The 144,179-nt window shown below is 32.2% G+C and overlaps 11 protein-coding genes and 1 pseudogene across 22 annotated transcripts in view; 9 read left to right on the top strand and 3 right to left on the bottom strand.

The window, feature by feature from the left end:
• The window catches only part of LOC108343664 (WD40 repeat-containing protein HOS15), a 15,450-nt gene extending 7,535 nt beyond the window's left edge, over positions 1–7,915 (top strand). The window contains exons 6-14 of the mRNA XM_017581987.2: positions 2,839–2,989; positions 3,914–3,977; positions 4,826–4,984; positions 5,093–5,214; positions 5,438–5,512; positions 6,054–6,107; positions 6,229–6,302; positions 6,899–6,973; positions 7,434–7,915. Coding sequence (XP_017437476.1) covers positions 2,839–2,989; positions 3,914–3,977; positions 4,826–4,984; positions 5,093–5,214; positions 5,438–5,512; positions 6,054–6,107; positions 6,229–6,302; positions 6,899–6,973; positions 7,434–7,653 — 994 coding nt within the window. The 3' untranslated portion in view covers positions 7,654–7,915. The remainder of the gene's footprint in view (positions 1–2,838; positions 2,990–3,913; positions 3,978–4,825; positions 4,985–5,092; positions 5,215–5,437; positions 5,513–6,053; positions 6,108–6,228; positions 6,303–6,898; positions 6,974–7,433) is intronic.
• A 348-nt stretch (positions 7,916–8,263) lies between these two features.
• Positions 8,264–11,328, bottom strand: LOC108343647 (pentatricopeptide repeat-containing protein ELI1, chloroplastic). Its single transcript, XM_017581983.2, has one exon. The coding sequence runs from the start codon at positions 10,238–10,240 to the stop codon at positions 8,363–8,365; it is 1,878 nt and encodes a 625-aa protein (XP_017437472.1). The 5' UTR covers positions 10,241–11,328; the 3' UTR covers positions 8,264–8,362.
• Positions 11,329–25,557: 14,229 nt separating this feature from the next.
• LOC108339319 (zinc finger protein 7) lies at positions 25,558–26,582 on the top strand. Its single transcript, XM_017576458.2, has one exon. It carries the CDS (start codon positions 25,815–25,817, stop codon positions 26,388–26,390), a length of 576 nt encoding a protein of 191 aa, XP_017431947.1. The 5' UTR covers positions 25,558–25,814; the 3' UTR covers positions 26,391–26,582.
• A 25,198-nt stretch (positions 26,583–51,780) lies between these two features.
• LOC108324131 (probable indole-3-acetic acid-amido synthetase GH3.1) lies at positions 51,781–54,257 on the top strand. Its single transcript, XM_017556970.2, has 3 exons — positions 51,781–52,221; positions 52,452–52,553; positions 52,639–54,257. The coding sequence occupies exons 1-3, from the start codon at positions 51,893–51,895 to the stop codon at positions 54,026–54,028; spliced, it is 1,821 nt and encodes a 606-aa protein (XP_017412459.1). The 5' UTR covers positions 51,781–51,892; the 3' UTR covers positions 54,029–54,257.
• A 12,771-nt stretch (positions 54,258–67,028) lies between these two features.
• On the top strand, positions 67,029–71,022 carry LOC108323828 (metal transporter Nramp3). Its single transcript, XM_017556600.2, has 4 exons — positions 67,029–67,790; positions 68,282–68,418; positions 68,519–69,171; positions 70,530–71,022. The coding sequence occupies exons 1-4, from the start codon at positions 67,252–67,254 to the stop codon at positions 70,713–70,715; spliced, it is 1,515 nt and encodes a 504-aa protein (XP_017412089.1). The 5' UTR covers positions 67,029–67,251; the 3' UTR covers positions 70,716–71,022.
• Positions 71,023–76,050: 5,028 nt separating this feature from the next.
• Positions 76,051–79,175, top strand: LOC108323813 (FRIGIDA-like protein 3). 9 transcript variants are annotated; one of them, XM_052871885.1, is made up of 6 exons: positions 76,051–76,150; positions 76,241–76,308; positions 76,400–76,453; positions 76,980–78,006; positions 78,230–78,405; positions 78,510–79,175. In XM_052871885.1, the coding sequence occupies exons 4-6, from the start codon at positions 77,010–77,012 to the stop codon at positions 78,948–78,950; spliced, it is 1,614 nt and encodes a 537-aa protein (XP_052727845.1). In that variant the 5' UTR covers positions 76,051–76,150; positions 76,241–76,308; positions 76,400–76,453; positions 76,980–77,009; the 3' UTR covers positions 78,951–79,175. The 9 variants fall into 9 exon arrangements, with proteins under 9 accessions (XP_052727845.1, XP_017412063.1, XP_052727846.1 ...); XM_017556574.2 differs by having other exon boundaries at positions 76,944–78,006; XM_052871886.1 differs by lacking the exon at positions 76,400–76,453.
• A 1,471-nt stretch (positions 79,176–80,646) lies between these two features.
• On the top strand, positions 80,647–87,826 carry LOC108323819 (aspartic proteinase 36). The gene is made up of 13 exons (XM_017556586.2): positions 80,647–81,062; positions 81,155–81,275; positions 82,569–82,996; positions 83,103–83,259; positions 84,351–84,433; positions 84,512–84,608; positions 84,723–84,795; positions 84,950–85,156; positions 85,351–85,475; positions 85,750–85,851; positions 85,920–86,014; positions 87,317–87,539; positions 87,631–87,826. The coding sequence occupies exons 1-12, from the start codon at positions 80,806–80,808 to the stop codon at positions 87,486–87,488; spliced, it is 1,917 nt and encodes a 638-aa protein (XP_017412075.1). The 5' UTR covers positions 80,647–80,805; the 3' UTR covers positions 87,489–87,539; positions 87,631–87,826.
• A 5,453-nt stretch (positions 87,827–93,279) lies between these two features.
• Positions 93,280–96,288, bottom strand: LOC108334605 (54S ribosomal protein L51, mitochondrial-like). 2 transcript variants are annotated; one of them, XM_017570487.2, is made up of 5 exons: positions 96,127–96,288; positions 95,420–95,665; positions 94,750–94,924; positions 93,944–94,050; positions 93,280–93,675 (listed from the first exon to the last, which is right to left on the bottom strand). In XM_017570487.2, the coding sequence occupies exons 3-5, from the start codon at positions 94,827–94,829 to the stop codon at positions 93,503–93,505; spliced, it is 360 nt and encodes a 119-aa protein (XP_017425976.1). In that variant the 5' UTR covers positions 94,830–94,924; positions 95,420–95,665; positions 96,127–96,288; the 3' UTR covers positions 93,280–93,502. The 2 variants fall into 2 exon arrangements, with proteins under 2 accessions (XP_017425976.1, XP_017425967.1); XM_017570478.2 differs by lacking the exon at positions 95,420–95,665 and having other exon boundaries at positions 96,127–96,285.
• Positions 96,289–112,120: 15,832 nt separating this feature from the next.
• On the top strand, positions 112,121–114,309 carry LOC108328930 (pentatricopeptide repeat-containing protein At1g05670, mitochondrial-like; annotated as a pseudogene).
• Positions 114,310–117,170: 2,861 nt separating this feature from the next.
• Positions 117,171–118,476, top strand: LOC128195028 (uncharacterized). The gene is made up of 3 exons (XM_052871880.1): positions 117,171–117,430; positions 117,587–117,793; positions 117,985–118,476. Exons 1-3 carry the CDS (start codon positions 117,337–117,339, stop codon positions 118,134–118,136), a joined length of 453 nt encoding a protein of 150 aa, XP_052727840.1. The 5' UTR covers positions 117,171–117,336; the 3' UTR covers positions 118,137–118,476.
• Positions 118,477–136,416: 17,940 nt separating this feature from the next.
• On the top strand, positions 136,417–140,677 carry LOC108325227 (aspartic proteinase 36-like). Of its 3 annotated transcripts, XM_017558279.2 has the most exons (9): positions 136,417–137,149; positions 137,235–137,392; positions 137,526–137,650; positions 137,769–138,477; positions 138,584–138,740; positions 139,815–139,897; positions 139,976–140,072; positions 140,177–140,249; positions 140,406–140,677. In XM_017558279.2, exons 4-9 carry the CDS (start codon positions 138,104–138,106, stop codon positions 140,495–140,497), a joined length of 876 nt encoding a protein of 291 aa, XP_017413768.2. In that variant the 5' UTR covers positions 136,417–137,149; positions 137,235–137,392; positions 137,526–137,650; positions 137,769–138,103; the 3' UTR covers positions 140,498–140,677. The 3 variants fall into 3 exon arrangements, with proteins under 3 accessions (XP_017413768.2, XP_017413760.2, XP_017413751.2); XM_017558271.2 differs by having other exon boundaries at positions 137,235–137,350; positions 139,815–140,072; XM_017558262.2 differs by having other exon boundaries at positions 139,815–140,072.
• A 1,095-nt stretch (positions 140,678–141,772) lies between these two features.
• Positions 141,773–143,125, bottom strand: LOC108346906 (lysine-rich arabinogalactan protein 18). The gene is made up of 2 exons (XM_017586008.2): positions 142,430–143,125; positions 141,773–142,011 (listed from the first exon to the last, which is right to left on the bottom strand). Exons 1-2 carry the CDS (start codon positions 143,003–143,005, stop codon positions 141,928–141,930), a joined length of 660 nt encoding a protein of 219 aa, XP_017441497.1. The 5' UTR covers positions 143,006–143,125; the 3' UTR covers positions 141,773–141,927.
• Between the last annotated feature and the right edge of the window lie 1,054 nt (positions 143,126–144,179).

The raw sequence follows: 144,179 nt of genomic DNA, 5'->3' as shown, positions 1-144,179 counted from the left end.
TTTGTTAGACCAGTAATGAGTCGTACCTAGTTCTGTACCTAGAGGTCTAGTGCATACTCTTGATGTTCCATGTACTCTTGTGTTTTCAATATATATAGAAGATAATGAGAGGGATCTGACAAGCCCTCAAGAATATATTTTATCAGTTTTAATCTCAAGTTGGTATGCCGAAAGAAAAAATAGACACTTGGTTGAAAATGCTCGTACCCTTTTGCTTGGTGTCCATACAGGGATGCCATCTTAACTGCATGTTTTCGTATTAATAGGATGCCCACCTCTTTCAATAACAAAGTCCCTTTCTCCATTCTCTTTCCCAATGATCCTCTCTTTCACACCCCTCCTCGAGTTTTTGGTTGTGTATGTTTTGTTCACGACATGTCTCCGGGGCTAGACAAGCTCTCCGCTCGTGCGATCAAATATGTCTTTTTAGGCTATTCTCGGCTTGAAAAAGGGTACCGGTATTACCCTCCTGAAACCAAAAAGTACTACATGTCTACCAATGTTACATTCTTTGAACATACACCTTTCTTCTCCCATCTGTTCAAGATGTTCATATCCTCCAACAGGTCCTTCCTCTTCCAGTGGTTGAGTCCAATATCTCCAATGTCTCAGTCAATCCAAGTTCTGCTCAAGGTCCTCCCGAACCTTCCTCTCCACATATTGATATCTTCCGACACAGTACCTCGATGGGTAGTCCTCTTTCAGAAAATGGTGGATCTCCTCCTTCAGATTCTTCTCCCTCACCGCCTCCTTCCACGCCTCCTGGTGAAGATGATTCTAGTTGGCCCATTGCTCTCAGAAAAGGTACTCGTTCCACTCGAAACCCTTATCCCATTTATAATTTTCTTATCTATCACAGATTGTCGCCCTCCTTTTATTCCCTTTTATCCTCAGTGTCTTCTGTGGTTATACCCAAAAATGTGAAAGAAGCACTTGATCATCTTGAATGGCGACAAGCCATGATTGCAGAAATGCAGGCTATTGACCACAGTAATACTTGGGAGCTTGTGCAACTTTCCCCGGACAAAAAGGCTGATGGTTGTCGATGGGTATATGCAGTTAAAGTCAGCTCTAATGGTGACATTGATAGGCTAAATTCCCGGCTAGTTGCAAAAGGATACACTCAGGTTTATGACCTTGATTATTGTGACACCTTTTCTCCTGTGGCCAAGATGACTACCATTCGTCTTTTCTTTCAATGGCAGCCATTCGTCATTGGCCACTTCATCAATTGGTTATCAAAAATGCCTTTCTCCATGGTGATCATGAGGAAGAAGTTTATATGGAGCAACCTCCTGGGTTTGTTGCTCAGGGGGAGTCTGGTATGGTTTGCAAATTGCACTGATCACTATATGGGCTCAAGCAATCACCACGTGCTTGGTTTGGGAAATTCAGCTCCATTGTTCAAAAATTTGGGCTAAAATGCAGTGAAGCAGATCATTCAGTCTTTTATTATCATTCGTCTATCGGGAAATGTGTTTACTTAATAGTATATGTTGATGATATAGTCATTACAAGAAATGATACTGCTGGAATATCTCAATTGAAGGAGTACTTGTGTAGACATTTCCAAACCAAGGATCTTGGAAGCCTCAAATACTTCTTAGGCACTGAAGTAGCTCAGTCAAAAGATGGAGTTGTAATCTCCCAAAGGAAGTATGCTCTGGATATTTTGCAAGAAACATGCATGATTGATTGTAGATCGGTTGACAGTTCTATGGATCCAAATCAAAAATTAACAATAGAAGGTGAGTTATTCTCCGACTCGGAGAGATATATGAGGCTAGTTGGAAAACTAATCTATCTCACTATTACAAGGCCGGATCTATCTTTTGCAGTTGGAGTGGTTAGTCAGTTCATGCAAGCTCCATGTGTTGGCCATTGGAATGCTATCATTCGCATTCTAAGGTATGTGAAAAAGGGTCCCGGGTAAGGGCTGTTATGTGAAGAAAAAGGAAGCCTTCAGGTATCAGGATATTGTGATGCCGATTGGGCAGGTTCTCCTATTGATAGATGATATACTACTGGATATTGTGTTTTCCTTGGAGGAAACATTATCTTATGGAAAAGTAAGAAACAAAATGTAGTGGCTCGATCAACAGCTGAAGCTGAATATAGGGCAATGACGTCACTAACATGTGAACTTATATGGGTGAAGATGTATTGTGATAACCAAGCTGGTCTTCACACTGCATCAAATCCAGTGTTTCACGAGAGAACTAAACATATAGAAATTGATTGTCATTTTGTTCGGGAAAAATTATTGTCAAAAGAAATATGTACTGAGTTTGTTGGATCAAATGACCAACTCGCAGATGTGTTGACTAAGTCATTAAGGGGACCTCAAATGCAGTTTATTTGTTCCAAGCTTGGTACATAAATCTGTATCTCCAGCTTGAGGGATCGAGCCGCTCTGGTACCAACTTGAGATTAAAACAGAAAAATGTATTTCTAGAGAGCTTAAGAGATCCCTCTCACTATATTCTATTTATAATTAAAATACAAGAGTACATGGAATATTAAAGGATTGCACTAGACACCTAGGTGCAAAACTAGGTACATTTGGGTACTAATGATGATACATAGATGTAAAACTAGGATTGCACTACACCTGCTTAGGCTTAATGATGATACATAGATGTAATTATTCTAATAGTGACAGACATTTGGGTATTAAAACTAATATATTAATAAGAACCTTGCAATATTTTCAGTATGAAACACAGAAATTTGCAATAGATGGAGGGAGTAGCCCATAGGTTATTTTTTGTCTGAATGTTTCTGCTTTATGATATTAATGATATTCTTTCACTTTACCATGATCACTTGAATTTTTAGATCTGGGGATTCAACAGCTCGTATTTGGACAATAGCAGAAGGGAGATGTAAGCCTGGTTCACATAATGGCCCTTTGAGCGTGTTGGTGTTGAAGCATGTTAGGGGTAAAACAAATGAGAAAAGTAAAGATGTTACTACACTTGACTGGAATGTGAGTTCAGTTGCCTACTATGATTTAAATCTTAGATAACTACTTTCATTTCTGTAAAAGCTGTTTTTATAGGTTCATTGTTGTAAGTTTTGTGAAGCCCTCCCCCCCCACCCCCAAAGAAAAAGTAGCAAGCAACGTTATCAAACTCGGGATTTTATACTAACTCGTGAAAAGTCCATAGACTTTAATTTTAAACTCATAAGAGTTACTTCATATAAAAAAATATTAAAACAAGTAATAAGAAAATGATGAACGTTTTAATTCCACAATAATGCAAAACATTAAACCTCAATAGAAAAGTCAGGTAGTTCATTACTAAATAAGTTCAAACAACACCAAATAAAACATAAGTTAATGCAATATACAAGTTAACATTTAAATAAGTAAATAATAAAAAAGAGAAATATCTTCAAATTCTTCATAGATGATAAAGCTTCAAGAAATATGCCAACCACAACATTGCAGGGAGAAGATTGTTGCTGTTTGCTTGAGCCTCAAGGAAGAACAAACAATGACCTGAGAAGGGATGCAACTGAGTTGGATGGTTGTCATCACCACCACTGAGATGGGCATAGTGACTGCCAAGAGAAAGGGGTGGCGTGATGAGAAGAGTATCTCTGTCACCAAAAGCAAAGAGAAACAGCATATAGATGAGTGTCTCGGAGAACCCTAATTGTGGGTCTTCTATTTCCATTTTTGCATGCCAAAATGACACAAAGGGAGTGTTGTTTTGGTTATGAGAACAGTGGGAACATATTTGTTAAAAATCAAGGCAATAGATGGAATTTAAAATTTTCCATAAAATACTGTTGTTTCTGTAACTTTTTTTTCTGAGAATATCCAGAGATTGTTTTTAAAATTATTATCTGTAATATTTGCTAGTGATTTACACCTTATGGAGAGTTGAATCTGGCTGTTTTACAGGGGGAGGGGACTCTTCTTGCAACTGGTTCATATGATGGGCAAGCAAGAATTTGGACTACTAATGGTAGGTCATTCTTTTGTATCCTTGGATTCTCTTTTAAGGAAATTTAATTGACGAGATAAAAGAACTAGAAGTTGCCTCGGAATCATATTTTTGTAAGTATGCATTTGATTCCACAATCATGAGAAAAAAAAGTTTCAATATTATTTGGAACAACTAGCGAATTCATGTTTAGATTGATCTTGCTGCAAATCAATGCATGATTAAAGAGGCAAATTATTAGAGAACTTATTTGGGCTACACTCGTGTTCTGGAGATTAACTAGTTATTTATTACATTCAATTGGAGAGTAATCTAAGCTGATAGCTCACAGAATACTATCCCTTTCTTAGTAACTAGAAATTGATTATTCTAAAATAACTAAAATATAGTGGACTATATATTCTATAACAATGCTCACAGAATACTATCCCTTTCTTAGTAACTAGAAATTGATTATTCTAAACTAATTAGTTGACTATATATTCTATAACAATACCTCTAATGGCAGTGTGGGTTGCTTGGTGAAACAATTGTTATTTTCCCTATCCAAAATGATTGGGGAGGAACATGAATCGTATGAAATGTTTTTTCTTTCACAGAATTGTTTTAATAAATGCCAAACGGATTGATTTGAGTGCTAAGGATATTATGCTTTTGTCTTACAATTTAATAGTTTGTGCATGTCTGAATATGCACATATCTTTTAATGTGTCTTCCAACTGTCTTTTCTAGAGAATCCTCTATGGACTTTTATAGTTGCATTCATCCTATTTGGAAAAACATTGAATTCTACTTCTGATTTATTTAAATAGACTCTGGGTGTATTTCAATTTTCTTTAGGTGTTTTGATTCTTGCTATCTATGATTAGGTGAACTGAAGAGTACATTAAGCAAACACAAGGGACCAATATTCTCCCTGAAGTGGAATAAGAAAGGCGATTATCTCCTCACTGGAAGTTGTGATCAAACTGCAATTGTGTGGGATGTGAAAGCAGAGGAATGGAAACAACAATTTGAATTTCATTCAGGTGCGAATGTGCAATGAAGGGAAAATTCTATAAAAAGAGCTTTTAGTGAGAGTTTTCTCTGCCATATTTATGAATGATTGTTTAATTCAGGATTAATATGATGTTTAGGTCCCACACTTGATGTTGATTGGCGCAACAATGTGTCTTTTGCCACTAGTTCCACAGACAATATGATATATGTTTGCAAAATTGGTGAAACCCGCCCTATAAAGACTTTTGCGGGACATCAGGTTTGTACACGAGTTCTTATTCTTGCAACTATGCTATAAGCGTATATTGTGAGGAACAATTCATCCCCTGCTTTCTTTACAACTTAAAAATATATGTTTGTGTGTATTGTTAAATATTTTTTTTTTTATTTATTACCGAATTTTATCTGTTGAGTGTTCAGAAAGGAATAGCTTGAGATATTTCTTTAAATTACATCTGCTAATGACCTTACTGCATTTTCAGGGTGAAGTTAATTGTGTCAAATGGGATCCCACTGGTTCATTGCTGGCCTCATGTTCTGATGATATCACAGCAAAGGTAATAGTTGACCTCTTAATAACTAAGCTTGTGATCTTATTATTTAATATTGAGGAAACTCAAGTCCCATTTTGATTATAGAAAAGGCTGAAAGGGTTTATGTAAGTAGAGGGCAGCTCTTGCTTATAAACTGGGTTTATGGGATTGAGTTAAACTCAAATTCATATTCTGAGGTGATATCAATACCTATCCTAAACTTGTTATTGGACCACCTACCATACAACTAGCAGCATGTCCAATGGTCCATGTAAGTGGGTGTTTTGGGAAAAACTGGGTCTCGTGTTGTCTAGATATAAAGCCAGATAGTATATGTATAAGTGGAAGGTAACTCTCACCTCCTCATTATGAGTTAGGCACAAGTCTACACTCTTGAGATATGTTATTTTCATACTAGTTGTATTTTTTCGACTGATACAGCGGGCAATTGTTTTGATATTTTTATAAAATTATTTATTGTCTGAGAATTATTATGAAATTATCTTTGAAAATACTGTATGTTGGTTTGATGTTCTTGTTTGAATTGGTTGTGATTGTTTTGTAGATATGGAGTATGAAGCAGGATACTTATCTTCATGACTTGAGAGAACATTCCAAGGTACCCTGAGTTTTGTTTGTTTTCCTGTGTCTTCCATTTGTGTCGCATTTTTGTAATTTGCAATTCTAATTGTTGTTGCGTTATGCATGTTGTTGGGAAAACTAAATAATTTGCTTTGTAGGAGATATATACCATCCGATGGAGCCCCACTGGTCCTGGTACAAATAATCCTAATCATAAACTAGTGTTGGCCAGGTAAGTTAGTTTCATGATGAAATTAGGTGCTGCACTTGTGATGTACATACATGCTTCTGTGTATACTTTCTCCAAACTTAGAATGTTGTTTGACACTGCTTGTGTATACTTTCTCCAAACTTAGAATGTTGTTTGACACTGTTTGTGAACCCCTGAATCCCAGTTGAAGGGTGTGGAGTGCATTTCTTCAGCCAGTAATGTTGTTTCTTGTGTGTTGCCTTGCACCGTGTTAACTAAACTACACAGATTAATGTTGTGTGATGCCTTGAAATTGGTAATGTTGTGTTGCCTTTGGCTGGTTGCTGATTCCAATTGATTATAATTGTGTTCACTTAGTGTTATACTGTTTTTCCTCTTTGATTGACCGACCATCCCAAAATTAAAATTGTTTAACATAAATAAGGTTTACATTCTATATATTTGACTGCATTGGAGATCTTGTTAAATTACTCTTTTAAACTTTCTGTAAATTGTTCCCCACTTGACAGTTTGATTATGATGATGGGTGCCTGCTTGCTATTGTTTCTTTTGTTGGTTAATTTTTTGGAACTTAGTTTTCATTTTATAAACTTTGCACTCATCTGATATTTTTGCAGTGCTTCATTTGACTCAACTGTAAAGCTGTGGGATGTAGAACTCGGGAAACTCATCTACAGCTTGGATGGACACAGGTACCGTTTTTATGGCTAGATCTTGTTTATTTGAGGGTTTTCTGAGCTTTGGTTAATTCTTTGTATATCAGCCTCTTTTCATTCTCTGTTTCGAGGTTGTAGACTGATAGGAGGCTGATCAATATTTAATCTAACCCTCAATTTAAGGTTGATAACTACGTTTACATGTGGAAAACATCAGGCATAGTGCAAAGAGGCACATAGGGCCTGTGTAATTCCTTCTCACTTTTTTGTTTTGAACACTGTTTTTAAAAATATGCCACACTACTCACCAATCAATTTCCCATCAAAATTAAGCTGTTTCCAGGACAGAATAACGTAGGACAGGCACTTAAATAAGCTCACAAAACCAAAAAAAAGGAAATAAGCGAGGCTGTAAGAATATATATATATATATATATATATATATATATATATATATAATATTTTTTTTTTCTGATATGTCTATTTGATTCCACAGGCATCCCGTATATTCTGTTGCTTTTAGTCCCAATGGTGAGTATTTAGTTAGCGGTTCTCTTGACCGATCCATGCACATATGGTCATTGAAGGAAGGCAAGATTGTCAAGACATACACGGGAAATGGAGGCATTTTTGAGGTCTGTTGGAATAAGGAGGGGGATAAGATTGCTGCATGTTTTGCTAATAATACAGTTTGTGTTTTGGATTTCAGAATGTAATATTTGTGAAGTCTTAGTAAATTAAATTCTTTCTTTTCCACCCTTGAGATGAGATCGGTGGAAGTGTATTTTGGGTGGGTGGGTAGGTTACCCATTTTAACCTTAGTTGTAGGTATAACTCATTGTTCGTGGATCCTGTTGTAATTTGCTATATAACTTAAGTGAAAGTAGTTTGTAGGAGTGTATTCTTAATAAGCAAAATGTATAGATTTAGTTGGACAACATCCTGTTCAAGTATCGATAGACTTGTGTATTTTGTGTACTTGCCTTTCTCTTGCATTTTAGGCTCCTTTGTTCCATTAAGGCAAGTTATGAAGGAAATGCGGAAGGGAAGGTTATTGGTAAATAATATATCGTTTTTAACAGCTCCATAAAAGGAAGGAGGAAAAGTAGATTTTCGCGTGGGCTTCTGAAACGGTTAAAAGTATAAACATTATTTTTAGTGGGACCCTAAACAGCATTGATGGTTTCATATACTTCGTAAGTATAAACTTTATTGTAGGCTGGCTCGGGATAATTAGTATCTTCATATTTGTTTGATAACAGTTGTTTATTGACAATTATATTTGTTTGTGAAATTTAGAACTTGTGCGACTCTTAATACGTTAGCTGCTATTGCATCCAAATCTATTGTAAGCAACATCAGCAAATATGGTGCTTCTCTTTTAGAAGAAAGGAATTTTATGGACAAAAATATAATAAATTAAGTTCACCAGTAATCCCGACATGAACACGAACCGTTCTCAAAATGGTGGAACCGATTCCGGTCTCTCATTATTATTTTTCTGCCAGAGATCTTGGACATCATCTTCATCACGGCATGGCAATCCAAACACACTCGAAGGTTCTTTACAATCTTGATAGCAGTTCCTGGACTGGTACTTATAAGCCCAAATGCTAAGGCAAGCTTCTCACTGTGAACTTCCAATGAATGCTCTTTCTGTTGCTCTCCTATATCATGTAATACCACATCTATTTTTGGGGTATAACCGCGTGCCTTGAGCCAACCATTCATTTTCCCGAGCATCGAATATATATCCTTGCTTCTCCGGTGTCTTACATCACCAGCAAGAAACTCGTGCACTCTGTTGTTAACTTCAATGGAACTACAACCAGGTTCCTTCTCAACCCCACTCTCTTTCATAAATGATCTGACCTTAGCCACGCCAACCCAGTTACGAGCAGCAGCATACATGTTAGAGAGAAGGATACAAGTCCCTGAAGTAGCCAAATCATTGCTCACAAGAAACCCTGCAATTTCCTCTCCCAACGAAACATCGTTATGGATTCTACAAGCCCAAAGCAAAGTACCCCACAGGATAGAATCAGGCTCAACCTCCATGCTTCTCACAAGGTCATAAGCTTCTCTTACAAGCCCAGCACGGCCAAGAAGATTAACCATACACCCGTAATGCTCAACCTTTGGTTCCATCTCATATCTATCCTTCATCAAATCGAAAACCTCCCATCCTTTGCCAACCAAACCTGCATGCGCACAGGCAGTCAAAACAGCGACAAATGTAATATCTGAGGGTCTAACTCCAACACAAAGCATCTCATGAAACAACTGCAAAGCCTCGTCACCAAACCCATGTATGCCATACCCCATAATCAAAGAATTCCACGCCACCACATCCTTTCCCACCATCCCATCAAACACCTTGCGCGCATCCTCCAAACTCCCACATTTGCAGTACATATCAACCAACGCAGTACCCACACGTAAGTTTACCTTGACCCCAACCCCAATACCACTATTCTCAACATACGAATGCACCCACCTACCACACTCCAACGCACCAAGCTGGCCACAAGACGACAACACAGCCAATACAGTTATCTCATTGGGCCTAACCTTCTTACCCAGCATTTCCCTAAAAAGCACCAAAGCCTCGTTCGGGCACCCATGCTGAGCATACCCATCAATCATCACGTTCCAACACACCACGTCCTTCACCTCCATCCCTTCAAATAACAGCCGCGCCTCCCGGAGCATCCCGTGTTTCACGTAGCAAGTAAGCATGGCAGTCAAAGAAACCAAACTCCTCTCAGGCATTGCGTCGAACAGTTTCTGAGCGGACACGACATCACCGCCCCGTGCGTAGGCATCAACAAGGCTCGTGGAGACGTAAAGGTCGGAACATAGTCCGAACTTAACGGCGTGGGAGTGAACGACCGTGGTGGGTTGCAGGGTGCAACCTTTGAGGAGGGAAGAGAGGGTGAAGGCGTTGGGTTGAACGTGGTGAGCTAGCATTTGGGCGTAATAAGAGAGAGCGCAGTCCCAGAGAGCGGAGTGGGAATGGGCGTTGATGATGGAGCTCCATAGGAAGACGTTAGGGGCTGGGGTGCGGTGGAAGAGGGTGACGGTGTGGTGGAGGAGGCCGAGGGAGGAGTAGGAGCGTTGGAGCTTGAAGTTGAGGATGGGGTGGTGGTGGAGGCCGCGACGGAGGAGTGCTGCATGGATTTGGTAAAGGTTGTTTATGGATTTAGAGTTGTCGATTAGGACGGCGAAGTTGTCTACCTGAAGTGAGGCTGAGGTTGCCGAGGGTGCTGCCTTCGTCAATACACTCACTTCGATTGGGTTCATCTTTCTTTATACACCTCCACACACTGCATCTATGCCCATCTTATCATGCATCATCCTTTCTTCTCTTTCACAACCCACTATCTTCATTTTCTTAAACCCTTTAATACCTCTCAACAACTCACACTTATTGCTAATATTTTCATTTTCACTCAATATATGAATTATTTAGTGCATAAATTATTTATTTTATTTTATACAAATATTACAAGTCAATGTTAGAAAATTTGAATGGGCTAGATTATTATAAAGGTAAATCTCATGTTATAATTTGGATCTAATATATGAAGAAGTTTTGGACCATTCATAATGTCATTGATAGTTGTAAAATGTAAATTACACTTAATCAAATCAACAAGCACCTAACATTTAAAATTTAAGTCATGATTTATTTCCTAATTTTTTATTCAAAAAGAACAAAAATTGATTTTTTTTTTTTATAAGCCACAACTAAGATGGTAGGACCTCATTCATGGGAGTTGGCTTTGCAGTCATTAGATTTATTTTTATTCTAAATAATGTCATTAAAGTGTATCTCTATTTATAATTATTTTTTTCGTTTCTGAAATTAACCTTCTGTCTTCCTTCGTATTTTTTTTTTCTCTACTTTCTTTTCCTTTCCTTTGACGATTTCATTGTTAGTGTTAATATAACAAGACATTCAAAACACTATGTAACACATTCCTCATTCATTCACCACTCAGCCTTCAACGACAACATATCTAAAAATTTTGTAAAAAAAATTATATATCTCTTTTATCTGCATTCTACGTCTAAGTTCAACATGCGATTTCTATTTTTAGAAATTTAAGTATAAGTTAAAATTTTTACATTTAATAAGAATAAAAAAATTGAATAGTATATAAAAAAAAACAATACTCACAACATTAAACTTTAGCCCGTGTATTTTTCAGGGTGATTACTAACAAAGAAGCGGAAGCAAGTGTCATCCTTTCGTTTGTTTCCAATGAAATGATATGATATGAGAAAAGCCTGCTAGTGAGTCTCTATATAGGTCGGTCACTCAAATTTTGTACGCACGACATATGTCAGGGAATGATGATGAGCATGGCAATACATTGTGTTCTTTCTTGTTTATTATTTTTCGTAATGTGGATTGTTATTAGTTTGTGCTTTTGTGTCCTGTGACTAATCGAAGTGCTTGAAAAATTTTCAGGATTGAAGAATAAGATAAAGGGAAGTGGAAGAACATAATGGCTTCGGCATAGCTTTGCCGATTAATTATTCAATCCAAAAGTTTCCATTTCATAAGATAATAGTTTATTATGGGTAACGTGTATTGTATCTCCCTTCAATTGTTCTCCATTTTCTTTTGGGATCTCCTTTGGTCCCATTGGTTGGGTCATGATAGTAGAGATTTTCCTCTTGCGCCTAAGATATGGTTAAGGTATCTAGGAATCCTTACAACAACATTACTTATCTTTTTCTCAATATCACGTTACAAGAGCATAACCCTATCCCTCCCAAAAGGTTTAAGGGCAATAGAGTGCCCTTAAAAGATTTGTTCACCCTGCTACATTCAGATGCAGCTGGTTTTGTAAAATCATTTTTTAGTTAATGAAAAAAGCCATTTTCTCCTTAACTCTTAACTTGTTTATATATGCAGTATTGCATAATTATGCTGTAAAAGTGCTGAAGTTTTTGATAATTACGCAGCAAAAGTGGTTAAGTTCTGGATATAGTTATGCAGCAAATGGTTAAGTTCTGCATAATTGTGCTGCAAGTTGGTTTCTGCATACTTATGCAGCAAACTTTTTGTAGTGACACTTCAATGAGAAAATAAATTTTCCTTTTCCATTGTTGAGTTGAATTTACTTTTGCATTTGTTGCATATTATAAAGGTATATTGAAGGGTATATTGCAGTGTTTGACCAAATGCAATCTAGAAACATTGTTTCTGATTAGTTGGGTGAAATAAGTTGTTTGCGTAGTACTCACGAGGACTTGGACATGAGCTTAAACAAATTTATCGTAATGAGCTGATAACATGAGCTTTGCGATATATTCTTTTAATTCAAATAAACCTTTTTTTTTCTCTATAGAAATATATCCACTTTAGAAGAGAAAAAATAAGAGTAATTTAGCAGGTGGTAATGTTTAAATTTCGAGAATAATTATTTAATTCTTTTTTAAGTTTATAGAGAAATTAATATTTTTTTAAAAAATAAGTTACATTAATTAAAAACTCCTTAAATAAGTAACATTTATGCTTATTCACAATGAGAAACACTAAAATATTATGAAAATGGATAAATTGTGTTAGCTTAGTATGTATAAGTTATGTATAAGTTTGAAATGATTTTTAACTTTTATTAAAGTGAAGTTATATTTATATTATAGGACTTATTTGTATGTAGTTAAGTCATGCTAGTCCAACATGATTTTATTTAGTTTTTTATTTTAATTTTTTTAAATTGTGTTTGAGTATATGACTTTAGTATAGTCTCATTTAACTAAAGTAATGTAGAAGTGATACTATTACATGACTTTAATTTTTTTATAGAAATACATTTTTTAAAAGTTATTAAAAATATTTAAAAATTTACCAAAAGATAATTGAATATATTCAATTATTTGTTAACAACTTTATTGACAAACTTTGTCAGTTGAATTATCGATGGATATATTCATCGGTAATTATTTATTATCGGTGAATTTATTGATGGACTTTGTAGACAGTAAAGTTGAGACGGATTGTCCACGTTGATGAAGTGTTTCAGCAAAGTCATTTATGTAAGAGATCTTGTCAATTTGTTGATGTGAGGTCGCAGATGACACATGCAATCAAACTCTTTTGCAAATTTAAAACTTGCATTATTTTGTTTCTTTTAAACTTCCTCCTTATATTGACACTTTGCATATTCTTTAAGAGAAATATTTTCTACTAAACTATCATAGGTCAAATCCGAACAAGGTTCATGGTCTCTTAATGATACATCACAAGCAAATATTGATAACGATGACATCATTAGCACACAATGTTGTGTGGATTTCGTCACTGGAAAAATAAAGTGTGAGTATATGGGGCAAGACAACTTGATGCCCATTACACTACTAGAAGAGGTTCATTGAAGTACCAACCATCTACATCCAGTAGTGCTTACCATAGTTATGATGAGTTGAGACAACAACTACAAGCTTGTGACGAAGCTTATGATGATCTCAAACAACGATTTGAAAATCTCCAAAATTTGATCATGAAGTTCTTGGCTCTAGATGCAAACCCATGGTCCATCAACCTTAGTCCACCCCAACACCGTTCCAACCACTTCCCCAGCAACATCAGGATCAAGAAGAAAAAGACAATAACTCTAATGATGACTACGATAATTATTAAATACTTAGCTTATGTACATATTATAAGATTCTATTATTGACATTATATTATGTTTTGTATAATTGAAATTATTTTAGGTTTTTAATGATATAGATTTCATTGTCATTACTCCATTGGTTCATTTATGAGCATATATATTTGGATTCTATGGTTGGAGTTGTCTTTGATTATGTCCAGGTTGAATGTGGTGGAAAGAAAATGTTATCCGCTACACCTCAACCTGTTCGCGTATTACCAACAAATTATTGACGAATATATCTGCTGATAATTACTAACAGATTATAATCATCAATAACTATCAATGATCATAATCCATCCGTAATTATTTTCAACATGATTACCAACAAATCTTAATTAATGTAAAAAACCATGAAATACCAATAAACTTGAGATTATTGACAATTGACAGCATATATCCACGGATAATAATATATATTCTTTTAATATTTAGTGTTTTATTCAAATTTTTTGTGATAACTTATTTATATATATATATATATATATATATATATATATATATATATATATATTTGATAGAGAAATCTTTACATTTGATAGAATACTCTGATTTTGAGATACAAAAGTTTGGTGGAGAAAAACTTAAAATGCTGATAACTTTTGATACATAGCTCGGGTTAAAACGTTTTATATTAAAGTTGCTCAAAATTTTGCAAGTAATGCATTTACCAATTCTCATTGCTGTTCCAAAAATTCAAAAAGTCTACCATTTACTAATACATTTTTATTTTTTTAATTTTTAACCTCTTTTCTACATTTTAGACTTTTAATGACATACTTATACTTGTCAGAAAATTCTGATTTTTTTTATATTTTCTTATACTGAATAAATATTTATAAAAAATTTACATTTTACATATTTCATACCTTCATGCGCAAAATTTTTCATTTTCTAATACTTTCATTTTACAGGTTGTCGTTTCTGATTGATATTTGACAAAGTTGAATTAATATATTTTGCATACTTTTAATCTTGAGATTGGTAGATATTAGATTTTATATGCTCCTTTATTAATATAAAAATAACAAAAGGAAATTAAAATAAACTTGCAAATAATGTATATTAAAAAATATTACATAATTAAAATTGTGTCATCTTTATACTACTTAAATTTATATCACAATACACGTAACACAAACACGATTTCAATTAAAATTGAAAAATGAACACTGAAATTATACCATGTAAGTACTACTACACTTAGTTAATCAAAAGTTTAAACTACCATAACTTTTTTTACAATAAAGTGGTGTCTAGATAACATGACTTAACCTTCATAATTTAAAAAAAAAATTAACAATTTTGATAAATTTTGAAAAAAATTGCACCATATATATATATATATATATATATCATCCCCTCTCGAATTGTTAAATTGGGTTTTGAATTAAAAAACTAAAACTCTTCAGCTACTTTTTTTTTCATCTATTTTGATTGGATTGAGGTGGATTTAATCGTAATCGATCCAATAAAGACCATAAAATAAAATAAAAAATCAATTATATTTAAGTGTTATACAATTTTATTATTAATGGTCATGTATTTAACATAAATACATATTTAGGATTTTGGGTCAAAACTGTTTGATACGATTCCATATATACTGATTCATCCATATAAAAACAGAAAATGTTTAATACAATTTTATTTTTTCACTTCTTTATTATGCATATAAAAACAGAAAATGTTTGGTTGTGATTAGTGAGATATTATTGTGCAATGGTTTGGTTTGGGCGGTGAGCATGGCGAGAGGAGAGTGGTGTAGTAGCTCCTGATGCATATTATTATTGTCACATGTGACACACATTGGTTTGCTTTGTAGTTTTGATCACGTGGCAGTGTTAGAACTTTGGGATGCATTATGGCCCACAAGAGGAAAGATTATATATATGCAGTGTACTGTTACCTTTCCTTCATCTATTGTTCTTGTGCTATTGCATGGATGTGTTTCTGTTCATTTTGGAAGGGTTTTGGACCTTGTCTCTGCATTATTATTAGATACCAGAAAATAAACTACTGTTTCAGAATGCTGCCACGTCTTACTACTTCTCCCAAACAAACCCTAATACTTTTTTAATTTCATGTTTCCAGAACACTCATCTTTGTCACTTCAGCCTCATCTTGCTTTTCTGACAGTCTGTCTCTTTGATATTGCGCCTATCCAAGTTGCTCATAAAGCTCATTAGTCATTTCTTTGGTCGAATACAAAATGAAATAAATTTAAAACACTGTGCTATTAAACTAAAGGATGATAACTATTCATTTTGGTATTAAAATTACAATACATAATTATATTTTAATGTTACTTTAATGCACACTTAATCATCATATAATTGTATATCAATGATAAAAAGGTTTAAGGCCATGTTTGTATTTGGATTTAATTCCGGTTTATTAATTTTTTTGTTGTTTTGATTGAGTTTCTGAAAAATTGATCCAATCAAAATTTTCAAAGTTAGTATAGTACTAACATTCTTGAAAAGGTTATCACGTGGATTTTCTTTTTTCTTACTTTTTTATGTTAAAAAAATGAATGAAGAAAATAAACATCGAAATAAAATGCGAAAAAGTTTGGAAGAGCACGAAAGAAGAAAAAAGAAGCAACGAAAATGACTTTTAATAATTATAGATATATTTAAAATATAACTAACATCTATATAATTAACTCAATATAAAATATAAATAAACATAATTTTGTTAAAAATATTTAATAAAAATATAAATTTTAACAAAAATATTTGTATAACATTTATATAAAAAATAAATTTTTTTTTGATTGGTGGAAGAATAAAATTGTTTAATTTAAAAGAAATTAAAATTGAATTGAAAAAATAAAAATATAGATATCAAATTGACACTAGTATAATAACATGTGACATGACACTCTGCAAAATCACATTGTCGTGACAAATTTTTATTTAAAAATATATATATAAGAAAATTAAAACAATATTTAAATAAATTAAAAAAATCAAGAACTAACACATGAACTTTTCTTTAATTGTGATTGTACTACACTAATGAATAGAACCTGATTTCTTCAAATTTTAAAAAATAAAAATCTAATTGAGATAAAAAAAATCATTAAAGAATCCTTAAAATGATTAAACCTTTAAATAAATACAAATTTAAATTTAAATAAATAAAAATTTGGTAAAGATTATTGTGAAAAGTTTTAGTAAAGAGCTAAAAGTTTCCCAATGAGTAAAAATAAACAATATATAAAAAAATCAACACACCTATTATATCTTAAAATTTTAAGTTAGAAGTGATTTCAATTTTCATAATCAAATTTAAACTAAGTATTTAATAAACCATCATTTTATGTATACAATCATACATTAATATAAACTAAAAGCAAACCGGAACACAAAAGAATTTTAATGATGAGAGAACAACATAGTTTGACCTTCCGATCAACACATATTTTCTTTATAAAACATTTAATAATCTCTCTATGAAATGTAATTGAATGTGGAACCTAACTTATTTATGATGGATCAATGAGATTATTCTTTGGTACTTCTATTTATCCATTATAAAATAAAATTACTCTTTAATTATCATGCAAAGTTGCATAACCTTTTAAATACATAAATATCAACATAATTTAACACCATTTCGTTAATTTATTATTTGTCATTAATATCTTTAATATATAATTATTCATATATAAGACTAATGTTGGATAAACAATTTAACACATATTTTGCATGGACTTACTCATAACTCATTGTAAATTTTCCTTATTACATACCACCTCTCTCCAATGATAATTCAAATTTATATAAATATTTATAAAAGAAGAACTAAAATAAATAGTTTAAAAATATCTTTATCTTATAAGTTAAAGTTAGTTTATCTTAAAAGTAAAATTAGTTTTTAAACAGAGTAAATGAATAAGTTAGTTAATTTTAATTTATTAACTAGGTTAATTCATTTGCTTCTTTGTATTATTTTTTATAAGTATTTATTGATAAATTTATCCAAACAAATCAACTTTAAGCCTTGTGAACTTAAGATTCATATGATATGTTTCATATTAAAGATGAATAACATCCATCAAATATATAAAATGATGAATTAACCAAAACTTCATTATGTCTTCATTTTTATTATACTTTGAAGAATTATAAGTGTAGATTTGAAAATCTCACATAAAAGTGGATGAAATAAATAATATATAAAAGATATAACTGTTAAAGAAGTAGACTTTTAAGCTTAACTCAACCCTACAAAATTGGCTTGTAAGGTGAGGTTTGCACCCTACTTATATATTATAATTTGGCCTTATCTCTAGTCGATATGGGACTTCCAACACACCCCTTTATGCCGAGGTATAGACATCTCTGGCGTGAGAGTAAAATTAATGGGTGGTCCGATAGTGGCCCGACAACGGGTGGAACAGAATGTCCACATAGATCTCACTAGGAAAGGTTCCAACATGGCTCTAATATCATGTTATGATAAAAGAAAGGATGAAAATTGTATTTCTTATTCCATGATAAGGAGGAGAGAATACAATTGATATATACAGGTGTTTAAAATCATATAAAAATAAAATATAAATATAAAAACATAATATAAATATATGAACATAAATGCACATATATGAATGGAAAATAAATTAAATCCAATAATAACACAAATATTTTAAGGTTTTAAGTTAGAGTAACATGAAGTCTCTTACAAAGGTTACCTCCTAACTTATCGAAATTAAATTTATCCAATTGATCATTTATAATATGTCTATTTGAAAGAAGATAAGGGAGTTCATAATGTGTAAAGGATGTTAAGAAGTAAATTTTAAGTCTAACTCAACCTTATTAAACTGACTTTCAAAGTAAAATTTACACTAAATTTTATATATATATATATATATATATATATATATATATATATATATATATATATATATATATATATATTGTAAATTGATGTTATTTTTGATGTGAAACATTCAATACAACTCTTTATGTTGAAACATATACATACTAAACATGAAACTAGACATTAATAGATTTGATAAAAGATGAAAATATAAAACTCAATAAACAATTTTTTTCTAAGATAAACTCAAATTTAAGACTATAAGTTGAAAGTGATGTCCAAAAATTAAAATTAACTCTCTTTATTCAGTTTGTTTTAATTCTTAAATACATTTGATCAAAGCAAAGACTATGAACAGAAATTTTATTTTATTTATTAATTACATGTTACGTAACTTGTACGTGATTTATTACTTAATATTTTTTATTCTATGCATTAATTATAAATACTCTAGATAATCCTACAACTTTACAAAATATCAAAGTTTTGAATATCTTGCATTTTGAAATATTTTTACAAATTGAAAAAAAAAAGTCTTGTATAGTCTTAAACAAGCTTCAACGACAAGGGTTTAAGCCTAACTCAATCTCACAAAACCGATTAAAGTATATTCATCTCGTTCTAATACCATGTTAAGAAATAAACTTTAAGCCTAAGTCAACCCCACAAAATCGACTTGTAAAAGGTGAGGTTTGCACCCACTTATATATTTTAAATTGATCTTATCTCTAGCAACGTGGGAAAGTCGTACAAGTATTAAAGTGGGAAAGTCCAAATATCGTTGTCCTGAGAGACTTATGCAACACTAGATAACTCTCGTAATTCACAACTCAATTAGACAAAAAAGTTCACAAAAACACAAAAAAGTCTTTTTGTAATTTTATCAAATAGTTTGTGTGCAACAAAAATTTAACAGATTATTTACAATTGTTAAGACTAGATTTCATTCACTTCATTTTCATGCACTCACAAACATCTCAATTCCAATTTCATGTTAAAATCAACTAACAAATATACTCAAATTTTATCCATGAAGACTTTGGACCTATGATAACTCATCAAAGTCTAATTTCTTGACATCAACAAGTGAAATCATGCATTAAGTTCACTAATGGAGAAAGTCTATCCCTAGATACATTTTTCATTAGGTACTTAATTTTAGTTTAAACATTTTCTAACACCTCAAAAACCACAATCAAGCCATGGGTATTTAAGAAACAGCCAGTATTAAGCATAGAAATCAAATACTAACATTAAAAAAGGAAAAACATTTGTATTAGCCTCACAAAGTACACAAGAAATCAGTTTATTACATATAATATCAACAAATAGGTTTAGCTCTTCATGGTGGAGAACTAAGGTATACAAAATTGAAGAATAGGAAAGAAATTGAAGTCATAAATCATAATCAATGCCTCTTCCAAGGTGTTGGGTAGCTGCTCCACGCTCCAATGGCACCTCTCATTCGCATCTCCACCTTCAATTTCGTGACCCATCTTCCTCCTCAACCCAAAAGGGGGTAAATCCTCCATAGGTGAAGATAAAGACCTAAGGAGAAGAATGAAGCTTCTTAGTAACCCAAACAACCTCTAAGAGTATTTCTCTAACACCCTAAGTGAATTCTAGTCGTGAGAATGAAAGAAGATATTGAAACCCTCATGAAAACATATGTTTAAACCCAATTTCGCATAATTGGTTTGACATTCACATTGGACAACTTAGTCTTACTCGTTGAGCGAATTGGGCCAAACTGACCGAGTGTGAAAAATGTACTTGAATGAATTGTAACAAAATAATAATCCTTAATATATTCTTCAATATTTATGGATTTACACTTATCTATAACATATTTCACAAATAAAAACCAAATATTTTTCTTTCCAAAATTATTTAATAAAACCTTAATTATTAAAAACGACATTATAAAAATACCAAAAAAGGATAAAAATAAACAATAATAATGACAATTATCAGAGAGGGAGAAGCATGGATCATTCTGGAAGGCCCGAATAAGATCAAGATCGAGCAAGCCTAATCTTTAAGTTTAAGGAATCAAAAACCAAGTGGAATATGATGCCTTAACAACGAACCTTTATTTGATGAAAGAAATGGGCACAACAAGGGTGTGTTGCAAGTCGATGCGTAATTGGTGGTTGGTCAAGTCAAAGGAACATTTCAAGTGAAAAATGACCTACTGCTTTGATATTACCATAAAGTAGTACAACTGATGAAGGAGTTTGAAGAAGCAACAATAGAACACATCCCGAGAATTGAGAATACTAAGGTTGACATCTCGTCTAAACAAATAACAAAGGAAGAGGGTAGTTGAGCACAATAATACAACAAGTAATGATTAAGCCAACAATGGGGGAATGTCTATATGTTACAAGAGTCGTCAAACCGACTTGAAAGAGGACAATAAAGCCTTGATAAAATAGTTTAAGATACTTTGATGCTCAAGTCAATAAACGTCATAATATATAGTATATTAAATGATGTAATGAATATAAACTAAGTACTTTGCATGGATTCTATATTTATACTATTTGTAATGGATTTGCACTTACCATCGGCCAAATTATGGCTCAATCATAACTTAATGCTATTATTTAGTTTATTCATGATAACTCATGTTTAAGGTGGTGAATTATGTTAAACAGTTATCGATTAGTTGTGTTTAGTGTCAACGATCAATGTGACCGATCAGCTTGCATGCTGGTCAAATACTTCTTTATGTTTGACAAACAGGTCTATACCATACATAATAAAAAAGAATATACAATATAAATATTATTATGTCATGTAATGTTAAGTTGTTCTATATGTTTTATGTTAGCTTAAAATTATTTGTTATGATATATTGGCAAGTGCACGACACTCACCAATTCTCACAATTCACATTCAATTAGACAACCTAATTCACAAAAAAAATAAAGAACTCTTTTTGTATTTTTATCAAACAGTTGGTGTACCAACAAAAAAATTAAGAAAGTATTTATTGTCAAGACTAGATTTCATTTACATCGTTCTCGTACTTATATGAATGTCTCAATTTCATTTTCATATTAACATCAACTCACATAAATTCTCAAATAATATTCCTAGTAACTTTAAGAAATTGTTTGGTTTACATAATTTTGTAGGTAAAGAAACATTTTATTTTCTTCATTTTTGACTTTCATAAAAACAGGTTGTTTTTCTCTTCGGAAAAAAGAAAGAAAGTAAATTAAAGCCCTCCATTGTATAAAAGTAAATAAGTTTAACAAAATGTAAGTAAAAAATAAATCATAAATCTTTATATAGTGTTTACGGCATTCACATGAAGGCACAGATTTACCGTTCCCGATTGTACATGGTGATGGAAGTGTACAAGCGTGTGAGTGAAGGAAATCACCTTTGCAAAGTGTAATAGCAAAACTTTTAAAGAGGACCACACTTTATTAGCATCTGCTACATGATCAGAATTTGTTCTCCTTCACAGTTTTTCTTTTCCAAGCCATCTATGACCTTTTTTGTCTTCTATTTTAGTAGATGTTTTAAAGCAGCATTAAACCAAACAGAAGCACACCTAGGAATATATGAGGATAAGCCAGCCCAAGATCACTTGGGTTATTCCTTTTAACCACTTCAGAGCCAACAGTTGTTGCTTGCTTGCTTGGATCTTTGTCACAAAATGCTTCAACTCGATACCCTCATCACATTTTGACTCAATATGCACTTACTATCCAATCACCACTTCACTTGTTTGGCTGACTTTAATTATCAAAGAAAATAAGACCTTTTGGGCTAAAGGCTTTATTTAAACTCTTATGTTTGAACAGATAATGGATATTGCAGGGTCTTTTCACCATCTAATTTAGCACTAAGCAAAGTTAATATTCTGATTGTTACCAAATGGAAGTTGATTAATTCAGTGATTGTGATATGTGAATACAAACAAAAGGAAGCGACGAAGTGATTGTATAGTTGCAAATGGTATGATGTTGAATGAGAAAAGCAGGCACGAGTTAAAGAAAGGGTTTGGGTCGATGCTGATTTGAGTGTTCTGTAGATCATTGACAACTCTTTTGGCTTATAATCCTAGTAATTTTAAATTTATTATATTCGAACAAGATAAGACATGTCTAATTCGTAACTTCCGACTCATCAATCCAACAGCTGAATTATTTATTGGAAAGGAAGCTTCAACATCAGAATGGCTTCATCACCCCATTACTGGGGAAATCATAAACTTTGTTAAGAATGGCATTGGAGTGTGATTCTGATATCTAAGAATAAGCACAAGTGGCTGAAAATGCACTTGAACTGTGGATGGACGTAGCCCACTGACAACCAGACACCACACAACCATCATATCTAGCTTACAAACTGATTTAAAAACTCAGTATCACTTCTCCCCTCTACCCTCTAACTTTATCGAACCATTATTGACACCTTTTGCGGACCCCTTTAACTTCCAGAATAGGAGTATTACATTATTATGAATAAAAATAAAGATTCAGCACAAGCAGCGACAACTCGATCCACTATCTTTAGTGTGTATTTGGTCCTTTTTCTGATGTTGGGCATAGACTTTGCTTCTTTTTTTCTGTACTTAAAATCTGCCCCTCTTTTCTATATTGCCTACCATGCCTTATTTGCCGTGACTTCTCTGAGTAACAACAAAATCAACTCCATCTTATGTCTTTGATGGACCATACCCTCACCAATCCCACGTTATTACTGTCCCACTATGCTTATGTTTTTCCCTGTCAATATGTAACTTGTGGTTTATACAAAACTAGATCTTTCCCCCATCAAATTTGTGGCTTCTGAAACACCAACACTCCAAGATCACTACCTATGCTTCGTCGCTTATTTTTCTTTCCCGATACAAACCAAATTTAAACTTACTTCACCTTCAGATCTTCTCACTCCTTTTTTTAAATCATTCAAACAAAATTTGTTTCTTTATTATTATTATCAATTATACGTTTGAGATTACTAAAATAAATTATAAATGATATCCTTCAAAGATCTAAGAGCCGGGTAGTTCAAATATGAAACTTTACTTCACTCTACCAACCCCGTTAGTAAATGTTAATTTTTTACACCCAAACTCTGTAATTTCCTTCTTATTTCCATCATATACCTATTAACATATATTATTGGTTTTATTATTTCTTCCCTACAGCGTATTTCTAAGAATTAAAAAGAAATATTTTTTGGTTTAAAAATATTATTGCGCGAGAGATATATATTCAAATTACTTTTTTCATTAGTTATGGTTATTCAATTTCTTAAACTTACTTATTTCTGTAAGAGTTTAGCTTGATCCTTATGTTTTTTCACTCTGTTTCAGTATTTGTTTATTTTGATGTTCTAGAAATTATTGATGAACATGAAGATGCTAATCTAATTGAGATTTTTTTTTAAACTCGTAATAATGCTTAGCACGTCAGTTTTATAAAATAATTACTTGCTTTATTTATTAGACTCTTCTTGGATGGTTTCAATAAAAAGTAATAATATTTTTTTAAAAAAAGAGAAATATTTTCTCCATAACAATAACACTATCTTCCTATTAGTTATTAATCACTTAGTCTTTTTTAAGAACAGAGGAATAAAATAAAAGAAAAATATAATTTACATTCAAATTTTGTTTTTTGAATTTGAAAAGTTTACTTTATAGTCATTTAAAGGGTTCTATTTTTTTTAAAAAAAATAAATAAAAGACGGGATGATGTGTATCTCTCTAACTAGACTTGTCTAGAAGTACAGAGAACATACCTTTATTATTAATTTATTAAATGTGATTTAGTGAAATGTGACAAATTATGAGAGATGACCATCAGATGCTTGCCATGTTAATAAAAATATCAACGTAAATGAAAAAATTCACAAACATTTTAAGGAGTCAAAGTGTATTTGTTTAAACTTAGGAAACCAACCTAAAATTACATGAGGGATAATGTTATATTTTAGCAAAAATGCATGAAACATGATATCTACACCAGTGTCCAAAAGTTGAACATTTGAACAAAATTTCTGCAATTCGATCACAAGTAGAATAAAGTAGATGTTGACACTAAAATCGGTACATGGTACAAAGTGGAGGGTGAAATTAGAGATATAGAATCTTTCTTGAGACTTTATTTGGTCTAATTATATCATTCTTAATTAAGTTATCATGATGTTTTTTTATGTTAGGATTGTGATAATATAGGTATCCATGAATAAATACTCATTAAATACGAGTCTCGTGTAAAGTATTTATCAGAGTTTTGGCATCAACTCGTCTTATACTTACACCTATTCATATATATACTTAAAACATGTTACATGTTATTGTTAATTAAATTACTAAAACTGTTTTTCAGGCTAACTAAGACGACTTGATAATTGATTTTCAATTTAGTTCTAACAATTTCTTAATTAATATTTTTATTATATATTGACTTTAAATATAAGTAAAATGTAGATGTCGATGGATCAGAATTTGAAATTAAAATTATCCACGTTGAATATGAGATGGATACAAGTATTTTTATTTTTATTTTCAAAATGAGTTTGGGGATGGACACTATGGCCTATATCTAGATTATACTAATTATAAGATGTGAGATGACATGAGAATTTCTACTTAGACAAAATTTTACTATATAGTCGTTACGTAGACTTAGTGTTTTTCAACTCAATCGAAGTTTAATATTCTCTACACACAAAGATAGTGAAAAATGTTAGTACCAACGGGAACACCCAACCTACTAAAAATGTTTCAACCTACCACTCACTTTGGCCTTAACAAAGTTTAGTGTAAATATTTAATTTCTCACGGTGAACCGAAGTTTGAATTATGAAAAAGAGATGCATTCATATTCTCTCTTAGCCTTTACGTATGTGACTTAAAAGAAAGAATTGAATTATTTGACCTAAAGCAATTAAGATAATATGTTTAACCTAGAACGATTCCAATACGTATTGTTCCTGAAGAATGTTGCGACGTATGTGAAGTATAAAATTAAAAAAGGCAATCTGAGTGTAATAGTACATAACACTTTTAATGGTCAAGGGTCGATTCGAAATCCACCAGCGAGCACCTATATAGATGCTAGAAGTAGTGTAAATGTGAAGACAAGTAGGAATCTGAAGCCATAAATTGCCAACACTACCAGATGACATTAGCATTGTCCCAATTCTCCCCTCTAAAGTATATGCAAAACTGGGTGGGAACACAAGACATGGCGTAGTGCTGAGTTCATAAAGATATAACACTTCACCAAATAATATTCAGCTCCCACTTCCAACTTCATATCAATCACTCCCCTCTCTTTCTTTCTCCTTATTTAAGCTCAACAACTTCTCCCTCTCCCACAAAACTATTCTCTACCATGACCTTCCTCACGGAGGATCAACATCATGATCATCACCATGTGTCAATCAATGACAATCAATGTGAAATTCTGACTCCCGAAGGTGCTAACTTAGGAGAATGGCTGAGTTTAGGCCTTAAAGGAGACATGACTGTGGAGGCAGCAGAAGAACAAAAGTCGTCAAAGGCTGAGCAGAACAAGGTATTCTCATGCAACTTCTGCATGAGGAAGTTTTACAGCTCACAAGCCTTGGGGGGTCACCAGAATGCACACAAGAGGGAGAGAGAAGCAGCAAGAAGCTACCAGTCTCATAGGATGATGACAGCAAGATCACCAATGGGGTTTGCTTACACTTCTCTGGCATCTAGGTCACTGGGAATACAGCCTCACTCCCTTGTGCACAAACCAGGCAGAGAAAGGTCTGCCATGGTGGCTAGATTCAGTGATGCCAACATTAATGGCGCTGGAGTGGCATCCTGGACACCCTTTCTGCTCGAACAGGCCGTGGATTTCTATTGGCCAGGTAGCTTTCGGGCGGACTTGCCAAAACAAGAATCAGATGTTCATAAGATTGACTTAGATCTTCGCCTCTGATTCAACATCACAGCCTACTACTGTTTTCTTCTTCATCTCCCAATAAGCTCTCATGGCTACTATCCTAATTCACTGCTTTAATTGGTTTCGCAAGAGAAACAACCATCTCCATGTAATGTCTATCACAACTCAATGCTAAGTGTGTTTCTTTTCTTTTTCTTAAAAATATATTTTTCCTTTTTTAAATTAATATGATCATCGTTTCATTATTTTAATTTACGTTTTTTAAAATATTTTGTAAAATATTTAAAAGTATATGGGAGAGGAAGGTTAGAGTAAATAAAAGGTATGTGTTTTTATATATCCGAAAATTAAAAGAGTTGGATCGATTTTGGACATTAGAAGGGAAGGTAAAGGACAAGAAAATGGAACCAAATCGATTCCCTAAACGTTGAAAGTACACGAATTTTCGTCCAACCTGCAAGCGACAATATTGCATCAGTTGTCACAGGTTATAGGAAAAAGCTACCAAATAATAAATCTAAGTGTGTGTCTGATTGGCATTCAGGTTTATTTTACTCATTGTCACACATATTTTAGTATAAAATGAAAGCTAAATTAATTCTATGGCCTTATAATATAAGATATCTCAGTTATGCTTTTTCTTCTTTAATTTTTTATTTTCTATCTCCACTTTTTGATATTTACTCTATTTATTAATTTTGACAATGATAATGTTATAATAATGTCATCGTATAATTTATCAACTTATATTAGTATTACCAATGTCATGTCCGTACTATAAACTAAAATAAAAAATACATATTTATAGAGGCTAAAATAAAAATTAGTTTTTTATTTATAGAGACTAAAATAAAAAAATATGAAAAGTATGTATTTTTCGGGAATAAAAATAAAAAGTATTTACCGGAAACTAAAAACAAAATAATATATTTATAAAGACTAAGAAATTGTGTATTTATGAACGAGTGAAATAAACAATGACATTCATAAAATACCCTTGAGTGCTCCATTAAAGTTGGTTGATAATCATGTTAATATAACTGCAACGATTCGTTTGAAAAGGTTTTTCATCATCATTTTTAACATTAGCAAAACTTACCAATTTTTTCATCTTATTTAACTAATTTAATGTTTATCATTACACAAAATTTATAATAGTCAACTAAATATAATTTTCCTCATACTAAAACAATTATTTGTAATTATCGATATTTAGCTCTTTGATAAGAAAAAATATTTGTAATTATGATGGACTTTAACACAATCTCTCAATTTCTTTTCACTTATACACATTTTTGTTTTGAATGGAAGTATAAGAGTACTTTTTTAATAATAATTAAATTTACATTAATCTCTCAAGTTCTTTTTACTAATTATACACACGTTTTCTTTGGAATGGAAACACAAGAATACTTTTTTAATAATGACTAAATTTATAAATGTAAGTAAATACAAATCTATCTTTAGATTAAATTAAATTTAATGTTTATTTTTTCTTTTTAACAAAACTATAATAATCTCATAATTGCATCTCTTTTAATTGTTCACTAATAAGAGCTACAAGCTTTTATATGAAGTCTTATATGAAGTCAGATGAGCATAAAGAACTATGCAAAGAAACTAAAAAAAATGAAAAACACAATCTCATATTACTAAAAGAAAAATAATGGTTAAAATAATACAATCATCACTTGCCTCACAGTGTCACCAAATAACACAATCATCAATTGCTACTGTGTTATTTTTTATTTATGGATAGATTAAAAAACTAAAACACCTTATATTATAGAGATTACAAATTTAGTTAAACCTATAATGTGTAATTAAGATTAATTTTTGCACAAAGTTCGTCATGAATAATAGTTAAAAATCAATTTATCAAAATCAACTCCAAAACAAGGAGTATAGTTATTAAAAGTAATTGTAAGAATAAAGAATGGTTGTCATTTGCTGTAAAAAAAATATATTCTATCTCAATTCTGTCAAGTTTTGCTTGATATTGTATTACCATTACTAGTTACTAAACGTTTCTGATAAGCAAAAAAAAAGAAGAAAAAACTAATTACTTAACATTCAATTGTGGTAATCATAGCAACGTGAGAAACATCGTTGAATATATTAAAAACTAGTTGAAGCTAATGTGATTTCATAATTTTTTACATAAACCTGTAGCAGGATACCAGCTTTAAATTTATATTAATGCTTAAAGGAATGGTAAAACCAAAATAGAATCTACTTTTTACTTAGTACTTTTTTTGTCGGATTTCACTTCGTACCGATTCTACTCATATATAAAAGAAGTTTATTCTTACAATTATTTTCTATAATTATTTCCACAATTATGAAAGAAAAATGAGATGACAAGAAAAAGAATGGAAGATAAAATAAGTGATGTGATAAAGAATAATAAAAATGAAAAAAAAATACATAAAATACATGTTGTAAGAATATAATTATTCTCAAATTGCCACTTTCTAGTACCTTCGGGTATGTCCTTGATATGGTTATTTTATTTTTAATTAAAGAGTTTAAAAATAGCAAGAGTGTTTTTTCAACAATAGATTTTTTAGTTCATTCACTTGATTGTTTCTACATGTCTTCGTGTTGACTCCATTGTTGGTGATTTGAAGAGGGTGACAGCCGGTGGAAGATAATATTGAAGTATGGTGTGCAAATTATACCCACTTGCTTTCTACTATAGAATTTTTACCAATATTATGACTAGCATCGATTATTTTAATTAATTAATAACATTATTAAAAAATGTAAATTAAAAGCCCTAAATAAATTTTAAATTTTAGAAATAATTATTTTCTAATAAAAAGTTATTTACTATTTGTTTAGGGTATAGGGTTGAAGTCTCTTACTCAAACTACTACAAGTTGCCTTAAAGACTGAACGGCCTCCTCAATGGTCCTCCATCCTCTCTAAGTTACGCTGTTCGTTTTCCCTCTTTCTTGTCGAGGTCGTGCGGGGGTACTTATTAAAGGCACATCGACGATCAAATTAGTAATATAACTGAACGGTTGACACAGTAAGTAATGCATATATTGTGCACCGTGATCCTAAAGTCATACCTCAGACCTTTATTTATACTAGTTGTGATGAGTCTTTACCTTTCGCTGGCCTAATGACAGCTCAATCACACCTTAATCTGCATTAAGAGCTTAATAAGTTATTACCACTTAGCACGACCTAGGTGGACGATCATGGAAGGACGACTTGAAAGAACGATAGACAACCTAGGAGGATGGTCTAAGAGAACCGCTTGGAAGGATGGCCATGGAAGGACGGCCATGGAAGGACGACCATGGGAAGACAACCATAAGAATGGCTTGAGATGACGGCCATAGAAGAACAACCATGTGACGACGGTCATGGGAGGACCGCGTATACTATTCAATTTAAAAAATATTCAAAAACCAATTAAAAAATTAACAAAATAAAAATTAAAAGCATTAAGAAAATAAATAAAAAATTCACACTTAAATGCAAGATTTCATTAGGGAAGTAAATGCTTGCGCAAATAATTTTAGAATAAAAAAATGAAATAATACTTCTAAACACAGTTTAAAAAATAAAAAATATACTATAAGACGTGATATGTTGAAATATTATTTTGAATAAACTTTGGAAATATAATTTCTTCACATTAAAATTGTGTTTACAGTACATTGAAAAGCACTAACATATCACCACTGCTAGCAGTGACGGAACTTCTTAGGATTATAAGAGATTTCGGTCTCCGAATTCTTTTCCAGTATATATAAATTAATATATATAAATAATAATTTATTTTAAATTTAGTATATTTTATACATATAGTACTTCCAAAAAATTTGTATATATGTTTTGACCTTAAAATATTTACTGAAAATCGATCCTTGACTGTTAGGCCTGTCATTCTATCTGTGTAAAAATATATAAAGTTGATAGGCTCAAGCATTTATTAGAGCTTTTATTTCTTTGTATTCTCGTTATTTCTATCTGCACCTTTATATTATCAGTAAAAATATTAAAATATTTATACTACTGTCACCATCATTTTCGTTTAGTTACACTTTTATTTTTCATTGTTATTGTATTCTTTAAGAGTAGAAAAAAAAACGTGATTCAGAAATCCTGTCATAAAACGTATCTCTTATGCGGGAAAAACTGATTTAAAGAAGTATTATGTTTTCGAAAGTTTGTTAAGAAAATTCTATTTAAAAAATTTATTCTAATATATATACATATATACATATATATATATATATATATATATATATATATATATATATATATATATATATATATATATATACACACACACACATATATATATGAACTACGTGTTTCGAAAGTCCCATTCTAAAAATTTCACTTCAGAAATCATGATTTGGAAATCGAAAAAATGTAATCTAGAAGTCACCTCTATGAAGGACAAAATGATCATTTTAAAAATTAAGAGCCTGCAGTTAAAAATAATAAGGGTGCAGAAAAGAAAAGCCGTCCGAAAAATCATTCTCAAGTATTATGTCCTGAGTTTGGGCTTAGGTATAATAGCCATTTTCAGCCCAAATTTTGTTTTGCACCTGAAATTGCACTTTGCCCCAACAATCAGTTAACAGCTAAAAATGAAAAACAAATAAAAACCAGGGAGGATGAGGGTAGAGATAGAAATGCAACTAAGCAAGTAATTTTCAATACCATTTTCTATATATATATATATATATATATATATATATATATATATATATATATATATATATATATATATATATATATATATATATATATATATAAAATAGAACTACATACCCAGTAGGCGTACGATAACTGAATGAGGAATACTAAATATTTCACAAAAAATTCACTAATTCCTATGGAATGTGTGTGAGATAATATGACTTACTTTAAACTTTAATTTTTTTTTAAGTTCTAAATGAGTCGCTTCTCTTCTCACAATAACTTGACTGATTATGGTTACTGTAATATAGGTTCAATTCTCGTGGACATTGACATTTTTGTAAAACTTTGATTTCACTTTTTAATAATAAATGACATTCATTTAATGTGTATTTTGAAATTTCATTATTTTTTCTCTTGGTAATATTTTCATTTACACAGCTTTTTCCTCGTTTGCCATAATATTAGTGTTAGTATGTTCTAACTTTAGTATTGCGTGAAGACATTTTTTTTTTTTCAAATCTTCAAATATCAAATGTTATTTACGTTTCATTAGTCATTATCCTTGTCCACTCAGCAATGTAATAAGAACTTTTTATTATGAATAAAATGACATAAAAATGTTGGAGTGTTTGAAAAATGAAAAGTTATTATAAAGATTTTAAGCATTGAAATTGAGACATTAATAGTTGATAAAGCACTTTTCCAAAAACATCCATCAAGTCTTATCCAATCATCTCTCAAATACACTGGATCATTGCTTCCCATACATTGGGATTACTTCTTATCCATTTCCCATACTCCTTAAACTCTCTATTATTTCTATGCCCATCTTCTTAATCTATTGTTTCTTTGGAATCTAGTCAATATCACACCTCAATTATATTTTGCCTTATTAATTAAAACATTATGTTGGAGATCATATTATTATAAATAAAATAAACTCATACTTCATTTTTTTAATATCAAACTTCATAATCAGTCTAACAAGCCTCTAGTTTTAGTTTGTGTACTATTTTTTTAGTGTGATGATAATTATTGGTATCCTGTAAGCTAATTATCGAATAATGTGTTGTGTGATGCATTTCACAAATTATCCTTTCGTTGTGATTTTTTACCAACTAAACATTTTGTCTGTTGCATAAGTTGCCCTCAATGATGTGAAAATTTGAGCCATCAGTATTTCCACCATTCTATAAACTATCGTCCTTCTTGATCAACATAGTCAATTGATAAAAGTAAGACGGAATTGCTTTCTTTTGCGAAACTTTCTCAAGCATGGATCAATTCGTATGAAGGTGGAAAAAATAATTTTGTTAATTATGGTAATCAGTTATAAAGAATACATCATAATTTTGCTATACTCTTTCTCATTTTATATGTAGGTTCTATGAATCTCTCTAGCGATATAGTTGGATCTCTACTCTCTAGCCCTATTTAAAAATACTTATTTTTAAACTCATAAAAAAACAGAAAAATATGAATATTTGTCTACTAAAATGAAGGCACCTTGGGCTACAAAATCTTTCACCTCGATTCAAACTCCCTTGTTAGTTCTGATTTCCGGAAAACATGCAAAATATTTAAAACCCTAATCCAATTAATACACTTGTAGAGTAGCCATGTTATGTGATGCTCCTCAAAGCTATTCAATGCTCATATGCACAAATAATACATATTATATCATTATATTTCAAAAGCCTTTCACCCATGCATCTATTCTATATATAAAAAAACTTGTCCTACATATTTTATATATATATACATATATATATGTATATGTATATGTATGTGCATGAATATGTATGGCTCATCCTTTATAATATATTATTTGGATTAACAATATGAGATTGTAAGTCATTAGTCGTCTTGGAAATTTTGTAAGAAAAGATATATGAAAAAACATAAAGATAAGTATAGCCACAACAACGAGAAGACAGGTTCTGTGAAAGCTGACAGAAAAAAGTCACGGAGAGCTATTCATGTTTCACGCTGTCTTTCTTAGTCATTGTGTCCTCAAGACAAAAGCTGCCCTCATATTTTAAGAACTAATCAAATCATTATCATCATATCTAGACTTCACCATTTGATTCTTCAGATTTTTCATTTCAGACAATAATAATTAAAAATATTATTTTTGAAAGTTGCGTGAATTTATATTCAGAATGTATTAATATATGACAAAATTTCTTTAATCAATTGTAATGAAATATGATGAAGACAATGCAATCTACTGTTAATGAAGAGTTTAGATAGAAAGGGAAAAGAAAGAAAGCAACAAGAATGAGGGTTAGCATGCTTTTTTATTTTTTGTACTGAACGTGAGAAGACAGAAAGAAATCAAATTTTCTCATTCCATACAAGACAATGTATGGACTTTTGTTTTTATTTGGATGCGTATGTCAATGTATTATTCCAACTTATACTCCCTGCTTCTCCTGCTATCTTATCCAAACTGTTTGAAAAATAAGTACACAGATATCATATCAATGATATATATACATATAAAAAAATAACATATACATATATATACTTATAAAATATGTCATGGAATAATTTATATAAACTCTTATTTATAACCAATACAACAAAATGTTTACCCATGTACATCATAAATTCGTTTATTTAAAATTAAAAATATTTAATTAATTGCATAAAATATGTTAAAATTAGAATCATATACATAAGTTTTATTATTTTCGGTTAAAGGATTTGTTAAAAGCACAAATTAGCCCAAAAAAATAATGAATTAACTCAAATTATTTAAGTAAATAATTTAATTTAAAAATATCAAATAACTAATTATGATAGAATATGTCAAAATTAAGTTAATTTTATCAGTTTTTCAACTTTTTATGGGAATTAGGAAATTGCTGATAACTTTCGTAAATAGTTAAGCATGCAATATTAAACTATATTAAATCAATTAAATAATAATTTAATTAATAAATTAAAATGAATCAAAGATATGTTAAGTGAATTTACCATAAAATTATAATATAAATTTATAACTCTTCTAAAATATCATTTATGTTTCTTATGGAAGAGCGATGAAGAATGCTCTTGAAGAATCATGTCTATGAATTGAGTGATTTGTGTGTAAGAATGTGTGCATCATGATAAGCAAGCAAGAAGAAGAAAGACTCACTCAGTCGACAGAAGCAGCAGCAAAAGTAATCTGGGAAAACAGAAGAGCAAGAAAGAAGAATCTACACAATGGTATTATGTGAATATAAAAATATATATTGTATATGGAGAGTAAAGAAGTGCTCTTATTTATTTATATATATATATATATATATATGTGGTAACAGAGGAAAAAAAAAACAATAAAATAGAAACAAAATGAAAAATACAAATTAGAGAAGATTCTGACTTTCTCTCTGTATAACTACATTACGTAATTGGTTAAACATTGAACTGTGGATTGATTACACATTGAACTACAAAATATATCCACACAGAGGAAATGGTTGAGTTTAGGATCAAATTGATGAAAATAATGGTTAGGCCAACAAGAAAATCATTAATATGAGAAAATCACAAGTACACGATTTTTGTCAAATAATAAAAAACAATATCATTACCGATTATCGCAAGTTTGATAACAAATAATCAAGAAATATTTAATTATAGGAGAAAATAATGAATGTTGCAGAATATTAAATTAAAAGATAAGATAAGATGTAGGTAATGTTAAGATTAGCAAAAATTTAAAAAGGATGAAATATGATAATAAGATTTCAAGAATTAGTGGTTCATACAATGATATCCAAACCGGATAATCATTTTACTAATGTATTGTTTAATTTTTATTAAAGTACCCTTCCTACTACTTTCAAAGATAGGAAGCTTTATATTATTGTGCTTATCTCTAATCCTTGTGTTATTTTCAACTCAGCATTTGACGCTCTTTTTTAATTCTGCTAATTCTCAGAGGATAACACTTTTTTTTTTTTTGTTTAAAACCTATGTTTTGATCCTAGGTAGCTTTACCTCTCATTTTTTTTTTCCGATAGGTATAAAATTATGTCAAGAGTCCATTATTCAACATATGGAATAATATAAAAGAGATCAATAGGAAAAATTGTTACTGACTTAGGCCACCTATCGCACACTTAAATCGAAAAATAAGAAGTTTAAGTGATGATCTAACACTTAAGTTAATACAGTACGACATTTAAGTGACTTTGCTTTGAACACTACATACTCATTTTGAATGAAATAACAATGATAAAAAGGGCAGAAGCATGTAATCAGTGGTGTATACTAGGAGACTTTGATGTTGTTAGGAAACCCAATGAGAGAAAGGGACTAAACCCAGGGGGAAGTAACAAAAGAGAAATCAAGGGGTTTAATGAAATAGTAAAAAGATTGTGGGATCCAAACATAGCAACAGGGGAAGGATTAGTGACAATGAACGAAAAACTGAAAAAACTTAAAAACTAAACTCAGTGTTGAAGAAAGATCGGTTTTCGGGTTTGTGAATGTTAAGTAAGCAGAAACTAATTAGACAAGGATGATGATAGCACATTGGATGAAGGAATGCACAATGAACGAAAGAAGCTATTGAGTGAACTAAAAATCATATATATTACAAAGAAAATTTGATTCTAAAACAAAAGGATGGGATTAGCTGGTTACAACAAGGAGACACCAATTCTAAGTATTTTCACTCAAGGATTAGATAGAGAAGAAGTAAAAATGAATTAAATGGTTCACTTAACCAATGCTAGGATATAAAGTTGGATAATATTGAATTTCAAACCCTAACACGAGAAGAAAATATAAGGCTGACTAGGAATATCAACGAGCTAGAAATCAGGAAGCTGTAAACCAATGTGGGAGCACAAAGTGTCCTGGGCTGATGGGTTTATTTTCTCTTTATCAAAAATAATTGGGAGAATATTAAACATGATGTTATACAAGCTATTCAGTCTTTCCAAAGGTCTGGACAAATTCCAAGTGGGTGTGATGCATCATTGATCATAACCTTAGTACCCAAAAAAAAATACCCTAATATACTTATATGACTTTAAATGAAGAGAGTGCTGCCAAAGTTAATATACAAACCACAATTAGCATTTAGCATTCATAAAGGAAAGTGGGTTGCTAGATAGCATCCTTGTGTAAATGAAGTGGTGGATGAGATGAAATGAAAAAAAGCATAATGGAATAATAATAAAGGTGGACTATGAGAAAGCATACAACTCTGTTTATTGAAACTTTTTTTTATTATATCATGAGTAGATTTGGACTTAGTCAATGGATTGGATGGATACAAGCTTGTTTAGAAATCATCAACAATATTTGTGTTAAGAGGTTTGAGACAAAGAGATCCAATGATCATATTCTTATTCTTGATAGTAGCTAAAAGAAACAAAAAATTTAAGATGAAGTGGTGGAAAAAGTGAGTAGTAAGCTATCTAACTAGAAAGGTCGATTACTAAATTTTGCGAAGTGTGTTTGCCTCATTAAGTCAATGATCTTAACCCTTCCATTATTCTACTTATCTTTTTTTCAAAGTGTCAAAAAGAGTATGTAAAGTTATTACAAAATTACAAAGAAATTTTCTTTGGGGTTTGAGTTTGACTAACAGAAGATAACTTGGATTAGATGGAAAAAATTGTGCAAACTTCAGGAAGAAGAGAGGTTAGGAATTAGAAGTATTGAAAAGTTTAACATAGAGTTACTAGCAAAATGAAAATGGAGATTGGGAATGGATGAAAGATTATGAAAAGAGATATTAGAATCAAAATATGAATTTTCGTGAAACTTAAATAAAGGAAGCAGAGATGAGTCATGGTGGTAGAGAAATATACATCATGCTTGTGGAGAAGGCTAGCAGGGTAATTGGTTCAATAACAATATTGTTTTGTGTAATTTGGAAAGTATGCCTTGAAAATCAAATTAAATTTTAGGAAGATAAATTGTTATATGAAATAGCAGTTAATGATAGTTTTCCTAGATTATATGTCATATCAAATTATAAGAACAAAAACATATGACAACTGGATGGATGGAATATTGATGAAATGTGGGTTTGGGAACTGAATTGGAGGAGAGCTAGAATGGTATATGAAATAAATCAGGAGATAGTACTAATGGAAATGATAACTAAAACCAAAACTTTGAAAAGATAAAAAGGATACTTAGTTTTGGAAGGTAGAAGTGGTGGGAGAATTTATATTAATTGCATTCAACTTACTGTAGAACAATTTGATAGGGAAAGTAATATATATATATATATATACTTTGTTGAAAAAAAAACCTACTTCTACTAATTCACATAAGCAATTGTTATTTTAGGATTAATTTTCCAATCACAATTAGTACGACACCAAATGGTATTTTCTTAATAACATTCATGATGAAAATCATAATCTATGATGAAATTATTATATTTTTCATCACAAAAATTTTGTGGTGTCTATTTCTTTAATGATATTCACGCTTTATCCAAAATTTTAATTTTTTTTAAATCAACTTATCACAAGCTATTTCTTTTAATAGTAAAAACATTCAAAGATATATTATGTTAAGACAACGATTAATTATTTTTCTTTCACTAAACTTTCCTATTTTTGATAAAAATAACTATGAAAATCCACTCTGTTTTGTTTTTCAAAGTAAAACAAATGTAATATGTGAAATAAATAAATTATAATTATTACTTGAATAAATAATATAAATTTACGATTGCATAAATGCAATAATAATAATAATAATAATAATAATAATAATAACTTTAATTTTACTTTAGTATTTTTAAATAAATTCTTATGATGATATTGACTTCTCACTTAAATCACTACACTCGTAACGTACATTCAGTTAATTCACAATTAATGTATAATAAAGATGACTTAATATACAAAGTTGACTATATGCACTAACATGCTATTATTAAAAAAATGTATTAAATGAAGAAAAAGTAAACTTTTTTTCCCCTTTTATATGTGTAGAAAGAAAATTTACCACACTGTGGAAAAATATGTTTGCGATCCATATTTATTTAAAGAATATAAAAAAGATAAGAACATGAATTTTAAATATTTTTTTTAGTGAACTAAATATATTCCCCAAATAAAAAATGATCCTTAAAAATATTGTCTGATTGTGAAAAAAAGATAAATAATTTCATTTTCTTCGCAAAAAAGATATAAATAATTATTATGAATAATTAACAGTTCTGACAAAGAAAAAAAATCATGATCAATAAATATTGGTTTCAGACTTGAAACAGATATTATTCGGGAATTATTTTGTATCTCGAATTTAGTATCAGCTTAGTTATTTTGTAAACAGTAATCACTTTTGTTAATTAACTCGCTTTTTCGAAGTAAAATAAGCAATAAGTTTCTCTAAAAGTTAATATCTTCCAAACGACCTTAGTCTTAAATATGCTCTGATGTTGTTTTATATTTTTATGAAACACACACAGACATATATAACTTGTATACGCTTTTTTTTTATTGGATTTTAGTAGACAAAAATACTTCATATAAAAATAATTTTTAAGGTTAATAATATTTGAATAATTTTTATTTTCAAAACTAAAAAAATAAGAAATCTCGAACCTTTACTCACATCTTCCATTTCTCTCAGTATTTTCTCTTTCATCTCTCTCACTTTAACATTTTCTCAGTCATCTCTACTATAACCCTAACTAAAAAAAATAAGAAACACTCACGCCTAAACAATTTGTCTTTGTAAAAAGTTGAGTCATTGACATATTCACCTTCAAACAAAAGTTCACTCAAGATCTCTTTTCAATTTCATCATCTGCGGATGTTGAATCATCATTTCTACAAAAACCCTCCATGCCAATTATCAATGCCTTCGAATATGATTATATTTGTGAAAATTAGATAAGGCAAAAATTATAAAATGAAAACTCATTAAAAATCATTCTTTTGTAAGAAATTGTTTAGCAGCGAGTGTTTTTTATTTCTTCCAGACCAATTACCAATTCATTTGGATGTCTTGTGAAAATTAGATAAAATTAGATAAGACAAAAATTATAAAATGAAAACTCATTATAAAATTATTTTTTGTAAGAAATTGTTTATTCTAATATTTTCAGTTAGAGGTAACGTAGGGATGATAGAGAAAATGTTGGAATGAGAGAGATGAAAAAGAAATGGTTGACAGGAATGAGGGAGGTGAGTAAGGGTTTGGGGTTTTTTTTTAGTTTTGAGAATGAAAATTATTCAAATACCTCTGACTTTAAAACTTATAATCCATAATATATGAGGATATTTTTGTCTACTAAAACCCGATACACATTACTAAAATGTATCAACTGAAAAAAGAGCATACACAAGTTAGCAAATCCATATATATATATATATATATATATATATATATATATATATATATATATATATATATATATATATATAAAATACTACTTCTTAGTTTGAGATCTTATACTATTTTGTGGTGTATCTTATACGCAATATAAATTATAAAATATCATCTAATTTTTTTCTCTAATCTCACTTTAAGGTTTTAATTAAATTCTATTGAATTTTTAATGGTACGAGGGTATGAAACATATTTTTTATAGATATTTAAGAACTCTTCTTCCATCTTATAGATATTGAATGTTACTTTAAATTTAATGAAAAATTTTGTCAAAAGTGAAAATTTGATTTAATATATCTTTACTGAATGTAGCTTAAAATCAATTACAGCCAAATATTTTACATATAATTTTTTTTCTCTTGCATATTAATTTTGATACTTTCATGTTTCTTTGAATAAAATTGGTTATTTTCAATTATATAGAAAATTGGTCTTTTCCTTCCTTGATGTAATTTATCGATTTGTCATTCATTTATTAAATTCGTATGATTAGCTGTGTAAAAATGTAAACATTTTTATTCTAATTTATATTTTTTCAACAAACATCAAGTTATTGACGTAATTATTTTCTTTAACCGAAAAAGAAAATATTAATAATGCCAACTATAGAAAATATAGTCTTAGGATTCAATCATGTACAAGTTTCATCCAACAAGTAACATCCGTAATTATATGAACAAATATTTAAAGCCATGTACATAGAATATATTATATTTAAATACATATGAATTTACAAAAACATAATATATGATATTATTATTTTACCATTTTAAACACTAACATAAAATATGTTTATTTCAATTTTATGTCTGTTTTGTAAAAGTTAAACATAAAAAAGTACAGTGATAACACTTAAGCAATTATCTTAAAATCAAATGTAATTATATATTTGGATTGTTCAATTAATGAACTTAACGTTCAAATGATATATGTAAAATAAGTAAAACCATAACCTTTTGTGAATTTCAATTTTTTTCACTATAACTTATTTCAATACATTTCTAATAATGCAAGAAAATTACAAGCAATTTTAGAGACCAAAAAATTATTAATCATTATAATAAATAATTTAAATATCAATTTATAAATAAAAATTATTGGTATCTAAAATAATTTTTATTATGAATATAAAATTATAATTAGTTTATGAATTAAATTTTAAATTAGTTTTTAATATTATTTAGCTACCAAACCATTATTATTTAAATTAGTGTCTAATTTTATAGAGACTAATTTAAACAATAATATCTTAGTAGCTAAAACCTATTAAAAACTAATTTAGCTTTTAATTCACAAATAAAATATAATTTTGTATTTATAATATAAACTATTTTAGATATTAATAATTTTTAATTAAAAAACTAATATCTAAATTAGTGACGTAACTAATTATTTTTTTTCTCTAAAATTGGTTTATGTTTAACGATTTTTTTTTAAATGTAACACTTAATTACACTTTAAGCACTAATTATCTTTCTTCACCTAGTTGTATCGATTATGTGTTTTATTAACAAAACATTATATTCTCATTTAAACAATTGTTAGATGAATGCATTTAAATTTTAGAAATTTCCATATACAAATCCTTTTACATTAGGTTTTTATTTCAACAATATTTTCCGTTACCTAACTTTTTTATATAAGACAAGGGTGACTCAAAAAGTATGCAAAATGAAATGTTTGTATAATTTCTTGTAATTCAGATGAAAAAAAAAATCATAATTCTTAACTTGCCAAATTTTTGAATGTAAAATATCGCAGAAAAGAAGAAGTTTAAAGTATATACGAGGAAATAAATACAATTTTTTGATAAAAAGAACTTGAACTAAACTCTATCACTTGCAAAACAGCGAACTCTGAAAAAAAAATCTCTCATAAACTTCGAGAAAATATAATTTTGAAAAATAATTTATATAAAAATAAGAATGAAATGTTCTGCTATTATAACATTAAAATTGATGTATTCATTCATCATTTAATTTAAATTATTTTCTCCAAAACCTAAAAAACCAGGATCTTACAATTCCAAAATCATGAAAAGAAAAAATTATTCAAGAAAGAGTTAATTATATTTTTATTCGTGAAAATTGAAATTAGTTGAAATTTAAAATTTTGACTCAATTTAATTTTTTATTTTGAAAATATGTAAATTTAATAATTTTTATCAAATTTTATTAAATTTATTTAAAATTTCGAATGTGTTTGAAGTATTTGAGTGGTTTATATCATTTACATATTTTCGTTTTAATATTAATTAAGAAACGTAAAATAAATTTAACAAAATTTTGTTAAAAAAAATTAAATATACACATTTTTAAAATAAGAAACTAAATTGATCTAAATTTAGTTAAATCTACACTTTAAAGTTAAAAAAAGAAAACTAAACTTTTACTTAAATTTAAGGTTTAATAGGTTCGGAAGTCCCTATATTTGTGGGTTAGTTTCAATTGAGTCCTTCAATTTTGGAAGTGATCAATTGAGTCCTTGTTTTTGTAAAATTGAATCAATAACATCCTTGCCGTTAATTTTAGTAAACAGTGTTAACTTTCTAGCGATGTGGCATGCTGAGGTGGCTTTTAATTAGCACGTGGCAAACCTTCTCTCCTTTCCCTTTCCCTTTCCCGAAACCTTCTCCCCTTCCCCTTTTCATCTGAAATCTAAGCTTGATCATCCTTATTACTTCCGTCGTTTGGATCAGCCGCACTACCCTCCTGAATAGGCAATGTCTCCTTAGTTGAGGGAATTTTCAAAGAGGATGAGATTTCATCTTCGGCATCACCATTTCCATTTCCATAAAAAAAAGCATCATCTCCAGACACTCCAGAATCAACACCATCCAGATGAACAGTATCATTTTCCGGCTCATCCCATTTCGAATCCTGATTAGAAATTAAATCAGTTTCACCCAGGTTCCCATATCGTCATTAGTACGCTCTCCGACTTCCTCGGCACGGGGATATTCAACTCCGATGGCAACACATGGAAGTTCCAAAGACAACTCGCAAGCCACGAATTCAATACAAAGTCTCTCCGCAAGTTTGTGGAGCAAGTGGTGGATGCCGAACTCTCCCACCACCTCATCCGCATCATGGCTTCAGCGGCACAACAAGACCAGATCCTCGATTTCCAAGACATCCTTTAACACTTCGCCTTCGATAACATATGCAAAATCGCCTTTGGATTCGACGCAAACTACCTGACGCCATCGGTTGAACGGAGCAAGTTCACGGTGGCGTACGAAGAAGCGTTACAAGGACGAGCCCTAATTTCTCTAATTTCCCCAATTTCGCAGATTTCCCCAATTTTGCAGATACGAGCTACCTGACCCCAAAATAGGAAACATTGTTTTGGTTTAATGAGTTATAATTATATTTCGAAAATTCATTTATTCATATTTCGATGCAGAGAGAGAGCCAGGAGGCAGCGCAGATGGTCCGCCAGAGGTTGTGATCGGTGCAGAGACGGCGGAGGTGGAGGGTGGCGGAGGATGCGGAGGCGAGGGTGGGGCCGTCGAGGCGATTAAGGATGTGGGATCGAATGATGTCGGGGTGGAGAGTGGTGATGTCAGAAGAAGAAAAAGAAGAAGCGACGTCCATGGATGGCATGAGAAGAGAAAGTAAGAATAGTGAGAAAATAGAAATTTTGAAAGAGTTGTATGCTTACTTGGTTGGGGTTGCACTGAGAAGGATAAGGATTATAGATACGATGTTGGTCATGAAGGAAAAATTGTGTATATACATAGAATGATACGTTGGACAGCTTAAATAGTGCCATCAAGATAACTCAGCTTGCCACATATTAAAAAAGTTAACGTCGTTAACTGCATTTAACAGAAAGATTATTACTGAATCAAATTGACCAAATTAAGGACTCAATTGATCACTTCCAAAACTGGAGGACCCAACTGAAACGAACCCGCAAATATAGAGACCTCCGAACCTATTAAACCTAAATTTAAAGAACAAAAACCATATTTAAATCTTGATGAAATTATTACTTTTCTTTTTTTTCTTTTGTTGGACATCACAGCCAGAAGTGTTAACGGCAGTAGGAAATATATTTTAAGCATCAACTTAGGGTGTTATTGGTAAGTTTAGAACTTATGAATAAGAGATGCTAAAAATTGAATTCAGTTTCCCAACTGAGTAACAAACAACTAACAACGTAATTAAGGCTAATTTAATTGGTGCAGTATATTTCTGATCCTCGTTGTTCTTATTCTATCCTAATATACATATAACATAATCATTACATACGCATGATAATCCTGGCTGGAAATTTTTCTTAGCCAGACTTTGTATCTAGACAAATTGGAAAAAGGAAAGAAGACAGATTCTCAAACGTGTGTCACGTAGATAAGCAAATGAGTGGTTGAAGGAGTTTTGGCTTCAGTAAAACCGTCGAAACAAAACTGTATCCTTTGAATCTCAACATCTTTAGATCATCAAGTGACATTTTAAGAAAAATACGTTTCTTTTTTCACAAAGAGATAGAAAAAAAGTAATCATTGTTATAAAATTGAAAGAGTGGGATTTTTTTTTGAAAAATACAATTTTAATATTTTATCATTATTTTCATTTACATGATGTTGTTTTCGTTGTCTTCCTCCATTAATTGGAATACAGGTCATACAGATTTGTTTTTCTCTTTTTATTTTCTTGAGACTGTGACAAGGTTAGTTTTTGTTTGGAAAAGCATACACTATTATTGTGTCACGGACCTGAATGATATTTGCTTGCTGGTACCCACTAACCGGTGTGAGGACCACGTACAGCAGAGTTGTATGTACGTGTAATCCATCACGTCACAATTATACAACCAAGGTAACTGTCGTTTGTGCTTTTTGTTCTACCTTTTTTGTTTCTTAGTTGAAAAACGTATTTTTGACAATTTTTTTTAATAATCTTTTTATAATTGTTTACATGGTAGTTTATGATTTATAGTTTCAAATACATTGGACCAATAAAATAGTGATTATAAATCGTTATTAAAAAATTTATTAAAAAGTTATTAAAATATTATGGTCGTTGTTATTTATCTGTGTTTTGCAAACTTATCCACTGCTTAACTCAAAAATTTACTCACTAACAAATAACAACCTAAGGATTTATTCTATGAATTATACTTTATTCAATTATATTCATACATCTTCGCTCACTATTACTTGGCCCACTGCTGTCCCTCCACATAAAATTTGTGGTTATATAATTGTCGTATGATAATAACGTTATCTAAGGCTCATTCATTTTCCTAACTTTCTATACCTTTTATATTAAAGATACTAATATTTGGGATATATTATATATATCTATATCTATATATATACTATTGCCGACAAAAACAATTTGTGAGAACTCAGTATCTTTCTACCTTAAATGCAAGAGTTCGGTATAGAAGTAATCGAAGTAAATCTGTGATTGAATTCCACTGAAAAACCTGCCTAATATGCTTTTAAGACAGTAATTACAACGACAACATTTTCCTTGTTTTGGTTGTCAGCATCTTGTCCCTTCATAAATTGTTAGACTGGATTCGAATGAACCGTGGTTGCAAGTAAAATCCAGAATCCATTCCGATGGGTTATCTGCAACTCAAACATGAGTGAATATAACTACAATGGTTGACAAAGTGCACAAGCATAACAATGAATTAATGTCCGCGTGGAATAGTCAATCCAATACAATGAAGAAACGTATTCAAAGTTGATTTATGGGCTTGATGTGGTAGTCAACCATGATATTTAGGCTTGATCAGTTGCTTTGGCTTTGCAAATTTGTGTCTTGTCACGTCCATATGTTGTAGCATTTGGCGACAGGAAGTTTTCCCAAGTGGAAACTCTGTGGGATTGATGGATTAAAAATGCTTTTTTTATGTTATTGTCGATCAAATTTTATCTGTTCTCGGTCTCTTATCTGGTATATATCCTCGGAAAACAATTTGAACTTGTCAAAGCTTCTGCGAAGCTTTTAGAGGTTTCGCTGTAGTAAATATTATGATAATTGGTAACTGATTTTTGTCGGTCAGCAAATACGCTTGATATATAGTATAGCTGGCATCAATTTCGTATCATTGCACACTCAAAATCTTTGAATTGCGAAGCATTTTGCTGTCAATGTGAAATCATTTTTCTTTCCACTAATACCTAATCATTCATGTCACGTAGCGTGAGATTACTTTGGTCAAAAAATGAAGGCTACTGTTCAAATTTAATTTTAGTTTTGTCTATCGTTACCATTTAATACGATCTTGACAGTCCCCTGCCTTGGCTTAACAAAGCATCAGAATCGTGTTTGGGATAAAAAGATAAATATTGCTGAAACAACTCAAGCATTCCGTAGTTTGAAAAGGTCTTCGATCTTAACCAAAGTGACCAGGAATGGTAAAACGTGATTGAATCTATGCAAAACAGTAATACCAATAAATTTTCTTTGGTTCTCTCTTCCTTCACTATATATGGAAGTTGTTAATTTTAGAAAAGTTTAAGTCACTTTCGAAATTTTTTCATACGAATTAATTCATCTGCTTTTTAAATTTTTTATCTTGTATCATTAACTTGTATATCTGTAACACCGTTTTGCTATGCCTGTAACCAGCAAGATATATATGTAACTGAGAGTGTCAAAGGTAAAATGATTTGTTTTAGTTGCTCCTGCTGACTTTGGCAATGGAGAGATAATTGGACCCAAGTTCTGGCATTTACGCCTCTATTCAATGAACGTGCTTTTTATCAACTTTGTGAGGCTTATCAATTCAATGTTTTCCATCGCGATAGCGACTGCGAAAACGATTGCATTGCCTTTTTCCTACTGTGCACGCATGCTTCAGTACTGTCATGTTTTGTGTCAGTTTAGATAAAGAAGCAAAGAATAATTAAATTTTCGATTCCTCCTTCCTCTTAAAGTCTTCACTGCAATCAGAATACCAATAAAAAGAAAAGAGAGAATATATAGCATGGATACAAGAATTTCTCTGTACAAAGTGCAGAAAGCAAGAATAATAAATAGTTACATTAGTTTACAATACCGGCTACTCCAAAAATTATCAAACACTTTTACTTGTTGAAATTGACGGTGTAATGTATCCTCTTGATCAAGATCGGATATCAAATATCTTTGTTCATTGAACTTCACAATTCAGAGTTGTTATGTACCTTCCGAGTTGAAATTTTGGGTATCAAACTTCTTCACTCTTCAAACTCCACACTCCAAGAATACGTATCCTTCAAATTAGTCTACAAAAGAATCTTTAGTATTTTATAATAAGATTGCGAGACAGACAGCTTCGTAATTTCCTCAGAAGTCAAGTCAGGTATTAAATTATACACAGTGTATAAACACGGAAAACAACAAATTTAAATGTTCTGATGCGTATTTGCTTGTCAAAATACTCGTTTATCCGTTCTAAATAGACTAAATTATAAATTTGGTTACTCAAAAATCGTGGAAACTTAACCACTTATTCGAACTTTGCCTAATTATTATACTCAATAATCCGTTCTTTGGGTGGTAACAAGTTTTCCTAAATAATTGAACATTCAAGTAAATTGGATATTAGCACCGAGCACAATCTATCACTCATAATAAAAATTTAATAATAAATTGTGTTTACCAACATACCCAATGGATAGAAATTTGTCCGATAAATTAAATGTTAGTAAACTTTATCAACAAATTTAGAAATACATCGATAAGTAAAAATGATTGTAAATATAACGATAAACGTTTGTCAAAATTAATAGATAACATTTTTCGTTAAATGTGAGATTGTGACTCTTTCTTCCTTCTTTTTTCTTTTTTTCATTTTCATGGATCTTATCGTTCTTCATTTATCTTTCGTTTTTTCTCTTCCTCCTTCTTTATATTCTCTTCTTCCACCTTCTTCTTTATCTTTGATAATTATTGTTATTATATCGACGATCATCAATGTTACCAACAAGCATTATTGATGAACTTTTGCATCACCATAGAGTCACCTCCTTCTTCTCTTCTTCTTTTCTTCTTCTCTTTATTCTCCCCTTTATATATATATATATATATATATATATATATATATATATATATATATATATATATATATATATATATATATATAATTCATCAAATAATGCAAAAGATTTGTCTTCCAAATTGACATAATGATATCGTCGATAATTATAATGATAAAATAGTGATAGAAATATCCATAAGAATTGTAATTTATTAAGGGATAATTTTAACAATTTTTGTACTCAATAATTATGGTACTGATGCAATTATTCACCAATAATAAGAATTGTAATTTATTGATAAACAATTCCAATAATATTGACGAAAATATCTATTAATAATAAAAATTATAATTTACAAATGAATTTTACATACGAATTTTGTACTAACAAAAATATCTTCCATGAATTAAAATGTGAAATTAAAAAAAAATCTCAAAATATTTGAGTTTAAAAAGAAAATATGTCAACAAATTTAAGTTTACTAATATATATATATATATATATATATATATATATATATATATATATATATATATATATATATATATATATATATATATATAGCTATAAGTAATATTCTATCAATAATTATAATTTTTTTATAGTTTATTAAACAAAATATTAGTTGGGTTAAAAAAGTTGAACTTGAATTTATCAAAGAAACAAAACAAATAACTTTGAAAGCATGGCCAAAATAAATTAGTAGCTCGGTAATAGAGTGGGCCAATTCTTTTATTAAAATTAAATATATAGGAGGCTGAAAACAAGGAATCACAACGTAACTATCATAATAAAAAAATTACATCAACCCTTTACCTACCCGTTGAATTTAGAATTATCTCGTTCACGTAGACACGAACAATCAAACAAAACCTCAAATCCAAACCTATAGTCAAATAAAAAAGTTGCAATAACAATTCATATATCTTATCTTGCCATGCTATGACCGTAACGCGCCTTTCAACCTCCATTATGACCTAAATTATTAAAAAATCTTTGGAATCACCATTCATGTATATATTATCCTCACCTAATTACGTTTAATAATGATAAAAATCCTAAAATATGACAATACCGATAAAATTAGAAAGGTAAGTATTTTTAAGTAAATATTTATTAACTAAGTTTTAAATCTTTTATCAATTTAGCTATTTTTAATTGAATCTTATTAAAAACTTTATCCTATTAAGTGTAAGAATTTTTTATATTTTTTAAGCATGTATGTGTCATTTGATTTTGTTATTTTGATAAATTTAAATATTTTGAATATTAAATAGAATAAATTTTTTATTAGGGCACTCACTCCAAAATATTTGACTTTATAAGAAACTCAAAACTTAATTTTATCATTCTTTTTATTTTGTATGTGGAGATACAAGCGATGATGTAAAATAATGGTCTTCTATCCTTGAAAGAGAAAAAAAAACATGAAATCAATTGAAAGAATACAAAAAAAAAAAAACATTTATAATGAATATAAGGATTCTTTTTAATAAAAACCCAGTTAAGAATATATAAATTTATGATGAAATTAAAACTTAATTTAGGTAAACAGAATTCTCTTCCTTCTGTTCATGTGTTCCCATTCTATCCTTCTGTTTTCTTACTATATATTGAGGGCAAATGGGTTAATTGGATTATCTTTTTAATTTTATAGTTAATATAAGACATTGTTATATCTTCCCTTTCAATTATATAAAAACACTTGTTTTTTTATTTTCAATTTAGTTATCTTTTTAGTTCGTAGAATTTGAAATAATCCAATTTAGGTTTTTAAATTTAAAGAAAATAATTCTTTAAATTATAAAATATATAATTTTATGCACTCAATTGAAAAATATGTAGTTTTGGTACAAAGATTTTTATATTATAAGGACTTTTTAAAGTGATTTAAACTAGGCTTAAATGCATACTCCATTCTTATGTCAAGAGAGATGAATTTATGTTTAGTACCCGGTTTTAAAAATGAAGACATTGGTCCCTATGTTATGAAAAATATGTGAATAAGGTCCACAAAGAAATAACAAGTTCAACAAATCATCAAAGAAAAAGTGGAACAAGAGAGAGAAAAAGCTGAACAGTAGAAGAGGGAAGAAAGTACAACCACATCAGCATGGACTTAACGTCGTTACTGTCAACTTAACGTCGTTGCTGTCAACTTTTCATATCATAAGACCCAATGTCTTCATTTTTAAAACTGGGTACTAAACAGAAATTCACCTTTGGACGAAATAAGCATTTAAGCTTTTAAACTATAAGGACTCAATTGGAAAGTCAATACAACTATATAAGGACTTAAAAATTAATTTAAACATATAAATATGAAAGGATTTTAATTATACACTTAATAGTTTGGATTTATGGTGTATTTCAGATTAGTTATGAAAAATATTATTTAAAAATTCATCTATATGCTTTTTTAAATAACATGGTAAAATTAATTTTATATTTAGATATGCTAACTGAAAAAACAATTTAAGATGCTGAATAAAAAATCTTATTTATTATCAAGCCACAAGTAATAAATAATGTTAGTAAATATATTAGATACACGTACTATTTAAAGGGATTTTGACCCGTTAACATTCTGAATTTCACGTTAAATAAAATTTAATTATATGAAATTAAAAATAATTCAGGAAAAATCAAATTTGAATAGAACAGTCAACACTTTAGTTTTATGTGTCACCTTTCAACTCATTTAATACTCAATAATAATCATATTATTTGTATAACACTTTACAACTCAGCATTCTCTCCATCTCTTTCATCCATATCATTTATTTTATCTCAAGGCTTTTTCTTTTTATCGTATATAATTTTAGTTATAAAACATAGTATGCAAATAAAATTTCCCTAATAATTAATCAGAAGCGAAAGTTCACCAAGTTTATCTTCAAGTTGGGACTTTTCAACAGATCGAGGGAGCTGTACTTGGTATGTTTGAAAATTAGATAAATTTATTTATTAATTACGATATAAATTCCGTATAAATTTTAATGAACTAACTAATATAAATCATTAATTTGTATTGAACATTATACTTTTATTTGATGTTGTCAAAATGGGTCACCTGACTCAACCTAGTCGTGATCCGATCCACCACAGATTGGTCACTTAATGAGTCAACCTAACCCTAGATGAGCCAGAAAAATTCAAACCTAGCTCATCTCACCATAGGTTGGTGGGTTAAATGTGTTGGCTCACTGAATCATTTAATTGTAATTTTTTTAAATAAAAAAAATACAAAATTTATGTAATTCAAATCTAAATAAATTTCACTCCAAAATGATGTTAAACTCATGACAATTCAAAATAATAAAAAAGCTACAATACAATTCATGTATAATAAGCTGAATGATATTTTGTAAGATTTTTTAAGATAATAAATTAATAAAATAAATTAAGTGGGTTAGTGAACAAATTCGACTCATCAAGTTCAATCCAGATGAGCCAAATTTAAATGAATCAGGTTAAAAATTATCTTGTATAAAAATATATATATATATTTTTTTAAATCCAATCCATTTTAAACCCGTGATAAATCATATTAACCCATTTTCACGGCTGACTTTATCAAAAGAATAAGATGAAGACTATAATATCCATTTTCGAGATTAGGCCTGACTTTATGTCCTTTGCAGTTTTTAAAACTATTTTATAAAATAGTTGTATGTGTTAGGTAAGGTTGTGAACAGTGTTTTAAAATTAAAAAAAAAAGGAGAATCAGTTGATAAACATTTTCTTATCTCTTTTATTGTATGTGTGTTATAATTTAATCGAGTGAATTACATGGAGTGGTGGTGCTACATAGGGTACGACATGAATATAGTATCTATGTTTTTTCTTTTGGCATTTTTGAAAATAAAAGTAACTTTTTTAAAAATTGAAATGAGAAACAGCCTAAGATTGTTTGGAAATGAGAATGAAAACACCCTTAATCTTTAACTGTTGTGATAAGAATTGAGGATACAGTTAGAGGGCAAAAATAGGGAGTGATAAGTTGCAAAATGGTGGAGCCAAGTTTTCTCCTAAGTAAGTAAAAACTTCTCACAGTCCCTGGCGCAGCCGGCAGCCATCACTTTCTGATACCAACACACCCTACAACCCCATGGCCGCATGGTTCGCCCCTAAGGACAACACTCACGAAACTTTTGCTGATGTGGCGACATATGTGGACCCACATGTCGGCCACAATGCTTCATACCTGGCCCACCTGTCTCCTCAATAAGCTACACTATCTGAAACACACAATCCTTTGTCGCGCGGATCCCCATTAACTCCTACAACGTCATTCCAAGCGCTGTTTGCTTCCGCCAACCATGACGTTCACTGTGTCACATGCTTCACACTTCTAATTCATTTCCCCTACCAGCACAACTCTATAAATACCTCTCAACTTTCTCTCCATCCTCACTCATCTTCTTCTTCCACTCCTTCTCATCTTCTCTTAACCAAAGAGCTAGACCTTCAGTTACTCTTCCCTCACTCACAAACACATCCTCTACCCGTCATGGCCATTGCTGCTGACTTATCTCCATCCCCTCCTGCACTTCCTCCCACTTGTGATGACAAGAACGCAAAGGCTTTGCGTTTCATTGAGGAAATGACCCGAAACACTGTCCTTGTCCAAGAGAAAGTTCTTGCAGAGATTCTGAGCCAAAACGCTCAGACTGAGTACCTCAAACGGTTTCAGCTCAATGAAGCCACGGACCGTCACACTTTCAAGTCCAAGGTTCCTGTCGTTTCGTACGAGGATTTGAAGAATGATATCCAACGCATTGCTAACGGTGATCGCTCCCCTATCCTCTGCGCTCGCCCAATCTCTGAGTTTCTCACTAGGTTCGTACATACCTACATTAGTAACTCTCTGCATTACACGGTTGTAAACTATATTGATTAACCGACAAACTTTAATTGGAGTAAGATAGATATTTGTATTGAAAATTTTACCCATTAGGCATCAACTTTAATACCATATACAATTCCTAAGGCAATGTTTTGTTATTTTTCATGTATTCATTAATTATGTTTGACTTGAGTGAATTAACTAACCTTGGGCGAAACTGCAGTTCTGGAACATCTGCTGGGGAGAGAAAATTGATGCCAACGATTCGTGAAGAGATGGACCGTCGTCAGTTGCTTTACAGCCTTCTGATGCCAGTGATGAGCCAGTATGTTTCCGTTCCTTAGACATGCGTAAATATAGTGTTTTATGTCACGAACTAACTCATGTGAATACATTGTTACGTTACACAGATACGTGCCTGGGTTGGACAAGGGTAAGGCGCTCCTGTTTCTGTTCATCAAAGCGGAGACGAAGACGCCAAGTGGGTTAGTGGCACGTCCCGTGCTGACCAGCTACTACAAGAGCGAGCAATTCAAAAACAGACCCCACGACCCATACAACGTGTATACAAGCCCCGATGAAGCAATCCTCTGCCCCGATTCCTTCCAGAGCATGTACACGCAAATGCTATGCGGCCTCATCATGCGCCATGAGGTTCTCAGAGTCGGTGCCATTTTCGCATCAGGCCTTCTTCGAGCTATCCGCTTCCTACAGCTCAATTGGGCGCAATTAGCCCACGACATCTCCACCGGAACCCTAAACCCAAAAATCACCGATCCTGCCATCACTGAACGCATGGCTCAAATCCTGAAACCAAACCCGGAACTTGCCAATTTCATTACCAAAGAATGTTCTGGAGAAAACTGGGAACGCATAATCACCAGAATCTGGCCAAACACGAAGTATCTGGATGTGATTGTGACAGGTGCCATGGCGCAGTATATTCCAACTCTCGAATATTACAGCGGAGGCCTACCTCTCGCTTGCACCATGTACGCCTCCTCGGAGTGTTACTTTGGCCTTAATCTAAACCCGATCTGCAACCCCTCTGATGTATCATATACCATCATGCCAAACATGGGTTACTTCGAGTTCTTGCCTCACGACGATTCCTCTTCAACTTCATCTTCCACCTTGCTGTCACGTGACTCGCCACCGCCTTTAGTCGACCTTGCTGACGTCGAAGTCGGTAAATCCTACGAACTCGTTCTTACTGGATACTCTGGCCTGTGCCGCTACCGCGTGGGCGACGTGCTCCAGGTGACGGGGTTCCACAACAACGCCCCGCAGTTCCACTTCGTGAGGAGAAAGAACGTGCTTCTGAGCATTGACTCCGATAAAACGGACGAGGCTGAGCTGCAGAACGCCGTGGAGAACGCCTCGGTGCTGTTGAAGGAATTCAACACGAGCGTGGTGGAGTACACGAGCTTCGCGGACACGAAGTCGATCCCGGGGCACTACGTGATTTACTGGGAGCTGTTGATGAAGGACTCGAGCCACGCTCCCTCAGGCGACGTGCTGGAGAAGTGCTGTTTGACTATGGAGGAGTCGCTGAACGCCGTGTATAGACAAGGGAGAGTCTCGGACCGTTCTATTGGCCCGCTGGAGATTCGTGTGGTGAAGAACGGAACCTTTGAAGAGCTTATGGACTACGCCATCTCCCGAGGCGCCTCGATTAACCAGTACAAGGTGCCACGCTGCGTCACCTTCACTCCCATAACCGAGTTGTTGGATTCCAGGGTAGAGTCCGTTCACTTTAGCCCCGCAGAACCTCATTGGACTCCGGAACGTCGTTGTTGAAGGGTTGCTACGTAATACGTAACATGCAATAATACGCGATATTATTGTTAATAAAAATGATAATAATGAGATGAATAAATAATAATAAAAAAGTAAGCAAGTGAGGGAAAAGAGAGTGAAGGAATGGGTGATGGTTGGCACATCAGTGAACCCTTGAAACTGTCTGGATCGGTTGATTTGATGTTACGTGTCTTTCATGAAATAAAAAAAGTTTGTGTTTTGTTTTTGATTTCTGTCTGTCACAGTAAGCTTCAACGACATCATTGAAGACATCTTTGTCTTTTCGTGTAGGGAATCCATTATGTGCACGCTTTTAATTACTCCAAATTATTTATATATATTCAACAAAATCAATCTTTTCTGTTCAATAAAATGAATGTTTTTCATACATTTTAGTATTTTTTTTATTTCACGTGCTTGTAATGTAACTTTCATGGCAAAAAGTCATATAGAAGCTTGTCTTTTGTCTCTTCTTTTCCCTAGTGGAATTATCTGTAGCACTACTTCTATGTAAAATTTCTGTTTATGAAAATCCAAACCAATTATCTGTTTTCTTTTTAATAAGAAAAATTGGACCGTCCGTGAAGAGACCGTGCAGCTTAACAACCGATTATGTCCTTAATATCCAACTCTTGAAAAATGAGGTTGTTTGGCCAAGTAAGTGGGTTAGACAAGTTCACAAACTTAATATCCAACTCTTGAAAAATCAGGATGTGCCACTACACTTTTGACCAAAATTAGTATTGACTTGTTATTCACCATTAAAAACATTTTCGTTCATTCTTATCTTTAATTCTTCAAACATAGAGTTTGGCAAACATTCATTTCATACTAATAATTATATACTCAGCCACATGAAGAAAAAGTCACATGACATACTTCTTTATTGACAAGGAGGAAATTGGAGTATCTCCAAGCATAAAAGCACAGCCTATGATGCTTTTCTTGTCTTGTCTTGTACACCAATTAGGATCAAAGTATCCAACCATATTGTGATTAGAACTACTAAATTTGTTTGGAAATATTAGTCCAGTCAATTGTTTCCTTAACATGCTAAGTAACCTTAAACAACAAGCAAATGAGATTGTTTTGGTTCCTCCATGTACTTGCTCTCAAACCCTATTCTGTATACAATATCAATCCTTGTATTGTATATATATCATAGACATCCCACCATTTGTTTATATAGAATTTTGTCCATCATTTGATTTCATTCAGATTTCTTAAATGTATTTATAATATCAATTAAGATTTCAACTCAATATTTGAAACATTTTCAACACATAAGTAATATATTTGTTTTTATGCATGAAAATTCCACCTTTAGTTTCCGTAAATTGCATCTCAAGAAAATAAGAGAGTTTATCCAAGTCATTCTTTTCAAATTTTGCCTTCATATCGTGCTTGAATGCATTGATTTCTTCAAAATTGCTCATTGGCACAGAAACACACTATTAGTAAGTCGAGCATATTTAATTCCTTTACGTGCACACATTTCAAAAAAAATTAATTATCAATAAATTTTATCTCGAAATGATGAAAGTCTAAAATAAAAACTTTGACATTCATTTTATTAATAAAATTTACATTATTAACAAATTTTATTAATGAAAACATCTATTGATAATAAATATTTTAAAATTCATAAATAAATTTGATTGTAGAGTGTTTTTGTTGTCTATAATTACACAATTTTTTTCCAAACAGTTTTGTTGAGCATCAGGGCTCATGATCATGAAATTGAAATGAACATACTTTTGGTGTCAATTCCAACTTTCGTGGGATAATCTCTAAATTAAGTATTGATGTCCACCCACCTAAATTCCAACCTTAAAAGTTCTATTGCTAGATAGTGGAACTCTCAACATCAATCTGTTGTTGACATAAAAAAACCTTCAACACTTTATGTTCCTTGTCATTGTATAGTTTTTTTCAGCAGTTGATTAAGTCTTAGCAAATTACTCTTCATCTTAGGGACATTCAATGCATTGGAAATATATGAATATTTTTTTATCTTTCTTCTGAATTGGAATCCTTCTTATTACCTTTACATCAAACAAACTATGATATATAAATTTCAATTTTTTCTTAAAAGTCTCATCATGACTCATGAATCACTCATTATGCTTAGTCATACCCACTTTCAAGATGCCAATAATCGAGTGTCAACTTTTCTTGTCAAATTTCTTCTTGTTCTTTCTAAACAAGGACAATGGCTTCTTTGTAGTTTTTTTTTATCATTTTTTTTATTTTTTTATTTTTTTATTTTTTTATTTTATTTTATTTTTGGATGTTCCCTTGTCCAGAGAACCTTCTTTGTCGATTTGGCTTGTAAAGGTTGATCAGAGTTCTTGTTACGATTTTTCTCCTTAATCCTCTAGTCACGTGCCTCTAAGAAACTCATTTGACTCCTTTATTGCAATCATATGCATTCTTTATTTGGTTTGTCACTGATCAAATCATGGTGAAGCAACTAGAGTTTATATGAAGCTCATAACTTCAAAAATCTCTTAGAAATCATCGATCCCGCTTTCACACCTATCATATAGTTCTTTTTGTTAAGAATCAGTAGCAACATAGGGAATCCAATGTGATTTTCACCCAACACTATTTTTCTCTCTGAAATTTATGATTTTGAACTTTACTCTTATACCATTGTCAGAACATAATAAACACAATTTATATTAGAATTTCAAATGTAAGTTTAAGTATTACATAGATAAAAGTAAAAAAAGTAAAATATTATATAAAGACGAAGATTCACTAATTCATTACCTTAAGAAGTTGAGTAAAAAAGAATTTGAATCTTTTATATAATTGAGTTTAAATCTCATTAATATTGTATTTCAATAACTTCGTTTTGGTATTTCAAGAACTTCGTCTTAGTTATAGGGTGAGACATTATTAATTTGTAACGTAACAAACTACTTATAAAAGTTTATGATTGTTAATGTCTAAATTACTGTTTTATTGATCTATAGTGTCTTAAATAATTGCATAAGCATATAATCTTTGTTCCTATTATTTGGTTTAAGGAAAAGTATTCTCACACTTTGGTGCACCTTTCTCTCAAAAAGAGGGACCAAGCCAACTCACCTTTTGTTTGTCTTTATGTCTCCCCTTTTTTTTCTTTCTAAACAATGAAAAAGGTGCAAAAGGGATTTTATAATGTGTATACATTTTAAAGTTAAGAAATGACGTTGAAAGAACGTAAGATGGGAATCGTTCATGTTTTGTGTCTCTCGATTGTTAAGGACTCAACTTTTGTCGTTATAGACTATGCAAGTTTTCCAAGTATTTATGCTTTTGCTCAATTGTTAAGTCCTAATTTATCAGCCAAAATTAACATAATTGATATTATTACATGGAAATTAATCAAAATTATAAAAACAGTAATATCCAACCATTTTTTTACTATACTATTTATTTTATGTATCCATTCTTTGGAACAAGTTCGAAGACAAGTATTTCCCAGAGATGTGTTTGACCAGGTAAGAAAATTAATTATTTTGACATTTGACTTTGACCAACAACATGTATTTAATTTAAAAATAAATTTGGTGGGCTTCCTAACTACTAATTTTTTTGCTTCCATTTAAGACAGATTGCAATAATCAGCTGAAATAGAACTGTGTTTTAAGCTAATATTTTCATATTAATTTATGCTACTTTTATTAGTTATGAAAGAAACATCTGATTTTCATTTTTCAAAAGCATGTAGAAAAAAAAATTAAGAAACAAAAAGGTATAGATAAATTCTACTCAATGAAAGTATACATATAATTTATCTGTGAAAAGTATAAAATAAAATTAAATGTATAAAATATTGAATTTTTTTAATTTTATCCAATACTTTGTCTTGCAATTCATGCGAAAATCAGTTACGTATTACAAATTAGAATAAACACATTTTCTTAATGTCTAATCCTATCAATACATAAAATAATATTTTTTTTTCTTTCATTACTTTTCTTTATTTGATATATAAATACCAAACAAAAGTTATATTCTTTGGAATATATATCAAATTATTTTATACAATAAATAAGATGAAAACACTATAAAATGTAAAAGTTCAAGGGAATTTTCTACCTTTTTATGGAGACATGCACACACTAATAATTGTTGTTAATTAGCTCTTAATACGCAAAATAAAAAGTACTAATCAGTTCCTTGTCACCCTATATTGGATTTGAGAGGAATGATGTGCAAAAGATTTGTATTTGCTATATTTTTTAAATGATTTGTAATTGAATTGTTTAATGTTATAAATAATTTCTGATAGAAATAATGTTATACTAAATAACTTAATTATAAAGTTAAATAAACAATGTCAAGTTAATATTAAAATAAAAGGTTAAATATATTCATATGTGAAATTGAAATTTATTTCTATCCAAAATTTTGGTAAATTTTAATCTTAAACTTTGAAAATAAATTAACATAGTGATTTTTGTAACACCCCGATTTAGGCGTTACAATTTATTTTCCACACAATACATATGTAATTTTTTTCTTTAACAAATTTCAACACCCATAAAATATTAAGTTCTTTATTACAACACAAGTCTTCTGAAAATAAAAGTCCACACAATTCATAAACTTCTGAAATTTAAAATTTCACATAGTTCGGAAATTCAAACATAGATCTATTTTAGAAATTCCCCATGTCTCGTTTTCCCCGCAGATCTCTCATCTTCTAAGCATTTTCAGAACCATCTTACTAACATCACAAGTGTGGCAATCAGTCAAATACATGCATCTCAAACATACTCAAAAACCAACTATTACACTGATACTTTATAATATTTCTCCAGTCAAAATCATCAGTCGATTCACTAGAGTCAATACAACATATTATTAATCTGCCTACTTACCAAAGCACAACAGTCAACAATCCTTCTGTCTACTTACCAAAGTAGTATAACCATGATATACTGATTACTTACCAAAGTAATCTAACAAGGTGATTTTTATTATCTACTTACCAAAGTAGTACAACAAGGTGATATTGTCTACTTACCAAAGTAGCACAATATGGTAATAGTGTCTACTTACCAAAGTAGTACAATGAGGTGATATTGTCTACTTAACAAAGTAGCACAATAAGGTGATATTGTCTACTTACCAAAGTAGCACAACAAGGTAATATTCAGCCTACTTACCAAAGTAGTACGGTTTATATTAAATTCACCTCTCATTTTCCCACCTACTTACCAAAGTAGTGTCCGGCTTCAAACATCTTCCCCTCTCGACTTACCAAAGTCGTAGGAAAATAAATAAAAATTCAGATTTACAATTATGGCAATAATGCCTATACTACCCATCCAAATTTACCATCAATTTATTTACAATTCATGATTTAACTCAAATAATTATTACAACTCAGAATGTTCAATATAATTAAATTTTATAATATAGAATGTATTATATTACTCATCCTCCAATCTCCAAAATACAACTACACATACAATTTAAAGATATAATTATCTAAGTTTTTACTCAATGCAAATAAATTTACTATTTCGTGAAAAGATTTTTCTTCACTCATATCATTAATTACAGATCTGAACCAATCAAACTAATAATCAGCATGTTTAACTCATATGGTAAAATTTTCAGTCCAATCCAACAGTTAATGAGGCGGAAATCATAATTTTTGTATAAATGATCCAAAAACATAAATTAAGCAATATTGAGATCCCTGAGAAGATACGAAATTAATATCTCTAAATATGTAACTCCGATCTAAAATCCGAACGGTCGAAGTATGCCACTATCTTTTAGGAACAACATACTAAAAGTTCAGATTAATCTAACGGTTATCTAAGTAGATATGGAGATTTTACCGATGTAACTCAGAGACAGAAATTTAATTGGTTCTCGGTTAAACTCAAAATGCGGAATGAATTCCTCTAAGCACAGACATCTAATTCCAAATCTGAACGGTCAAGATCACTTAATATGTCTTATGAACTACATACTAAAGTTTGGGCTCAATCTAACGGTAGATGAAATATATACGAAATTTGTACCATGATAACTTAAGAACAGCAATACAGTGTTCATCCGATTGTTTCACACTTTCGAAATTTCTTTCTTTAAACATAGACATTCAATTACAAATCCGATCGGTCAAATTGTATTAATATGTCCTAAGAATCATATATAAAATTTTGAGATTGATCTAACGGTTAAATAGGTCAAAATCTATATTTTTACCGAGACAACTTAGTAACAAAACTACAGGGTAACTAATTTACTCAAACTTGCAGTATTTATTTCTCCAAGTACAGACTTCTATTTTCAAATCCGAACGGTCAAAGTTTAGTAATAGTTCTTAGGATTCACATACTAAAAGTTTAGCTAAATCCTACGGTGAAAACAATTAATAGAAATTTTTCACCACAGTAACTCGAAAATAAGAAATTATAATCATGAAAACCAAATTTTACACAAGTCAATATATAACCACCATTACCAAATTTTAACACATTCATACTCATATTCATGATCATAATCAAGAAAGGATTAGCTCCCCTACCTCTTCTCCTTGCAAGAAATTCTTCACTCTTGATACTCCTAGACCACCACCTTAAACTCTTCTTCAAAGAGAGCAACTCCTCTCCTCCTTCCTAGACCAAGTCAGTCTCCACACTTAGGACACTTAGGATTTTCGTTCACCTCCCACCAAGGACCTCTCTACTCTCCCCCAAAATTCCAAATCTGATTTGGAATTAAAAGAAGATGCCTTAGACAACTAAGGACCCATGCACTTGGTACTTAGCAATAATAAACAACCAATGAACCATCCTAAACCATTTTTTTTCAGCCCTAAAACATGGTAGGAAAGTCTCCAAAGGGTCCCAAAATGTTCTCCTAGTGCAGAACACAACTTATCCACTCCAAAAAAAATCGCAACTTGTAAAAATGTACCTAAAATTAAGGTTGGACGCTAGCCCCTGGACAGCAACACTGTCACGTTTTCCCCAGCTCAGTTAGACCCCTTCCCGAAGTCCAAAATATGAGTATGAGTAGTCAAATTGAAGCTATTTGAGTCTAGTTTCCAATAAAACAAAAATCAACTCAATTGGAGTTTGGTAGAGAGAGTAATAAGCAAAACAGTCATCATAGGTCAAAACTGAACATACCTGAGCGTGATTAACGTTTCCGAGTTTTAATAATTTTACTGCAGCTAGCCCGGTAGTCCAAAAATTTATATTTATATGTCCAATTAAAGATATTTGAGTCTAGTTTCCAATAAAACAAGAATCAACTCAATTGATATTTTATACAAAAAGTTATAATTAAAATAGTAAACCATGTCAAACCTGACAGCATTCCATTTTACATTATAACTTGAACTTTTTACAACTTGGTAAATTCTTGAGGTTTTAGGGTCTTACAATTTTAACTTAATTATATTAAACATGTTAAACACGTTTTATTTTAGTATTTGAATTAATTATTCCGTTTATTATATTCATGCTTTAATATTAACGGAAAAATATGTTTCACATATTAATTTTTTTTAATGTAATTGAATTAAAAGAAATATATTCATTTGTTTTAGGTTTATAGATCAAATGTATTAAAATTTATGAATTTCTATTTTACATCATAATTCAATAACTACAAGATATTTAACTCTAAAATAATCTACAAACTCAATAACTTAAATCAGTTTTAGAAAAATCTATGCCCAAACAATAACAATGATTTTATTATTAATATAATATTTTGGTTTGATTGGTCATGCTAATTAGGTTCAACTCAACAACTCAATAGACAGCCCATTTTATTTAAGTTCCACAAAATAAATACAATTCAACTACCAAGTTTAATTCAGTGAATTGTAGGTGAAATCTGCAAGACTAATTGAGTTTGCAAATTGATTTTTCTCACTTATAAGATAATTTTATCATTTATAATTTTTAATTATTGCAAGTATATGATCGATTTTATATTTTTAATTCTTAAAAATATAGGTCAAAACCTTATAAATATTTTAAAATTGATTTTATCTTTGACATAACACATTTAAATATGTGGCCCCAATAATATATATATATATATCATATTGTTACTAAATAATAATAATAAAATAAAATGTTTTATTTATAAGAATGCAAGAGAAAATATGTGGGTGCAAACTAAAATTCCCCTTAAAAATTTCGGTTATCTACCGTAGCCCAAGTTAAATTTAGGGTTGGTATGTTCTATAGGTAACTTGATCCGTCCCAGGGTTGGAAAACTATCTACAGGGAATTCTACCTCATGTTTTCTTCATGCACTTCCATACTTTTTAAATTTTCAATTATATTTTGAAATTCATAGAAAAAGATAGTTTAATTTTTTTTTGTTTTAATCATAGTCTCCCATTGTATAATCAGGAAATATTTCAGATTATATAATTTGAAATTCAAAAATATTACTTTTACACATTGTGATACAATTAGAAATGTAAAATTTTAAATATATAATCTGTAATAAAAATTTAAATTCTGAATTGTGTAATCTATAATATAATTTGAAAGACAATTCAGAATATAAATTTGAAATACAATTCAGAATATAAATTAGAATTATATAATTTGTAATACAAAATTCATTTTGTATTGTATAACTCAATCAGTAATATAAATTTGGAAGTCAACATGGAGATACCAAATTTTCAAAAGGAATAACTAAATCATTTCATTAGGACTATGCATATGTGCAGAAAGAAAACATGGAAGTGCAGGAAGAAATCCCTCTATCTATCGCTTTCCCAGAAAATGATATAGAATGGAGCGGCCCGAAATATGTGGTTCATTGTGAAAAAATGGGCTCGGTTCACCTGAAAATAAGAGAGAAAATTTTCGATTTTCTTCTTTGAATGTTCAATGAAGAAGAGAAATCCATACATACTGATTTAACTTAACTAAAATTTAAGTGTCTGATAAATTTGACTTACAAAACTAAGAAAATTGTTATGGGATCTCTCAAGTTAAATTATTTAGTATTAATATTTTTTGATTTGGTTTGTAGCCTCGTATTTATAATTAGTTTTTTTTGTAAGTTATAATTGAAGTTGATTGATTCGAGTTTATAATTTTTTATTTTTTTTCTATTATTTATTTATTTTAACTATCTTTACCAGAATATTGAGTTGGCTGTACTTAAAAGATCAGTTAATCGAATAAGGTTATGCTAATAATTCATATTTATTTTATAATTAGTAGTTAATAATAAATAATGGTTTCTTTATAGTAAGAAAAAAAAAGTTGTAAGGATGGTTTTCGTATTTTGGTAGTTTTTTCTTGTAAAAATTTTGGTTCTTTATAATGATTTTAGAATTTTTTTTTACTAATTAGATTGTAAAATGTCTATGAATACATAACCATCAGTATTAAGTGCAGGTAAATAAACTATAAATCAAGGTAGCAAAAGGTCTACCACAACTTCCTAGTCTCATATGCAAAGCAAGATTATCCAATTAGATCGGTAAAATATCTACTAATATACAATATAAGCATGAAGTGTTTACTATTTCAAATCAAAAGTATTCAATGAGTGAACTTGAAAATCAAAGCTTATTGAAGTCACTTGGAAGCAAAGAAGCTTCAATGGCAAAAACTGAAGGTATGGTTTTATTAGAAAACTTTTCTTAATTAGATACCTCAACATAAAGTTAAGTTATAATTAATAATAGAGAAATTGCAGTTTCTTCAAGTGTTTTTCTAATAGACGTGTATCAAAATATCACCTTCCGTGTAATGGACTAGAAGGATAGACTAATGTCAAATGAGTCTTCAATACCCCATAGTCTTGATTGTAAGTAGAGTTGTCAAAACGGGTCATCCGACTCGACCCAGTCCGGCCCATCACGGATTGGTCACTTAGTGAGCCAACCCAACCCAACTAATTTATTAGCGAGTCAGAAAAATTCGAATTCAGCCTGACTCACCACGGGTTGGTGGGTAAACAGGTTGGCTCATTGACTCACTTAATTTTATAATTTTTTTTAATTAAAAAAAATTACAAACTTTCTATAATTCAAAACTAAACAAATTTCACTCCAGTGTTTAATTAATTTTGAAAATAAGGAACTTAAATAATTTTTTTAAACAAAAACAAAATAATAAATATTTTTTATAAATGTAAAATTAAATTTTAATAAAATAAAATTAGGTAGATGGGTTGGTGGACCAATCTGACTCACCATGGGTTTAACCTGCATGAGTCGAGTTTAAATGAGCCGGGTTGAAATCTGACATGTATAAAAAAGTACAATTTTTTCAAACTCAACCCGACTCAAACTCGTGATGGATCGGATTGACTCGCAGATTGTGACCAATTTTGACAGTTCTAAGACAAACTTTTGTGTTCATAGTCCAATCTTATATTTTATTGCGAGTTGAAATCAGTGTATTTCAGGTTAAATCAAAACTTAATATATTATCATCTATTCATTTTGGAAACAAAGAAGTTGGAGGGATGAAGTAAATTTTTGCATTTAGTTCAATATGTTACATTATTTTACAATGTTTACGTAAAGACAGAGGTTCGCAACAGAGTGACTCTTTTTGCTGCTTAATAATTTTTCTGTTATATACTTTTGACTTAGTACTCTTTGAATAGGTTTTGTATTATTTCTTTAATTGGTGTCTTTTGGTGAAAATAAAGCCTGAATGTGAAATAATTGAATTCGGTTACTGTGAAAAAGGAAGAAATCATTGATAAATCAACAGTTATCAACAAGAATATCGAATCAAATTCAGATAACTGTAAATTTCTTGTTGTTATTTTGCTTCTTTTTTTTATCAAATGGTTCATTTTCTATTGTTCTTATTTTATGCAATAGTGGACTGTTATATTTGGCAGTATTTTTGGTTTACTTTAATGTTAAATGTAAACTATTTCGTTTGAAAGAACTATTTCATTTCTTAAATCGTGTAGTTTATTATAATTATGTCATATTAAACTATTTTATTTAATATTATTTTTACTCTGCTTAAATTATGTAGTTTTATTATAATTATAACTAATTAAAGTCCAGATATGTTAGTTATGAGATACGCCCTCCCCCATTCATTTTTTTTTCTTTTCTTTCACCCTCTCACTCTGTAAAATACTTTTATCTCTTTTCTCTAAATCTTTTCTATCATATCTCATATTTTTTATAATCTAATCACACTATTTATAGTAGTTGAAGAATTAGAAAATATTTTTACCCATTCAAATTTTCAAACATTATAAGTTTTTATTTACTTGATAATTTTTTGTTTTTTTTTTACTTTTCATATATTGTTGTCACTAGTATTAGTGAAATAAGTTGAAAAAAACATTTTATATATTGAATTTATGCTATGTTTGGATACTTTTTTTTAAGTATCTAAATTTAGAATAGTTTTATTGTTTGGATTATAAAATTCTTTTGTTTTGAGGATAGTTTTTTAGGTAAGGATAGCTATTATATTTTTATATAACTATATGATAGATGAGTGGTATGCGATGGTAGCTTAATCAATAGATTTTGTTTTCTATTGAAGAATTGTGATTGGTTGAAAAATCTGTTTAAACTTTAACATTGTTAAAATTTGTTTGGTAAATGATTTTTGAGATGTTTTTAATTGAATCTCCTTTTTATGTTGATCTATGCAAGTATAAATTACATTATGAACGTTTTCTTATGATAATTTATGAAATTGATGAATTTAATTATGTATATTTTGAGTTAAAAGGTTAAAACTCATTTGAAATAAATAAATAATAGTGTTTGAGTAAATCAATGTGTGATTACTATTGAATTGTTTAGAAGTTGTTTTATCTGAAATTTTATTGAAAATACTTTTAAGATGTATTGATTATGTTATTTAAGTTAGTTTTTCTGGTATGTTTGTCAATAACTAATTTTTTGGAGAAATGACAATAGAAGAGAAATTGAGATTGATTTCTGTCTCATTTTCGTATAAACAAAAATGAAGCTTAAAATATCCATTCTTTCAATCCTATTTTCACTGCGAAAGTAACGTTGTAACTCAATTCATTTTTTTTCTTCTAATTTTCACTCAAGCTAAACCAATCAATTTTGTTTTTTCTCTTTCTTTTTTTACTTTTATATAAAAGAAATTTCATTTCATTTTTTAAGTTGTACAATTTAAAAATAAAAAATAACTTTTGAATTATATAATTATTTTTTAAGCTTTCAAATTATATAACTAGAAAAAAATAATTTTTAAATTATAATTTAAAAGTTAAATGATTTTTAAATTATCTAATTCAAAAATTATTTTTTCTTAATTTCTTCCATTTCTAAAAATTATTTTTGATGAAAATTATTTTTAATTTTTAAATTGTAAGATTTAAAAAGAAAAAATAACTTTAAAATTATATAATATAGAAACCTTTTTATGTACAGATGCAGTACAGTAAGAAACATAGGTAGGTAGCTGGCAGTGTGAAGGCACGTGTATCCAGTAGTTCTCCACCACCATCGCTGTTGCACGCTCCTGGAGGCCCGCCAACGTTTGTCAGCTTCTGCTCCCTTCTTCTTCCATTGTCGTTACTCTCTCTGTCGCCATGCTTATTGCTGTAAACATATCCGTATCTTAGGAAAATCTTCTACTTTAAAAAAAAAAAAAAACTTAAATTCGTGATCATAGGAACAACTTCTGCATAAGCTTAAAAAGAATTAAAACTTGTATGTTTCTGCATAACTGCAATTTATAAGTATGGTTCGTTTAGAAGATGTTGTGACTTTATTATGATTTTATCATCCACTTGGTTCTCATTTTGTAGAAATTTGAATGGAATGAAGAACAGTACCAGCAATTTAAAATCGTACTTAACATAAATTCATAGAAATTGTCTCATGATCTAAATTGTGCTACAACACAACATTTGTGCATCGAAGATCTCACTTAATTTTTCTTAAAAATTTGCGAATGGGAAGGAAATAACACGTTTTGGTGCTTTGAAGGAAACCAGTTATGGAAAAGCTGACGTGTAGAGGATGGTGGTACGCACACAAAGATATATTCCATATGCGTGCTGCACACACTCTCACCATGGGCCAAGATCACGAACGAAGTCCTCCACCTCATGTAAACACATCACAAGATTGAGACGGCACGTGACATGGTGACACTCACAGCACCCTTTACCATTAAAATAATCCAAAAGGGGTAGCTTTTATTCGTCAACGTCTCTTCTCGCTGCACTGATAAGATTCCAACGCCATGTCTGGGAACACGGAAGAGCAGCCATTGTTGCCGGACTCCTTTCAGGCAGAAGAGGAGCTGCAAGAAACTGCCTACGAATCCTCGGAGAAGATCGTGGTCGTGGGAATCGACGAGTCCGATAGCGAGGACAATTGGGGGAGAGTGCCTCCTTTCTCATGGAAGAAGCTATGGCTCTTTACTGGGCCGGGCTTTCTCATGAGCATAGCGTTTCTGGACCCGGGCAACCTCGAGGGGGACCTTCAGGCCGGAGCTATTGCCGGCTACTCCCTGCTGTGGCTTTTGATGTGGGCAACGGCCATGGGCCTCTTGATCCAGCTCCTCTCCGCCCGCCTCGGCGTCGCCACCGGGAAGCACCTCGCTGAACTCTGCAGGGAAGAGTACCCTGCGTGGGCCCGGATAGTGCTTTGGATCATGGCCGAACTCGCTCTCATTGGCTCTGATATTCAGGAAGTTATTGGAAGCGCTATTGCCATCAGGATTCTCAGTCGTGGGGTTGTGCCCCTTTGGGCGGGAGTCGTCATCACTGCTCTTGATTGGTAATTTCATTGCTCCGATGTTGTACTTGTTTGTGTTGTGCGTGTTACTGTAATTTTCAAATTGCAGAACTACTATTTATGTCTATGTACTTACCACATTTTTTTATTGCAATATTTGCCTAAATTCCTTCCTTCATTAAGCTGTCAGAGATGTTGATAGATCGTGTCCCAGCCATGATAAATTATGGGTTGTTCTGTCGCTGGGGTTGGTTTATACATATGATTGCTATTTAAGTTCAAAAGTGAAGTTGAAGTCATCATTGTATTTTTTTTTTAAGGAGATATTGTACAGATATTAGGAAATATAAGGTATTGGCCACTATCATGAATAGATTCTACCTGGGTATGTTTATTTTCCCAAAAATAACTATACCAAAATGCTTAGACCTCTCTACTACCCATAGCATTTTTTGTTATGTTTTACTATGTCTGCCTTCAGGGTAATCCAAAATTAAACATGGGTACATGTATATTTTGTTGCTTTTTTGTAGTTTTATTTTTCTCTTTCTAGAGAACTATGGTGTGAGGACACTGGAAGCTCTTTTTGCTGTTCTCATTGGTGTGATGGCAATCTCGTTCGCGTGGATGTTTGGTGAAGCAAAGCCCAGTGGCAAGGAACTGCTTCTTGGTAAGGAATTTTAACACATTAGTCATTACAAGTCATTACAAGTAAGTGTCAGGTCCCTTTTGTTTTGAATCTCATGGAGGGTTTGATTTTGTATCTGCAGGCGTTTTGATTCCAAAACTCAGCTCTAGAACTATACAACAGGCTGTTGGAGTTGTGGGGTGCCTTATTATGCCGCACAATGTGTTCTTGCACTCTGCTCTCGTTCAGTCAAGGCAGGTTGACCGCAGCAAGAAAGGCCGGGTTCAAGAAGCTCTTAATTATTACTCTATAGAGTCCACCCTTGCCCTTGTTGTCTCCTTTATCATAAATATATTTGTGACAACAGTGTTCGCCAAGGGTTTTTATGGTTCTGAACTTGCAAACAGCATTGGTCTTGCAAATGCAGGACAGTATCTTGAGGAGACATATGGGGGTGGACTTTTTCCAATTTTATACATATGGGGTATTGGGTTATTAGCAGCAGGTCAAAGTAGCACTATTACTGGTACTTATGCTGGACAATTCATCATGGGAGGTTTTCTAAATTTGAGATTAAAGAAGTGGATGAGGGCATTGATTACTCGAAGTTGTGCAATAATCCCAACCATGATAGTTGCTCTTTTATTTGACACCTCCGAGGGATCGTTAGATGTTCTGAATGAGTGGCTCAATGTTCTTCAGTCAGTTCAAATCCCCTTTGCACTTATTCCCTTGCTTTATCTGGTGTCAAAGGAGCAGATAATGGGCACTTTCAGAATTGGCTATGTTCTCAAGGTATATATATTGTCATTCAATCTGCATTTTAATCTCACTGGTCACTTATGTGATGCTACTATTAGTTTATGTATGTGATAATGGACTTTATGATGCCAACTTAATTCATTTTACACGAGATTGCTGTCTGTATATGCTTATATTGTTTGGTCAATGGTATCAAACTTCAAATTTAACTAGGAAGGATATAATTTAGAAATTACACGATATATAGATCCCTTTTCTTCTTGGTTTTGGAGACAATTTAGAACTTACTCAATGGACCCCTTATCTCTTTGCAATTTCGAGTTTGATTCTGAACAGACAAATTATTAGGCTTGATTTTACTTCTGCCTTGAGAATTGGAAAATGTGTGATGGACTACTACCGTTCCATCTTCTTCCTTTATGATCATACGTATAATGGAATGTTTTTTATCTTGCAAATAACTATCCCGTGTCATTATAAGTACATAATAAAGTACCACGGAGTTTTTTTTAATCCTTTGTTACTTGTCATTGTAATAATGATTTGTTCAATATGAATATGTTATGCAACATAATAAATATTCCTGCTGCTAGAAACGGCACAGATGACAGCATTGATATTACTTTGTTGCAGAAAAGTATGCATCGATTCTTCCTCTTTTCTCGAGGGCGTTATTTCTCTTTTTGTCCTCATTTATTTCAAGTTGCCATTAAATGACTTAATACGTCATTAGTATTATTTATACATGAAGCCCACATATTTGAAATAGTCGATCATTCACTTGCATGCGAGGTTTGCTTCATACGCAAATGCAGGCATAATTATTTTTGTTGCGGAATTTGATTGTGTTAGAAAATTAATCTAGTGTTGGGGGATATAGTGGAAAATAGGGGATGGTGTCACTTCCTTTCCTTCATTCTGCTGGGTCTATGACTGTGGAGTGTATGTATTGTTATTTTGGATATTCTTTAGAATCGAACTCTAACGTCCAATATTTCAAATCTATGAAAGAACTCCCACTTGAATTCTTTGTCCGTAACAGTTTGGAGAAACAGATGCCCCATTTGATACTGATTTGCATTTATTAATGTAAGAAGATAATATCTGTCTGTGTTGTATTACCTGGGTAGATAGGTTGACATACATTTTGATAATATAACTTTAGGTATAGTAGACAAAATATACGTTTTAAAATTTTGCTTCTTTCCTTTCATTGTTCTTTTGGATCTGGTGAATTGATGCTGTGCGTTTTCTCCATTGAAATTTCTCAGTTTTTTTGGCTTTTAGAGGATTTTCTGTGGATCTTGAATGCATTTATTTGGTTTCTGTCCCAAATTATGTTCATAGTCTGTTCTCATTAAGTACTGAATTGACTTATGACATGGATGCAGATTACATCATGGCTTGTGGCTGCTCTGGTGATAGTGATTAATGGCTATCTTTTGATGGAATTCTTTTCCTCCGAAGTTAATGGTCCCTTGTTTGGCGCTGTAGTGGGTGCAATAACTGCTGCATATGTTGCATTCTTACTATACCTTATATGGAGGGCCATTGCTTTTTACCTTGGCAAAGCATAATACGACCAAAGACAAATTGCTCATTCAGAGAGTTAAGTGATCAATCTTTAAATATGCAGAATAGGAAGTGTGGTCCATTTTCTCGCCATTGTTATTAGTATGACTAGTCGATGCATTGGGCAGTGGCACCTTACTGTTTGCCTGTAACTATAAACTATGGCAGATGGCAGAGTAGATTTTAGCACTGTGTAATGTGTTACTGTCCAATTTTGTTGTCAAAATGCCTTGGAAGAACACTAATTAGTTGAGGCAACCTTCGAAGCTTAATGTGCAAGCAATAAAAGTAGTTCTTTTCTTTTTCTTTTTCCTTGCTCTTGTTCATATTCTATCCGAGGAGCTGTGATAAATAAGGTTATACCAAATAATCAAAGCTACTTGGTAATATAATCTCTTAAGGTAACAATTTGATCAGAGTTTTAATATTATTATATTATAAATCAATAGTCCAAATAACTTATTATTGAGATAATCTAAAGGATCTCATTAAACCTCTTAACTTGTGATAGAATATACAACCCTCATGGTTTCTTTATTTTTTTTATTTAGAGAATAAGGGATAGAAAAGAATGAGAAAAAACTACATAAAAAGTGAGAAAATGTTTTAGTTGCTTGATATGATAATTAAGGGAAATGAAAGAAATTTAAAAACAGAAACATGTTCCTCACTATAGTACAAAGTGAGAAACAAATATTTATATAAATGGTATAATTGAGATCCCTTTGTCGGATAACTAGAAGATATCATCGTATAATGATTTGGATGAAACATTTGGATTGTTATGAACCAAATGACACTTTACACAAAGAATGATGTCATTTGGTGCAAGGTTTTATCTTCTGAAGGAGAAAGCCCTAACTTGGTTCTTGTTGCTGACAACCAACTTAATAAATTGTTTTGCGACCATCCGAGCAAGATTCGAAGCTTAATTCGTAACACGTTAACCACATAACCTAACATCGATCGCTTTAGTCAATGTTAGGAAAGAGAAAGAGGAGTCCCTTTGGGCTTTCATGGAGAGTTTCAGGAAGGTGTCTTTGCAAATCCGAAACCTTAGTCTGGTTGTGGCCATACACCACTTAATTACAACATTATGACCGAAACCATTCAGTACAACTTATGTATGAAGCCTGCTTATAACATGAACCAACTAAGGGGGAGAGAGGCCAAGTACATGCAGGTGGAATATATGAGGGACTTTCGCAATTAGAAGTGTGCAAAAACATTTGGAGGAGAAAAAAAGTTGCGGACAAGAAATCGTGTGGGGGCAAAGAAAAATCTCAACATAAGAGGCCCCAAAAATCTCAAGGAAGTTTAGAGGCTAGTTCGTATGCTCACCTCATTTTTCAAATTTTCACCTTGGTTGATTGAAAAGATAAAGCCAATTTTGAAGGATATGAGGAAGAATACGACGATGAGATGAGACGAACAGAGTGAAGCGACATTTAAGGAAGTCAAAGCAGTCCTCACCAACTCTCTCATAATGTCTCGAATGATAAACGATGAAAAGGTGCAGTTGTATTTGTTAGTATCGGACGAGGTCATTAACACAAAACTCACGCAGGAAAACCTCGAGCAGATACCAATATACTTCATGAGTTAAGTACTATAAGACATCAAGATCCGATATCAGCTGATCGAGAAAGTCATTCTAGCATTGCTAATTATTGCCCGACGACTCAGACCTTATTTTTAAAGTCATCAAGTTGTCGTACGAACCAACAATTCCATCGCGAAAATACTTAAAACGCTTGATCTGGTAAAGAGAATGATTGCATGGGTGGTGGAGCTGTTAGAGTTTGATCTCAAGTTTGAATTGAGAGGCTTTATTAAAGGCCAACACCTCGCTGACTTCACATATGAACTGCTGGGTTCTCAGAGCGAACAAACCAACCAATGTTGGACCATGTACATGGACGGGTCGTTAGACAAATGGGGGAGGAGCATACATAACTTTGGAAGGGTCAAATGAGTATGCTTGGAACACTCCCTGGTTTTCAAGTTTAAGGTGTCTAACAATCAAGCCAAGTACAAAATCCTAACAGCAAAACTGACAGATTTGGGAGCACAAAGACTGAAATTCATGACTGACTCACAAGTAGTGGTTGGCCAAGTACAAGGAAGCTATCAAGTAAAAAATGACTTGTTTTACCAGTACTATCACAAAGTGACATAGTTGATGAAGGAATTCGAAGAAGCCACCATTAAGCATAGGCTTTGAATGGAGAACATTCGAACAAACCTGTCATCTAATCTAGTAGAAGGAAAAGAAAAAAGGCAGTTAAAAATCGTAATAAAACAAGTGTTAACGAAGCCCATGATCAACAAATGTATGAGAACCTCCATGATTGATCCAAATGATTGGAGAATAAAAATTTATGCCCTATTGAAGAACCAGGAGGACGATCAATCAATCAAATCGACAGATGCTAGGAGGATCACTCGTTTTGTTACGATCAACGATGACCTCTATAACAGAATTTTTTATGCCCCTCCTCAAGTGTTTGTCCAAGAAGAAACTTAGTATGTGATGGATGAGTTACACAACGATGTCTGCGGTATGCACACCAATCAACGAGCTATGAAGGCACGAGTACTGTGAGCATGCTACTTTTTGCCGACGATCAAGGCCGATTGTAATATAAATTTGTGGAAAGATGTAATAGATGCCAAAAGCATGAAAATGACATCAAGGTGCCTTCTTTTGAACTTCACAACATTGTCTCCCCCTGACCATTTGTGTAGTGGGGAATTGACATAATTGGTCTGTTTTTTGTCAGCACGACTCAGAAGAAGTTCACATATGGTGTTGGATCTAACAGTGCAATTTACGAGGCAACACACCCGATCATCGTCAACGGTCTTATTTTCAAGGACAAGCCAAATGAATGTAACAGTTCATGAAGCTTAGACACAGTTCATAGGGCGACACAACCATACATCGCCAACGATCATATTTTCAAGGTTGAGTCGAGTGGTAATAAACTCTTTTCACTTGTGGTCTTAACTCAATCTCAAGGTTCGAGGCCTATGTATTATATGTACCAGTCAGTGCATACCGATCCAGATAACATGATTGATCGTCCAAGCATGAAGGGGATTGATTGGTTGCCATCAGAATCAACTAATTATTTAGTTAATCTAAACAGATAAGTAATCAAATTTAAATAAAATTAGACCGTAATTAAGTTAAATCTAATAAAAAAACTCATAGAAAAAATTATAAATACAATTGTTAAAACTTTTATTACGCATTAATTATAATAATAATTACTGATTAAACCCAAAATAACTTTAAGATTGAAACACCTTTAGTATATCCGTGATCCTGATGAAATGGAAAACAACTTATCTAAACAAATAGAAAATAGCATTGAAGGACACTAAGAAATTGTTTTGAGTGAATATTAGAATCCTACCCGTGTTATGCCTATGTTTTTATACTATAATCATTTTACTTATACATTTTAATGGGCAAAATTGAGAAAAATAATCACGGATAAAAATTTTCATCATTGAAACAAATCTCTTAATTTTTTTTCACAGTTTAAGTAATTGTAAGTTGATTATGATGGGAAAGTTAAAATCTGATTAAATAATAAAATAAAATATTCATTACAAATGGAAGAATAAGAAAATTTATTATAACAAAAAATCTAAAACTGTAAGATACAAACGATAAAATATCAAATAATTTAAGTATGACGAGACCGTCAAATATTAAAATTAATAATTTTTTCATTATATTTTTTTAAAAAAATCATCATATTTAATCCATTTTTCATTCTAATTACTAAGATTTCATTTTAATTGTGATATTCTTTTTCTGTATAAATACTATATGTATATAAAAGTTATTAATATAAAAACATCCAAAGTTAATTATGGAGTGCTTTAGTTTTAAACTATTTATTATTAATATTTTCAATATTTTATAGCATCTCTTTATCCGCTCAAAGAAAAATATTATTTTTAACTATGATATTACTAAGAATTAGAACTGTCAAAATGAGTCATAACCCGCTAGTCAATCCGGTCTACCACGGATTTGAGTTGGGTTGGGTTTGAAAAAATTGTATTTTTTTTATACGGGTCAGATTTTAACTTAACTCATTTAAACCCAGTTCATGCGGGTTGAACCTGTGGTGGGTCGGGTTGGCCCACCAACCCACCTATCCACCTACCTAATTTTATTTTATTAAATTTTAATTTTAATTTTATAAAAAAATATTTGTTATTTTGTTTTTACTTGAAAAAATTATTTAAGTTCCCTATTTTCAAAATTAATTAAACCCTGAAAGTGAAATTTGTGAGTGAAATTTGTTTAAATTTAAATTATAGAAAGTTTACAATTTTTTTATTTAAAAAAACATGGTAATTAAGTGAATCAATGAGTTAACCCGTTTACCCACCAACCCGTAGTGGACCGGGCCAGATGACCCATTTTCACAACTCTACTAAAAATGATAATCTTTTCAATGTTATATGTATGATTAATATCCATTACGAACCGGAGGATATAATATTAGTAATCTCTTCTAAATTATTAATGAAAAACATCTTTTTATTAATAAGGTTTAATGCGAATCATTATAGTCAACATACAAAGTAATTTTTATCTTTATCTGAAAAAGTATTAATTTGTTATTTTTATTACAATTATTCTTTAAAAAATATATAATAATAATGGAAAAGTTTTAATTTCTGATAATCATTTTAAAATTCAAATCAATCACGATTTTTTATTGATGGAAAATAAAAAATAAATTAACTCGACAACACACAACAATTAAATCATTTTTCATTATAATATTAGGAAAATGCAACAATTAGATGTCAATTTTCTAGCAAGGTTGAAACTTGGTCAAAATCACACTATATTGGAGGGAGTTAAAAGTTGAATAAAATTGATTCATCTAATTTGTCTCTTCTTGCTTGAAGGTGTTGGTTCAAGTACAAAGTTTTTCGGTGGAATATCCTGTTCTCAACTATTGAAAGCTATCTATGCTTAGCTTAAATATATAATTTTAGATTATAAACACGTTTTTACTAATTCAATTAAATAAAATCAAATGGTTAGACAATAAATATTACATTTTCGAGGTTTTTTTTTTGTTGAATGTAAAAAATCAGACAATAAGAAAGAAAAAATACAAAACAATTGTTTGAACTAAAAGAAAAAACGTGGAAAAAATTATTATTAATATTTTTATTTTATATATTAAAAACAATTTTCCACTTTAAGTAGCCAATATATTATTTTATGTAAAAAAAATACAAAAACATAATAGTATTTAAGAAATTCAATTATTTTTTACACTTCGAACTAAAATATTCGACTGTTGAAACCCCATTTCCGTACCCTATCCCTGTTTTCTACTTTTCTTTCTTTCCGTCTGTGTCCTTTTGGTTCTTCTTCCCCACCTAGTGCCTCAGAGTAAGTTTTTGAATCTCTAATTTATCGGAATTGTGCTTAATTTTTCAACTTCCAAGCTTCGACTCAGGACGCTGCGAAATTTCTAATTAGGGTTTAAACGAAAGCTCGCTCAAACATACTGTTCGTTTCGCATTACAACGAGTTTCTCGCATCAAAACGTACGGTATTTCTAATAACCTAAATCACCCCTGTTTCTTATGTATTTTTAACTGAACGTTTGGATTTCTTTTTTCCATTTTCATTCCGTAGTAGGTAGATTTCAAAGTTCTGCTTGAGAAGGAAGGGATTCAATATTTTCTTTAGGTAAATATTTGATATTTTCGTTTATGAATGTCAAGGAACTGCAAATGCGCTGTGTTGTGTCCTTAGTGTTATTGTGACATCGATTCAAAACCTTAAAAGTAATAAATTACCATTATTATTTCTTTTGAACCGTCTGAAGTTTGTCCTATTCCATTAACAAGTGGAAAGCATATACGTAGGCATAACATTACCAAATTGTCTGAATGCACCTGATAAACTAAATTATGGCCATTTTGATATGCAAAACTTAAATTGGTTTAGGTTAACGGTCGATGCGGGTGTGAAGAGGGAGATGGTAGGTACCCTTAGGTCGATAATTATGAAAAGAAGAGCGGTCTTTAATACCCCAGATTCATGTTTAGTTCGGATTGCGACATGAGTATGCGGTCTTTAATCTGTCCCATTCAAGAAACTGCTGTTTATTGTCATTCTCATGTTATTACTATTGTTTGTAATAGTTTTTGACCATTAAATTGATCTGTTCTTGAAGTGCTGTTTGCTTGGCTGCATGAATATGGGTGTCAAGGAGCCGGGCGAGGAAATTAATGTACAGTCTATGATAGAGCAGCTTGCTCAGGCATTTCTTGAATTGGAAGCTCTAAAAGGGGAGTCTGAGAACAAGATTCAGTGGGTTGAAATTAAGCAACATTTCAATGACCTTGAGATAGAATTGGGTAAGAAACTTGAAGAATTCAAAGCTAAGGAGAAGGAGTATGAAGCGAAACAATTAGAAGTGGATACACTACTTGAAGAGAGGAAGGCTGCGGTTGCTTCAGAAGAGCAAGACCTCTTAGATCGGTTGCAGGAGCTTAAAGATGCTGCTGTAGCTTCCATTGTAGAGGCTCATGCAAATCACCGGAATGCAGCTCTGGAGTCTGTGTATGATGGGGAGAACAAAGATAACAAGGTAAGCAGCTCTCTTGGCGATACAAATTCCTCAGAGGATGATTTTCCTCATGAGTCAGCTGAAAAGTATGAAAGTGTGGCTGTTGAGGTTAGGCCACATCCAGAGCTGACACAATTTTGTGAACAAATGGATGCAAAAGGTCTTCTGAATTATATTGTGGAGAATAAAAAAAAATTGTCTGTTATTCGTGAAGAAATTTCTGTTGCATTAGCAAATGCAACTGACCCTGCACGATTAGTGCTGGATTCACTGGTGGGGTTTTGTCCCACCAATGAAACTTCCCAACTAAAAGATAAAACGGGTGCTGCCCAACAGGGCATGTGCAAATACTACATTATAATTTTGGAAGCCATGGCCACCTTATTGGCAAGGGCTAACCCAGGTGCAGATCACTTTCTGAACCCTGAAACCAAACAGCAAGCCAAAGCAATTGCTGATGAGTGGAGGCCCAAGTTAGCTAGAGCAGATATTGGTGCTGCCAATGGAAATTCATTGGAAGCAAAGGCATTCTTGCAGCTTATTTCAACTTTTAGGATTGCTTCAGAGTTTGATGAAGAAGAACTCTGCAAGCTTGTACTTGCAGTTGCTCAGCTTAGGCAGGCTCCCGAGCTCTGCCGCTCTATTGGGTTAATTCAAAAAATTCCAGGTTGGTGTTCTTTTAATAAACTGACCTGTGATGTCTGCAATGAAGGATTGCCCTTTCAGATATCATCCATATATGCTAGATAAGCAGTTTTCTTTAGGGGTCAGTATAGCTAGATTGTTTGACATAGAGTAGACACGCGGAACAGAGGATTTTTCATGCCAAGAGTAAATATGATTATTAGATGTTGATTATTCTAATCTTCTAATCTTCATTGTTAATGCAGTTGTTGTAGAAACGTTAATCAACAATGGGAAACAAATAGCAGCTGTACATTTTATTCATGCCTTCCAGCTTCAAGAAAGCTTCCCCCCTGTGCCCCTTCTGAAGGGATACCTCAAGAATAGAAGGAGAAATTCACAAGTGAAGACTGGAAATGTGCGTGATATTGCCAGTGCAAAGGTATGCTTTGTTGCTTGACTCGGATTCTGATTGAGTTATTGTCCTCATTGATTTTTCTTCTGCATTGCTTGTATTGTTATATGTGCATCATCATTTACTCGCAGAATGATGCCAATGCACAAGAGCTTGCAGCACTGAGAGCTGTAATAAAGTGTATTGAGGAATACAAGCTTGAATCTGACTACCCACTTGATACACTTAAGAAAAGGGTTCTTCAACTAGAGAAATCGAAGGGGGACAAAAAGAGAAGTGGAGAGTTTAGCAAACGCCCTCAATTAAAGAGGCAAAGACCTAATGAGAGATACTTTTCACTCCATTCATCTGCTGTTACTGCCGCCTCAACTGTTGCTTTGGGTAGGCAGGTTCCGCATGTTAGGGCTCCATACGCAGGAAATCCCGATAGGTATCCTCATGCTGGTACAATCACATACGATTACCAAGTTCCAGGCCAATCTATATACTCTGGACCAGCCAATGTACCTCCTTCTAACTATGGTCGTTATATGGGTACTAGTTTGCAATCCTCGCACCAGCCATACATGTGACATATTACATCCAAGAATTAGTGGTAAGACTACAGACATGAGAGCGACCCACTCATTAGTATATGTTACCCGTTTTCCATTGAGAATTTGTGACAGGGCCTCATGTATGTTTGTCAGCAAGCAACTAGTTAGTTTTTGTTCGCATGCTCAGAGTTTGTGTTAATGGAAAATCAAACTCACCTGTACTGATTCTATCCCGACATTTAAAATGTACCTTTTTTGTGATTTCTTTAGGTTCTAATGATTCCAAAGGGCTGGTGTACTCCTACGTTTTCACCCAATGGTAACATGTTGAATCAAGTATCCATTATATTGATATTTTGGGAAACAAACAAGCTGTAGCATAAACCTATGCTTTATGTGGTTTAACGGAAAATACTTGGAAATTTTTTCTCTAGTAAGATCTGTATACGGTCACATATGGTGGATGAGATGACCAAATTAGCAGGAAGTGGAGCTTGTTACTCGAAAATATTTTTCAACAAAACGACAAAATTGAATTTCTTTGCCGGGTGATTTTGTACTTGGACAAGTTTTTTGGTAATTGATTTTATATTATAACATGCGACATTGAAACGTGACGAGTTGGTTTATAATTAGAAAGAGTATTTTCAGTAGTGCGCCAATTTTCTCTCTCTTGCCATGTACGCAACCAATGCCTTGAACTTCGTCTGGCACTAAATAATGCGAAAGGACAGTTTGGCTTTTAAATCGGAAAAAGGACATACAAGTTGTGGCTTGTTTCTTCGGGAATTCATCTAGCTCCAGAAGATTTTTTTATACTTCTTGGCTTGAAACACACTCAACAAAAGGAGTGAATTTCCACTTTTTGAAAACGTCAGTTGATGGTTACTTCAAATATAAAACAAATCAAGAAGTTAGGTTGGATTTCTTTTTATAAATATTTAAACCAACAATAAATAATTTAACTTAATAGGTATATGAAATATTAATAAGTAATTACTAGCTAACAAATATTTGATCATTTTTTTCATCAATTATTTTAATTTTTTCTTCAACATTTCCTAAATCTCGATTTTACCATAGCTGTTTTATCATCTAAGAGAGGGGAATTAGGGGGATTACTAGTTAAAAATACCTCTAAGGCCTTGTTCTTTTGAGTGGATTTGAGGGGATTTAAGAGGATTTGAAGATAAATTTTTTTGTCGTTTATTTGAGTGAATTTGGAAGTAAATGAGAATGAATTTGGAAATAAAATTTGTGAGAATTAGTATAGAATTGTATTGACGTGACAAATTAAAAAAAATTATTTTCAAATTCATTCTCATCTACCTCCAAATTTACTCAAATAAACGACAAAAAAATTTATCTTTAAATCTTCTCAAATTTCCTCTCTCAAATCACTCAAAAGAACAAGCCCTAAGTGTTGTCAACTTTTCACCCAGTTATTTGTCAATTACAAGAGTAAAGGTTTGACTTTATTTATTGACTTTTTCATCCTGTTATTTAATTGTAAATTGCTGTATAGAGTAAAATTATTGGTTTTTATAAGTAAATTAAAGGTAAAATTTTTAATGTTGTCAATTTTTTAAAATTAAATTTGTACTATTTAACTGAAATGGAGATAATTAAAAAGGGGAAAATAAATAAAATAAACCAAAAAAAGTAAAATCCTAAAATTAAAATATATAAAAGTGTAACGGAAATAGAAACGAATGAATATGAATATCTCAACCTTTTCTTGAGTTACTTCACTTCCCTCCTTTCTCCAATTCATAGAGACACAGACTCCCCACCATTCTTCATTCGTCTCTTTCGCTCCTTTCGGTCCGTTACCGCAGGAACAACCATAACTCGGATCGTGACTCGCTCGACGAGCCCGAGTCAGCAACTCATGGCACGGGCATTCACTCACTTCATCCTCATTACGTTTATCACCTTCTCCCCATTCCTCCAACTCATTGCCGGCGACTCCGCGTTCCTCCGAAACGGCCACAACGGCGCTCGCACTGCTATGGTCCTTCCCCTGTACCTCTCCTCACCTAATTCCACCACGTCAGCGCTCGATCCCCGTCGCCAGCTTTACGGATCCGAGTCCAAGCGCCATCCCAATGCGCGTATGAGACTCCACGACGATCTCCTCCTCAACGGGTAAACCTTTTACGTCGTCGTTTTTCGCACTCCTTCTTCGCTTTTGTTTTTATTTGGCAGAACTCGGTAATTGAAGAATTGAATGATTTTAGGTACTACACGACGCGGCTTTGGATCGGGACTCCTGCGCAGATATTTGCGCTTATTGTTGATACGGGTAGCACTGTTACGTATGTTCCGTGCTCTTCTTGCGAACAGTGTGGCAGGCACCAGGTAATGCTTCATTGTGTTTTTTAATTTTTCTTTTCTTTTTAATTTGCGTACATAATAATGTTTCATTATGTTGTGATGGGTGATAATGTTGGTTATCTGTTTTAAATTTTTTTCCTTTCCTGACACATCCATGCCTGGGCTATTTTGGATACTGAAATACTGCAAATGGAAATTTTAAATTTAATTATATGAAAGAATTGCTTTAGGATAATGTGCATGTGGTGTAGGCTTTTGTAAGTGTAATTGCGCTACCAGTCAGCATGATCTTGGTGAGAGTTAAAATGGAAAGGAGTCAAATGGGGGAGTGTAGATTGATGGCATATTTGGATAAAGTAGAAGTCTAGATACTGATTATAAAATGCTTCATTCGTATCATTCTTTCATTTTCTACTTTTCTATGTTTACGTATTGCACCGACACCCTCGGGGTAGTATGTAAGGCTGGGAAATAAGGCAACAACATATGTGGGCTTACAGCTTCGTTTGCCTTTGTCTGTTTGTTACCGGAGTTATTGGTTATGATTAGATCTTTGAAAAGACCTACTTAGGTTAACATGATAACGCTTTTACGTTTGTTAGTTTTTAAATAGGAAAGAGATAAATGAACACCTAGCACTGGCCCAACACTCCTATTTTCTTTTTCTGAGTCATAACTGATTAAAAATGGAAGAAACAAAAAATAATAATAAAGACATAGGTGGCTTTTGTTGGGATCTTTGATAAAATGAGTGTTCTGTTTATCACCACTCTATAATATGCTCGTTTGGTTTATGATTGGGATTTGGTGTCTGTTTGAGACCTTGGTTTTGTAGGGCTATAGAAACCTATTTGGAGGCTTTCATTCAATATTAGCCTTCAAATTTAGGATTCAGAAAAACTTGGTTGTTGTATTTTCATATAACTAAGCCAGGCCAACAAAAATGCTTATATCATCATCTGGAAGTAGTAGGTCATGCTAAGGTCGTGCAGAGATTGCTCTAACTGATGATTTTCATCCCTATTAATGCAGTAGAATAATTGTGCTTCCATTGTGTTTCTGAATGCTATCATTTTCTGGTACGATAAAGAGATTAAAGAATCACATTGTTTAAAACTTGTTGTACCTATACATTTATAAGTTGTTACCAATCCAATTTATCTTAAATGATAGTGGATTGGATTTGCGTGTCCAATTTTGTTTTAACAGAACCCAAGAAGACAAAAGAATAACTGTTTTAAATTTATTGTTTCTATGAAAGTCCATTAACTTTGTCTCATGTAGACTGGACTTGTGTATCCCATTTTATCTTAACAGGATCCAAAGTTTCAGCCTGATTCATCAAGCACCTATGAACCTGTCAAATGTACAATGGATTGCAATTGTGACGGTGAGAGGATGCAGTGTGTGTATGAGAGACAATATGCTGAAATGAGTACAAGCAGTGGTGTCCTTGGTGAGGATGTCATATCCTTTGGAAATCAGAGTGACCTTGCTCCACAGCGTGCAGTTTTTGGCTGCGAAAATGTTGAGACTGGTGATCTTTATAGTCAACATGCTGATGGCATCATGGGTTTGGGTCGTGGAGATCTTAGTATTATGGATCAACTTGTGAACAAAAATGTAATAAGCGATTCATTCTCACTATGCTATGGTGGAATGGATGTTGGAGGGGGTGCAATGGTTCTCGGTGGCATATCTCCCCCATCAGACATGGTCTTTACATATTCAGATCCTGTGCGCAGGTGTGTTACAAAATTCTCATCTTGTGGATACGAGATGTGATGCATTTTCTTAACAAATGCATTTTATTAATCTCACACATTTACTCTAGTTTCGGGGTGGCGACAGTCCATATTACAATATTGATTTGAAGGAGATACATGTTGCGGGGAAGCAACTGCCTCTAAATGCAAATACTTTTGATGGGAAACATGGAACTGTCCTGGATAGCGGTACAACTTATGCTTACCTTCCAGAAGCAGCATTTCTTGCATTTAAAGATGCAGTAAGTTCCTTTATAAATATTTTTGTATGAAGTTGGAGTTTCATTTTATAGTTTGACCTCTCATTTTCTAATTTTTGAGTTTCATGTTATTAGGCATATATAATTAGATAAGGTTTTAGGAAAAGCTGGGCTGTTTGAAATGGACGAATCAAACTAAACTTTATAAGCTAGCTTGACAGGGGGAGGGGGTGGATTCTCAACTCCAGGTCTTGTAAGAGTATTTTGGCAATGTTCCTTCCCTGTGGGCCATCATAATACCCTCTATGCCGTCATTGACATTTGGAGTGTTGTGAAGTTTACGGTATTGGAGGAGGGTTATTTAAGTTAGTTCAAAAGGGGAAGATTGTTTACGTTTTATAAAGAGTATTTAGGCCATGTTCCCAACCAATGTGAGACCTCTTAATAATTGCCAAGCACAAATACTGTAAGAGTTATCTTGAAATATGTTGGGGAAGCTTGGACTTCTCTGTTGCATGAAAAGGAACAACCTCTACATGCTGAAGCTGTTGGTGATGAATCATAATATTGCTTCTCAACATATTCTGGCATTGCTGGGTGATTAATGGAGTTGAAAGACTTGAACACCAACACTAATTTTCTTGATATTTTTTAGGAACTTCTCGGGAATTTATCTGATTGAATTTGACAGTTAAGTCATTTAGAGCTTTTTCCCCCCCTTTTTTTTTATGAAAACCATTGCATGTATAGCTCTATGGATATCTCATTGAGTTTGGATGGTTTCTCAAGTATTTGGTACAGATTTTAGTGTCAGGATTTTGAATACTAACCCTTGACTTCTTTCTAGCAAATGGGATGCCAATACTGATACTGTTTAACCTTTCCTGAATAAGTTTTAAAGGTTTTAAGAATCATCAATAATTTTCTTCTTTTGAATATCATAGTATGCATTTCATGCTCATAGGCATTTGCTGATTTATAAATAATTTGAAGAATCTCCAATTTGCTGATTGTAGGCTTCATTTGACAATTTCTTTGTATGTGGTCGCAAGTGTTTTTTTCAAGGCAAAGTTTGGCAGCAAAATTGTATTTTATAGACTTGATGACTCTGATTATACTTATTTGACTTACAGATATTAAAGGAACTTCAAATTCTCAAGCAAGTCAGTGGTCCAGATCCAAATTATAATGATATATGTTTTTCGGGTGCTGGAATGTATGTCTGTTACGATAAGAGTTCACATTACTCTTTAATTGCAGTTTACATTACAGCTTGGGTTTGCTTGTATTTCAGTGATGCCTCCGAACTCTCTAAAAGTTTTCCAGTGGTTGATATGGTATTTGGAAACGGTGATAAATATTCATTGACACCTGAAAACTACATGTTCCGGGTTAGTCATACAAGACTATTAGTAGCTTTAGCTGTGTTTGCAGGCTGGTGCAATTGTTATCAAATGTTAATGATTCCATAATCCCTACTTTTCATGGGGCCATTCTTTATGAAGCATTCAAAAGTGCGAGGAGCATATTGTCTAGGGATTTTCCAAAATGGAAAAGATCCTACTACTCTGTTAGGAGGTAACTTATTTGGTTTTTGAAACTTTATCTATTTCACGCTTCTATACTTCATGTGAAATCTTTTTCCCTCTCTAATTTTTTATTATATGGCTAGCTTCTGTGGTATGTTTCAGCAATTCTTTAGTGATAATTCTCGTCATTTTTGTTCACGTAGGTATTGTCGTTCGAAACACTCTTGTAATGTATGATCGTGAGCAGGAAAAGATTGGTTTCTGGAAAACAAACTGTACCGACTTATGGGAAAGATTACAGGAATCCGTTGCCCCATCACCATTACCTCCAAATTCAGAAGCAAGCCCTCCAACCGAAGCATTAGAGCCTTCAGTTGCTCCATCTTCGTTGCAGAATGAAGCTCCTCCAGGTATTATGAGCTGCTAGTCTTCAAATGCGTTTAAAAGTATATAGAGATATCATCTGCTAATATGGGTTATATCAGGCTTTGTGTATTTATTAACATTTTTCATTGACCTTTTAATGTCTTAGTAATTAGTGCAATTTCTTTTGATGTGTGGACTCATTCATGACGAATGTACTTTAATAAACCCAAATGTACAGGTGAACTCAAAATTGCAAAAATAACAATGTTAATTTCCTTTAACATCAGTTATGTGGATATGAAGCCTCACATTACAGAATTGGCTGGACTCTTTGCTCATGAGTTAAATGTTAACATTTCCCAGGTTAGAAATTATTACTACATGGCATGAATATTGTTGCGCTTAATATATTTAAGTTCAATTAACAATTTTTATAAAGTTAAAATGTGTTTGATTGAAAATATACGTGTACATGGTACAGCTAGTTTAGGTAGGTGTGGATTTTGGTAGAGGTCCCAAGCTTAAGGCTCTCAAAATTTGTGGTGATAACTTTCCGAAGTTCCCAAGCGAACTATACATTTTCAGTCAATTTACTCTGCTAACGTGTTTTTTTTTTTACTTTGAGGAATGTTTACAGGTCCACTTACTGAATTTTACGTCTTTTGGAAATGATTCCCTCAGTAAATGGGCCATAACCCCAAAACCGTATGCTCATTATATTTCTAACACTACTGCAACGGTAAGTTGACATTTTTGCTCCCTGCATTTTTATGAAGACTTCCCATTTGATGGTGATTTTCTATACAGAATATAATTTCCCGGCTTGCTGAACATCGCATTCAACTTCCTGACACCTTTGGAAATTATGAGTTGATTGATTGGAGTGTTGACCATCCATCAAAGTAAGGTTTTTCTTCAAAGAGAAAAAGCCCTAAATTGGGAATGTTATCCGTTCCATACCGTCTGTATTTGTTGTGTTTGTTTTTTCGTGCATTAATTCAGTGTGTAACCCTTGCTTTTTATTGTGCATGTCTGATATATTTCCTACCCGTAGCATTGATTCAAGATTGAACAAATTGCTTTCTCAATTTGAAGCTGTGGAAAAAATCGTTTTGGATTTTAAATAACCTCTAATCATGGGCATGATACAGCCCTTTATTCTTTTTCTTCTAATTAGTACAGTAGGTTTCAAAGATACTTTTACGAAAATACAAGTTTGATAAAAGAGATAGCCAGGAGAAAAGGTTTCGGATATAAGGGTGGACAGCTATGAAGCAACACTTCAAAAGAGTCTAAACAGTACTTAGAAATATAAAATATTAAGGAACTCTGTACACGTTTTAAATTTAACACATCGGACAATTTATTTTTTCTTTTCGTTTAAAGATGAGCTCCTCGCCTCACACTTTCTGGATTTGCCCCATATGTTTGTATATGGGTTATAACTACTTTATGTATTTGTAAATTGTGTTTTTTTTGGCCTGTTTGGGGTTTACGGTCCCGGTGTCTGCATATTGTTGCCTTTTTCAATGCACAGTTGAGAGTTCGAACATTAATCTGGCTTTAATCTTATGTTTTTTAAAACATTATAATTTTTTAGTATATTGAGCAAATTAATGAGATAAATAAGCTTTGAAGTGGATTATCTCCATGCCCCTGGAATTAGATAACACGTTATTCAGTAGAAAGTCCCAACATCTCAGTCTCGGTTTTTTTATTAATTTATGATTAGGGCTAGGCTTTATTTAAAAATGCTTGTTCTTTGACCTTCTGAGAATGATGCCTTCTCTTCTGCCTTGGGTAGTTTTGGGATACCTTTTATAGAATAGAATATCCTCTTCCGTTGGAAAGCTAACTTTAGCAATTCTCTCCGTTGCTATAGAATTTGCTGTTGTGGGCCTCACTGGTCTTTGGTGATATTGCTCTTATTTTATTTTTTTTCCCACATAAAGGGCAGACGTGTCTCCGGCACACACTTGTTGAGCAGAAATTCTTAGTTGACATTCCATTTAATTGGCGGGTGCAATGGCATTGTGTGTAAATTTTGCACAACCATGCATTTGTAGATATTTTTTATTTTTATAATATTGAACTGAACGGCGCTGCTTGGCAGTGGCTATCTAAAATTTCTCGTTATTGAATTCGCCTTCTCAATATATATAACCGCTTCAGATATTTATAAACGCTTGCCTGTAATGATGCAGGAATTGGTGGCAGCAATACTTCTGGGTCCTGGGTGTAGCTTTTCTGTTTGCATTACTTGTAGGACTGTTAATATCAGGAACGTTCTTAATTTGGAGAAAAAGACAGCAAAACTTGCACTCATACCACCCAGTGGATGCGGCTGTTACCGAGCAAGAACTCCAGCCATTATGAGCTAAAGCTCATGCTACTGCTTTTTAATATCTTACTTGAGAGTGTCATTAGGTCAGTGGCATAGTCAACTATTATCAAGATAGCAATTTATGCAAACCATATTCACTCAACTGATGAAGGTTTCTTTTTTCAAATAAATCAGGTTGTCACCACGATATCCAGTGATCATTGAACCCCCTGATAGAGAGGTACATAGAAATTTCTCTAGATATATCATCATCTGTAAAAGCAATTTTGTTTGTGAATATTGTAATATACTGGTGAATCAAAGGGTGGCGTCATAAGGTTGAAATACACTTTCATATACTGTGTAATAGCAATTTCTACATTTCGTTTAAGCTGTTGCTTTTGACTGAGTTATGTTCTTATTTTTAGTTTCTGCTATTCTCGACTGGGAATACTGTCAAAGAAATTAGACTTCAGATTAAAATTTAGAAACCACTTTTACGAATCCATGATAATAAATTCGAATGTGCCTAATGAATTAAAAAATTGTTGAGGGTGAATCCCTACTTTAATTAAAATAAACATTTAGTCTACTTCATTCTTGTATTTCTTTTAACAAGCTTCTAGGTGAACACAATTCATCTACCAAAAGTGGATATTTGGAAGATACAACAGAATCTGTTATTTGGAAATAAACGGCATTTCATGATCTTGTACGCATGCTATGCATAAAAAGTATGCACAAAAAGAAAAGATACCTGTTTGAGACTCTACTTATATCTTGAAAATAGTATGCATAAAAAGAAACGCTATGAAAAATCAACCATAAAAACAGTTTTTAAAGAAGCCCTGTAAGTAATACAATATATTTTTTTAAATCTGAGTGTAATCATCAATTATTTAAATCACAATTAATTGAGTAAAACACTCAATTTAGACACTCAATTAAGAATTAGTTGCATGAGTCTTTAGGTTGAATTTACATTTGAAAGTTCATCATTAGGGACAGCACGAAATTTTCAAAAAGCTCAGCAAAAAAATGACTTTCTTTTATAATCTATTTTAGTTATATTCAGTTTTAGTATTCTCCCGCCTTCGCTTAGTCTAAGAGGATCATCCGTGTAAAATTTGACCACATTTTATGTCTGTTCGCTAAGAAAAAATTCATAGCATGAATAGAAACAAAAATGGGAGTATTTCATAAAACAATCCCTTTATTTTGACTCAATTTTGTTATCGGATGATCCAATTGTGCATCACACCGTAAAGGAAATAAAAAATTATTCCTTGCCTTCAAGCTATTTCCTAAACTTTCTTTAATTCTTTGTTTTTTTTACCATTATTATTTTCTTTTATTTAGTTTCAATGTTGATTTATAATTGAGTTTATCTTTTCAACATTTAAATTTCACCGTGTTGTTTTGTGAAGTAACTACTATATATTTAAGATGGATTTTTTTTTCAAGAGTTTCTTAAATATTTTTTTTATTATAGTAATAGTTTTTGCAATCTTCATAGTGTAATATCATTTTTAAGAACCAGAAACAGTCTTCTCGTAATAGCAAAAAATTTCAAAAAACCTTAAAACATTCATACCTTATTTTTCACTTTTACTTGATTATATTTTAAATAAATAAACTTTACATGGTTTTCCTATTCATGCTTTTATTCTAGGTTTAATAGGTTCGGAGGTTTCTATATTTGCGGGTTCGTTTCAATTGGGTCCTTCAATTTTGGAAGTGATCAATTGAGTCCCTAATTTGGTCAATTTGATTCAATGATAACATTTTCGTTAAATGCAGTTAACGACGTTAACTTTTTTAACAGGTGGCAAGCTGAGACATCCAGATGGCACCGTTTGAGCTGTATAGGTGTATTTTTAACATTTTTAATTGTTAAATATATTAATAAATAAAAATATAATTTAAAATCGGCAATGGCACTAAGAAAACATGAATGGGTCTCTCCCTCTTTCGAGATTAAAGACACAAGCTCTTCATCTTCCCAATACAGATCATTTTGAAGCAAAGCCAAAGGAAAATATTGCAACTTTCTCCCAGATGGGTCATCATCGTTGATCTCACACTCAGCGTCGTTCGCATCGAAATTCTCGTCGAAGGTGTCACGCTCTTCGCAGAGAAGCGCATCGAGGATGGAGGGAGAGTGGTGTTGTGCATCGTCACTGAGAGCCATTCTCTTCAAAGATTCCAGAAGTCACCAAGGAGGGAGGGAGGGGAAGGAGGATCATCTTTCTCCTAATACTGATCTGATTAAAAATAAACCAGAGGGGGGCTTTTTCATGATTCTTCACTTAAGAAAGGGAATGTTCCCCTACTCTAGAGGCCTTTCTCAATTCGTAATGCGGGAAAACCATCACTCACAACCTTAGGGAAACATTTTACTCTCAGATCACAATTGTTCATTCCTATAACCCATTCCAATATTGTCTCCCATCCTCCGTTGCCACACCAGGACCTTCATCCTCTACCTGCACTACACAACGAGCCACAAAGAAATAGAAACCAGTCATCAGTAAAAGAGGTGAATTTCCATAGCAAAAGACACATAGAAGACATATTCATGGCCTCAGATTCGAAATTTCTCCTCAATTGTTCTCCAAATATAGCTTCATGACAGATATTTTAAGTTCACCTTCATCATCCTAACAGCGGTCATCTTCACCAAGGTACCATTAATCTTCTTCAAGCAATATTCAATGACAATCCAAACCTTCCCTCCCACTATCCCTAAACCTCGACTTCCCCAATTTCATTTCGATTTCGCAATTCCAGAAGACAATGGGCTTTCAGCACTTAATTTTATTTCATTTTCAACTTTATCCTTACTTAAAAACGTGTTTCCACGGTCAAAACAGAAAATTATAGGTATAAAAATATACCTAGAAAACAAGTAAAACCCATTCACGGTGCCACCGGGATGCCTCAGCTTGCCACATGTTAAAAAAGTTAACGTCGTTAACTACATTTAACGAAAATGCTATCATTGAATCAAATTGACCAAATTAGGGACCCAATTGATCACTTCCAAAATTGGAGGACTCAATTGAAACGAACCCGCAAATATAGGGACTTCCGAACCTATTAAACCTTTATTCTAAGAAACAATTTCCTATATGAGAAAATTTTTTTCTTTAAGTTGAAGAAATTTAACGCATCGAGTAAAACATTTCAGGTGATACATTCCTTCAAATTTTAGTTTATTGAAGATAGAAACTGCTTAAGAAAATCATATGCGCTAACTGAAATGTTCCAGGAAGCTAACAATTGAAGAAAAATTCCGTCCTTAGGAAAGATTGACAATTTAATAAGGAAATTGTTGAAATGTAATGTTATTTTGCTAATATTCTCTTTTATGTGTATTCAACTTTAGGGTTAAGATTTTTGGCAAGTGTCTTGCCTCCTATTGTATTTTATATATTTACATAAAAAGAGAAACTATTTAATGTATTTTCTTAAGATATTTTTGTATGTCAGAAGGGTATAAATGTTATTCTTTCTTAACTAGAAGGTATTATATGTTTGTTGATATATTACTTTCTTTCAAGATAACTTTTTTTCTTGTTCTGAGTGAAACATCATCTGTTTAACATGTCTTTCTTGTCTCATCCTGTGATTCATTGAATATTTCTTCTTCCTCTCACACTCAAAGCTCAAAGTACAAGTGACATTGTTCTACCACCTTTTCTCACATTTCCATATGTCTATGTTGAGCACAAATCACTCCTTCATCCTTGCTAAGAGATACTTGTGACTCAAATCCTTCACCCATAAATTCACATAACATGAATCCTCATCCTTATCGCCTTCTCTTGACTATAATTATACTAGGCCTATTATACTTAGAAAATGTTGATTTAAAAAATATTGATTTACTCGTAATTTATATTTTGTTAATAATTTTTTAAGTTATCAATATTTGTCTCCTTCATATTTCTTTTGTTTTCTCCTTGTTCACTATTATTGTTCCTAACAATGTTTGAGACACTTAGTCATCCTAAATGGAGACATGTTATAATTGATGAAATGCATGCACTTAAAAAAAGTGATACTTGAGATCTTGTCCCTTTTGCTCCTAGTATGGGTTGCAAATGGGTCTATCCTCATAAGGTTGGTCCTATTGGTGAAGTAGATTGTCTCAAAGCTCATTTAGTAAATAATGGATACATTTAGATTTATGATCTCAACTATTATGATATTTTTCTCCTATGACTAAGATTATCAATGTTCGCCTTTTCCTTGTGGTTATCATTTGTTATTGATCTCTTCACCATCTTGACATTAAGAATGTCTTCATAATGATTTAGAGTAAATTTGCATGGATCAACCTTCTAGGTCTGCTACTCCAAATGAGTCTAGTTTAGTTTGTAAATTACATCATTATTGAATTACTTCGAGCTTGGTTTAGTAAATTTAGTTATATTATCACATTTTTGGACTGAAACAAAGCAAGACAGGTATTTGTATTCTATCATTATACTTCTTCTGTGAAATGTGTTTACCTTATGTTCCATTACATGGGATGATATTCCAAAAGTTGCTTAATAATAAAAGAAATTATTAGCCACTTCCAAACCAAAAGGTTTTCATAATCGAAAATATATGCTTATATTGAACTGGCACAATCAAAAGAAGTCATGATCATTTCACAAAGAAAATGTGTTATTGATATTTTGGAGGAGACAAGTCTAACAAATTGCAACCAATTGATAGACCCTTGGACTAAAATCTTAAGTTAATGAAAGATCAAGATTAACTTTTTTCAAACCTGGAAAAATGTAGAAGGTTGGTAGAAAAATCAATTTATCTTACTATAATTAAACTTGATCCTTCTTATCAATGGGAGTTGAGTTAATTTATGTAGACCCATCACATTGATCATTATAACGTAATGATTTCACATTCTCGTATATATAAAAGGGAATTTGAGTCAAAGATTATTGTATGATAACATGAAAAATACTCAAATGTATTGTGATACGGATTGGGATGATTGTCCCATTGACAATAGATCCACAAGGAACCTTATATTTTGAAAAAGTATGAAATAAAGTGATGTTGCTTTATCTAGTGCAGAAGGTGAGTATAAATCCATGACTCTAGTTACATGTAAACTTGAAGATGAGTATAAATTCATTACTCTAGTTACATGTAAACTTGTGTGGATTAAACAACTCTATTAAGAGTTGATTTTGTGAAAATGAGTTGTATTAAGAGTTGTATTGTGATGAAGAGAAGTTGTTCATTGTCATTTTGTTACAAAGGAGTTATTGTCCGAAGGTCTTATTATTGAGTTTATCAACTCTAATAATGATCAGCTCAGATACATTCTCTGACTAAATCTCTAAGAGGACTTAAGATTGAGTTTATATGCTTCAAGTTTGATACGTGTGATTTATATCTTCCAACTTAATGACGTATGTTGAAATACAATGTTATTTTGTTTTGTATGTACCCAACTTTATGTATAGGGTTTTAGGCAAGTGTCTTGCCTCCTTTTCTATCCTATATATTTACGTGAGAAACACAAACAGTGCAAGATATACACTGTTTTTCTATCCTTCACATTTGTTCACGTAAAATCATTGTATTGTGGCTAGCTTTACATGATATCAGCTTGATCATAATAGACTTCTTCGTGGTTCCAATATTTTTGTGCAATGCTACTATAGTCTTGCCAAAAGGGTCATAAGCATGTAGCCTTCACGATCATTTCCAAAAAAGAATCTTAAGTTTCAGAATCTTAACAGATGCCAATCAAGATTATTCAAGACCCAAATTATGAACATTTCAAAACCAACTTAAAAAGGTCAGAATTAAGCTGGTAAATTTCGAATACGAAAAGATTCATTTATTTATTTATTTATAAGTTCTCATTAGCTTCATGGTTGGGAAGCAAACAATACAAACCAGAAAAGAAAAGAAAAATGTCTTCATACAGAAAAGGAACTTAAGAAAAAATTGTGCCGGATGTGAGAACTTATACCCATTGGATCAAAAATTGATTAAATCACCTTAAGTAGAGGAACTTTCTCACAGCCAATTATCTATCTTAATATTCCAGAGCAGTTGTCCAAGTACCTTGCACACTAGGGTGCTTAGTTACGTGTCTTGTCCTCAATTTCACCACCTTCCTTCCCAACGCATTCCTTAGCCTAGTTGCGTGCAAATGTATGTCTTCTGGATCCATATTCTTCACACATATCACTCGCTGATTCTTGTTCTCTGCATTTCATAAGTTAATCATCAATCACAACAAAAATGTATTAAGGCAGGTTTGGATCTTCTTTTAACTATAGATGCTATCTATCTTTCTCTCTAATGCATTAATCCTGCGTAGTTTGTCCACTCATCCATTGTAATAATAGAGCTAAAATTTCTCCTTTCCTTTTACCACCCAGCATTCAGTCCCATTCGACATCGCATAAGAGAATCATCCATTACAACTAAGAAAAACTAGTAACAAAGCTACAAAAGAGCACAGGAATCTTACTGTAAAATCCCTTCAGATGTGGATGCTGACCACGAATTAGCTCAGTAACCACCTCTAATTGAGGATTCTTCTCCTTAAATGCTGGCAAATGAGACTCCATAAATGCCCTATCAATTATTTAAAACTAAATTGAGAATACATTGTTCAAAGCAGGAGAAAATATTATCTTTAACACTTTGGTTCCTGGCCTTCAATACCAGGAATAGTGCAAAGCCATCAAATGAAGAATTGAGGTAACAAATTGTAGTTTGTAATTCATAAATTTTCCCAGTTTGAGGTGAAAATGAAGTTCAACATAAAGTTCAGTTATTAAGTAGGCATCTAGGTTTCCAGACTTGAATTTTACTAGTTACCAAAATCGAAGAACAAAGATAAAGCTTGCAGTCTAAGGAGAAATGTGATCAAACAAGGGCAACACAATATGTATTCCAAAGAACAATAATCTAATTAAAAACCAGTTATTAGAAGATAAGCTAGCTATTATGTAAGACTGTCAGCAATCTCAATTGCTCAGTCCTGGAAGGAATATTTATTCATTTATCCACTCATTAAATTGCATATTTTTTATAAAAGTCAAGACGATAAAAGATTTATGAACTATTCCACTACATCGTTTCAAAACTCCCAATATGGCCTCATATTTTTGCAAATTTGCAATGTTATAAACAAATAAAGAGCTTTGTAGTAACTTAGAAAACCTATAAACCCAGATGCCCAACAAATAAAAACTTATTGCTCCCAATAACATGAATATGAATATAGACATAAATACATTAGATGAAAACGCAGTAAGAATGTATATGTACCTTATACCTCTGCTACTTCCACCCCAGTTGCAATAGCTGACAACCAGCTTGTTAAGTTGCCAAACCCCTCGCAAAGCCATATGCAAGTTTAATTTCGCAAATTGCCAAAATGAAACTAAGAGGAATGACAATCTTCTGCAAATGTGAGCGTCTCAAGGAAATGAAGGCAAATTAGCTGCAATTAACATTGGCAAAGCATATTAGCTCACTTTAACCAACGAAGTGACAAAAAGGGGGACAAGATGGGTTGGCCCATCTTCTTTTGGAAATGGGTTAAATATATTAACCCCTAGTGTTTTGCAAATTGGCGGGCTAGCTTGCCTAAATAATCAAAAATCGAAAGAAATAAAAACAGATAAAAATATAGATTAAACAAAACCTCATGCAGACCTATGATTAAGAAGTAGGAATGCAGAACAAACATAAACATTAAATAAGATTCCAAGTCACTCACTGAGAGGCATATGTAAACTGGGAGAATAAAATTAAGAGTTGCATCATTCATGAAAGGGTTACTTTATTCAACTACTTTATCAAAGTGCTCAAAACCATGATAACGTGGTAAAAGAATCTAAAATAGTCAAACTTGATTTATGTATGCAGTATACATATGATTTTATTTCTTTGAAAATATGAAATAATTAAGGAAAAATTGTGTGGAACTCAGTACCAAACCGATCACAGCTAATGAGCTCCCTGCATTAAACCCCATATGTTGTGTCGAAATCAAGGGGCAAGTTTTCACATCAAATTGGCAGAGAACAACTGTATAAATTTGAAAATTGAGAATGCCATCTTGTGGAAAGAACTTCACTGGTTTGCTGATCACTCTTCAAATTTCAACTAAAAACACAATAGTTTTCTTCATCCACAAGAGTAAGAATACAAACAGAACATTTCCTCGAGTCCATCATAACTTCAAAAAGAAAATACCAATGAGTCAACCAACCCAGCCATGCAAGAATTTGCAACTTCTAGTTTGAAAATCCAATATTTCATTTCAAAATTTCAAGAAAATCTGAAACATGATTTAAGCTTAAATAGGGTGAAAATGTTCCAGTACATGGTTCTAAAAAATCCTCTTCCCGAAGTCACATACGGATAGCGAACACAGAGTTTAGAGGGTAGATATTGAAGATAGGAACAGAGAAAAAAACATGAACATGAACTTTGTATACTGTTAATTCTTTTAATGAGAGTTCGATAACTTTGTTACACAATGAAATTCACAGATTTAATTCCAAAATCATCATTTGAAACCAGGGGCACACACCTTCCAAGGTTTTCAATCAAACACAACCACAAATCCAAATTCAAATCATAGATTAAGTTGTTAAGATGAAAGACCGAGTCAACAAAACAGGAAACGTAAGTTACCGGAGTGTGTCGGATCCAACCTCTCGCATGTACCTTCCGTCGTATGTGAAGTAACTCCACTGGAATAAGAATGGCAAACTTAAACCCTAGAGCGATTCAAAAGGTTTAAACCCGTTCACCCGGATTTAGATCTGGTGTTGTAAAAACTTTGTTACACTAAGTTACTGCCTAAAGTTACACCGTTGGATATGATATTTTTTAAGCGAAATGATTTTTTATACTCAAAGAATCACTTGGCATCCTATTTTTAGAGGTAAAATACTCTTTACAAAAATTGTATTTATAAACAAAATTAAAAGATAAAATAATGAATGTTAACAGAGTCTAAAAGTATTTTAAATGTAAAAGTATCATGATCCATTTTTTGGTGGTTGAAATAGGAGAGTCGTACCCTCCACCACCATCATATACTTCCTCCACCTCCCCATATTATTTTAAATACAATTATATCCTTAAGTTAAAAAGATTTTTACTTTTACTCCATTTTAAATAATTTGAAACCCTAATTTTACTTTTCGAGCACCCACCCACGGAACTCTCTTCCCCTTTCTCCATTTTCGTTTCACCTCCCGCACTTCCATTCCTTTTTCTTCCCAATTTTTTTTGTTTGAAAGCTTCCATTGCCGCCGTGGTGTGAAGGAGCATCGCTGCCGTGGTGTGGAGGAACATCGAGGAACGTCTAGAGCATCAACCAGCGTGAGGAAGTATACATCAACGGAGATGTAACCTAATAAAACAAACTCTAAAATAAAAAACGTAACCTTTAAACCGGGAGGTGACATCTTCAACGGATGTCAACATCCGTTTAAGGTAAAACGGATGTCGACATCCGTTTTTCCTTAAACAGATGTTGACATTCGTTGAAGGATGTTGACATCCGTTGAAGGATGTTGACATCTGTTGAAGAATGTCACCTCCGTTTAAAGGTTACATTTTTTATTTTAGGGTTTTATTTCAAGGTTTATTCGAATATGAAGAAGCACTGCACCACTCCACGCACTGCACCACGAGAGGGAGACTGCTTGATAATTCTTTCCACCACCACCAACCTTTGCAACTTGTAGTATCTCAAACGACGAAAGAAAAGTATTTTACTCATGTACGAGACTAGAATAGGTTATTAATGAAATAGGTTGTGAATGGGTAAAATTAAAAAATAATAACCCTAAAAATAAAATTTTACTAAGGGACAAAATAGTAAAGGAGAGGTGGAGGGAGAAAAGTGTGGTGATGGAGGGAGCAACACCCAAATAATTATTTCATTGTGTGTATTGTTTGATGAAAACATATGTTGAATTCACTCTAATACTCTTTTTATTATTGATATGATTTTATTAATTGTCTTTCTGTAAGAGCCTGAAAATGTAAGGCTATTGGGTCCTGCAGCCTGGCCCAAGGAGCTAAGGGCACTAGGACCTCAGAATAGGCCTCATTCTCCAACTCTGATCTCATTTTCCAGTTACTCTTTCTCTCTCTAAACTCAGTTCCATTTTTCCTCTTCTTACTCTGACTTCTCTCTACCTTTCCACTACTTCCCACCATTGAAATTTCAAATAGGTAGTGTGCTTTCGTTCACGGAGTTGAGAGCTTCCCTTTCATCTGATTGAAATTCTGATTTGGACGGGTAAGTCAATTTCTCCACTCTTCTTGACCTAAGGGCTTGCAAATTTACTGGTTGTATGCAACTAGTGGTGCTCCATTTTGATTCTCTGTCTATTCTAGCTCTAAGAGTTGTTTTCATCACCATTTAGGTGGTTGTAGGGCACTGTTTGGGTTCTCTTTGTGAAGGCACGGTTAGGGCACTCTAGTTGGCTATACTGCTCAACTTCAAGGTAAGGGGAGCTAGTTATTTCTCTTTGAATGAAATGCTTGAATCTGTTTGATAAATGTAGGTATGTTGTACTCTGGACTGTTGTACTGCTTTGGACTACGTGTTTGATTTTTAAGTTGATTGGATGGCATGAACTGAAATGTGCAATTGGTGAGATTGAAATGTGGAATTTATGAATGTGACTGGTGGGGAATTAGTTGTTGTATATTTAACGTATGGGAAGTGGTTGGGGGTGAGGTTCTATTGTAGTATTAATCAGATAAGTAGTTTAACAATTTGGTAGCCTCTAAGGGTCAATTTAGGGGAAGTGACATAGTGATTTTGAGTAACAAAGGTTTAGGATGAGTTTACGGTGTTGAAATAGTTTGGAGGGATCATTTGTGACTTGTTGAGAGCACTTTGTTGGTAGGATAGAGGAACCTTAAAAACTTGAGTTGGCACATCCCTAATCATAGAGCAGCCCTGGCTTGGTCCAGTCAGTTGTGACTAGTCATATGTGCTGGCGTCGAAGGTGAGTTTGATGCGTTCAGACATTGGGTTCTTCTCCGGTGACCAATTGGGTAGTTGGGTTAGTTTAGAAGAGTAAATTAGAACTGGTTATGGTCAGAAAACTGAGTAAAGTCTTTAACAAATGGTTGAAATGAGATTGGGTCCATAAAGATAAAACTGGATTTAATCACTTTAGATTAGTACTGGGGAGGATTTGGATCATCTAGGCAAGTATAATTACACTTAATGCTCGAATTGGAGGTCTTAGAAGTTAGCCAAGAGTCCTAGAAATGGTAAGGATCAGTGTGAGTGTGTGATTCTGTAGAATTTGCGTTCTGCAGAATTTGCGTTTTGCAGATTATGCAGTGTCGCTATGCGAGTTGCCTCGCATAGCGAGACCCTGCAGAGGGTGCTCACTGTCTTGGTAATTCGCTGTGCGAGCTGGTGCGCTGTGCGAATTACCAGAGGGTGATGCTCACTGTTTATGGACTCGTCATGGCGAATCCTGTCGCTATGCGACTGGTAGTGGTCTGGGATCACTGCTCATTTAATTCGAAAGGCGAGTGGGGCGCATAGCGAGAGCTTTGGGGAGGTTGGTCTCTGTCTGGGTTCCCGCATAGCGACCTGGGTGCACTATGCGAGAGGTTTGAAGTCTGATGTATGTTGCGACTTAATTCACTATGCGAACTAAGGTGCGCTGTGCGAGATCCTTCTGTCTCGCCTTGCGAGTAGGATGCGTTGTGCGAATTCTTTTGGGTCAGCCATTTTCTTTTGCTCTCTATCTTGATTGATTCTAGTGTGTGAAGCGTTTGGAATGCATAATATGATATGATCATGTGGTTTATGTGGGAAGTGTGTGAAAGTATGGGATGTGTATGGATTTACTATGATAATATGATGATATCTGGATATTCATGTATGGGTTAAGTTTCAAAGTGACAGTACGGTTCATGAACGTAATTCCATGATCCTCAAGGAGAGGATACATGGTGGTGTTGAGGTGGTGTGTAGAATGATTGCATGGTAGCTCAGTCTTGGGGGTTTTCCTGACGCTCCAATGGTCTTTCATTCTCAAGTAGAGAGGATTGATCCATGTGGTGAGGAGTAGCAGGAGGTCCTAGTCTTAGAGGCTTCCAGTATACTCCAGGGCGCGGGACAGACTAACCTCGTGAGTGTGGTAGGGTGGAACCCATTGGCAACGACTTTGCAAAGTAGTAGAGGCCACTACGAGTGCATAACCCGCCATAGCTCGGTAACCATTCTGGTCCGGACGAGTCGGTCTATAAAGCAATGAGTCTTGTGATGTCAATGTACCATGTTTGAGTGACTTTTGCATGACGTGTGTGATTGAATAACATGATTTTTATATCTAGCTCACCCTTTCTTGTTTGTATTGCTTGTGTATGTTTCTTCTTGCGATTATCTATATATAGTTTAAAAAAAAAAAACTCAAGTAATTTTTAAGAAATATTATAACTAAGTAAAATAAAATTATTCATAATGAAAAAATATAATAGGGTTGATTTAATATATATATATATATATATATTAATTATTCAAAATAAATTATTAATATATATATATATATGTGTGTTAATTATTAAAAAATAAATAATATTTAAAAAATAAAACTCCTAATTTTACATGTAAAAAGATAAAAAAGGATGTGAAGAAAAAATAAAGATAAAAAAAGAGATAAAATGAAGAAGCGATAAGACTTATCTCTTTATTAAATAAATGTCATAATGACTAGGACAACTTGGTGGATTACGTAAAAAAGCACGTAGATGAATGGTTTAAAATACATAAATGAAAGATCTGACGAAGGAAATGTTAGTTAGATGAGAAAGAGAAAAAGAGAGAAAATTTGGAGCAAGTGATATCCTACACTCTTTTCGTTTTAAAGGGAGAGAGAAAATAGATTGATGAGAGGATATTTGAAAGTGAATTAATTATAATTTTTTTTAAAATTTGAAAGTAAGTGAGTGAGAATATATTTGAAAGGAAAATTTTAAAAAATTAGTGTTATATTTGATGAATGTATATAAAAAAATTATTTAATTGATAAAAATTTAAAATTATTAAAATAATTTTAGTAGTAAAAATAATATAAAATAATAACTGTTAATATTATATATAATTGTAAAATTTATTACAAGAAAAAAAATAATAATATGAGTGTAAAATCATGAATCATTTTAAATCTAAATATATTATCAAAAATTAAAAAATTCACTTTTCTCGTCTTTCTTTACTTTGACTTGCTTGCTAATAATTTCAAAAGTAATTGTAAATTCATGTTAACGATACTTGGAAACAAAACACGACCCTAATGTTAGATTATTTCTACAATTAATAAGGTAAGAAGGTAAAGTTAAGTTGTTTTTATGCTAATATTGATAAACTCAAGTGTGTTATATTATCTTTTTGTTTATTTTTAATTATATATCATTTTATTTACTCCTGTTTAAAATATTTTCAGGTGTTATCTTTTTTATTTATTTAATTTAATTTATCTTTATTTATGTATTGGTTTCTTTTTATTTAGTTGAATATAATTTTATCTTCAGTTATAGATTAATCTTATTTGTTTATTTTATTTGTCTCAAGTTACACACTTAATCCTTTTTATTTATTTTATTTCATTTACCTTGAGTTATGCATTAGTCATGTTTATTTATTTAATTTATTTTACATTTATTGGTCCTAATTATTTATTTAATTTAAATCACTTCAATTACGCATTGGTCATGCTTATTTATTTTAATTTAATTTATTTTCAGTTGGTTCTTGTTGTTTATTTAATTTAATTTATCTTCGATTACAAGCTGGTTCTATTTATTTAATTAATTTAGTTTATCTTTAGTTACACACCAATTATTTATTTCATTTTATTTATATTAAGTTAGGCACTAGTTCTTTATATTAATTTATACTTTTGTTTATAATAATCCATATGATTATTTATTTAATGTTATTGTTTTGATTCTTATTTGATTTTATTTTATCATTATTTTACAATTTAAAAAATATATAAAAAAATAAAGTAAAAGTAAATATTATTTATTTAGTGAAGTGAAATAAAAAAAGTTACCTATGTGGTTTATTGATAATTTATACTTTTTGTATTTATCTTAATGGTGTGAATATGATTAGTTAAGAATGACATAATTTGATAGTCATCATATTTTATGATCTTTCAAAATGTCTAATAGTATGTTATTTAAGAAAAAGTTTTAAGTCTGATTTCAATTAGTTAAGATCAAACTAATGAAAGAATGTTTGTATTTTGAAAGTCAAAGTTTGATACATTGTGGGATAAAAGGAAAAGGACTACATTGAGATTTAAGAATGTGTTTAGCAAGTAGGTGAATTGCTAAATAATTCAAAACAATCACATGGACTAAGATAATCATAGGTCAAACTTGATATTATCGTATACTTACCTAGTATCACTAATGTTAGGTAGTGAGTATATATTTCTTTTTATGGGTCAATAAATTATTGATGTTTTTGAGAAAAAAATAATTATGATTGTATCAATGTTTTTATTAAAATACTCAACTACCGATCTCAGTAAATTTTTTGATGTTCATAGTGGATCATAAAAAAAAATATGAATTCACATGTATGATAACATGAGATTGAGTTTTGTAATTGTAAGTCCAATTTTAGGCTCCCAATATTTAAATTCTTTGTTGAGTTTATTAAGATTGATATCCAGGTTTACAAAAAAGAAGAACTTGCTTATTAAGAATTGTTTGAAAAATTGTTTTGAAATCGTGAAAATTTTGTATTAATATTCTTAGGATATATTTAATATATAATTTCTTTATTCTAATGTAGACCTCTTAATATTTGTACAAAGTATATTTTTGTAATATTTTATGAATAACTGGATTTTAAAAAAATCATGTCTACGGGTTGAGGTTTGTTTGTATGTTTATTAAAAAAATTAGAAATTAAAGAAAAAAACAATAAATAATTTTAGGTTTATAATTAAGTTTTGAATAAAATCAACCTTGAAAACAATTTATATGTTTAGAAGTTCAATATATTTATAAAAATATAAATAATAAACTTTATAAAAATATAAAAGATAAAACATAAAAATAGAATAAATTCTGTAAAAATACTACCTTTTTCTTTTTAACGTGATTGGCATACAATAGTTTTGATTGGATCGTCAGTGTAAAATATGCTTTTTTTTTTACATAACTACTGTTGAAATTTATCAAGTATAAAAAATATGCGGTGGTAATATCATATAAGATAAACTGTTTTACACAGTTACAACTGATTACATTTAAAACCGAATGGAATATTTAATATTTTGCTGTGTTTTCACGCTTCACTTCCCTCTTGCGCGCGTTTTCACTTCTGCACTTCTAATTCTTCCTCGACAAGCTCCTTTATATTCAGCGAGGAGTTCAAAACCGTCGACGTCTGCAACGCCCGCGGCCCTTTCCAGTTCGCCAAATCACTGCTTCACTTCCTCTGCGCGCGTCTTCACTTTCACGCTGCACTTCTTCTCCTTTGCTTCTAAATCGCCAAATCAATCATCAAAACCCTCGTGCTCTTGGACCGCGACTCATCTAGAAGGGTTAGATTCTCTCTTTTGCTATATTTGGACGATTAGGGTTCCGCGACAAGAAGGAAGAAGGTGCGTGATTAAGAGGATGAAATATGTTTTGGAAGGATTTTTCATCGAAACTCAGGTACCAAAGCTCACCTCATAACTCACTTTTACATTGAATAAAATATTATTGATCCACTAGGGTGTTTATAACCATCGTTTGGCTTTGTTGTCATCGTCATTTTGATTTCAATGTTTCTTATAATTGCCATATTTGAACATTGGCCATGGTAGTTGTTGGTGTTTATGAAACATCTCCACCAGCTTAGTAGATGAAGATGAAAATAAAAGTTAAATTGAGTTCTTTGAACAAGTGGCCATCTGCCTTCTGTCTTTTAGAATTTTGCTATAAATCTTTGCATGAAAGGTTGGGTTCTTGTGCAGGGCAAGATGCCTCAAGATTACATGCGAATGCTTGAAAGAAAGCAATCTAAGCATTATCTGTATCATGGTACACTTATACGCTAATTTATGCTTCATGAACAAAAGGAATTTCTCTAACATAGCCTTCAAATCCTAGTTAATTTTCCCAAGTATAGCAAAACTTACATAGTAGAGCTAGACCTGTTTAATAACAGCATAAAACAAGATTCTGTTTAATAAGATTTTAAATAAAAAAATAACTCTGCACATTTGTTCAAGAATGTTATTTGAATACGTTAATTCTTCTCACAGTAACGCTATACAATAAAATTTATGATTAAGACTATATTGTGTACATATATCTTAATCTTAACTGCTCGATTTAATTATACCAGAATCAAATTTAGGCAACTTTAAAACCAATGTACTTTTGTATCATTAATTGAATTTGCTGTTTTAACATTAGATGTATAATCGTGCATAGGAATACGAATAAAGACAATGCTCTCTGCATTAAGGCAATGCTCATTTTCCATAAGTTTATAAGATTTTCTGGCTGAGATTTCATAATGTTAGAATTACTAGTCAACCTTTTGGGATTAGTCAACCTTTGGTTCCAGATAATCAAAGTTTAGTTTCCAAAAAATAATCAACTTAGCTAGAACGAAGAAGAACTAGGACAGGAAATCAGAAATGTTCTACCTTAAGTGGACCAACAGAAAGATTTTATTCTAAATTAATATTTAAGATTAGTGAAAAGATTATATCCTGAATCGAGAGTAAAAATATTTCAGTCTTCTTTTCAAGAACATATTCTCTCCTATCTGTTTATGAATGAGCATCCAATTATGTGAATGTCATACAACATTTCCTTCACTCACTGAATATCTACTAGGGAGGAACAATTGCATCACTGATTCCAAGTGATGCAACCGTGAGATTAATTAAGTATGAAAACATCATAAGATGCAAATTTACAATTCCATAAAGTGCTTGCACAAAACATTCTGATTCTTAAAACTTCTTTAAAAATGCAAAATCATGGTTCTGTCGCAATCATCTGTCAATTAAATGGCCAAATTGGAGGAAATATGAAATGTTAGATACACTTCCACCAAACAATGCCTCGTTTTGTTCTAACTTTGATTCGTATGGAATTAATGGATTACAATGTCAGCTTTATATTGAATTTATGAAAAACAAAGATTGCTTTTGAGCATAGTATGACAATTTCTATTAAAAAATTTCATCTCATAAAACGATTCAAAGTGTTAAATCAGATATACTCATCCACTATCTTGACTATGATTAAATAATTCAAATTCTGTTACCTAATTCACATTGTGGATATACTCATGTTACACAACCAATATTAAAAAATTTCATCTCATAAAACGATTCAAAGTGTTAAATCAGATATACTCATCCACTATCTTGACTATGATTAAATAATTCAAATTCTGTTACCTAATTCACATTGTGGATATACTCATGTTACACAACCAATATTCCACTTGAAATCTCTCACTATCATTTTGCCTTAAGAAATAGCCACACACAGAATAAAGCATTCATCTTGTATTATAATCAACAACTTACATATAAGTTTCGTATGGAATTAATGGATTACAATGTCAGCTTTATATTGAATTTATGAAAAACAAAGATTGCTTTTGAGCATAGTATGACAATTTCTATAGCTCATTTCATGCGGAATTGATGGATTAAAATGTGGGCTTTATATTGAATTTATGTATAACAAATATTGCTTTTGAGCATAGTATGCCGGTTTGTGAGACTCATTTCTTGTGGGATTGATGGATTACAATGTGGGCTTTATATTAAAAATTTTCATCTCATAAAACGATTCAAAGTGTTAAATCAGATATACTCATCCACTATCTTGACTATGATTAAATAATTCAAATTCTGTTGCCTAATTCTCAATGTGGATATACTCATGTTACACAACCAATATTCAACTTGAAATCTCTCACTATCATTTTGCCTTAAGAAATAGCCACACAGAGAATAAAACATTCATCTTGTATTATAACAAACAACTTACATATAATCTTCGTATGGAATTGATAAATTACAATGTGAGCTTTATATTGAATTTATGAAAAACAAAGATTGCTCTTGAGCATAGTATGATAATTTCTTTAGCTCATTTCGTGTGAAATTGATGGATTAAAATGTGGGTTTTATATTGAGTTTACGGATAATATAGATTACTTTTGAGCATAATATGACGGTTTGTGAGCTCATTTCGTGTGGAATTGATGAATTCAAATGTGGGCTTTATTATGAATTTATGGATAACAAAGACTGCTTTTGATGATAGTATGACGATTTGGAGGCTCATTTCGTTTGGAATTGATGGATTACAATGTGGATTTTATATTAAATTTATGAATAACAAATATTGCTTTTGAGCATAAAATGATAGTTTGTGAGACTCATTTTGTGTGGAATTGATGAATTAGAATGTGGGCTTTATATTGAATTTATGGATAAATATTGCTTTTGAGCATAGTATGCCGGTTTGTGAGACTCATTTCTTATGGGATTGCTGGATTACAATGTGGGTTTTATATTAAAAATTTTCATCTCATAAAATGATTCAAAGTGTTAAATCATATATACTCATCCACTATCTTGACTATGATTAAATAATTCAAATTCTGTTACCAAATTCACATTGTGGATATACTCATGTTACACAACCAATATTCAACTTGAAATCTCTCACTATCATTTTGCCTTAAGAAATAGCCACACACAGAATAAAGCATTCATCTTGTATTATAAGCAACAACTTACATATAAGCTTCGTATGGAATTGATAGATTACAATGTCGGCTTTATATTGAATTTATGAAAAACAAAGATTGCTTTTGAGCATAGTATGACAATTTCTATAGCTCATTTCGTGCGGAATTGATGGCTTAAAATGTGGGCTTTATATTGAATTTACGGATAATATAGATTGCTTTTGAGCATAATATGACGGTTTGTGCGCTCATTTTGTGTGGAATTGATAAATTAAAATGTGGGCTTTATATTAAATTTATGGTTAACAAAGATTGCTTTTGAGCATGATATGACGATTTGTGAGACTCATTTTGTGTCGAATTGATGGATTAGAATGTGGGCTCTATATTGAATTTATGGATAACAAATATTGCCTTTGAACATAGTATGCCGGTTTGTGAGACTCATTTCTTGTGGGATTTATGAATTACAATGTGGGTTTTATATTAAAAATTTTCATCTCATAAAACGATTCAAATTGTTAAATCAGATATACTCATCCACTATCTTGACTATGATTAAATAATTCAAATTCTGTTACCTAATTCACATTGTGGATATACTCATGTTACACAACCAATATTCCACTTGTAATCTCTCACTATCATTTTGCCTTATGAAATAGCAACACACAGAATAAAGCATTCATCTTGTATTATAAGCAACAACTTACATATAAGCTTCGTATGGAATTGATGGATTACAATGTCGGCTTTATATTGAATTTAAGAAAAACAAAGATTGCTTTAGAGCATAGTATGACAATTTCTGTAGCTCATTTTGTGTGGAATTGATTGATTAAAATGTGGGCTATATATTGAATCTACGGATAATATAGTTTGCTTTTGAGCATAATATGACGATTTGTGAGTTCATTACGTGTGGAATTGATAAATTAAAATGTGGGTTTTATGTTGAATTTATAGATAACAAATATTGCTTTTGAGCATGGTATGACGATTTGTGAGGCTCATTTCGTTTGGATTTGATGAAATACAATGTGGGTTTTATATTGAATTTATGAATAACAAATATTGCTTTTGAGCATAATACGACAGTTTACGAGACTCATTTTGTGTGGAATTGATGGATTAGAATGTGGGTTTTATATTGAATTTATGGATAACAAATATTGCTTTTGAGCATAGTATGCCGGTTTGTGAGACTCATTTCTTGTGGGATTGATGGATTACAATGTGGGCTTTATATTAAAAATTTTCATCTCATAAAACGATTCAAAGTGTTAAATCAGATATACTCATCCACTATGTTGAGTATGATTAAATAATTCAAATTATGTTGCCTAATTCTCAATGTGGATATTCTCATGTTACACAACCAATATTCCACTTGTAATCTCTCACTATCATTTTGCCTTAAGAAATAGTCACACACAGAATAAAGCATTCATCTTGTATTATAAGCAACAACTTACATATAAGCTTCGTATGGAATTGATGAATTACATTGTGGGTTTTATATTGAATTTATGAAAAACAAAGATTGCTTTTGAGCATAGTATGATAATTTCTATAACTCATTTCGCGTGGAATTGATAGATTAAACTGTGGGCTTTATATTGAATTTAGGGATAATAAATATTGCTTTTGAGCATAATAGGACGGTTTGTGAGGTCATTTCGTGTGGAATTGATGAATTAAAATATGGGCTTTATATTGAATTTATGGATAACAAACACTGCTTTTGATCATAGTATGACGATTTGGAGGCTCATTTCGTTTGGAATTGATGGATTACAATGTGGGTTTTATATTGAATTTATGAATAACAAATATTGCTTTTGAACATAATATGACAGATTGTGAGACTCATTTTGTGTGGAATTGATGAATTAGAATGTGGGCTTTATATTGAATTTATAGATAACAAATATTGCCTTTGAGCATAGTATGCCGGTTTGTGAGACTCATTTCTTGTGGGATTGATGGATTATAATGTGGGCTTTATATTAAAAATTTTCATCTCATAAAACGATTCAAAGTGCTAAATCAGATATACTCATCCACTATCTTGACTATGATTAAATAATTCAAATTCTCTTACCTAATTCACATTATGGATATACTTATGTTATACAACCAATATTCCACTTGTAATCTCTCACTATCATTTTGCCTTAAGAAATAGCCACACACATAATAAAGCATTCATCTTGTATTATAAGCAACAACTTACATATAAGCTTCGTATGGAATTGATGGATTACAATATAGGCTTTATATTGAATTTATGAAAAACAAAGATTGCTTTTGAGCATAGTATGATAATTTCTATAACTCATTTTGTGTGGAATTGATGGATTAAAATGTGGGCTTTATATTGAATTTACGGATAATATAGATTGCTTTTGAGCATAATAGGACAGTTTGTGAGGTCATTTCGTGTGGAATTGATGAATTAAAATGTGGGCTATATATTGAATTTATGGATAACAAACACTGCTTTTGATCATAGTATGACGATTTGGAGGCTCATTTCGTTTGGAATTGATGGATTACAATGTGGGTTTTATATTGAATTTATGAATAACAAATATTGCTTTTGAGCATAATATGACAGTTTACGAGACTCATTTTTTGTGGAATTAATGGATTAGAATGTGGGCTTTATATTGAATTTATGGATAACAAATATTGCTTTTGAGCATAGTATGCCGGTTTGTGAGACTCATTTCTTGTGGGATTGATGGATTACAATGTGGGCTTTATATTTAAAATTTTCATCTCATTAAACGATTCAATGTGTTAAATCAGATATACTCATCCACTATCTTGACTATGATTAAATAATTCAAATTATGTTACCCAATTCACATTGTGGATATACTCATGTTACACAACCAATATTCCCCTTGTAATCTCTCACTATCATTTTGCCTTATGAAATAGCCACACAAAGAATAAAGCATTCATCTTGTATTATAAGCAACAACTTACATATAAGCTTCGTATGGAATTGATGGATTACAATGTCGGCTTTATATTGAATTTATGAAAAACAAAGATTGCTTTAGAGCATAGTATGACAATTTCTGTAACTCATTTTGTGTGGAATTGATGGATTAAAATGTGGGCTGTATATAGAGGTGTCAATTTGACCCATGACCCCAAGGCTAGCCCTAACCCACTCTTGAAAAAGCCCCCTCTTAAGAAGCCCCTCAAATGGGGGCCAAAAAAAAGCCTCAACCCCCAAAGCCCCCTCTCAAGGGGGTTAGGGTCAGGGTTAAGGTGGGTTTAGCCCACTAAATTTTTTTTGAAAACTAAACTTCAACATTCTTAATAGTAACTATTAAAAGTACTAAATTTTATATTCATGTAATTCATTTCTTATTTCAAATTATTAAATAAAACTAATTAATTATAGTATAATAGAATATTTAATATTCAAAATAACCACTTTTTTAAATAATTAAAAACAATTGCAAACCACACACTTAATTTTATACAACTAAATAGTATTACAAATTTATTTTACTAAAATATTATAAAAATGCTTTATTTTGTTGTTAATTTTAATAAAATTATGTCTTATGTTGCAGACACCAATTATTAGAAAATTATATATAATTAGTAATATCAAAATAACCCCAAAGAGAGATAATAACATATTAATTTGATTTAATATTTGCACTGTTTTTACAGTTCTTAAAAAGAATCATTGTTTTGTTTCTTCAACTTCTAAAATATCACTCAATATGCTTTTAATTATTTAAAATTAAAAATAATTCAAAAATTTATTATCTAAATTTTTTTGATCAAAAATAGTATTAATATTTTATGTGTAAATTAAACTTATGTTTTATTTTGTTTTTTTCTCTCTGATAATCTTTTCTCAAAATCACCATAAGATATATTATAAAAAGAAAGTTAATTTCTTAAAAATTTATAAAAAAATAAAAATTTTAAATAGACCAAAAGTACTAAAGAATGACAAATGTTATAGTGTTTCAATTCTTTAACTAACACATTAAATAATTTATTTTTAACTTTCAATTAGAACACATAACATAAATGTATGTTTATGTTTATATTTATGTTTATGACATTTAAAATGTAAACATTTTGAGTGAGTAGTACGACGATATTGAATTTTATGGGCGAATACAACTTCAGTCTGCACAAGGTTTATGAGTTTTTTCTTTTTATTTATTATTTTTGTTATGAACATGATTTGTTGAGTATAAAATGAAAAAGAAAATCATTTATATTTAATTTCTTTTTCAATAACTTTCTAAGAAAATAAAGAAGCCTATTTTTTTTTTAAATTAAGAGCTTTAATTAGAGAAAATCTTCTCTTAAATTTCAATTAGGATAATTTTAGATAAAAAGTAAATTTCTTACTTATAACTTAAAATAAAGTGAAATTAAATATTTAAATTTCAAATTTATAAAATGATCCTTTAATTATATACTTAGAGAATCTAACTCAATAAATATTGTCATTTTGCTTTTGCTTCTTCATTTTAGAACTCTCCTCTTATAAAAATTTCAATTTATTTTCTATAGTAACTATTTTTGTAACAAATTAGGAGTTAATTATATTTTTTCATGTATTCAAAATGAACATGTTTTCTAAAAAAAAGGCCCATGGGTTGGCCTTGGCCCATAGGGCTTTTGAAGATATTTTAGCCCGTGGGCTTTTTCTACGAGGGGCTTTTTGGCCCTGTGGATTTTTTTGGCCCCAACCCACGTGGGTTAGGGCCAAACCATGTAAGGAGGGCCAAATTGACAGCTCTAGCTGTATATTGAATTTACGGATAATATAGATTGCTTTTGAGCATAATATGACGATTTGTGAGCTCATTATGTGTGGAATTGATAAATTAAAATGTGTGTTTTATATTGAATTTATAGATAACAAAGATTGCTTTTGAGCATGATATGACGATTTGTGAGGCTCATTTCGTTTGGAATTGATGAAATACAATGTGGGTTTATATTCAATTTATGAATAACAAATATTGCTTTTGAGCATAATATTACAGTTTGTGAAACTCATTTTGTGTGGAATTGATGGATTAGAATGTGGGCTTTATATTGAATTTATGGATAACAAATATTGCTTTTGAACATAGTATGCCGGTTTGTGAGACTCATTTCTTGTGGGATTGATGGATTACAATGTGGGCTTTATATTAAAAAATTTCATCTCATAAAACGATTCAAAGTGTTAAATCAGATATACTCATCCACTATCTTGACTATGATTAAATAATTCAAATTTTGTTACCTAATTCACATTGTGGATATACTCATGTTACACAACCAATATTCCACTACTAATCTCTCACTATCATTTTGCCTTAAGAAATAGCCACACACAGAATAAAGCATTCATCTTGTATTATAAGCAACAACTTACATATAAGCTTCGTATGAAATTGATGGATTACAATGTCGGCTTTATATTGAATTTATGAAAAACAAAGATTGCTTTTGAGCATAGTATGACAATTTCTAAGGCTCATTTTATGTGGAATTGATGGATTAAAATGTGGGTTTTATATTGAATTTATGGATAATAAAGATTGCTTTTGAGCATAATATGATGGTTTGTGAGCTCATTTCGTGTGGAATTGATGAATTAAAATGTGGGCTTTATATTGAATTTATGGATAACAAAGATTGCTTTTGAGCATAATATGACGATTTGTGAGGCTCATTTCATTTGGAATTGATTGATTACAATGTGGGTTTTATATTGAATTTATGAATAACAAGTATTGCTTTTGAGCATAATATGACAGTTTGTGAGACTTATTTTGAGTGGAATTGATGGATTAGAATGTGGGCTTTATATTGAATTTATGGATAACAAATATTGCTTTTGTGCATAGTATGCCGGTTTGTGAGACTCATTTCTTGTGGGATTGATGGATTACAATGTGGGCTTTATATTAAAAAATTTCATGTCATAAAACGATTCAATGTTTTAAATCAAATATACTCATCCACTATCTTGAGTATGATTAAATAATTCAAATTATGTTAGCTAATTCTTAATGTGATGCATACCCATGTTACATCTCCAATATTCCAGTTGTAATCCCTCACTATCATTTTTGTGTTAAGAAATAGCCATGCACAGAATAAAGTATTCATCTTGTATTATAAGCAACAACTTACATATAAGATTCGTATGAGTTGATGGATTGGTTGCAATTTTGAAAGCCCTATAACTTGAGGTGGGCATTCACCCTAAAGGGAACTATTGGATAACACATTGATTTTCTTGTTCACAGTGCAAGTTCCATAAGGGGATATTTTGAATTGTCCCACTCGAAATTCTCAAATTGAGCTTTAATTTTCTTGATTCACTTTGCAAATTCCATATAGATATATTTTTAGTTGTCCCATCATAAATAGAGTTGTCAAAGTGTAATTTGACTTTCTTTGTTCACAGTAAGAAATTTTGAGTTGCCCCTATTTGGACATTTGATGAATTATTTGTATATCTTTTGATTGTTTGTTAGGCCAAATTGGAAGGATTGCGGATTATAATTTGACTTCATATATATTCATTTTATAAATATGAGTTGGCGTGCATTCTTATGAACATCAATGATGGTTATAAACTGGTGTTGGATTTCTTCAACTGGATGTGCATGAGGACGAAGCCTTCTTTGGAAGCCCTTTGCATTGTTGTTCAGATTGGTGTGTTTCTAAGGACTTTAGAACGACTCACAGACTTGTTTTTGAGTTATGGGAAAAGCCTAGTTTGGATGTTCGTAACTCGTTTACTTAATTTACTTAGAGGTCAAAGTCTGGGGTGCACATCACTTTGTCTTTGATGTGTTGTTCCAAGTTCTTGATGAAGCAGGGTGGCTTCTAGAGGCTCAGAAATTCTGTTTGATAAATTGGTAAATAACGACGTTGTTGTTTTTGTAGATTCTTGTAATTTGTTTCTAGCTAGGCTATTCAACAATTTTGATGGGAAAAAGATGGCAATTAATATGTTGAGAGAGTATCCAAAAGTGGGTGTTTGTTGGAACACCATGTCATATAATATTATTTTCCATTCACGTTGTCAATTGGGTAGGTTAAAAGAAATGCATAATCTGCTCTTACGAATGGAGTTTGTGGGGAGCTTTCCTGATGTTGTAAGTTATAGTGTTATAATCAATGGATACTGTCAGGTTGAACAGATAGGAAAGGTCTTGAAGCTCCTGGAAAAGTTGAAGGGAAAGGGGTGTAAGCCAAATCAATACACATACACAAGCATAATTTCCCTTCTTTGTAAGATAGGTAGAGTAGTTGAAGCGGAGAAAGTTCCGAGGGAGATGATAAGCCAGAGGATTTTTCCTGATAAAGTTGTGTTTACAACTCTCATAAGTGGGTTTGACAAGTCTGGGAATGTTTCAGCTGAATACAATCTATTTGATGAAATGAGACATAAGAAAATAGTTCCTGATTTCGTGACTTATACTTCCATGATTAACGGGCTTTGTGAAGCTAGAAAGGTTGTGGGAGCATGCCTACTATTTAGTGAAATATTTAGAAAAGGGTTGGAACCAGATGAAGTTGCTTATACTGCCCTTATAGATGGGTATTGCAAGGCCGGAGAAATGAAAGATGCATTCTCTCTTCACAACCAGATGGTTGAGAAGGGTTTGACTCCTAATGTTATAACTTGTACAACATTGGTTGATGGCCTATGTAAACGTGGTGAGGTAGATATAGCAAATGAGCTTCTTGAAATGTCTGAGAAGGGCCTTCAACCAAATGTTTGCACATATAATGCACTAATCAATGGTCTTTGTAAGGTAGGAAATATAGAGCAAGAAATAAAAATTATGGAAGAAATGGATCTGGCATGGTTTTATCCTGACACTATTACATATACTACACTGATGGACACTTGTTGTAAGATGGGTGAAATGGCCAGGGCCCATGAAATGCTGTGGGTTATGCTTGGTAAAAGACTTCAGCCTACAAATGTTACATTCAATGTGCTAATGAATGGGTTTTGCATCTCAGAGATGTTGGAAGATGGTGAAAGACTAATTAAATGGATGTTCAAAAAATAGTGTGCCTCCAATTATATGAATTCTTGATCTTAGAAATGGATTACTGAGAAGAATTATTGTGGTGAGAAGCATCAAAAAGGAAAAAGAAATGGAATAAACAATTGTGTTCTTCATGCAAATTAGTTTTTAATACACCTTTGTCTTTCTCTTTAACAGTCTGATCTTTATATTATGTTAGCTCGGGTCAATTTAATGCCTGAGATATGATAAATGTTTATTACATGTGCTAGAAATTCAGGATTAATCATTTTAACAAATTGACTTTTTAACTGTATATTTTGGTTCATTTTTAACTGTTTACACCACTAGTATGTTGAAATTTTAGTTGTTTATTATTCTGCTGCGGCCTTCTTCATGACGTCGCCTCATTGTTGTTCCATCCTCCTTATATTTGCGGTTCCCTTGGTGTAGTCGTCTTCTCATTGTTGTACCATCTTTAAGCCAGGTAACATTGACTCGTTTTGCTACAATTTTTTTCCGCGATATGCCAATTTTTTTGTAATTTTGAATCAGTTTGAAAATTTGTCGTATTTTATTATAATAGTCTTTCAGGGATTGAGCTTGGTCACCAATTTTGGTATCTCTTAAGCAAATTTCGGATGTTTATGTGAGTTATTCCTTACAAATATGTTTTTGAGCCTTATATTGATTCGACAACCTATAAATATATTATCTTATGCATACTATTAAACTAAGATGAGAATGTCCCTCCAATTTTAAATTTCAGTAAATATCGTGCCTCCAATTATATGAATTAATTATGAATTCTTGATCTTAGAAATTGATTATTGAGAAGAATTATTGTGGTGTAAAGAATAAAACAGGAAAGAGAAGTGGAACAAACAATTGTGTTCTTCATGCAAGTTAGTTTTTAATACACATCTATCTTTCTCTTTAACTATTTGATCTTTATATTAAGTTTGTTTCTGTCAATTTAATGCCTCACATATGACAAATGTTTATTACATGTGCTAGAAATTCAGGATTAATCGATTTAACGAATTGACTTTTTAACTGTTTATTTTGGTTTATTTTTACCGGTTTAAACCATTAGTCTGTTGAAATTTTAGTTGTTTATTGTTTTGCTGCGGCCTTCTTGATGATGTCACCCCATTGCTGTTCCATCCTCCTATTATTTGCAGTTTCCTTGGTGTAGCCTTCTTCTCATTGTTGTACCATCTTCAAGCTAGGTAACATTGACACCTTTTCCTAGAATTCTTTTCAGTGACATGCCTGTTTCTTGGTAATTTAATATCAATTTGAAAATTTGTCGTATTTTATTATAATAGGCTTTCAGGGATTGAACTTAGTCACCAATTATGGTATCTCCTAAGATTCCTTTTATTCACAATGCAAATTTCGGATGCTTCTGGGAGGTATTGCTTACAAATATATTTTTGAGCCTTATATTGATTTGACAACCTATAAATTTATTCTTTTATGGACACTATAAAACTGAGATGAGAATGTCCATTCAATTTATATCTTCGTAAATGTTGTGACTTCAATTTTTTGAATTAGTAATGAATTGTTGATCTTGTCATTGGATTATTATGAAGAATCAAATGGGAAAGAGAAGTTGAACAAACAATCGTGTTCTTTAGGCAAGTTAGTTTTTAAAACACATTTATGTTTCTCTTTTATTGTTTGATCTTTATTTTATGTTGCTCTGATCAATTTAAGCCCTTAGATATGATAAATGTTTATTACATGTGCTAGAAAATCAGGATTAATCATTTTAACGAATTGACTTTTTAACTCTTTATTTTCATTTATTTTTAACTGTTTATATCATTAGTCTGTTCAAATTTTAGTTGTTTATTGTTCTGCTAGGACCTTCTTGATGATGTCGCCTCATTGCTGTTCCATCCTCCTTGTATTTGCAATTCCCTTGGTGTAGCCTTCTTCTCATTGTTGTACCATCTTCAAGCCAGGTAACATTGACTCCTTGTGCCATATTTCTTTTTAGTGACATGCCTATTTTTTTTGTAATTTTACATCAGTTTGAAAATTTGTCGTATTATATTACAATAGGCTTTCAGGGATTTAGCTTGGTCACCAATTTTGGTATCTCTTATGATTCCATTTATTCACAATGCAAATTTCGGATGCTTATGTGAGTTATTGCTTCCAAATATGTTCTTAAGCCTTGTATCGAAATGACAAACTACAAATATATTGTTTTATGCATACTATAGAACTAAGATGAGAATGTCCCTTCAATTTTAAATCTAAGTAAATATCGTGCCTCCAATTATATGAATTAATTATGAATTCTTGATCATAGAAATGGATTACTGAGAAGAATTATTGTGATGAGAAGAATCAAAAAGGAAAAAGAAATGGAATAAACAATTGTGTTCTTCATGCAAGTTAGTTTTTAATACACCTTTATCTTTCTCTTTAACAGTCTGATCCTTATATTATGTTTGCTAGTGTCAATTTAGTGCCTGAGATATGATAAATGTTTATTACATTTGCTAGTGTCAATTTAGTGCCTGAGATATGATAAATGTTTATTACATTTGCTAGAAATTCAGGATTAATCATTTTAACAAATTGACTTTTTAACTGTTTATTTTTGTTTATTTTTAACTGTTTATTTTGGTTTATTTTTAACGGTTTACACCACTAGTCTGTTGAAAATTTACTTGTTAACATTGACTCGTTTTGCGCAGGTGTTACAAAATTCTCATCTTGTGAATACGTGATGCATTTTCTTAACAAATGCATTTTATTAATCTCACATTTACTCTAGTTTCGGGGTGGCGACAGTCCATATTACATTACTCTTAAATTGCAGTTTACATTACAGCTTGGGCTTGCTTGTATTTCGGTGATGCCTCCGAACTCTCTAAAAGTTTTCCAGTGGTTGATATGGTATTTGGAAACGGTGATAAATATTCATTGACACCTGAAAACTTCATGTTCCGGGTTAGTCATACAAGACTATTAGTAGCTTTAGCTGTGTTTACAAGCTGGTGCAATTGCTATCAAATGTTAATGATTCCATAATCCCTACTTTTCATGGGGCCATTCTTTATGAAGCATTCAAAAGTGCGAGGAGCATATTGTCTAGGGATTTTCCAAAATGGAAAAGACCCTACTACTCTGTTAGGAGGTAACTTATTTGGTTTTTGAAACTTTATCTATTTCACGCTTTTATACTTCATGTGAAATCTTTTTCCCTCTCTGATTTTGTATTATATGGCTAGCATCTGTGGTATAGGCTTCAGCAATTCTTTAGTGATAATTCTCGTCATTTTTGTTCACATAGGTATTGTCGTTCGAAACACTCTTGTAATGCATGATCGTGAGCAGGAAAAGATTGGTTTCTGGAAAACAAACTGTACCGACTTATGGGAAAGATTACAGGAATCCGGTGCCCCATCACCATTACTTTCAAATTCAGAAGCAAGCCCTCCAACCGAAGCATTAGAGCCTTCAGTTGCTCCATCTTCGTTGCAGAATGAAGCTCCTCCAGGTATTATGAGCTGCTAGTCTTCAAATGCGTTTAAAAGTATATAGAGATCATCTGCTAATATGGGTTATATCAGGCTTTGTGTATTTCTTAACATTTTTCATCGAGCTTTTAATGTCTCAGTAATTAGTGCAATTTCTTTTGATGTGTAGACTCATTCATGACGAATGTACTTTATAAACCCAAATGTACAGGTGAACTCAAAATTGCAAAAATAACAATGTTAATTTCCTTTAACATCAGTTATGTGGATATGAAGCCTCACATTACAGAATTGGCTGGACTCTTTGCTCGTGAGTTAAATGTTAACATTTCCCAGGTTAGAAATTATTACTACATGGCATGAATATTGTTGCGCTTAATATATTCAAGTTCAATTAACAATTTTGATAAAGTTAAAATGTGTTTGATTGAAAATATACGTGTACATGGTACAGCTAGTTTAGGTAGGTGTGGATTTTGTTAGAGGTCCCAAGCTTAAGGCTCTCAAAATTTGTTATACCATCTTTAAGCAAGGTAGCATTGACTCGTTTTGCTACAATTATTTTCAGCGATATGCCAAATTTTTTTGTAATTTTAAATCAGTTTGAAAATTTGTCGTATTTTATTATAATATTCTTTCAGGGATTGAGCTTGGTCACCAATTTTGGTATCTCTTAAGCAAATTTCGGATGTTTATGTGAGTTATTCCTTACAAATATGTTTTTGAGCCTTATATTGATTTGACAACCTATAAATATATTATCTTCTGGATACTATTAAACTAAGATAGGAATGTCCCTCCAATTTTAAATTTCAGTAAATATTGTGCCTCCAATTATATGAATTAATTATGAATTCTTGATCTTAGAAATTGATTATTGAGAAGAATTATTCTGGTGCAAAGAATAAAACAGGAAAGAGAAGTGGAACAAACAATTGTGTTCTTCAAGCAAGTTAGTTTTTAATACACATCTATCTTTCTCTTTAACTGTTTGATCTTTATATTAAGTTTGTTTCTGTCAATTTAATGCCTCACATATGACAAATGTTTATTACATGTGCTAGAAATTCAGGATTAATCGATTTAACGAATTGACTTTTTAACTGTTTATTTTGGTTTATTTTTAACTGTTTAAACCATTAGTCTGTGGAAATTTTAGTTGTTTATTGTTTTGCTGCGGCCTTCTTGATGATGTCACCTCATTGCTGTTCCATCCTCCTTTTATTTGCAGTTTCCTTGGTGTAGCCTTCTTCCCATTGTTGTACCGTCTTGAAGCCAGGCAACATCGACTCCTTGTGCCACAATTCTTTTTAGTGACATGCCTATTTTTTTGTAATTTTACATCAGTTTGAAAATTTGTCGTATTTTATTACAATAGGCTTTCAGGGATTTAGCTTGGTCACCAATTTTGGTATCTCTTATGATTCCATTTATTCACAATGCAAATTTCGGATGCTTATGTGAGTTATTGCTTCCAAATATGTTCTTAAGCCTTGTATCCAATTGACAAACTACAAATATATTGTTTTATGCATACTATAGAACTAAGATGAGAATGCCCCTTCAATTTTAAATCTAAGTAAATATTGTGCCTCCAATTATATGAATTAATTATGAATTCTTGATCATAGAAATGGATTACTGAGAAGAGTTATTGTGATGAGAAGAATAAAAAAGGAAGAAGAAATGGAACAAACAATTGTGTTCTTCATGCAAGTTAGTTTTTAATACACCTTTATCTTTCTCTTTAACAGTTTGGTCTTTATATTATGTCTGGTCGTGTCAATTTAGTGCCTGAGATATGATAAATGTTTATTACATGTGTTAGAAATTAAGGTTCATTCTATGTAATTGGCTTTTGATCTTTTTTTTTGGTTTATTTTTAACTGTTGAGGGTGCAGCTACAATCTTCTAGACGATGTCGGCACTCTGCATTTCTAACCTCCTTGTATTTGTAGTCCCCTTGGTGCAGCCTTCTTCGCGTTTATGTTCAAGCCAGGTAACATTGACTCCTTTTGCCGCAATTGTTTTCAACAACATGCTTTTTTTTTTCTAATTTTACTTTAGAATGGAAATTTGTCCTATTTTATTACAATATGCTTTCATGGATTGAGCTTGGTCACCAATATTGGTATCTATTTAGATTTCTTTTATTCATAATGCAAATTTCAGATGATTATGAGTTATTGCTTACAAATATGATTTTGAACCTTTTATTGATTTGACAACTTATAAATATATTGTTTTACACACACTATAAAACTGATATCAGATTGTCCTTCCAATTATAAATCTAAGTTAATATTGTGGCTCTAATTTTTTGAATAGGTATAAGTTGTTGATCTTAACATCGAATTGTTTATAAGAATCATTGTGGTGAGAAGATTAATAAAAGAAAGAGAAGTGGAACAAACAGTTGTGTTCTTCAGGCAAGTTAGTTTTTAAAACACATTTATATTTCTCTTTAATTGTTTGATCTTTATATTATGTTGCACGTGTCAATTTAATGCCTGAGATATGATAAATGTTTATTACATGTACTGGAAATTCAGGATTAATCATTCTAATGATTGACTTTTTAACCGCTAATTTTAACTGTTTATACCATTAGTTTGTTGAAAATTTAGTTGTTTATTACGAAGTCGCCTCTTTCAAGTTCAAACCTCCTTGTATTTGCTCTCTCCTTGGTGAAAACTTCTTACCATCTTCAGGCCAGGTAACATTAACTCCTTTTGCCATAAAATTTTTTTTACCACATGCCTATAGTTATTTTATGCCAAGAAACAAGGATGGTGTGTGAGCCTCATTTAATGTGTAATTGACATATTACAATTGGTCTTTTTGTTGAATTTGTTGATAACAAAGATTGCTTGAGTTTCGTTTGAATTTGATAGCTTACAAATATATTGTTTTATTCACTCCATAAATCTGAGTTGGTGTGGTTGCAATTATGAAAATGCTATAACTTGAGGTGGGCACACACCCTAAATGGAACAAACTGTTGGATAGCACTTTGAGTTTTTGTTCACAGTGCAGGTTCCATAAGGGTATATTTTGGGTTATTCCACATGGAATTCTTGATATGCACTTTGATTTTCTTGTTTCCCTTTGCAAATTTCATATGGGTATATTTTGAGTTGTCCCATCATAAATAAAGTTATGAAAGTGCACTTTGACTTTCTTTATTCAGGGTAGAAAATTTTGAGTTGCCCCTTTTTATTCGGACAAGTCTCTCTTTTGATTTTTTGTTGGGCCAAAGTGGAAGGATTCTGGACTATAATTTGACTTTATATTTATTCATTTTGTAAATATGATTTATGCATGCATTCTAAATGTAGATGACATGTTTATACTATTTTTGAAATTTTTGAATAACTATATCTAACTTGTCCCCTGTAATCTTGTTGCAATATGATTTTTCTTATCTAAAGAAGGATCGAATGTTGGTTTTTTTTGCCTGTTATTGAATTTACAAAATTTAACTTTATTTTTTCTATCTAATTTAATTTTGAGTTGGGCTTGTACTTCAAATTTTGATATTTTGTATTGGTTAGAAAGCTCAAATGGAATTCGGTTATGTGGATATCTTATTTTGAATTGGTTGACTTCAGTTGGTGATATTTTTTAATTGTAAATATTGGTTGCTTATATGAGTTGTTACTTATAATAGAGTAGTGCTTTATTTTGTATGTGGCTATTTCTTGTGCCTAAATGATAGTAGGAGATTACAAGTGGATATTGGTTGTGTAACATGGAGTGCATCCACATTGAGAATTAGGGCGCATAATTTGAATTATTTAATCATAGTTAAGATAGTGCATGAGTATATATGCATCAACACTTTGAAGACTTTTGTGAGATGATTTTTTTAATTATCATGAGAAACAATGACTATGAGGTTTATTTTGTGTGAAATCGATTAATTACATTTGGACTTTATATTGAATTTATGGGTACCAAAGATTGCTTTTGAGCATAGAATGATAGTTTGAGCATAGAATTTATGGATTTCAAAGACTGTCTTTAGCATAGTGTGATGGTTTGTGAGATTCATTTCATGTGGAATTGATGGATTGCAATGTGGGTTGTGTTGAAATTATAAATAACTTTTTTTATGAGCGTAATGTTACCCTTTGTGAGACTCATTTCATGTGGAATTAATGGATTAAGATATGGGCTTCATATTGAATTAATGGATAATAAAGATTGCTTTTGAGCATAGTATGACTGTTTGTGAGGGTCATTTCTTGTGGAATTGATGGATTACAATGTCGGTTTCATATTGAATTTGTGAATAAGAAAAATTGCTTTTGATCATAATATAATAGTTATAAGGCTCATTTCGTGTGAAATTAGTGAATTATAATGTGGGCTTTCTATTGAATTTATGGATAACAAAGATTGTTCTTGAGCATAGTATGACGGTTTGTGGGGCTCATTTGATTTGGAATTGATAAATTAGAATGTTGGCTTTATATTAAATTTTAGGATAACAAATTTTGTATTTGAGCATAGTGTGATGGTTTGTAAGGCTCATTTCGTGTGGAATTGATGGAATACAATGTGGACTTTATATTGAATTTATATATAACAAATATTGGTTTTGAGCATTATGTGGCGATTTATGAGGTTCATTTTATGTGGAATTGATGGATTACAATGTGGGCTTTATATTGATTCAATGGATAATAAAGATTGGTTATCCACAGAATATGATGGTTTGTGAGATTCAATTCGTGTGGAATTGATGGATTAGAATGTGGGCTTTGTATTAAATTTATGGATAAAAAAGATTGCTTTTAAGCATGATATGACGGTTTATCGGGATCATTTCTTGTGGAATTGATGGATTAAAATGTGGGCTTTATATTGAATTTATGTATAAGAAAAATTGTTTTTTGATCATAATATGATGGTTTGTTAGGTTTATTTCGTGTGAAATTGATGAATTACAATGCGGACTTTATATTAAATTTATGGGTAACAAAGATTGTTTTTGAGCATATTATGACGGTTTATGAGGCTCATTTCGTGTGAAATTGATGGATTACATTGTGGTTTTATATTAAATTTATCTATAACAAAAACTACTTTTGAGCATAGTATGACAGTTTTTGTGACTCATTTCATGTGAAATTGATGAATTAGAATGTCAGATTTATATTGAATTTATGGAAAACAAAAATATCTTATGAGAATAATATGACGATTTGTGAATTTCATTTCGTGTGTAATCGATGGATTACAATGTGGGCTTTATATCGATTTATAGATAACAAACAATGCTTATGAGTATAATATGACGGTTTATGAGGCTCATTTCGTCTGGAATTGATAGATTACAACGTGGGTTTCATATTGAATTTATAGATAAAAAAAATTGCTTTTTGATAATAATATCACGGTTTGTGAGACTCATTTCGTGTACAATTGATGAATGGAAATGTGGGCTTTATATTGAATTTATGGATAACAACGATTGCTCTTGAGCATAGTATAACGATTCGTAAGACTCATCTCATGTGGAATTGATGGAATACAATGTGGGCTTAATATTAAATTTATGGATAACAAATTTTGTTTTTGAGCATATTGTGACAGTTTGTGATACTCATTTCGTGTGGACTTGATGGATTACAACGTGGGTTTTATATTGAATTAATGGACAACAAAGAATGCTTTTGAGCATATTATGACTATTTGTGACGCTTATTGCATGTCAAATTTATGGATTATGATGTGGGTTTTATATTGAATTTATGGATAACAAAAATTGCTTTTGAGCATAGTATTGACAGTTTGTGAGGCTTGTTTTGTGTGGAAAATATAAATTAGAATGTGAGCTTTATATTGAATTTATGGATAACAAAGATTGCTTTTGAGCATAGTATGATGGTTTGTGAGACTCATTTCTTGTCGAATTGATAGAATACAATGTGGAATTTATAGTGAATTTATGGATAAAAATATTGCTTTTGAGCATAGCGTGACGATTTGTGAGGTTCATTTTGTACGAAATTGATGGATTTCAATGTGGACTTTATATTGATTTTATGGATAACAAAAATTGCTTATGATCATAATATAACGGTTTGTGAGACTCAATTCGTGTGGAATTGAAGGATTAGAATTTGTGGAATAATGAAAATTGGTTTTGAGCATAATCTTACATTTTGTGAAGCTTATTTTGTGTAGAATTAATGGAATACAACATAGGATTTATATTAAATTTATGGATAACATATATTGTTTTTTAGCATAGTGTGACGGTTTGTGAGACTCATTTTGTGTGAAATTGATCGATTACAATGTAGGTTTTATATAAAATTTATGGATAACAAATAATGTTTTTGAGTATATAGTATGATTGTTTGTGATGCTCATTGTGTGTTAAATTTATGGATTACAATATGGGCTTTATATTGAATTGATGGATAATAAATATTGCTTTTGAGATAGTATGACGGTTTGTAATACTCATTTCTTGTAAAAATGATAAATTAGAATGTTGACTTTATATTTAATTTATGGATAACAAAATTTGCTTTTGAGCAGAGAATGAAGGGTTGTGAGGCTCATTTCGTGTGGAATTGATGGAATACAATTTCGGCTTTATATTGAATTTATGGATATCAAATATTGCGTTGGAGAATTGTTTTACTATTTGTGAGGTTCATTTTGTGTGAAATTGATGAATTACAATGTGAGTTTTATATTCATTTTATGGATAATAAAAATTGTTTTTGGGCATAATATGATGGTTTGTGAGACTCAATTTGTGTGGAATTGATGAATTAAAATGTGATTTTTATATTGAACTTATGGATAAGAAAGATTGTTTTTGAGCATGGTGTGACGATTTATGAAGCTCATTTCTTGTGGAATTGATGGATTAGAATGTGGGCTTCATATTGAATTTATGGACAAGAAAAATTATTTTTTGATCATAATATGACGGTTTATGAGACTCAATTCGTGTAGAATTGATGGATTACAATGTGAGATTTATATTGAATTTATGGATAACATAAATTGCTCTTGAGCTGACGGTTTGTGAGACTCATTTCGTGTGGAATTGATTGAATATTATGTATGAATTATATTGAATTTATGGATAATAAAGATTGGTTTTAAGCATAGTATGATGGGTTGTAACACTCATTTCGTGTAGAATTGATGAATTAGAATGTGAACTTTATGTTGGATATTGAATAACAATGATTGCTTTTGCGCATAATATGATGGTTTGTGAGACTCATTTTGTGTAGAATTTATGGATACTAAATATTGCTTTCAAGCATAGTGTGATGGATTCTGAGGCTTATTTGCTTTGGAAATATGAATTACAATGTGCGTTTTATATTGAATTATGGATTTCAAAGACTGTCTTTAGCATAGTGTGATGGTTTGTGAGACTCATTTCATGTGGAATTGATGGATTGCAATGTGGGTTGGGTTCAAATTATGCAATGTGGGTTGTGTTCAAATTATGGATTAATGTTACCCTTTGTGAGGCTCATTTCATGTAGAATTAACTGACTAAAATACGGGCTTCATATTGAATTAATGGATAATGAAGATTGTTTTTGGGCATAGTATGACATTTTCTGAGACTCATTTCTTGTGAAATTGATGAATTACAATGTGGTTTTCGTATTGAATTTATGGATAAGAAAAATTGTTTTAATAATAATATAATAGTTATAAGGCTCATTTTGTGTGAAATTAGTGGATTGTAATGTGGGCTTTCTATTGAATTTATGGATAACAAAGATTGCTCTTGAGCATAGTATAACGGTTCGTGAGACTCATTTCGTTTGGAATTGATAAATTAGAATGTTGGCTTTATATAAAATTTTTGGATAACAAAGATTGTATTTGAGCATAGTATGACGGTTTATGAGGCGCATTTCGTGTGGAATTGATGAAATACAATGTGGACTTTATATTGAATTTATATCTAAAAAATATTGATTTTGACCATTGTGTGGCGATTTGTGAGGTTCATTTTGAGTGGAATTGATGGATTACAAAGTGGGTTTTATATTAATTCAATGGATAATAAAGATTGATTATGAGCAGAATATGATGGTTTGTGTGACTCAATTCGTGTGGAATTGATGAATTTGAATGTGGGCTTTATATTGAATTTATGGATAAAAAAGATTGCTTTTAAGCCTGGTATGACAATTTGTCGGAATCATTTCTCGTGGAATTGATGGATTAGAATGTGGACTTTATATTAAATTTATATATAAGAAAAAATATATTTTGATCATAATATGACGGTTTTTTTAGGTTCTTTTCGTGTATAATTGATAGATTACAATGCGGGCTTTAGATTGAATTATGGATAACAAAGATTGTTCTTCAGTAAACAGTTTGTGTCACTCATTTCGTGTGGAATTGATGGAATACAATGTATGATTTATATTAAATTTACGATTAACAGATTGGTTTTAAACATAGTAAGACGGGTTGTGACTCTCATTTCGTGTGGAATTGATGAATTAGAATGTTAGCTTTGTGTTGAATATTGAATAACAAAGATTGCTTTTGAGAATAGTGTGCTGGTTCGTGAGACTCATTTCGTGTGGAATTAATGGATTCAATGTGAGCTTTATATTGAAATTATGGAAAACAAATATTGCTTTCGAGCATATTGTGACGGTTTGTGAGACTTATTTCGTTTGGAAATATGAATTACAATGTGCGATTTATATTGAATTTATGGATTTCAAAGCTTGTCTTCAGCATAGTGTGATGGTTTGTGAGAATCATTTCATGTGGAATTGATGAATTATAATGTGAGTTGTGTTGAAATTATGGATAAATTTTTTTTCTGAGTGTAATTTTACCTTTTGTGAGGTTCATTTCATGTGGAATTAATGGATTAAAATATGAGCTTCATATTGAATTAATGGATAATAAAGATTGCTTTTGAGTATAGTATGACAGTTTGTGAGACTCATTTCTTGTGGAATTGATGGATTACAATGTCAGCTTCATATTCAATTTGTGAATAAGAAAAATTGCTTTTGATCATAATATAATAGTTATGAGGCTCATTTCGTGTGAAATTAGTGGATTATAATGTGGGCTTTCTATTGAATTTATAAAATATGTGACACATTACGTGTGGAATTGATGGAATACAATGTATGATTTATATTGAATTTATGGATAACAGATTGGTTTTAAGCATAGTATGACGGGTTGTGACACTCATTTCGTGTGGAATTGATAAATTAGAATGTGAGCTTTCTATTGAATATTGAATAACAAAGATTGCTTTTAAGAATAATATGAAGGGTTAAATATGTTTTTGGTCCCTTAACTTTCAGCGAAAATTGGAATTAGTCCATCTTCAAAACTTTGGACTAATTTAGTGCCCAAACTTTAGAAATGTGTGAATTTAGTTCTTTTAACCAAATTTTGTTAACTTTATTTGATGTTTCAAACGCATTTATCAGTGAACATTGAAGCAAAAATGTGTCAAACGGGATAAACAACTCACATGCTATCATGAAACGCACTTAAAACATCAAATAAACCTAACAAAATTTAGTTAAAAGGACTAAATTCACACATTTTTAAAGTTTGGGGACTAAATTAGGCCAAAGTTTTAAAGAGGGACTAATTCCAATTTTCGCTGAAAGTTAAGGGACCAAAAACATATTTAACCCATTAAGGTTTGTGAGACTTATTTTGTGTGGAATTGATGGATTCAATGTGAGCTTTATATTGAAATTATGGATAACAAATATTGCTTTCGAACAAAGTGTGACGGTTTGTGAGGCTTATCTCGTTTGGAAATATGAATTACAATGTGTGTTTTATATTGAATTTATGGATTACATAGATTTTATTTAGCATAGTGTGACGGTTTGTGAGACTCATTTCATATGGAATTGATGAATTACAATGTGAATTTTGTATTGAATTTATGGATAAAAAAATTTCTTATGAGCGCAATGTTATGTTTTGTGAGGCTCATTTCGTGTGGAATTAATGGATTAAAATGTGGGCTTGTCATTGAATTTATGGATAACAGAGTTCTTTGAGCATAGTATGACAGTTTGTGAGACTCATTTCTTGTGGTATTGATGCATTACAATGTGAGCTTTATATTGAATTTATGGATGAGAAAAATTGCTTTTGATCATAATATAACAGTTATGATGCCCATTTCGTGTGGAATTAGTGGATTATAATGTGGGATTTATAATGAATTTATGGATAACAACAAATTTTCTTGAGCATAGTATGACGGTTTGTGAGGTTCATTTCGTGTGGAAGTCATGGATTATAATATGTGTTTTATATTGAATTTATGGATAATAAAAATTGCGTTTAAGCAATGTATGATAGTTTGTGTCTGAGGCTCATTTCGTTTTGGAAATATTAATTAAAATGTGTGCTTTATATTGAATTTATGGATAACAAATATTGATTTGAGCATAGTATTATGATTTGTGAGACTCGTTTTTTGTGGAATTGGTCGATTACAATGTTAGCTTCGATTTGTATTCATGGATAAAATAAATTTCTTTTTTGATGCTCATTTCGTGTGAAATTAATAGATTAAAATGTGGACTTTATATTGATTGTATTGATAACAAAGATTGACTTTAAACATAGTATGACAGTTTGTGAGGGTTATTTCGTATGGAATTGATGAATTAGATTGTGAATTTTATATTAAATTTTTGGATAACAACGATTGTTTTTTAGCATAGTATGAAAGTTTGTGAGGCTCATTCTTTGTGGAAGCGAAGAATTATAATGTAGGCTTCATATTGAATTTGTGCATAAAAAAAATTGCTTTTGAGCATAGTACGACGGTTTTTGAGGCTCATTTCGTATATAATTGATGGTTTACAATGTTGACTTGATATTGAATTTATGAATAACAAAAATTGCTTTTGAACATGGTATGACGGTTTGTCGGGATCATTTCTTGTGGAATTGATGGATTAGAATATGGGATTTATATTGAATTTATGTATAAGAAAAATTGTTTTTTTATCATAATATGACGGTTTGTTAGATTTATTTCGTGTGGAATTGATGAATTACAATGCGAGCTTTATATTGAATTATGGATAACAGAGATTGTTCTTGAGTTGACAGTTTGTGTGACTCTTTTCGTGTGGAATTGATGCAATGCAATGTATGATTTATATTGAATTTATGGATAACAGATTTGTTTTAAGCATAGTATGACGGGTTGTGACACTCATTTCGTGTGGAATTGATGAATTAGAATGTGAACTTTTTGTTGAATATTGAATAACAAAGATTACTTTTGAGAATAGTATGAGGGTTTGTGATACTCATTTCATGTGAAATTGATGGATTCAATGTGAGTTTTATATTGAAATTATGGATAACAAATATTGCTTATGAGCATAATAAGACGGTTTGTAAGGTTCATTTCGTGTGGAATTGATGGATTACAATGTGCGATTTATATTGAATTTATGGATTTCAAAGATTCTCGTTTGTGAGACTCATTTCATGTGGAATTGATGGATTGCAATGTGGGTTGTGTTGAAATTATGGACAATTTTAATTTATGAGCGTAATGTTACCTTTTGTGTGGCTCATTTCATGTGGAATTAATGGATTAAGATATGGGCTTCATATTGAATTAATGGATAATAAAGATTGCTTTTGAGCATAGTATGACAGTTTGTGAGACTCATTTCTTGTGGAATTGATGGATTACAATGTCGGCTTCATATTCAATTTGTGAATAAGAAAAATTGCTTTTGATCATAATATAATAGTTATGAGGCTCATTTCGTGTGAAATTAGTGGAATATAATGTGGCTTTTCTATTGAGTATATGAAATTTGTGACTCATTTTGTGTGGAATTGATGGAATACAATGTATGATTTATATTGAATTTATGGATAACAGATTGGTTTTAAGCATAGTATGACGGGTTGTGACACTCAGTTCGTGTGAAATTGATGAATTAGAATGTGAGCTTTGTGTTGAATATTGAATAACAAAGATTGCTTTTGAAAATAGTATGACGGTTAGTGAGACTCATTTCGTGTGAAATTGATGGATTCAATGTGAGTTTTATATTGAAATTACGAATAATAAATATTGCTTATGAGCATAATAAGATTGTTTGTAGGGTTCATTTCATGTGGAATTGATGGATTACAATGTGCGATTTATATTGAATTTATGGATTTCAAAGATTATCGTTTGTGAGACTCATTTCATGTAGAATTGATGGATTGCAATGTGGGTTGTGTTGAAGTTATGGACAATTTTAATTTATGAGTGTAATGTTACCCTTTGTGAGGCTCATTTCATGTGGAATTAATGGATTAAGATATGAGCTTCATATTGAATTAATGGATAATAAGGATTGCTTTTGAGCATAGTATGACAGTTCGTGAGACTCATTTCTTGTGGAATTGATGGATTACAATGTCGGCTTCATATTCAATTTGTGAATAAGAAAAATTGCTTTTGATCATAATATAATAGTTATGAGGCTTATTTCGTGTGAAATTAGTGGATTATAATGTGGGCTTTCTATTGAATTTATGAAATTTTTGTGACTAATTTCGTGTGGAATTGATGGAATAAAATGTATGATTTATATTGAATTTATGGATAACAGATTGGTTTTAAGCATAGTATGACGGGTTGTGACACTCATTTCGTGTGGAATTGATAAATTAGAATGTGAGCTTTCTATTGAATATTGAATAACAAAGATTTCTTTTGAGAATAATATGAATGTTTGTGAGACTCATTTTTTGTGGAATTGATGGATTCAATGTGAACTTTATATTGAAATTATGGATAACAAATATTGCTTTCGAGCACAGTGTGACGGTTTGTGAGGCTTATCTCGTTTGGAAATATGAATTACAATGTGTGTTTTATATTGAATTTATGGATTACATAGATTTTATTTAGCATAGTGTGACGGTTTGTGAGACTCATTTCATATGGAATTGATGAATTACAATGTGAATTTTGTATTGAATTTATGGATAAAAAAATTTCTTATGAGCGTAATGTTATGTTTTGTGAGGTTCATTTCGTGTGGAATTAATGGATTAAAATGTGGGCTTGTCATTGAATTTATGGATAACAGAGTTCTTTGAGCATAGTATGATAGTTTGTGAGACTCATTTCTTGTGGTATTGATGCATTACAATGTGGGCTTCATATTGAATTTATGGATGAGAAAAATTGCTTTTGATCATAATATAATAGTTATGAGGCTCATTTCGTGTGGAATTAGTGGATTATAATGTGGGCTTTATAATGAATTTATGGATAACAAAAAAATTTCTTGAGCATAGTATGACAGTTTGTGAGGTTCATTTCATGTGGAATTGATGGATTATAATATGTGTTTTATATTGAATTTATGGATAATAAAAATTTCTTTTAAGTAATGTATGGCAGTTTGTGTCTGAGGCTCATTTCGTTTTGGAAATATTAATTAAAATGTGCGCTTTATATTGAATTTATGGATAACAAATATTGATTTGAGCATAGTATTATGATTTGTGAGGCTCGTTTTTTGTGGAATTGGTGGATTACAATGTTAGCTTCGATTCGAATTCATGGATAAAATAAATTGCTTTTTTGATGCTCATTTCGTGTGAAATTAATAGATTAAAATGTGGACTTTATATTGATTTTATTGATAACAAAGATTGACTTTAAACATAGTATGACAGTTTGTGGGGTCGTTTCGTATGGAATTGATGAATTAGATTGTGAATTTTATATTGAATTTTTGGATAACAACGATTGATTTTTAGCATAGTATGACAGTTTGTGAAGCTGATTCCTTGTGGAATCGATGAACTATAATGTAGGCTTCATATTGAATTTGTGCATAAGAAAAATATGTTCCCAAAGTTGACCTATCTAAATCTTGCTTGGACCAGTGTCACAAAATTGCCCACACTATCATCTCTTGAATGGCTGGACATGAGTAACTGTACTATTGATTCTATACTTGAAGATGATAAATATCCTTTAGCAAAGCTTATTTTCTCTGGGGCTACATTCCTGAATGAATCTGGAGTCTTCTCATATGCAAATACAAATCTCGTATCCTTTTTGGATGTAGCCCATACCAGCCTGCATGAATTCTTCTTCTTAAGTAAAATGAAAGTAATAGAACACCTCAATCTCAGGTCATGCATGATGGGGGACGATTCGTTGAAATGGTTGCATGTGTTGGTGCTAACTTGAAAAGTCTGAATCTATGTGGTACCAGGGTTAGTTCTGCTGGATTAGGGATTTTAGCTGGACATGTTCCCAACCTTGAAATTCTATCATTATCTCAAACACCATTGGATGACACTGGCATCTCATTTATTAGTATGATGCCTTCATTAAAGGATGTTCACATGAGCAATACATACGTTAAAGGTATTTGATCAGTTGACATAGTTCTTTCTAATATGATTTATAAATTTGTGTGCATTACCTGTGGTGGCAGATATAGGCTGTACTCTGGTTAAATCCTACCATTTTTGCAGCCTATTGATTGATCCCTTTTACTTTACCCTTGGGCTGCTGCTTACCAGGAAACTTCTTTGCCAGACTAACATGTGTTTGTTAATTTATTTGTCGTCCATTTCCTTTACTGCTTTTTTGGGAAGAACAAAAAGATGCGTGCTTGCAGTATGTTTTGGTTTAACATTTATTTAATTTCTGATCTTGATGTTGATTTGAAACCCTACTAAGAGTAAATCGTATACTATGCCAGATATTCAACATATCCTGTTTGGTTTCATCAACATGTGTAGGACAACTCAGTTTCCAATATTTTGTCTTTTAATCAAGTTACGTTGTAGAATAATGTGTCTTTTGTTGGTGCACTGCACACTAGATTTAAATAGCTATTTTCTATCCTAGAAATCAAGGGTTGATATTATTAAGGAGCCACTTGTTTGAGAAAATGTTATTGCTTTCAATTTTAATCACAAAAAGGCCATTTGTTTGAGAAAATGTCCTAGAAATTGTATCTTTAATTACTTTGTTTTCATTTTACTTACTATTTTCGAAAGTTTGTAAAGGAAACAGTGTAAACAAAAAACCAATAAAGGTTTTTCACAAATTTCTATACAAACCTTTGAAAGCAGGTTACAAGTTGAAAATACGGTTCCATTTTCATAATTAAAAGTGAAAACAGAAAAACATTTTTTAAACCAAATGCTCCCTAATAAGCTACAACTATAGCAACGAGATCATTTCATATAAAGAAAATTAGGTGGTTGACTTATGCTGAATGATTTTACACTATATTCTAATTCAAATGTCATACTGAGATTGCAATATTTATTGGACTGTAAATGTGGGGTTTGGTAGTAGTAAAGCTTTGGGCAAAAATGGCTATTGGGATAAAATCTCCCTTGTAATTTGCTAGTATTACTCCCCGGGACCCTTTGGAGGATGAGGGCCATCGAGTCCAGCCCAAGACTGTATGTCCCAGCACGATTCACTTATTCCATGAGGCAAGTGAATGGTGCAATTGGAATAGCTTCTCATTATTTCCTAGGTTTTTAGTTGTGGAGGGAAAATGTCGGGAGATGTGTGGTTATTTGTTACATTCACAGCATGTGAAGGGGATGAGGCTCGCATGCTATTTTGGCCTTTCCTTAGGCCTGAGAGGGTGTATGTTCAAGGAAGAGGAGCGCCACTCTGTTATCGTTTTTAACCAGTTTTATTACTTACACATAATTTCAACATGAAAAATCCCTCTGTTATATTGTAGTAAGTGAACCTAAACGGTATTTTTAAGGCCTTTTTGGTTTGAGGAAACCTTTTCTATTTTCACATATAACTACCAAAATGTGACTTTGTTCTGGTTTTTAGAGATTGTTAAAATAAACAGCAAAAAATAAACTATCATTTTCATAACTTACTAACAAACCAACTAAAAGATAAAAGATAATATATCTAACACTCCCCCTCAAGCTGGAGCATACAAATTGTATGAATTAAGCTTGGAATAGATGAACTCAGTGTTAAACTAGATGATTTGCCTTCAAGAGTGTGAGGCAAACATAGATGAACTAACAGCAGCTTGTGAAACTTCAACTTCAAAAGTGGATGAAGGAAAGTGGTGGACAATGACAATCTGCAAGGACTGACTCCCAATCAATGATGGATGAGTGACGGGATCAACAGTGGTAGCTGAAAGCTAAGAGCTACAAAACTGCAGGGACTACACTAAATTCTCATCAATGATGGATGGGTGACGGGATCAACAGTAGTAGCTGAAATCTACAAAACTGCAGGGACTACACCCATATATATGTGACTTGACTTGTAGTGTCTTGGAAACGTACTCCCCCTCAGTGTGAACGGCGGAAATGTGGAATATCACAGTTGGAATATCACAGTTGCTGGACCACTAAAACAAAACAAAATATTAAGCTACAATGCTGAAACAAAGACATCAAAGATCCACAGATACGTTGGAGGTCCAAAATTCTTTGCTGGACAACTCCCAAGTGGTGATACTTAGCCGTGTATCACAAGAAGATCGGGCTAAACTCTAGCCCAAGAAGAACTGACGCAATTGCGTCTGTCTAAGGCGGAAGCGACTGTAGCAGCGGTTGACTGCTATAAAACTGTAGGGACTAAATTGCCATCACTGACTGATGGGGCCTGTAGTGGCTGGAAGCGACAAAACTACAGGGATTGTCATCACTAACTGACGAGGTGATGGGGGCCTACAGTCGTTGGAAGCATACGGTGCCTGGACAGTGGCAAACGGCGCGGGACAGCGGAAAACGGTGCTGGAACGACATCAGCAGCTGAGACGAAGCACACAACGCAGAAACGAAGGTCCGACAATGCGGAACGTGCGACGAGATGAAGATGCTTTGAAGACAGACGAAGATGGCAGCAATGGCTGCTCTGGAAGGTCTGAACAGAGAGAGGGAGGTCCGGCGAGACAACCGGAAGCGTCGCGGTTTGATGCCGATGCTGGGAAGGCGGCGCGTGACAAGCACGCACCCGAGATCTGACGGAGAAGAAGCGGCGCGTGGCGGAGCGTGGGAAAGAGTCAGACGCCGGCACCGGTGGGGTTGGTCGTCGCGTGAAGAGGCGAACCAGATCCAGTGGTCGCCGGACGGAACTGTGACGGTGGTCGGCGACAAGGCGGCGGCGGACTGGCCGGAAAGAAGCGCTGCGTGGCGGCGCGTGACTGAGAGGTGGCTCTCGAAACCGGCATGGTTGGCCGTCGCTCGAAGAGACGGTCCAGATCCGCAGGTCACCCGTCGAATCTGTGACGGTGGCCGACGGCGGCAGCGGCGGCGACGGTGGCCGGAGTTAGCAGTGACGGCAGCGGAAAGTGGCGGCGACAGCAGTGGCACACTGGGTCTGGACTGGTGCTGACTGTGGCAGAGATTTAAGAAGAAAAATGGACTGCCCACTGAGATTTTAGGGGCTGCCGGCGGCCATGACGGTCGGCCGCTGGCAGACAGCAGAGACCACTAGAAGAGGATCAGAGAACCTGTTCTGATACCATGAGATGAGACTCGAGACCCATCAGCCATCGTTACCGAGGGTAAATTAACCGGACATGACAAGGAAGAAAACAAGGACTTGTTACCAGTGATATGATCGGTGGCACCTGAGTCAAGGACCCAAGATCCGAGAGAGTGAGTCAGACCAACAAAAGGAGTACCTGTGCGTGTAATAGAAGCAGATGTAGTGGAACTAGAGTGCTGACGGTCCTCATACCATGAGAAATTCCTGAAAGAGTAAAGGGTTATTTATGGTATTTGATGAAGTAGGATGGTCTGCAGACGGTGATCGGAGAGGTGGATCAGAATTAGCCATTGCTATAGGTCGAAGAGGACGTCCATGAAGTGCATAACATCTATCAATTTTGTGGCCTAGCTTGCCACAGTGGTCACATTTTGGACGTCCGTTACCTGGTTGGCTTGACCGACTCCGATCATCAAGTTGGGCAGCCATGGAGAGGGAGAAACCCTAAAAATTCAAAATGCTCCGATTGACGCAACGACCACAGATCCAGAAAGAGGGCGAGGAGGCGATCACGGCGGTGCTGATCGGCGGCGGAAATCTCCGGCGACGCGCCGGCATGCGCGGCGGCAGCGGCGACTCTTGCGGCGGCGCGTGAGAGGTCCGTTCGCCGCGATCTTCGTACGACGGTGGTCGCCCGGCCGAGACGCTTCCGATGGTGTGGTCACCGGTCGATTCTGGAACTCCGGCAGCGGCGGCGGCGACTGCGATAACAGCGGCAGTGATGGGTGCCGGAGACCGTGGAGTTGACTGGAACTATTCTTGTGCTCTAGATACCATGTTAAATATAGTGAAGAAGATTAGGAGAAATCTCCCTTATGTGTTTAGCATACACATAAGGTAGTTTATTTATAATGTAAGATAAGGATTAAACCCTAAATACAGAATGGGCTAAGGCCAATTAACAGAAACACACAACTTAACATCTAACATAATGAAACTGATTTGACATTTTTGTAATTATTTGTGCAAAGACAACTGAAAAAAAAAATATTTCTTAAACTGAAATTGCCCTTAATTTCTCGGATAGAAAATGTCCTCAATTTGCTATCTTTGCTAGTGCCTTGAATAATTGTTCACTTTGTTTCCAAGGCTTCACTTTTACTTCTTATTAAGCATTCAGTTAATGCTATAGTGGATGATTTCGATATAGCAAATTGTGATTTTCTTGTTTATTTGTCTATTTTACTGTTCGAACGGTCTACATTTTGTTTGTATTATTGCATCTCTCATATCGTTTATATCTCCATTTTCTGCTTCTGGTTTAAAAATTGTCTTTTGGGCTTACCTTCTGTATTTACGACTTAGGTTTTCTACACCCAGGAAAGATTGATGTGGACTCCCCACTCTCACTGATGGCTTTGCAAAATCTTAAATTAGAAAGGTTGAATTTGGAGCATACGCAAGTTAGGGATGAAGCTTTATACCCCTTGTCAAGCTTCTTAGAGCTGAGATATTTATCACTTAAAAGTGCTTCTCTTGCAGACCTCTCGCTTTACTATTTATCGTCAATTCCAAAATTGACAAATCTTAGTGTTTGTGATGCGGTATTGACAAATTATGGGATTGATATATTTAAGGCTCCTGAAACTCTGAAACTGCTGGACCTCAGAGGTTGTTTGGCTCTTAACAGAAGACATTATTTTGTCATTCTGTAGATGTCATGCACAAGTTGAAGTCATACATGAACTTGGTACAGTATATCCTTTTAATAAAAATGGTCCTCATCATTCCTCTCCATCTCGATCAACTTCTAGGACTTTGCAAATGGCTAAGAAGAAAGATCAAGCTCCGGTATTACCGTATCTTGCAGGTAATTTCTATTTACCTTCTAATCTTTAACTTTCTAGCTTTATATGACTATCTAATTGATTTGTTTTCATTTATTTTTTACATAGATCAAAGATTAAAGTATAGCAGGGATGAGTTACTTGCATTGCAGTTTGCGTCCTTGCCTCCTGCATCTAGTAGTGAGAGTAGCAATTCAACATTTGAGAAACAATTGGACTGAATGGTGAAATCTCCCTTTATATAATTGTTTGCACTGATGACATTGGTAATTTGTGTTCATTTTTCTTGTTTTTCTTAGTCGTAGCCAATTTTATAATATTACTTGCTTTGATTTTATTTTAAATTATGATATCCTCCTCCTATTTATGCTGGGTATGCGCATTTTTGTTGCTTTGCAGGCGAGGGTATGTGATATGAACAGAGAGGATTAATAGCCCGAGTCCGATGTAGTTCATTTGTTCATAATTCGAATGCACATGGTCAAAGAAGAGTCATGTTTCTGTTAGAGAAATCGAATGTGATGGTGAGCCTTGGTTCCAACTTACCATGGCTTACATGTACATATGCAACGTGGATTAAGAAAGGTTTAGTGATATTATTGTGTGTTTTGGCTGACACGTGCCTTTTGTATTGGGGTGCAGAGTGGACACATGGGATGTTGTGAAGGATTGCTTCTACTCAGTAGTTTCTGCAGGCTCCCAAGTATAGAAGATTGCAGTCATCAGGATGGTGTTGCTTCAGACAAATCGTTACCAATCCAATTTATCTTAAATGATAGTGGATTGGATTTGCGTGTCCAATTTTGTTTTAACAGAACCCAAGAAGACAAAAGAATAATTGTTTTAAATTTATTGTTTCTATGAAAGTCCATCAACTTTGTCTCATGTAGACTGGACTTGTGTATCCCATTTTATCTTAACAGGATCCAAAGTTTCAGCCTGATTCATCTAGCACCGATGAACCTGTCAAATGTACAATGGATTGCAATTGTGACGGTGAGAGGATGCAGTGTGTGTATGAGAGGCAATATGTTGAAATGAGTATAAGCAGTGGTGTCCTTGGCGAGGATGTCATATCCTTTGGAAATCAGAGTGACCTTGCTCCACAGCATGCAGTTTTTGGCTGTGAAAATGTTGAGACTGGTGATCTTTATAGTCAACATGCTGATGGCATCATGGGTTTGGGTTGTGGAGATCTTAGTATTATGGATCAACTTGTGAACAAAAATGTAATAAGCGATTCATTCTCACTATGCTATGGTGGAATGGATGTTGGAGGGGGTGCAATGGTTCTCGGTGGCATATCTCCCCCATCAGACATGGTTTTTACATATTCAGATCCTGTGCGCAGGTGTGTTACAAAATTCTCATCTTGTGGATACGAGATGTGATGCATTTTCTTAACAAATGCATTTTATTAATCTCACACATTTACTCTAGTTTCGGGGTGGCGACAGTCCATATTACAATATTGATTTGAAGGACATACATGTTGCGGGGAAGCAACTGCCTCTAAATGCAAATACTTTTGATGGGAAACATGGAACTGTCCTGGATAGGGGTACAACTTATGCTTACCTGCCAGAAACAGCATTTCTTGCATTTAAAGATGCAGTAAGTTCCTTTATAAATATTTTCGTATGAAGTTGGAGTTCATTTTATAGTTTGACCTCTCATTTTCTAATTTTGGAGTTTCATGTTATTAGGCATATATAATTAGATAAGGTTTTAGGAAAAGCTGAGCTGTTAGAAATGGACGAATCAAACTAAACTTGATAAGCTAGCTTGACAGGGGGACGGGGTGGATTCTCAACTCCAGGTCTTGTAAGAGTATTTTGGCAATGTTCCTTCCCTGTGGGCCATCATAATACCCTCTATGCTGTCATTGACATTTGGAGTGTTGTGAAGTTTACGGTATTGGAGGAGGGTTATTTAAGTTAGTTCAAAAGGGGAAGATTGTTTACGTTTTATAAAGAGTATTTAGGCCATGTTTCCAACCAATGTGAGACCTCTTAATAATTGCCAAGCACAAATACTGTAAGAGTTATCTTGAAATATTTTGGGGAAGCTTGGACTTTTCTGTTGCATGAAAAGGAACAACCTCTACATGCTGAAGCTGTTGGTGGTTAATCATAATATTGCTTCTCAACATATTCTGGCATTGCTAGGTGATTAATGGAGTTGAAAGACTTGAACACCAACACTAATTTTCTTGATATTTTTTAGGAATTTCTCGGGAATTTATCTGATTGAATTTGACAGTTAAGTCATTTAGAGCTTTTTCCCCCCCTTTTTTTTTATGAAAACCATTGCATGTATAGCTCTATGGATATCTCATTGAGTTTGGATGGTTTCTCAAGTATTTGGTACAGATTTTAGTGTCAGGATTTTGAATACTAACCCTTGACTTCTTTCTAGCAAATGGGATGCCAATACTGATACTGTTTTACCTTTTCTGAATAAGTTTTAAAGGTTTTAAGAATCATCAATAATTTTTTTCTTTTGAATATCATAGTAGGCATTTGCTGATTTATAAATAATTTGAAGAATCTCCAATTTGCTTATTGTAGGCTTCATTTGACGGTTTCTTTGTATGTGGTCGTAAGTGTTTTTTTTCAAGGCAAAGTTTGGCAGCAAAATTGTATTTTATAGACTTGATGACTCTGATTATACTTATTTGACTTACAGATATTAAAGGAACTTCAATTTCTCAAGCAAATCAGTGGTCCAGATCCAAATTATAATGATATATGTTTTTCGGGTGCTGGAATGTATGTCTGTTACGATAAGAGTTTACATTACTCTTTAATTGCAGTTTACATTACAGCTTGGGCTTGCTTGTATTTCAGTGATGCCTCCGAACTCTCTAAAAGTTTTCCAGTGGTTGATATGGTATTTGGAAACGATGATAGATATTCATTGACACCTGAAAACTACATGTTCCGGGTTAGTCATACAAGACTATTAATAGCTTTACAGGCTGGTGCAATTGTTATCAAATGTTAATGATTCCATAATCCCTACTTTTCATGGGGCCATTCTTTATGAAGCATTCAAAAGTGCGAGGAGCATATTGTCTAGGGATTTTCCAAAATGGAAAAGACCCTACTACTCTGTTAGGAGGTAACTTATTTGGTTTTTGAAACTTTATCTATTTCACGCTTTTATACTTCATGTGAAATCTTTTTCCCTCTCTAATTTTGTATTATATGGCTAGCTTCTGTGGTATAGGTTTCAGCAATTCTTTAGTGATAATTCTCGTCATTTTTGTTCACATAGGTATTGTCGTTCGAAACACTCTTGTAATGTATGATCGTGAGCAGGAAAAGATTGGTTTCTGGAAAACAAACTGTGGTAGAGATTGTGCATAGGCTTAAATCCCTTTGCCCCAGTGAGTTTACGGAACAATTGTGGTAGAGATTTCTTTGATACATCATTTCTCTTTTTTAGTTTTAGAATGTCGAGAAGTAAGAACTCCATTATTCATTAGGATTATATGTAATATACCTTATTTATTTGCTATTTATGTTATTCAATATATTTCTTTTTTACCGTTTTTATGTTCTATTTGATGATAATCCTCTTATCAAATTTAAAAGAAGGGTGGTTATAGAAGTAGTGTGTGGAATGGATGATGGGTGAAAGTGGCTAAGTGTTTCGGTCATGGTATGTTTGCCATCAAATGTAAATATTTAAGAAGTTGTCAATTTTTAAAATATGTGACAAAATAAAGCTAAGTGTTGTGACAATTAAAAATAATTAGCCAATATTCCACACAAGTTTTTATAAATATTATTTTTAATAAAAATATTGTTTTTGGCATTATAAGAATTTTAAAGTGTTTGTTTTAACGCACATACTTTGAAATTTGGAGTGTTATGTTAATAAATTATAAGAATGGAATGAAACATTAAAACTTTATTAATTACCAAAATAGAAAAAAGAAAGTATTAAAGACCAACCATATGAAAATTTTATTAAGAACTAAAAATGAAAGATACAATACACGGGGTTCAGTTTGCATAACAAAAGGTGCATTACTTAATAAGAGTTAGTAATAAACCAAAATCGAAACAACGTTATCAATAATTACAAATAAATGATTTAGAACCATATACAAAATAATAGTTAAAAGTAGTAATCTTTTGTGTGGCAATCATCGCAATTGGATTGGATTGGTGATGTGGTACGGGTGGAGCCAGTGCAATAGTTATGATATGGTTCTACCATTTCATCCAACCAGTCAATGGCAATGACGAATTCAATAAGCAATGGACCATTGACACGCGTTTGGTTGAGTAGAAGCAAAGAAAAAGGGAAATATGAATTCCTTGTTTTCCTTGTTTTCTTCTACCTTATTCCTTTACTGTCTTCATTATCACTCAGACACAGACACGGTTAACTATTAATGGTATTAATGGTAAAAGTGGTAACCCAAACGTATGGTTCAAATTTCAAAGAAGAACAATTAAAAATAAAAATAATAGTTTTAATTTATATGGAAAGTTTTAAGAATGCTTAATTTGAATCCTGTTGTAATGGCTTAAGATTAGCTCTAAAGATTGTAATTCCTATTCTACCGGAAAATTGAAAGACAGGTAAAGAATCCGGCGATTCACCACTACTAAAAGAAAAGCACGCAGCAGTAATGACAACGACATCAATCGAATAATAGAGTCCCAAGTAACAATGTAAATAAATGTAATGTGTACCCAAAACAGGGTGAGAAAGAAAAGGAAAAATTAAAAAAAAGGAAATAAATGATACAATACAAGAATATAATAACAGTAACAAAGTCTGTCTAGAAGACCAAAACAAGGGTAGCCCAGCCCAAAGCTAAGCCTCCTAGAATCTTCTTCAAGCACATGATGGTCTCTGCTCCACTCTGAAAATATAAAGCAAAAATATGTCAGATCCCACTGTTAATAATGTTAAAATATTCACAGTTTGTAAATCCTAGATTTACTCAACTGTTGCAAAGGAAATGTATAACAGGTTACCCTAATAAAATACACAGGTTAATGGTGGCGCGTGCACACCATACAAGCCTTACATCTGAGTTCACTTTTAGTTTTAAGGTAGTAAAACTGTCAAACCCTAACAAGAGTTAAGTTCAAAAATGTTATAGAACTAGTATCTGTACGAACATAACAACAGAGCTTTGATTCAAGAGATAAGGTTTATCTTTCTTTTATATCCACTGTTTTGGTGTTGTAACCGGACAATATTCGACTTATATCCACAGATCTGATGCACATTGTACAAAATCAGCGTTGAAAGAACACGGAAGACATAAAACATACCTCATCGTTGGCAGAAGATGCAGGTCCAGGGGAAGTAGCATCTTCGCTGGGACCAGGAGCACCTGTGGGTGGAGCAGGGGGACCAAGCAACGACGGTGAGGGTGCCGGAGCACTGTGCTTCTTAGTCTTCTTGTGCTTTCCCGGAGCCGGAGCCGGAGTCACAGGGGTGGTGGGCGCCACTACGGGAGCAACTGTCGGCACAGGTGCAGGGGGAGAACTCACCGGAACCGGAGCTGGGGGAGAGCTCACTGGAACTGGAGCCGGTGGGGAGCTCACTGGAGTTGCAGCCGGAGGAGACGCTGCCGGAGGCTTGGTCGCAGGGGCAGGAGCTGTAGCGGTTGGAGGAGATGCCGCCGGCGTCGATGCGGGGGTTGCGGCCTTAGGTGATGCTGCGGGAGGAGAGGATTTGGGGGAAGCAACGGGAGCAGGTGATTTTGGTGTGATAGGGGCTGCCGCAGGAGTGGAAGCGGCGGGAGTTGCCGGTGTGCTCGACGGCGCTGACGCCGGAGACTGGCCTCCAACGCCGGCTATTACAATGCAGATGAACGCGAGAGAGAAGACACTGTTGCGATCCATTGGCGTGAATCGCAGTTGTGAAGAGTGAGTGCGTGTGTGTGTGTCTTAAGAGATAGAGAGAGAGAGAGAGATAGAGAGAGAGAGAGAGAGAGAGAGAGAGAGTGATGGAGTATGATGAGAGATGTGGCGAAAGGTTTATATAGGCCCTACCTAGTTTTCGTAATCGATTGAGGTTGGTGTTTTTTTTTTACGTTGATGATGATGACGATGGCTTTGTTGGAACAGAACGGATACGTGCCTATTCATCGCAACCGATGGTTTTCGTATCATGGACCACCATTAGCCGTTAGATCAACGTGTCTGACGTACCACTCCACACCGCGTTTCAAATCTTTTCTTTTATTTTATTTTTTTCCAATTCAACAACACTGCCAGCCTAAAACGGTCTCTAAGAAAATATATATTTTAACTGAAGAAAGACGTGTGGCTATTAAGGAAAACTATAGACTTTCCATTAATTACTTAAAATGATAAAATGATTAATTTTAAAGCTTTCAAAGAAATATTAAGGAGTGAGAATAAATCAAGCTACGCCTTCCTTAAAATGTTCTGATTCACTTGTAAACCCATTATTAGTATAATTTGATTTTTTTTATGCATGCCTAATTTGAAGTCCCATCTCATAATAAATCTTTAAATAGGCTGACTAAGCTGTCTTGCAATATAGATCAATAAGCTTAGGACTCACGGGTTTATTATTGAATTATATGTTTACATGCTAAGAACCTATCACAAATAAACTTACGAATTAACTAATTTCATGTACTAGAAAATGGCTATAGTCATAAGAGGAAATTACTTTTACAGGAATTTTAAAACAAGGTAATAATTTTTTCCCACATTTACCACTGTTTATTAGAGAATCACAGTTGAGAATTGTGATATGAAGCACGTATATAATAAAATGTAAAGTTAATTAGGATATCAATTATCAATTGTAATTAATTATTAGAATTAATGTTATCTCATAGTGTTGATTCCTCTGAGGATGAGATCCATTTGAAGATATTAAAAGTAATAGAATGGTTTGATTATAAGTATTAAATATAAATATTTTGAGTTTAATATTAGTTAATAAAAGAAGATAGGAGAGTTTAGTAATAGCGGATTATGTTTTGTTGAAACATTATTTAGATTGAAAGCAGAATGTGATCCAGTCTGGAAGGGCCCCACG

Source organism: Vigna angularis, chromosome 1, assembly GCF_016808095.1.
Source record: "Vigna angularis cultivar LongXiaoDou No.4 chromosome 1, ASM1680809v1, whole genome shotgun sequence".
Classification (NCBI taxonomy): Eukaryota; Viridiplantae; Streptophyta; class Magnoliopsida; order Fabales; family Fabaceae; genus Vigna; species Vigna angularis.
This window is presented reverse-complemented; position numbering and strand designations above follow the sequence as displayed.

What these genes read in the sequence shown, in the direction of transcription:
- LOC108323828 (XM_017556600.2), top strand. Translation starts at nt 67,252, where the DNA reads ATGTCTGGGAACACGGAAGAGCAGCCATTGTTGCCGGACTCCTTTCAG. An exon ending in TGGCAAGGAACTGCTTCTTG is followed by an intron (nt 68,419 to 68,518) that starts GTAAGGAATTTT and finishes TTGTATCTGCAG; the next exon opens with GCGTTTTGATTCCAAAACTC. An exon ending in GAATTGGCTATGTTCTCAAG is followed by an intron (nt 69,172 to 70,529) that starts GTATATATATTG and finishes ACATGGATGCAG; the next exon opens with ATTACATCATGGCTTGTGGC.
- LOC108343647 (XM_017581983.2), bottom strand. Translation starts at nt 10,240, where the DNA reads ATGAACCCAATCGAAGTGAGTGTATTGACGAAGGCAGCACCCTCGGCA.
- LOC128195028 (XM_052871880.1), top strand. Translation starts at nt 117,337, where the DNA reads ATGGGGCCATTCTTTATGAAGCATTCAAAAGTGCGAGGAGCATATTGT. An exon ending in CCCTACTACTCTGTTAGGAG is followed by an intron (nt 117,431 to 117,586) that starts GTAACTTATTTG and finishes TTGTTCACATAG; the next exon opens with GTATTGTCGTTCGAAACACT. An exon ending in GCAGAATGAAGCTCCTCCAG is followed by an intron (nt 117,794 to 117,984) that starts GTATTATGAGCT and finishes CCAAATGTACAG; the next exon opens with GTGAACTCAAAATTGCAAAA.
- LOC108339319 (XM_017576458.2), top strand. Translation starts at nt 25,815, where the DNA reads ATGACCTTCCTCACGGAGGATCAACATCATGATCATCACCATGTGTCA.
- LOC108323813 (XM_017556576.2), top strand. Translation starts at nt 76,962, where the DNA reads ATGAATATGGGTGTCAAGGAGCCGGGCGAGGAAATTAATGTACAGTCT. An exon ending in GTTAATTCAAAAAATTCCAG is followed by an intron (nt 78,007 to 78,229) that starts GTTGGTGTTCTT and finishes TTGTTAATGCAG; the next exon opens with TTGTTGTAGAAACGTTAATC. An exon ending in GTGATATTGCCAGTGCAAAG is followed by an intron (nt 78,406 to 78,509) that starts GTATGCTTTGTT and finishes ATTTACTCGCAG; the next exon opens with AATGATGCCAATGCACAAGA.
- LOC108346906 (XM_017586008.2), bottom strand. Translation starts at nt 143,005, where the DNA reads ATGGATCGCAACAGTGTCTTCTCTCTCGCGTTCATCTGCATTGTAATA. An exon ending in CATCTTCTGCCAACGATGAG is followed by an intron (nt 142,012 to 142,429) that starts GTATGTTTTATG and finishes TTATATTTTCAG; the next exon opens with AGTGGAGCAGAGACCATCAT.
- LOC108323819 (XM_017556586.2), top strand. Translation starts at nt 80,806, where the DNA reads ATGGCACGGGCATTCACTCACTTCATCCTCATTACGTTTATCACCTTC. An exon ending in GACGATCTCCTCCTCAACGG is followed by an intron (nt 81,063 to 81,154) that starts GTAAACCTTTTA and finishes GAATGATTTTAG; the next exon opens with GTACTACACGACGCGGCTTT. An exon ending in TCCTACTACTCTGTTAGGAG is followed by an intron (nt 84,796 to 84,949) that starts GTAACTTATTTG and finishes TTGTTCACGTAG; the next exon opens with GTATTGTCGTTCGAAACACT.
- LOC108324131 (XM_017556970.2), top strand. Translation starts at nt 51,893, where the DNA reads ATGGCCATTGCTGCTGACTTATCTCCATCCCCTCCTGCACTTCCTCCC. An exon ending in ATCTCTGAGTTTCTCACTAG is followed by an intron (nt 52,222 to 52,451) that starts GTTCGTACATAC and finishes GCGAAACTGCAG; the next exon opens with TTCTGGAACATCTGCTGGGG. An exon ending in CTGATGCCAGTGATGAGCCA is followed by an intron (nt 52,554 to 52,638) that starts GTATGTTTCCGT and finishes TACGTTACACAG; the next exon opens with ATACGTGCCTGGGTTGGACA.
- LOC108325227 (XM_017558271.2), top strand. Translation starts at nt 138,104, where the DNA reads ATGGATTGCAATTGTGACGGTGAGAGGATGCAGTGTGTGTATGAGAGG. An exon ending in TATTCAGATCCTGTGCGCAG is followed by an intron (nt 138,478 to 138,583) that starts GTGTGTTACAAA and finishes GGGTGGCGACAG; the next exon opens with TCCATATTACAATATTGATT. An exon ending in CTGAAAACTACATGTTCCGG is followed by an intron (nt 140,073 to 140,176) that starts GTTAGTCATACA and finishes TTCTTTATGAAG; the next exon opens with CATTCAAAAGTGCGAGGAGC.
- LOC108334605 (XM_017570487.2), bottom strand. Translation starts at nt 94,829, where the DNA reads ATGGCTTTGCGAGGGGTTTGGCAACTTAACAAGCTGGTTGTCAGCTAT. An exon ending in GGAAGTAGCAGAGGTATAAG is followed by an intron (nt 94,051 to 94,749) that starts GTACATATACAT and finishes AATAATTGATAG; the next exon opens with GGCATTTATGGAGTCTCATT. An exon ending in ACATCTGAAGGGATTTTACA is followed by an intron (nt 93,676 to 93,943) that starts GTAAGATTCCTG and finishes TATGAAATGCAG; the next exon opens with AGAACAAGAATCAGCGAGTG.